This window comes from Ursus arctos, unplaced genomic scaffold (assembly GCF_023065955.2).
Source record: "Ursus arctos isolate Adak ecotype North America unplaced genomic scaffold, UrsArc2.0 scaffold_22, whole genome shotgun sequence".
NCBI classification, from domain to species: Eukaryota; Metazoa; Chordata; class Mammalia; order Carnivora; family Ursidae; genus Ursus; species Ursus arctos.
This window is the reverse complement of record NW_026622897.1, coordinates 29378612-29522790: the sequence shown is the minus strand read 5'-3', so window position 1 is coordinate 29522790 and position 144179 is coordinate 29378612. Positions and strand designations below refer to the sequence as shown.

Here is a 144179-nt window from a genome sequence, read left to right as displayed (position 1 = left end):
TTGCTGGTCACAGTTGCTCTCATTGTAGCTGATGACATGAGAAGGAAAAGAAATAGCTCACCTAGAATATCTTTCTTCCAGATCACATATGCATGAATTCTGTAACGCCAAAATATCCTTCCTTCCTCAAAAGCTATTGCTACTAAATTCCCTATCTGCCTCATCTCCACATCGTCTATCCCAGCTTCTATGAGGAGTCTGTGTGAACTGTGTGCCACTGTGGCAGTGGCACTGTGAGGATCTAAGTTCTGTTAGCTATTTCTCGTTCTGTTCTCATGTCTGTGATTCTCCGTATGTCTGCTCCCTCACCTCCCATCCCACTCATACCTTATTTTCCTCCAAAATAATTCCACTGGAATTTCTGGAACTCTCCTTACAACACCACCAGCTTCCCCAAACATTATTTTAACTGAAAAGTAGGTCACTATCAAGAAACCTTCTACAGCGCCCCCAAATAGAGGTTGTTCATTTAACATTCTAGGAAAAAATAACCAATAATATCAGCAAATGTTTATTGTGCATTTCCTATATACAAGCACTAACCTAGACTGTACATGAATTTATTTCATGAATACATTTCATAAATTCATTTCATTTAATTACTACAATACTCCCATGAGGTAGATACTTTTATTCATATTTTAGAGATATGAAGCTGAGGCAGAGAGGGATTAAGTACTTTCTCAAGGTCACAGAAGTATAGAGAGATGAAGCCAGCAAGGGAACCCAGACAGTCTGATTCCAGAGCTGATGCTCTTGGGCAATACTCTCTTCTTTAATAGCTCATGGGTTAGAAATGGAGCTTGAGTTCTTACTGTTGCCTTGCTCCACAAAAGCTCTTCCGTAACTTTCAAAGACTCCTGTTCCTTGTTGTTTTCATCCACGATGCTCCTGGCCAATTCATTTCATCTACTAAAGAGTTGGTACCTAGCACAGAGTACCCCTTTCCTCCTCAATTACTGCCTTCATCTCAGGAAATTCGGTGTCCACATGGACAGTCTACCCAACATCATATTCTAATGGTTCCCTGACTTCCCTAACATTAACAGTGTATTTCACATTATCTCCCACTAATCCCTTATAACTTGTCCCTGAAAAAATTTCCACTTCCCAAATCGTAGACATTTTCCTCTCTGGTGAAAATTCCATGTGCCTGCTCAGGAGCCTCAGTTCTCACTGTTCTTCAGTGTTCGAGCTTTCAGCTCCACTGACCTCTTCACTTTTTTCCACAAAATATCAAACGTCTTACCTTTTGATTTATTCTACAAACTTTCGTGTCAGTAATTTTGGTACCAATACACTAACCTCCCTTGTCCATTTGTTCTTTCAAAGGCTCCGATGAGAAAAACCCCAATTCGGAACCCAACGATCTTTATTACCTGTGTCAGTGTCTACACTCAGATACCTGAACACCCCTAAAGGGATTGGTATTCCTATGAATTCAATAAACAACCTCACCTACCCACAATATAATTCTCTAATCATGATCTAATTTCAATAACAAATATTTCACATTTCATCCATTATTTACAAAGCATGATACCCTTTCTACACTCTTCACTCTCAACAGATGATTGCATTGTACTTCACTAAAGTGATGGAAACTGTCAGAAAGAAATTCCTTCCAACATTCTGCTGCCAAAATATGTCACTAACCTGCATTTGGACCAATCTTCTCCTCCTGCTTTCTGATACAAGAGAAGTACATGTTTCTCTTCCTCTTGAAGGCCAATATGTCTACATGTTATCTGTGTCCCATCCCTCTCACATTCTCCAGGAAGTAAGCTAACATTTAATGCTTTAGCTTTCAGAGCCTCTGTGACCCACAAAGTTTTGCTATGACCCACAATAAGAAATATATAATTACATTGCAACCCAATACATACATCTACTATATGTGTCATATATAATATATACACTAGATTTAAGTATCTTATATAAATATACAAAATATATCTAACTGTGGATTGCAGTGGACAATTTATACAAACAACCAGAATAACATTTCTTAAGATTATCTTATGATGCATGATACACTGATATTTTTTCTTCTTTTCTTTTCCTTTTTTCTCCTTTAATGCTGGTCCCCACTCACTAAATTAATGTTACAACACACTAATGAGTCAGTTTGAACCACAGTGAATTATTCTATTCCTCTATAACTTTATATTTAAATTCTTTCCTCTAAAAATTTTTAAAAAGCTGTCACCTCCAAGTGCTCCTTCAGCTCATATCTTCTACACACTTAGACTTACTAGAAAAGTTATTTTAGTCTCCATTTTTGTATCCCATTAACTTCTCAGACCAATCTAACCTGTCTTCTGCCCCACTACTCCAAAGTTAATGGAAACTTTCCTTAAGTTTCCATTAACTACCAGCAACTAAATTCAGTGGACCTGTTTCAGCCTCACCCTATTCAATATTTCAGCAGCATTTAATGGTTGGCCACTCCCTCTGTCTTGAAAGACAAATTTTTCCTGGCTTCCTTGGATACCACATTCCATTGATTTTCCTTCCTTCTCTCGGCTTACCTTCTTTCAGTGTCTTTTTTCTGTCTCCTCTGTCAGACTCTGAAATACCGAAGGCCATCTATTCATTTCTCTCTTCTCAGCATCTCTTTCTCACTCCTCCTTTACCTCTTGCTCTAGTTCTTGCTCTCATTGTTGGAATTACCATCTGGATTTAGGAGACAAATGAGATGTCCTATTTGTAGGCTAGAGACTTCTAGACATTAGCTATGTAATAAGACTTCCTTCCCCTTGAGAATATACAAATGTCCTTAATAATTCAGAATCCAAATCTTCTCCTGAATCACTTCCAGGCATATGCAGTTACATAACAGAGAACTACTGCTGTTTATATTCTAGCCTCATGATCCTGACTGCTTTAGCACATTTAGGATTGACTGTATAATTTTTGAAGTATCAAAGAATATCAAGAGTACATCTGCATTTCCTATTCAGTTAAATTCAAGGTTTCCTTTTCTCCCTATAAGACTTATGTATCTCTGGAAGTTAACAGCTTCTCTGGGAAGTCAGCTGGAAGCCTTTGAAAGTTACATGCTCAGTATCTGAGGCATAGATTTTCGTGATGTATGAATCATCACACCAACCTTTCCTAGCTTTGAAAATTCTGTGATCTCTTCCAAGAGATTTGGCAATTTCTCCTATCTTTAATTGCATTGTCTGGAGTGTGACCAGAAATCCTTTTTCAAATGTCTCAATGAGAAAATGAAACTCATCTTTATATTCTTGTGTATTTTTCTCTAATTAGGTACGATAAGTCACTTGGTTGATGCTTTTAAAATGTGCAGATAATGCCCCAGCAACAAATATTTGCTCAATTTATAAATTTTCATCTTGCAGATCCATGTTATGCTCTTCTGAATCCAATGCTTTTCATTTCAGTGTTGCATCCCAATGTAATAACTTTAATGAATTTTGGGCTGCAATTATGGCTCCAAATTAAATTAAAATTCAGCTTCCTGTTTGGTTACCAATTTGCAAGTGACCTAGCTGAATTGATAATTAGAAAAATATTCACCTACACATAGTTACGTTCACAGGCAGGGAAGACCATGTGGCAACTTACCGCCTTACCAAAGTTTTGGGGTCAAAATGGATTATGATTAAAAACTGGCCAGAGGACCAGAATAAGAAGGCATCCAGATGGCAAACAGACATGCTCAATATCACTCATCAGGGAAATGAAAATCAACACCACAATGGGATATCACTTCATGCCTGTTAGAATGGCTAACATCAAGAAAACAAGAAGCAACAGTGTTGGGAAGGATGTGGAGAAAAAGGAATCCTTGTGCACTGTTAGTGGGAATGTAAATTGGTACAGCCGCTGTGCAAAACAGTATGGAGTTTCTGCAAAAAAATTTAAAATAGAAATCCTACAGGATCCAATAATTCCACTATTGGGCATTTACCCAAGGAAAACAAAAACACTAACTTGAAAAGATTTGTGTACCCTTAGGTTTTTTGCAGCATTATTTACAGTAGCCAAACGATGAGAGCAACATAAGTGCCCATCAGCAGGTGACTGGATAAGGAAAATGTGGTATATATACACGATGGAATAGTCCACCACCATAAAAAAGGTTGAGATCCTCCATTTGAGACAACATGGATGGAGGTAGAGGGTATTATGCTAAGTGAAATGAGTCAGACTGAGAAAGACAACTACCATATGTTTCTACTAATAAATGGAATCTTAAACAATGAATAAACAAAAAGCAGAATCAGAACTATAAATACAGAGAACAAGCTGATGTTGCCAAGGGTAGGGTTTGGGGGCTGGGCAACATGGGTGAAGGGGAGAGGGAGATACAGTTCTCTAGTTATAGAAAGAATAAGTCAGGGGAGTGAAAAGCAGAGTATAAGGAATACAGTAAATGATATTGTAATAGTGAGGTAATGGGACAGATGGTAGCTCTATTTGTGGTGATCATAGTATAATGTCTAAACTTGTCAAATCACTAAGTTGTACACCTGAGACTAATGTAATATTGTGTGTCAATTATACTAAAAAAAAAAAAAAAACACGAAAAAACCAACAGTGTACTGAAAATGGCAACATCACAAACCAATAATGAATGATGTTACCTTAAAAAAATTTCAACATGGATTGTACAATGGACCTCAATTTCAAGATGTTAAAATGTAGAGACAGTCCATCTCTGAATCAAGTAAAAACATCCCTCACTAAAATTTGCTGATTAAATGAAATTAATAAAATAGCAAAGAGTTAGTATACATTTTGGTTTTCATGGTTTAGTTGTTAGGGAGACAAGCAATTATAAAATTATAGTGACATGCTGTTAACTACATGGCTCAAACTGAGCGGAAGAAAGAGCCCAAATTATCGGGTCATCTCTAAAAAAGGGTCAGCTGAATTTTATATTTGGAATGTTTTACACAATAGTAAAAGTGTACTTATTGAAAAACATTTCATCAAGTCCTGTTAATAATTATTACTGGAGTTACTAACAACAACAACAACAACAACAACAAAACAACTTTTATCCCTGATTGGACTAATTCATGTATGTTAAGAGAATCAACAATCAAAATTTGACTTGAGTATAGAAATACCCTTTAAAACGTATTAGTACAAGCCAAATAATTTTCAACTCTAGTAGGCTTCTTTGATCGTAATACAGTGTTTTCTTGATTCTTTTTATGTTTCAACATGGCTAGTCAGGAAATAAAACCTCCACAGTAAAGGCAGTGCCTTTACCAGCCCAACAAGGGGAGTTCAAAAAAGGGACAGCCGTTCTGAGAGAGACTCCCAAAATCTCGTTAAAGATGATTACATAGTAGGACGTTTCCTACATATGTAATCAAATTTGGCCACGTCATGACCAAATATTTCCCCAATTATGTAATTTCAAAAAGTGGTTGTGTTAATCTACTGAATGGATTGGCAAAGGGATGTGAGATAGTAAAATATAACCTGTGGAATCAATTGACACAAAGATTGGCACTGGTCAGCCAACCTCGTAATATCATTTCCCTTTAAAGAAACAATATTGAGGAAAGATTAAACGCTCAGACTTGAGTCAGATTGTGCAGTTTCAATGGTAACTTTACCCTTTTTAGCTGTGGGATCTTGGGCAAGTTACTTGCATTCTCTGTCCTTTAGTTACTTCTGTAAAAGAGGGGAAAAAATAGCACCTACCTTATAAGGGTATTTATATGAGCAAATGATATAATACAAATAAAGAACCTAGAATAGAACTGGAAAAAAGCTTTTGATACTGATATGGCAGATTTAATGTGAATGTTTTGTTTCCTCAACTGGTTAAGAAATTGCTTCAGGACAGGGGCCAAGCCTTAATTTTATTTTCACTTCCATTACTAGCATGCAGGAGGTATTCAGTGAATACCTGTTAAAAAATAACACAAAATGCATTATATCTTAGAAGAACATGATAGTATTAACTAGAATTCAGATTCTAGATGACAAGGATCTGTGTGAATCCTTCAGAATAAAATAATTATACCAAAGCAATACTGTGGATAAATTACATATACCCATTTTTTTCAAATGCCTACAGATATGTTTAGGCAGATATTATTTTCACAAGACTGTATTGCCAGCTTTTAAATAGAAAAATTCAAGAGCATTTCCTAAATAATGTTTTGTGGACATATTTATGTGGTTATTGTCTATAAATTTTTTAAACTATAATTTAATTTATATGTTAAAATATTTAATGTAAGTATATTCTAGATTATCTGAAGACCATCTTAAACCTAAATCTAAGAACTGCTTTATAAACTCAATACCCAGTTTGTGTTTATGTTTATTATATTAATATCCAACTGCTTTTTATTGTACTTCTTAATTTTATTCTTATGGAGTGAGCAAAACTCACATTTACATAAACAATTTAGTAAAATTTTATAATTATCTTTGGGAAACCTAAAGAGAAACAAAATGCAATCCATAAAAGAAAAATGGATAAATTGGACCTCGTCAAAATTAAAACTTTTTGCCCTACAGAAGACTCGGTTAAGAGATTTGTAAGATGAACCACAGTCTGGGAGAAAATATTTGCAAACCACACAAAGGACTGGTATCTAGACTATAAAAAGGACAAAGAATAAGTATCTGGATTATATAAACAACTTGCAAAATTCAACTGTAAAGAATAATCTAGTTAGAAAATACACAAGAGACTAATGGACATGTCACCAAGGGATAAAATAAAATGGGCCATCTATATATCACCAAAGAGGATAAACTGATGGCACATGAAAAAATGTTCAACGTGATTTGCCATAAGAGAAATGAAAATTAAAACTACAATGAGATCTTAGTACATACCTATCAGATAGCTAAAATTAAAAATAGTGACAATACCAAATGCTGGCAAGCATGCAGAGAAACTGGATCACTCAGACATCGCTGGTGGGAATGTGAAATAGTACAGCCATTGTGGAACAGTTTGGCAGTTTTCATATAAGCTAAACACACACCTACTCTATGACCCAGCAGTTGCACTCATGGACATTTATCCCAAAGAAATGAATACTTATGTTCATTCAAAAACCTATAGACAGATGTTCCTAGCAGCTTGACCTGTAGCAGCTAAACACTGAAAACAAGCCAGATGTGCTCCAGCAGGTGAAAGATTAAACAAATTGTGGCACATACGTACCATGGAATACTACCCATCACTTGGATAAGTCTCCAGGGAATTATGCTGTGAGTGAAGAAAAAAAAAAAAAAAAAGCAGTCCTAAAAGATTTCATGCTATAAAATACCACTCATAATGTTGTAGAAATGGCAAAAGTATAGAAACCACATTAGTGGTTGTTAAGGATTATGGAAGGTTGGAGGAACTGGAGAGCTTTTAAAAGGGTACAATAGGGGGACGCCTGGGTGGCTCAGTTGGTCAAGCATCAGACTCTTGATTTTGGCTCGGGTCATGATCTCAGGGTTGTGATTAAGATTCTTTCTCTCCCTCTGCCCCTTCCCTCTCCCTTTCTAAAAGAAGGGGGGAGGTACAATAGGTACTCTGGTAGTGATGAAATTGTTTTGTATCTTCATTGTGATAGCAGTTACATGAACTGATGTATGGGACGAAATTGCGTACAGCTAATGCAGACACACAAATGCACACATGCAAGGAGTACAGGTAAAACTGGGGAAATTGAAAAAGATGAATTGGTATCAAACTCAATTTCCTCATCATGGTATCTATATTATAGTTTTATAAAATATCACCATGTGAGGAGAAACTGTGTAAAAGGTCCATGGGATCCCTCAGCATTATCTTTTTACAGCTATGTGTGAATCTTCAATTATCACAAAATTAGAACTTATTTAAAAATTTTTTAAAGATTCATTTATTTTAGGGGCGCCTGGGTGGTGCAGTCCTTAAGCGGCTGCCTTTGGCTCAGGGCGTGATCCCGGCGTTCAGGGATTGAGTCCCACATCGGGCTCCTCGGCTGGGAGCCTGCTTCTTCCTCTCCCACTCCCCTGCTGTGTTCCCTCTCTCGCTGGCTGTCTCTCTGTCACAGAAATAAATAAAATCTTAAAAAAAAAAAAAGATTCATTTATTTTAGAGAGAGAGAGAGCATGAGCATAAGTGTGGGGAGGGGCAGAGGGAGAGAAGAGAGAGAATAACAGACACCCCCATTGAGCATGGAGCTGGGGGCATTGAGGCTCGATCCCAAGACCCTGAGATCATGACCTGAGCCGAAACCAAGACTGGATGCTCAACCGACCGAGCCACCCAAGGGCTCCGTTTAAATATTTTTAAAAACTTCCTCTATAGAATAGAAGTAGCTTTCAAATATTGCCCCCTCTCCTTTTTTTCTGATCAACTTTCTCTGTGAAACTTTAATATATAGATTACTTAATGCATCAGGCATTTGCAGAATTATATAATGACATTGTCTTAGGCACTTAGGAGTAAAAGGAAGATTTAACTTCAGCTACAAGAGAACACTTACTGAGAAGGTAATAGCAATTAATTACACAACTACTACAACATATATTAGTACTCTATTGTGTTAAATCTGTAATGCCCAAATACTATACAGTAAACTTGTTTTAAATGTTTTAGACAGAGCCCCAGAACATGAGCTCTGGATTTAAAATGGTTGGGTTTGAATTAAGTCTTTGCAACCTACCAGCTGTGATAACTTAGGTGAGTTAATTAACTCTTTTATGCCTCATTTTCCTAATCTGAAAACTTGGAATAATAAAGTGCCCATCTCAGTTCTTGTGAGGATTATTTAATGGCAAGAGCTGGAACAGGGTAAGCAGTGAAGGGTTTTTTGTTGTCGTTGTTGTTGTTTTTAGATTTTATTTATTTATTTATTTGATAGAAAGAGAGACAGCCAGCAAGACAGGGAACACAAGCAGGGGGAATGGGAGAGGAAGAAGCAAGCTCCCAGCCGAGGGGCCTGATGCGGGGATCAATCCCGGAACGCCTGGATCAGGCCCTGAGCTGAAGGCAGACACTTAATGACTGAGCCACCCAGGCGCCCCACAGTGAAGTGTTCTTGTTGTCGTGTGTAAATGAGTGTAAACTAACAGAATGATCCCAAGTTCTCAGCTATTATTAAAAAGCATAAAATCATATTTAGATAGACAAGTTTAAACATGCATGTATTTCAACATTATTTTGTTGACTTTTGCAGTTTTTGAAGAGCCTTGGAGTGTCAGTTTTTAATAAATATGGAATACTCTGTTATGGAAATATATGTTGATCGAACTGCTCTTAACTTCTGGACTTGTAGTTTGTGTAGCTAGTTTCAGACATATTTACGTATTTCCAATGATGAAAAATGAACCGAACCATTATGAAATAGATACTCAAAATTTTAACCAATGAAGTATTCTTTACATTAGATCTTGAAAATGGCAGTGCTACCAGTAAAAGATTAGTATTCATAAAGACAGAGTAATTATTTACTTCTTAAAACATTTGAAACTGAAATATCTGGATTTCTTTTTTAAATTTTATTATAAATAAAAATGTATTCTGAACTGGTCCCATTAAAGTCTGATGTCCTTCAGAGTTCCTAGCATATGTTTTCTGCTTCCCTCTTATTTATTTTTTCCTTTTCATTATATTAGTCCCCTTGCTTTTCCACTTCTCAGCTTATAGAATTATTTTTCCAGAGAAGTAATATGTGTGAATAAAAATATATTATAGAGCCTGACAACACTTCATAACATTTTTTCTTTCCGAAATTCTTTGAAAATCATCATTACTTCTATTATTTGATAGGTCAGTAAAATGTGACTGTGTTTTATTAAAAGAATCATGTTACCTGCATTGGTCACATTATTTTTTTACTTCTACTTTCCAATGGCAACTGTATAGAAGTTGCTACTTTATTTAAGCTGTACCAAGTAGATATGGTAGAGGCCTATTAGGCTCCTAGTCAACTCAACCACTGTATAAAATTACTCCCAAGGGTATATTTTTTAATGCTGTTTCCAGGCTGGTTTTGAATAACTGAAGTGTTCACACTTCCCATGGGAAGATATTTCATAGCATGATTTTAGTATTGGAACATTTTTCCTGAGACTATATTTATTTAAAACTTCTGTTCTTGTTTTACAATACTGTTTCTCTTCAGTTCTCAAACATACTCTGCTTTGGTTTTTATGAATTCCTCATTCAATTATCTCATGACCAACTCATGAGGATTTTATCACTAATATTTCCCACAAAATAATTTGTATTGTCTTAGTTATTCAAAGAAGTGGGAAAAAAAAAGCCTAAGCATATATTATTCAGAACAGATAATTGACCAAATATATGATTTTTAAATATCTACTTAAGTGATATCCCTTAAGCTGACTCATTTTGCAGACTCTAAGAAAAAGTACATTATAAATAGAGTTTAGATATCAAGTAGAAACATTGCTAAGATACAAAATGATTGAAAAAATAAGAAAGAATTGGTTATCCATACAACAAGCCAGCTCTGGACATTAGCTCAATCTTTAACTATCTGAAAGCGATTGTTCTATATATTCTTTTTTTCTAAGATTGGCCAACAAAGGAATATAAACTTTCAGTCTTTAAGATTTTGATGACTATGACTGGTACAAATATGCAAGACAGATACATTTGTAAATCGATAAAACTCTAGGTGTAGTAACATCGTGATATGTAAAATTTGATGCAAGCACATTGGATTTGGCAGAAACAACGGTCACCAAAGAAAATTCCAGTAGCCCAAGTTATAAATGATGATATGTTATACATGTAAAAAACAATCAATGGAAATAATGTCAGTAAATTTAAAATGAAAGTGGCGGGCGCCTGGGTAGCGCAGTCGTTGAGCGTCTGCCTTCGGCTCCGGGCGTGATCCCGGCGTTCTAGGATCGAGTCCCACATCGGGCTCCTCCGCTGGGAGCCTGCTTCTTCCTCTCCCACTCCCCCTGCTGTGTTCCCTCTCTCGCTGGCTGTCTCTGTCACAGAAATAAATAAAATCTTTAAAAAAAATAAAATTAAATTAAAATGGCAAAACTGTGAATAGTAAACTGTGGAGAAAAAAATTGATCAATAGATTAAACTGATACAATGGCATCTAGTCCCCCAAATATATTTTTTATTTTCCCCCAAGTATTTTCACACAGAAAAATAATCAGTTTTGTAATAATTCTGATTAAAATATTTAATATGCATGAACAAAAGGTAAAATGATTTTAGGATCAAAATCTAAAGTTCAATACTCATTGGCGAAAAACAGATCAAAATATTCTGTATCTTTGTTTAATACATGTAATTAAGACTTTCTGATTTTTAAAACCAAAAATAAATTATTTTAATGAGACTCAAGGTAAGGCCAATTATTCACTATTACTTCATTTAACAAAAGTATTTGCTGAGGAACTTGTTTTTTTAAGATTTATTTATTGATTAGAGAAAGAGAGAGCACAAGCACGGGAGAGGGGGTGATGAGCAGATGGAGAGGGAGAGAGAATCCCAAGCGGACTCCGAGCTGAGCCTGAGATTAGACCCTACCCGAAACCAAGAGTTGGCAGCTTCAACAACTGCACCATCTAGGTCCCCCTGCTGAAGAGCTCTTTATTTTTTCCTTACATATTTTTTAAAGATTTTCTTTATTTATTTGTCAGAGAGAGAGGGCAGGCAGAGGGAGATGCAGGCTCCCTGGTGAGCAAGGAGCCCTATGTCGGGCTGGGATGATGATCTGAGCAGAAGGCAGAGGCTTAACTGACTGAGCCACCCTGCTGAGGAACTCTTAATTGTCAACTTACACTTAGTGATAAGAAGCAAAGGTGTCAGCGTGGACATCAAAATCTGTGAAACTTATAGAGGATTGTATACTGTGATGATAATTTTTTTTAAAAAACTATATTCTTTTACACGAATGCTTCTAAAAAAAGTTTACTAATATTTTTGCAAGCCTTTGTGGTTCACGACACATTTTTACAAAAGTGTTTTCAACTGATACTCCTAACAACCTGTTTTTAGGTTAGAAAGCACGTGGACCAGAGATGACATATATTTGCACTCAGTGTCAGGTAGTCTTACTCCAAATCCCAGCTCTTCTCATTATTTGTTTTTGATTATTATATTAATACCCAGTGCTTTTCATATTTCTTAATTTTCGTCTTCTTGTATACTGATAAAAACTCACATTATGAAAACAGTATAATAAAATTTTCCAAACCACTTTTTGGAAACTTAGAAACAAAGCAAAAATTAAATAAATGTTTCCTATAGACAAATCAAATTTAATTTACATTTTATGTTTAATAATAGGGAGTGGCTTGTGTTTTTAAAAAAGCGGTGGATTGAATGAAATTTTAAGAGAACTGAATAGATTTTCTAAAACTACTGAACCACATTAAAACAAAGAAGCCTTTTCACTACCTGTAAGATTCTCTTATGTTATCAGACCATGAAAGATCATGTATGGGAAGGTTTTTCTGCAACCACCACCCCATTCATATTTGTCTTGCTTTCCTCCAGTATTCTATCTATATTGGTGCTGTTTTTGGAGATAACATTGTCTAACCTGTAAGTTCCAGACAGTGAGAAGTCACACTTGAACTAGATCATGTGATAAGGATAGCTCCAGTAGGAAGTAGAATTTGTTTTGGACCTTAAAGAATGTATAAGCTTTAAACAAGAAGAGATTGGAGAAGAGAGAATGAAGTAAACAAAGCAATAAGGAAATCGTGGGGTGGGTATATCAGGGCGAGAGGAAATAATTCAGTTTGATTCATGTATAAGCCACATGAAGTGTATTTTTTTTTTAAAGATTTTATATATTTATGTGACAGAGAGACAGCCAGCGAGAGAGGGGAACACAGCAGGGGAGTGGGAGAGGAAGAAGCAGGCTCCTGGCGGAGGAGCCCGATGTGGGGCTCGATCCCGGAACGCCGGGATCACGCCCTGAGCCGAAGGCAGACGCTTAACGACTGCGCTATCCAGGCGCCCCCACATGAAGTGTATTAATAAAGGATTGAGGCCATAGTGTAAAGATCCTTGAATGTAAACTTTACTTCTGCACCTAAAAACTTAACTATACTCAAAAGGAAAACAAAAACAAAAACAGGGGTGCCTGGGTGTCTCAGCAGGTTGTGTCTGACTCTTGATTTCTGCTCAGGTTATGATCTCAGGGTTGTGAGATGGAGCCCTAAGTGGGGCTCTCTGCTCAGCAGGGAGTCTGCTTGAGATTCTCTCTCTCTATCTCTCTCAAATGAATTTTAAAAATCAAATCTTAAAAAAAAAAACCCCTCTCTTTATGTATAAACAAATACTTCACCTAGGTTTTTTTTTTTTAACCACATCTGACCATTTCCAGAATCTAGTTATTTACTAATTTCCAGATATTAGTTATTTACTATTTGTCTCATATTTTAGACCTCTCTTTGTCCACCAGGTTGTTTCTTCATGAATTATGCTTTAATCTCTTCCATTTCAAGTGAATCTTCTCACAGGAAAAGTTCACGATGACTGCCACCCCTTCCTTGCTTCTCACCCCTCATTGTCATAGAGCAGTCAGGCTAAAGCTATTCTGGGAGAGGTCACCATCCAGGATACTAATTGCCAAATCCAATCGATTGTTCTTAGTTCTCTTCTCAGTTAATCATTCTGTAGAACTTGACACTAAATTATTCCATTCATAAAAGTCATTCAGTTCTTGTCATATGTGGCACTATTCTCTGAATTCTTACACAGCTTGCCTTTCCTTTATACAGCCAGTCTTCTTCAGTCTCATTTGCTGCCCCCTCCAGCTTCCCCATCTCGACCTATTATTAAGTGAATTACAGTTACAAAAACAGGATGTGTCAGGGCGCCTGGGTGGCTCAGTCGTTAAGCGTCTGCCTTCGGCTCAAGGCGTGATCCCAGGGTTCTGGGATCGAGCCCCACATCAGCTCCTCGGCTGGGAGCCTGCATCTTCCTCTCCCACTCCCCCTGCCTGTGTTCCCTCTCTTGCTGGCTCTCTCTCTCTGTCAAATAAATAAATAAAATCTTTAAAAACAAAAACAAAAACAAAAAAAAACAGGATGTGTATTATGACCCTATTTATGATCTGTTATATATACATAGACAAATATTCAGAGTATGCACATATAAATTGTGTTTGTTTCTCTCTCTATATATATATGTATATATATATATAATATATATATAGGATCCCGGAACGCCGGGATCACGCCCTGAGCCAAATATATAATATATATAATATATATATATTCTGGGTGAGTTTCACATTAATCATTTCTATAGTTCTTAAATTTTTTTTGCAACTATCATGTATAATTTTTTTAAATGGGGACTCAATGAAAAAAATTCACCAGTTATATTTATATGCCCTTCAATTATACTTGTATGTTGACTCTTTAACTATTCTCTCAAGCCCAAACATCATCCCTGAATTCCAGACCTCCATGCCCCAAAGTCGAACTCATCTCTCACCTTCCTTCCTTTTTTGTGTCTCAACCATCCCCAGATCAAACTTTCTCCAGGTAAGTGCTTTGTTGCAGCTGTATCTTTACATGTTTGTAATTCCCCAAATGAAAAGCCCCAAGGATTATCCACATTTTTATTCCTAGTGCCTATCATAGCAACTTGTACATAGAATATAGTTACTGAATAGGCTGAGTTGAATAAACTAAAAAGATTATTCTTTATTCCATATGGCTTGGGAAATTATTGAAGTGTTTTTTGTTTTGTTTTGTTTTTTAGTTAAGTGACATGTTCAGATTTGTAATTTAAGATTAATCTGGAAGAATGTAAAGAAAATGAATTTGAAATGAAGAGTATAAAAGAGAGGGATACGTGTAGTCACAGAAACTCTAGGTACCAATGATACAACCTTGCTAATGAAGTGGTACCTCGCAGGAAAAATAAAAATGTATCCCCCACTTGCCTTTTAACTTTGTAACTTTTAAAGATGTACATCGTTTGGTCTAACTACCGAGTGTCCAGTGATTCTAAAATAAATCTTTGCTGCCATCTTGTGGCAAAATATTTATATCTTATAACAAAGCTTAAGTTTGGGGAGCCTTGGTGAGCCACAGTCAACCATAGTTAAGTTGTTTCTTAGAAAGAAATAGATTCCAACTTAAAGGTTTTCCTTCTGCTGCTTTCACGCATACTGACTTTTCAGTCTACATGGACTTTATATCTTTTTAAATATTGTTTTGTTAATTGTAATATAAATATCTCTAAATTAATTTCTGTATTTACATTTTTGTTCACTTTTGCTCCGAGTTCTACAGGCTGAAGAAAAAAGTTTGGTTGTAATTGACCATCTTTTGAATTTGATTTGATTGTCTTTTCTTTTCCTATTGAGCACATACAAATTCATTCATTCAATTTATTCAACAAATACTTATTGAGTGCCTATCGTATGTCTGTCAGTCATTCTTCTAAGCATTCAGGAAATAATAGTGAATAAAGAGACAAAAATCCCTGCCTTCAACGATTTTATATGTTGGTTGGATATATAAAGTGGATTTGTGTGTCTTAATGTTCTTTAAAAACAATCTTTGTAATCCACTTTGACAAACTGCATAAGTTTAGAGTTCGGAATGAATGACGATATACAAGAAATGATCATAAAAATGGGCTTTCTCTTTAGAAAAAAAAATGTAGAATACTCCAAAATCAGGACAGTGCATATAAAATTTTGTAGAAACTGGAAGTCCTAGTGATTATTTCTCTATTTATAGGATGATAGGAAAGTGGGTTACAAATAGATGAGTCAGCAACAAAATTTTAAATTTTGGCTATTCAAATCTGAACAAGTCATTTGGCACCCATATGCACCATCTAAAGAGCCAAAGTTTAATGAAAATTGAAATTGTTCGGAAAAGCTGTAATTGTAGACAATAAAGGAAATGTAATGTTATGGAAATGCCAGCAGTGATTGCACAAGGAAATCAATTCTTCCTAATCGACAGTAGCTTCAAACTTTCAGCCTGTGAAGTTGTCTTTTCCTTTTTCTGTTAATAGAATTTAGTCAATAAAATTCTGAGAGATGATGAATTTCATTTTTTGAAGTTTTAATTAAAAAAATATTCAGTAAAAATGCACATATTTCAATTTGGTTCAGCCTAGGTCCTCTCCAGAAGCAGAGCTAGAGACAAAAGTTTGTAGTTTATTTTAGGAATTAGTTTATCTTAGGAAATTATTCCAAGGAAGAGGAGTGGGAAACTGAGAAGACAAAAGAGGGAAGAAAAATGGACTCCTAGGGTAAATCATTGAGCAGCATTATTACTGCAATAAGAAGCTGGTGGTCAGTTCCTCTAAGAACGCTTGTAGAATACGTTTCAGAATTTTTTTTTTTTAGATTTTTTTTTCTCTTCCGTTTATAAAAATTATTAACGTATAATGTATTATTTGTTTCAGGGGTACAGGTCTGTGATTCATCAGTCTTACACGATATACAGTGCTCACCACAACACATACCCTCCCCAATGTCCATCACCCAGCCACCCCATCCCTCCCATCCCCCTGCCCTCCAGCAAACCTCAATTTGTTTCCTGAGATTAAGAGTCTTTATGGTTTGTCTCCCTCTCTGGTTTCGTCTTATTTCCTTTTTTCCTCTGTCTACCCGAGACACAGAATCAGAAGCATTACCAGTCCCCAGCTAAGCATTGGTCAAGGGTGGCACCCTGCATGTTTACTCCTCCCACTTCTACGTTTGGTAGGCATCAGAATGGCTAACAGGCATCTTACACATTGGCCTGGGAGAAGCCTGGGACTTGACAGAGAACGGTACGTGATGCAGATGAAATGAGATGTCAGGTTATGTCCACAATGGAGTAAAATGGTGGGCCATGAGAATGTGAGGTGGGATGCAAAATGTGTATGATTCTCACCTTCTGTTTTGTTAGGCTATTAAAACTAATAAGGGCATGATCTTAGATGGGAATTAAAAGTTAAAAATATAAATGATAATTTATCAGAAGAAAATGTACTTCACAATTTACTAAACTACTTCCATTGGGATTGCTGCCTGTAGCAGAAATTCAAACATGGGGTAACATTAGAAAAGTTGTACTCTTCAAATAACTGTATGCATGCATGCTAGAGTATAAACATTAATGTATTTTTTTAATATACAAAATTATCATCTCTAGTCTCTAATTAGTTGTTTTATTTCCTCCCTTGCTTTATAGGGGTAAATTTCAATATAATTCTTGTTTGTAATCTTTAATCCTTGTGGGGTTTTTGTTTGTTTTTAGTTGCAATAGTCTATGGACTTCAAAAGCTGAAGGGTTTTGGCAATCAAAAGTTATTAACTATTTCAGCTAAAGATGTTCAGTTTATTTTGAAAAAAAAATGTAACCAAATTTTGGAAGAATCATTTACAAAATATGCAGTACTGTTGTAGGATTTACAGAGTAGTGAAATAAGTTCAGAACACTTTTTCCTTTTTAAACATTTTATTTATTTTCTCAGACAGAGTGCACACAAGCGAGGGGAACTGCAGAGGGAGAGGGAGAGAAAATCTCAAGGAGACTCCACACAGAGTGCAGACCCCTACAGAGGAGGGCCCTGAGATCATGACCTGAGCTGAAATCAAGCGTCAGTCCTCAACCCACTGAGCCGCCCAGGTGCCCCAAGTTCAGGACATTTCTAAAAGTTTGATTGCTGCAGGGAAGCAACAGGAAAAAGATGTACTTTGGTTCTGTTTTACATTTGATTCCACATAGGCTTGGTCACAATAAAAAAAGAAATTCAGTTCTATATAAAAAATATTTGTAAATTCTGAACTTAGTATGAACTAAGTAAATTCTGAACTCTTAATATGAAATAAGAATTTTATATCCATTCAAGCCCTCCTTCAAGTTTCAGGGCTTTAGAAGAAGCTATTTTAAACATGTAAAAAATCAGGGAATATTGTTTTCATAAATGATTCCTGTCAACTCTACTAGAAAATAGGCTTCATTTGACAAGAAGGCCAGGAAACTTCAGCTGAAAGACTAGCAGCAACCAGTGAAAATATTTCTTAATATATTTATTATAAGTAAATACATTTAGATAGATTTAATATATACATTTATATATTAACATATATAATAATAATAAATACATTTAATAAATAATAAAGCTAGGATTCGGGGTGGAAAACTCATATGCAAATGCTACATTTTCTAACAAAGTAGAAAAAAAAAATAAAATGAGAGGAGAAGCAAGAAAGAAGAGTAGTAATCTCATTTATTGCCCTACAGGAAACAACTGAAAGTCAAAATCAAATCTGACAAAGTAGGAAAGCCCGAGTAAGAAAAAAGTAAGAGGTAATTAGGTACTAGTATACAGGGAACAATCTGAACAAAAACGCAAATACTCCTAAATACCAAAAAAAAAGAGAAAATTAAGCAAAACAAAATTTGTTGATATAATTTGTTGCAATACCCTATTCAAATATGTCCTTGTGGGTTTTTTTTTTTTTTTTACTTTTGTTTATTCCACAATTTTAGTGGGATCTGAAAAGGGAGATAAAATGTGTATGTTCAATATTACATGACTAATCAAAATAATTAATATCACTTTTTAAGCCCTGAGATTGGACTTCCTGCTATAGATGAATAGCCAAGTCAAGTCTATAATGGAAGCCCAGAGATTTCCTGAAATGATTATTAGCTACTCCATGGCAGAACTAGAATCTGAGTCCTGTTTTGAGTCCAAAGCTCCACACTTAACTATTCTATACAATTGTTTTCATAACGAGGGAACAATCACAAGATTATGTGTAACAGTATGTGCATGTTGGGGGAGGGGATGGACCTGGATTTAAAGGCTACATAAATTATGCAATGTTACCACCACAAAGTTTCTCAGTTTGTGGTAGTCAGCACTGGAGTGTGGGGATGGAGTGAAAGTGTGGCTGGGAATGGAGTGTAATGTATTGTCTCTGTTTTCTTAAGAATGATTTAGGAGTGCCCAGGTGGCTCAGTCAGTTAAGCTCCTACCTTCAGCTCAGGTCATGATCCCAGGGTCAAGCCCCGCGTAGGACTCCCTGCTCAGCCCAGAACATGCTTCTCCCTCTCATCCCAGCTCCTGCTCTCTATCTCTCTCTCAAATAGATAAATAAATAAATCTTAAATAAACAAAGAATGATTTAATTTTGTAGTTTATTAAAATACCCAAAAGAGGAACACAGACTCCCATATACATTATGACTCCCAATTCTTTGCGGTTTTTTTGTTGCTGTTTTTTTTGTTTGTTTCTTTTAACGTTCATACCAATACATAAATGCCTGCGTGGAGGGGGGGACTGGAAATAAATTTACCAGAGTTATTTTAGTGATTCAGTACTTATTGCTGGGTGGTAGAATTATTGGTTTTGTTCTTAATATATTTCTGCATTTTCAAATTATCTACCAAAGTATTTATTGATTATAAAATGCTGTAGCTGGAAAAAAATGACAAACATTAAAAGCATTTGAAAGGGTTTACTAATAATCCTTGTAATGTTGCAGTGATAGTAGGACACTCAGACCATGAGTATGACCACAATCTAAACTTTCTAAACGTCTTCATCAAACCATTTCTAATTGTGTAAGATTAATTTCCATGGTCTGCTCCTCCAATCAATGGCCGGTGAAACTGAAAATTTGTACCACCTATTGGAAGCAATTGGCAGTATTTATCTTGATTAAATTTATTTTAAAAGGCTTATGCCCTTTACTCCAGTACGCCACTTACCAAAACTTATCCAGAAGGTAAATCTAAAATAAGAAAAACAACGTACAATAAGTTGAGGATTGAAGCTTATGTATGGTAAAGTTGATGAGATTAAAGGAAGAATGGTCATAGTGCTAATTTACTCAACAGAGTATTACTTCGTTTATAATGATAATGAAACAAAAATACTCAGGTTAAACGAAAAATAATATAGTGCATATATCCATGTTGAGATTACTACGTAAAAATGTAATACTTCTAAGTATATAAAGAGGAAGGGAATATGGAAAAACGACAAGTCTTTTTTATTGGGGTGGGAAGATTTTGAGCCCATCTCTCATTGACAGACTTGGTATCACTAGAAACATTGTAAAGCTTTTTACTTCTATTTAAGAACTACTGATATTACTATTTAAAAACTGTCAGTATACTTGCTATCCAGAAGTGTTTGCTTTCACTTCAAATGTCCCAAGTTTGGGAAATATACAAGTTGCAGCTGGTATCCTTAATGTGTGCTCGTTAGTGTATTACCACGCTTTTTATAATGCACTTGATGAAATCTTACTAGCGCTTCCAGGACTGAAGAATTAAGTATTGGCAAACCGATCAAATGGAGGTTAACATGAAACAGCACCAATTTACCCCAGGGTCTTAGAGCAACAGTGACCATTTCCAGCGCTGTATTTGATCAATACTATAGATACCCTGATTTTAAGTGCTTCGTATTTTCAACGTGATTTGGCCTCAATCATTCAGTTATCACAACTGCTCCCGATGCCTACATTTCTCCAGCGCTCCAGAGATCAGGACAGCGGAGACCCAGTCACCCAGGGAGATTTCGTCCCGGTCCTCTCTTCTTAACTGAGCGACACCATTCTAGGCAGAAGATTCGCAAATCCTGTGCGGTTCTGCACCTCCTCCTGAGCAGCTGAGCGGCGAACTTAAAGACAATGCCGTGATTATACTACTTTCAAAAGCAAGAAGGAGGCTGCGGTGCTGGGGCCCAGCCGTCAGGGCGGCCGCTTGGCTGCACGAGCTTCCCAGTGACGAAATCTGCAAAGAGCACGTCAGTCCTTTGGATGCCATCGCTTTCTGTTTTTAGGGTTTCTCGTCTTCAAATATCCGGCGCCACCTCCAAGCCCCGCCGCCAGCCTCCGGAGCCCGACTCACAGCTGCCCCGCAGCCGCCAGACCTCCCGCCGCTCCCTCCGCCTCTTCCCATCTGCTCTGCGCCTGCGCGACCGGAAAATTCGCGAAGGTTCCTGAAGCGGAACCGGCCGTTTCCGGAAGCCGGCAGCCGCCCCAGCCGTCAGACCGGTGGTTGCGACAGTGGGGTTGTACGCGTACCCTCTTGCTCTTCCCGGGGTTTGGACCCGACCTTTAACGGTGGGGAAAGAACATGGCCCTGCTGTGCTATAACCGGGGCTGCGGGCAGCGCTTCGATCCCGAGACCAACTCCGACGGTAAGAGAAACGCGCCGCCAGCCCTCTTCCTCCCGTCTCCCCCTCAGTCGGGGGACGCCCTTGGGCCCAAGGGCGTCCCGGGGTCCGCCCGCGAGCCGTCGCCGCGCTGCCCCCGTCAGGGTCCCTCCGGGCCGCCCTCGCAGCCCGCCCGCCCGAGCGCCCGGCAGGGGCATCCGACCGTCTCCCCGCTGCCGCGCAGCCCCACGGACCCGCTCTCCGGTCCCACGTGTTGCCCGGTCGTCCGCTCACAAGCCGATTCGTCTGGAATTTAGAACATCTTTCTCCCTTCCTGCCCCCCCTCCGCCCCGTCTCTTTGGGGGAGCAAAAGTTAATCAGGTGCTACAGGGCGCTCTTAGCGGCTGGTGTGCGTGTGTATGTGAGTGAGAGACAGAGACAGACGGATGGGAGGGTTGGGCAGCGGGCGAGTTATGTGAGCATTTAAGTTCAGCTCGTTGTATGAGCATAGAAGTTTATTTTTCTGAAAGTCTTGTTTTCCGCTTGTTAAGTCCACCCAACTGTTATAAAGTTACCTTTTTTTTTTTTTTTTTTAAGTGTCGCGGGTTGGGAAAATTAATCTGTATCTTTACCCTAAGTTTTGCTGTGTCTGGCGGGGTGGACGGTACATTTGTTACCCTTGTCTGTCTGAGTAGCCTTATTTGTTTAGTTTTGCTATGATCCTCCCATTTTAATAACGTGCCATCTCCAGAATAAAGTCATTGTTCCTACGTGCACAGTTAAGGATGTAAAGTGAAAGTTAGTGACTAGACTAGGTGAACAACCAATTTGAATTTGAATTTTGAATGGTAAATGGGATAGAGTGAGTTGGTTTCTTGAATATTGTGGGCAGTGACACCACTTTGTCAAATTCAGCTAGCAATTACTGTATGTATTCTATACGCCAGACGTCGGTCTGTCATTTATTACATCATCTCATTTAATCTGAACAACACCCCTATGAAGTAGGGATTATTAGACGTATTTTATAGAGCGGCAGGGTTCAACATGGCAGCAGCATGGTTCCTGCATTGTGAAGGAAATTAAAATCTGTGCCTTTTAAAATCTTTTCTACCTCTGAGTTGTCTACTCCGTGCACAGGTGAATTGGTGACAATTTAAAATGAAGTTACTCAAAGAGAAAATTGTGACATTTCAGTGGATGACAGAATTGAAGAATAAGAGGTTTTAAAGCCTTTGCTTTTGGTAACCTGTGTAAAAAGTAAATTGCCTTAGTGTCTGCTGTATTCTACTAATATTAAATAAAGGGAAAGACTGAGGCTTTGTTGCCTAGGATAATAACGTCCCAAAGTAAATATGTCTGTTTATAGAATGTTCTATACCAGCCTGAAATTATGAGGGAGATACAGCCATTTTTTGGAAGTCAGGAGCGGGTGTGTGTGTGTGTGTGTGAGAGAGAGAGAGGGAGGGAGGGAGGGAGGGAGGGAGGGAGGGAGGGAGGGAGGGAGGGAGATGGAGATGGTATGATGCCTAGGAAAGAGATGGGAGAGGGGAGAGTGGGAAAGTGAGAGGAGTAGACATTCAAGGATGTGTGATCAGTACTAAATTCAGCAGGGAGCTCCAGTAAGGTTGTGGAAAGTTTAGTTGCTTTAGCAAAATGGGGGTTAGAGACTTAACTCCAAGGAAGTTGTTTCAATGGGAAGTTAAGAAAATGGAGATAGGAAGTAGAAGATAAGAGCTAATAGTAAACTGTGGACTTGGTTAGGAGAAAGATTTTTGGAGTGGGAGAGGTTTGACCTCTGGATGGACAAAAATAAAAAGCCTTCCTTCTAAGCTGATACCAGTTTTTAGTTTGAAACACAAGGTAAATTAATGTTAAAGAAGACACAGTTGGTATCTTTCACATATTAAAGAGTTATTCTGGAAAAAGCATCACTGCACAGTTTTTTATTTAATACGTATTTAGAAGGAAACCGAATCAGCTACTAAGAGGCAGAGCCAGAATTTGAGCCAGGGTCAGACCCAGTGTGAAAAACTCTTGGCTCTTAACTGCTACAACGTTATAGTTTCTTACCCATAAAACATAGCTTTCAGCAAAACTGTAAACCTGATAAAGGCTAGAGAGGAAAATAACCATCTACCTGTTATTTACATTCGAAAGCAGATTTTCAAATTTTGTTCCTACTAGTTGTAGGGTTAAGACCTGACTCACTCCTGTCGCCATGCTGCCCAGACTGACCGTTATGATGATTATGACTCTTAGTGGGTTATGCCTTGTGCATTTTATGCTTCTGACTGTATGTAAGTTTGATATTTGAAAATACTATATTCTGTTTTTGATCCTATTCTCAACTTCATATCCCTCTGCATATTCATTTCTACTTTGAATCTCCTTTTTCAGCCCTTAATTCCATTACTTGCCTTAATTCATAGTTTACTTACTGTACCATGAGAATACATGACACTTTCTTGCTCCACTAGCCTAGCATAGTATCTGTGTAACACCTGGTTACCAAGGAAACCATTCTGGCTATTAATATAGGATAGGAAGATTTCTGTAAGTACCAGTAATTAATCATTTTAAGGCAAAGCCAGGAATCAGAGGTTGTAGCCAATTAAAAGCTGAACAGACAGCAGAAGGTGGGGCAAAGTAGCCTTATGAGAAAATTGCACAGATGTGGAGCTGACCTGTTTTTCCTAAGCTTATGGTTGTAGCTAGTCAGACATCTAGTTTATTATTACCTGATCTTTTAAAATGTAATACTTCATATTGCAAAGTGTATTAAGCTTATTTTCAGAAGAGTTAGTGAAAATTGATGGTGTAATGGGGAGTGGTAGGGAAATACAGAATAAGAATCAGTGGCAACCCTGAAAATAGACTGTAGAACTTAAACATCTATTTAATGAGGTTTGTATCTAGGTATTGACGCCTGTCTACGAAAGTTAAATTAGCAATTAGATATTAGATCAGTTTTTAAAAATTTTGAACCTGTCCTTCTAAAATACCTTTTTAGAGACTTTCTTGGACAATCTGTGGATCGACACACATAAGAACACTTAAGTTTGGTAGTATTTTTGTAAATAGAATTGGAAGGTGGTGGTCAAAATTGTGGAGCTTGAAGTTTTGATACTAAACAAGTTTAACTACAGAGATTAAAGGAATAGAATATAATTTGTTATACTTACACTATTCTGTATTATTTTTATCTACAGCTGTCATACTCTTGAATTAGAAATTTATTACTATTGTGATGCAGTACTATATTAAGCACTGTGTGCATGCATCAAACTCAAGCATTTGTGAATTTTTAAGGAAAAGCAGAGTATTACCTGTATTTGGAAAAAGGATTAAATGTTAACACCTGGAAAAAATGTTTTTTTCTTCATAATAAAGTATATTTTTTCCCATTTTTTTTTCTTTTTTTTGACCAGATGCTTGCACATATCACCCAGGTGTTCCAGTCTTTCATGATGCCTTAAAGGTAAGAACTTGGTATATTTCAGTTTCTTTATATTTGTACGTTAAATTTAGAGGTGTAATACTGAACTTTTATTTTCTCATCTTTTTTTCCTCAACTTTTGACTTTTTGTTTTCTTAATGACCATTTTGGGGTGCTTTCAGCAACTACGCCATTAAAGGCAAAGACAGTAGATGGTGATCTTAAGGTCTTTCTTGGTTTTAAAAATTACGTTATTTCCATTCCAACTCTCATTTTCTATAGTCTTCATTTCTTTTTAATCTTGAGGGAAAGTGAAAGCAGTGTATTGCATCTTAGTTTCTTAATCTGTCAGGCAACTACTGTATAATAAGAGCAGCTCTGAATTTTAGGAACGATTGTTACAAACAGTAAAGGGTGCCAAACTGTTTGAGATACCACTGTTTTCCACCTGTACTTCCTCTTCCTTCTGGAGAATTAGAGAAATAAAAAAATGGCCAGATTTTTCTTGGTGTGTTTATTGATCTTTTACAATTTATGATACTATGGTAACATTTATCTCAAAAGATAATGTGTATTTCAAAAGAAAATGTTGTGATGTGGCCGCCATGGTTTTAGGTGTCGGTACTTTGTTTTTAGGAACATAAACAGTCTTACATGTTTAAATATTGTTGATGCCTTTTGAATTTCTATATCTTCCAAGGAGTAGTTGGACCCTTTTGGTATTTAACTGTTAGATAGCCAAGTGTTAATAAAGGTATATAAGCAGATAAGTTTGTTAGTCTGGTTAGTGCTAAGTGAGGAAAACAGAACAACCATTTGAAAGCAAGTTGAAAGCTGACTCTTCTTATATCTTTTTAGCTGCTTTACAAACTTTTGGGGGATGGAAACTGGTTCTGTGGGAATATGTACTTTTGCAGAAGAGTGAGGGGATTTTATCTTACCTGGACCGCCATTTATTCTAGGTTTATTTTTCTTAACTGTATGTTTTTCTTTTTCTTCTCCTGTGTTTCTATCTCCTAACCATAGACGTATTTCACCTTTGTCTTTAGCTTCCTATTTTCTCTCATTTAGTTCATTTGTTTCTGTCCTTAAACGTCATCTCTGTGCCCGTGGCTTCTGCAGAATATTTCCATTTCATTTGCAACTGCAAACCAGTTTTTAAAGTGAACTCTTACTCCAAAAATAGCCTGCATCTCAGCTTTGCTGCTGCTTCATTCAGTCCATTGCTCTTTTTTTTTTAAACTACCCAGCTGTTAATCACCCTGTTGAATTAATTTTAAGGATTTCACTCTGAAGTATTTTTGTCCCTCTCTCTTTTCCAATTCTGCTGTTTATTATTGTCTCTATAAACATTTCTTGAAGACCTGTATTTTTTAAGACTATTGGATTTCACATCGCAAATATGTAGACAAAATAGATAAATCAGTGTAATGTCTACTATTGCCGGATTATTGGTAAATAAGCATTGCATATGCAAAAGAAAACATTTTAATATTCAAATTATAAGTGGCATAGACAGAGAAGAGAGACAATCCTCATTAAGAAATGACAATCTTAGACTCACATACTTAAATTTATCTTTCATTTTTTTTTAAGATTTTATTTATTTGAGAGAGAGCATGATCAGGGGGAGGGGCAGAGGGAGAAGCAGACTGCCCCCTGAGCAGGGAGCCCGACACAGGACTCGATTCCAGGACCCTGGGATCATGACCTGAGCCAAAGGCAGATGCTTAACTGAGCTACCCCAGTGTTCTGTCTTTTGTTTTTTTTTTTTTTGTTTTTTATTTTACTGAGGACTGCCTTAGATCCCGGATTGGCATTTGGAAACAACGAGTATGTATCATGTATGTATCCCAGTATCCCCAGACTATCTGCTATAATTCTTTATATATGATGAAGACAATAAAGCTTTTTCAGGATTCCTGGGTGGCTCAGTCGGTTAAGCGTCTGCTTAACGGGGTCCTGGGCTCCTGGGCTCGAGTCCACATCGGGGTCCTTGCTCAGCAGGAAGCCTACTGCTTCTCCCACTGTCTGCTGCTCCCCCTACTTTTGCTCGCCTGTGCTGTCTCTCTCTCTCTGACAAATAAATACATAAGATCTTAAAAAAAAATAAAGCTTTTTCTCGTACAGAATAACTTTTCTAATGACTATATTATCAATGCTAACTAAATACTATATTTTAAGGTTATAGTAGGTTTTCATCTGTAGCAATTCAGAGTAAAAGAGAATTCAATTTCAAAATAGAGGAAAATTTAAATTATAGCATGTTTAACGTTTTCGTTAAACTAATTCTTTAAAATAATTTTGCGTAGTGTGAAAACAGTCCCTACCAAAGTCTTCATATAGTATATTGAGAAAAGCAGTGAGCCCAGGTGGATAGGTGCAAATCCTAGCCTTTAGTCTAATTTGGAACATCCCAAGTCTTGAAACTGCCGCATTTTTATTTTCTTATTCTTCATACTACACTGGAATTACAGATGACAGCTTAAAGCCATTTTTTGGTAAGCCACTTGATGTTTTGTTTAGAAATCACAGACAGCATTGCAATTTCTGTATTTTTATGCTTGTCACTAAAAAGATCATTTAACCTTCAAAGACCTAACGGTTCTTAGGCTGCTATGCTAATCAGTCTATGTTGTTCTGAAAATAGAATGCTTACTATTGGGGAACACCTACAGTGAGTTTTTCAGAAGCTGAACTATTACAATTAATGTCTCCAACTTACTGGATTTTTTAAGTAAAGCACTTCACTTACTCCCTAGATCCTTTAAAATATATGATGTTTTTAGAAATTATAAAATGTTTCTCTTCTAAAAATCAAGTACTAGTCTTGAAAAAAGAAGCAATTGTTTCCCTATTTTAAGGTGCTTCCTTTTGTGATCAGTCACAACACAAATCACCTTTAACATTGGTTAATTAGCTTTTTTTTAAATCAAAAACTAAAAATCATTTCACTTGATTAGATGAATCATTTATAACACTTCACAACTGTGAAATCTATATATGTGCAAGTCATTGCCAGATTCAAGGACATGATTGCAAATAGACTCTTCGTGGGTTGTGGTTCTATGCAAATTCAATTTTCAGTTTTTTTCTGTTTCATAGGGTTGGTCTTGCTGTAAGAGAAGAACAACTGATTTTTCTGATTTTTTAAGCATTGCAGTAAGTATTAATTTTTTTTCTAGATTATCTCCTGAGAAAGTACCAATAATGGAAGCCCCAGATGTGAGGAGTCTGATTTGGGACATCTGTTGAGTAGTCTGTGAATTTGCACCTTTCTTTTCAAGTGGAGCTCACCTCCCTTGACAGCATTTAAAATAAGGAATTTTCCCGTTTTAGAGATAAAAGTTTCACGATATTAATTAGCCAGCTGTCAGTATAGGTTTGTCCTTGATATGAGTAGTCTTTAAAGTATATCTAGAAGGAAGTGGTAGGTAGCAATGTAAGGCATTTTTATAGTGAGGAACAGTAGATACTTCTCAAATCTAAGTTCTACCACGATGTACCATTTATTCTGTATACCCTTAAGAGAGAAAACAAAAGCTGTTAAGGAAATGACATGCCATTAAAGTTATGATTTCAGGGATGTGACAGTGCATGTTTGACTCACCTGCCAGATTTCACAGATACTGTTTTACTTAATCCTCTCCAAAAATGTCTTAAGTGCCATTTCCTCCATTTTGAGGAAACTGAAGTTTAAAAAGATTCCCTTGCTCAAGGTCATATAGCTAATAAGTAGAAGAACTAGGGCTCAAATCAAGACCCTTTGTGTTAATAATTTGTAGAATTCCATGTGAGATTTCCAGAATTTTACTGTAAAAAAAAATTTTTATGCTGTGTATATAGTGTAAGCTGATATTTATGAAGTGTAATTCAAAGGCTTCTTTTAAAATACATTAAGATGTAAGAACTTATTTATAAATATTGCAAATTTAGGGTTCTGTTTTTAGTTTCTTAAATATGTCTGTGTGGAGAAAACGTACAATAGAATTTATTAATAAAGAAAACTAATTTTTCTGTCATAGCCTGTGAAACACATGATAGGGTAACTCTTATCTTTCCTAACAGGGCTGTACGAAAGGCAGGCATAATAGTGAGAAGCCACCTGAGCCAGTCAAACCTGAAGTCAAAACTACTGAGAAGAAAGAACTTTCTGAATTGAAACCCAAGTTTCAGGAGCACATCATTCAAGCCCCTAAACCAGTAGAAGCAATAAAGAGGCCGAGGTACACTTTATGCAGTTGTATATTTTTGTCACGAGTGAATAGTAGCATTTGTTCTTGGCATTTTATGATTTTACGTAATACCATTTATAGCTGTTACGTAGGTCACCAACTTTTTATCATTTGATTTTCCCTTAAGTATACCTTCCATTTTTATTCCCCCTTCAGCTTGAGAGCATGGACACAATAAACTTCATTGCATATTTGTTCAGTATATCATCATAATGTGTCCAAAGCGGAAGAGCCCACATCTGTCTTGTGACTTGACATGTCTTTTTCACTGTGGCATAGTGAAATTCTAGAAAGAAATTGTCAGAGAATCCGTTTGAGTTGAAAAAGAACTTTAGACACCTTCCTCGTCTTTCCTCTGCTGTTTTCTTGAATATCTTCTAGGACTTTCCTGACAGAGGATATTTACTTCCTTTCAAATTTTAAAGTAGTCCATTTTATTGTTACTAAGTGTATAGTTTTTTCCTTGTATTGAGCCAAATTCTGTTTCTTTCATTTGTCCGTATTTTGTCACTTAGAACAAGCATAGTTCCTCCTCTTTTACTTTTGGATACCTGAAAACTGATAATTTTATTATTACTATTAAACTTTTTTATTTATTTGATTTAGATGGCAGATCTGTTAAAGTACTTTTAAAACACCGTTTGCTCATTTTGCAGTAGAGTTACACAGATTCTTCATACTTACCTTCTGGCCAACTCAACTCTGTTTTACATTCTCACACGCATGTTGGCTGCCACTGTTAAACCAGGCCTCCTTCATGTTGCACTTGAGTATTGTTTCAGAACCAAAATATAAAACTTAGAAAACAGATGGTTTTTGGCCTCAAATATGGCCCGAGTTGAATTTTTTTTTTTTTAAAGATTTTATTTAATCATTCGAGAGAGAGTGAGAGAGTGAGAGCACAAGCAGGGGGAGAGACAGAGGGAGAGGGAGAAGCTGGCTTCCCGCTGAGCTGGGAGCCCGATGCAGGGCTTGATCCCAGGACCCTGGGGTTATGACCTGAGCCGAAGGCAGCGGCTTAACCATCTGAGCCACCCAGGCCCCCCCCCCGCCCCGGTTGATATTTTTATTCCCATAATGGACTTAATGGTTTTCATGACTTTTTTAATTGATCTTAAATAAATTTATAGCTTATTGAGTAATACTGGACCAACATAAGAAGCCTGAGAGACTTTCTGACATTTGTTCATTTAGCCAGACTACTTAAACTGATTTTTATTCCATCTCCACCTTATTCATAATCATGAGAGACTTTATCAAATGCCTTGCTGGCTGATTTGCCAGTTACAAAAAAAATTATGAGGAAAAGACAACTTTGTCATGGCTCATTCTTAAGTATTACAGTGGTGTCTACTATAATTAGCAGTATGAGTTAATATTTACCTTAACTAATGGACTAGTAATTTACTTAAGAGGTGAGAGAAATTAAGTATTTTTCCATAAATTCATTTGGTCGTATTGTAGAGATAATGGGAATATAGGTTTTTATGTACTGTGTTAATACTTCCTACAATAGTTTTCATTAAGGACATGGAATGAATAACCTAGTATTTCTATTTTTATTGTTGCATTTATTAATATTCGTAATACTTACCGAATGGCTTTAAATAAATTGTACACATAACACCATTATGAAATGTTGGGGGGTGTTGTTACTGATTTTTAACCCTACTGAAATTGCCTTGTCATATAATTTTATCTGAATGTATGGGTGCATATAACCAGTGTCCACACAAAGTGAATTATCTCCACTGGTAGGAATATGGAATAATTTAGAATGTAATTGTTGCCTGCTAATTGTATGCTCAGCGTTTTGCTTAGGTGTGGAATATAAAAGTACTCTATGGTTCCTTCTTGGCGAACGTGGATTCCTATTCTTTTCATCCTTCCCATTAGACCTACTGATGAATAATTTACCATGTTGTCAATAGCATGATTATTTGAGACTTAATGTTTTATTGATTTATTTATGTATTTATTTATGGAGGAGGGGCAGAGGGAGAGAGAGAAAATCCCAAACAGGCTCCACATCCCAGCGTGGAGTCTGACTCAGGGTCCGATATCACAACCCCAAGATCGTGACCTGATCCAAAATCTAGAGTCGTGGACTCTTAACCGACAGAGCCACCCAAGTGGCCGAGTCTTAATATCTTAGTATCATAATTTTTCTGTTAAAACTTGAAAGTATAGGTACATATAGCAGTTATTTGTAAAATACCATTAAATAGGAAAAACTTGATTCACAAAGCATTTGGCTTTTTAGAAATAGATTCTTAGTATATTTATTTTTAGTAAAAATATATATTTTGGTACATCAATAATGGTAATAAAATTTAAAAAATTCTCCAGCCCAGATGAACCAATGACAAACTTGGAATTAAAAATATCTGCCTCCCTAAAACAAGCACTTGATAAACTTAAACTGTCCTCGGGGAATGAAGAAAATAAGAAAGGTAAGATTTTATTTTGTATTTTTTTTTTCCTGTACAATTACCCAGTTATCTAAAAGAGACAGCAGTATAGTTCAGTGACTATAAATATGAAGAGGTAGTACGTTATAGTAAAGAATTTATTTTTGTTTTCTAAATACTAGTAATACCAAAAATGAATTCGTGGTTTATTTCATAATGTCTTTATTAAAATGAGAAACTTAAAGATTTTTTATTCTATGATTCATTATTTTTTAACTGGTAAATTTATTTGATAATTGTAAATGTTTCATTGTTTGTGATATAAAATATGTTCAATGTATTCTGACCTACACTCGATACCATGGAGGAAAGTAGTACCCCTTTCATTATTTCTCTTATAGGGTTAAGATGTTGGATATTGTATTGCAGTATAGAATATAAATGTGTCATACATCATTTGGGGACATGGGCAAAACCTAATCACAATAATTGATTTCTTATCAGCTTTTTAAATATATTACCTGAAAGGTCATGTGGAAAACTTAATAACTTAAAATTATTTTAAAATGTCAGTGGTTTTTAGATTTAGTATTTTTCCAAATACTTAATGAAAAAGGTTATTTAAGCATGACTGACTAAAGTATTTATTTTAATGTTTCTGATTTGATTTTCTTTTCTTTGTTTTAGAAGAGGACAGTGATGAAATTAAGATTGGGACCTCATGTAAAAATGGAGGGTGTTCAAAGGTACATATTGTAAAATTTGTGTTGTGTCATGGAAGTAAAATTGTAATTTTTGAAGAAAAGGGTGCAATTTACTGATTCAGTTCAGCAAACATTTGGGTGCCTGTTATGTATTGGTCAGTGTGCTATGGACTAGGGCTGTGAACATGGATAAGAGACTCTGTCTCTGACGAACATCATACCTGACAGAATCATGGAAGAAGTAATTCTAATTCAGTCAGCATTTACTAAGCACTTACTGTGTGCCAGACATTGTTTGGGGGGCTGGAAATACAGTATCAAGTAAGCAAAAATTTCTGCTGTTGTGGAACTGATAGTCTAATTTAGGGAGAAGGATAACACATAGGTAATTAAATATTATGAATTCGCGTAGATAAGAAGAAAATATCGTAAACAAGGAGAGTAAAGCTATTAAATAAGGCTGTCAGGAAAGTCCTTTGGGAAGTGACACTAAATCAGAAATCTAAATAATGTAGCAGGTGAGTTATGTAAACCTTCAAGTTTATATGGGAGCCTTTAAAGGCTCTACACAGGACATGTGTAGCTAATTGAAAAGCTTGGCTTTTCAAGAAATTATGAGAAAGGGCAGTGGGGCTTGGTCAGGGGTGTGAAATACGAAAAGTAGGGATAAATGAAATAGGCAAGATTATGGCAGTCCTTACAGGGCACAATGAGGGGTTTGGGCTCCCCCCCAGTAAATGGGAAGACATTCTCTATTTTAAGGAGGGGTTTTAAAAAGATCTCTTTGGCTGATAACCTGGCAGATATAATGGGTTACTGGGAATTGGAGGAAGGAAAACCAGCTATGATGCAATGTGCAAGACCAGGCAGTGGGATTGAGCTTATTTTTTAGAAGTGGTTAAATGTGGGATATACTCAGACATCTCAGTGAGGATTTTTCCTACCCCTCTATGTGAAATTGCATGCCTTTCAACATCTCCACTCTCAACTGTCCTTTTTTTCTCCAGGACATTAATCACCTTATAACACGCTATTTCTTTTGATATTTATTTTGCTTATGATCTAACTTTCCCTTTCCTTCCTCCTCTCATGTAAGGTTTACAAGGACAGAATTTTTTTTGTTCTTTGCTGTATCTTAAATGCTTAGAACGGTGCCTGCCTGGCTCATGACAAATCATGCAGAACGAATACTATTTGGAATATTAGCAGGACTTGCTAATGAACTTTAAGTGGAGGGGACTTGGGGCTCCAGCAGCTAGGTGACTGGTGACACCATTAACCAAGAAGGAGAAAACAGGATTTGGGGAGCAGGTTTGTAATTTTCCCTCATGTTAAGTTTGAGATCATCTTTCTTATTTAGGGATGGAAATGGAAATGTATTTCCATGCATGTAAGGTAGAAGCAGTAGATGGAAGAGAGCGGCTGAGTACTGGGGTGGAGGGTAGTGCAAGAAGACCAGAGAGAACGATCTCAGATGGATTTTGAAACATGAATGTCAGTTCCGTAAATGGACAAAAAGGGAAAGGATATCTCAAGCAGAGGTGATAGGAGTATACAGCAAACAAAACAGTTAATAATGTATAAAATTTATTGGTGTGGAGATTAAAAGAGAGAAGTAGGGGCCAGGTCTTTAAAGGCTTTTACGGTGCTTAAAAGTTAGGTTAGAGAGGCTATTTGATCTTTTTCATTGAAATATACCATTTAAAAGTATATAGATGTAAGTAAATTTATAGCTCAAGGGATTTTCGCAAAGCAGAGCCTTCCTTATACCTTCTCCCATTTATTATTTTCTCCCAAAAGTAACCACGTTTTTCTATCATTATAGAGTACTTTTGCCTATTTTTGAGCTTAATGTGAATAGAGAATCGTAGACCAGGTATTCTGGCGTCTGTCTTCCTTGGCTTAATGAAATGTGTGTTAGAGTTATCTTTGTTGCACGTAGCCATAGTTCATTTTCATTGCTTTAAAATGTGCCACTGTGTGAATGTTTCCAGTCGACTTACCCTTTCTGTTGTCCTTTAAGTTTTTTTGTTTAATGCTACTGTGAACATTCTTGTGCCTGACTTTCGGGACACCGGGATACATTTCTGTTAGGTATATGACTAGAAATGGAATTGCCAGGTCATAGCGTGTGTATGTCCGGCTTTAACAGATACTTCCTCATAGTTTTCCAAGGTGGTTGTATTTACACACCTGCTGGCAGTATATGAGGCTGATTCCATTTGTTCTACACCTTCGTAACACTTTGTACTATTACTCTTCTGTATATTAGCCATTCTGGTTAGTGTGTAGTGTTCCATCGTGATTTTAATTTGCACGTTTCTGATGATGAGATTGAGTACATTTCTGTATGTTTATTGGTCACTTGGATATTCTCTTTTGTGAAATGTCCAAAATCTTTTACATATTTTTCTATCAGTTGGCTTTTTCTTACCGATTTTAGAAATTGTTTTTATTTTTTAACCAGAGAGAGACACTCTACATTTTCATTAAAAAACAGAGACTGTTTAATTTTAATGGAACCCGATTTGTCCATTTTGTTTGACTAGTGCTCTTCGTATTCTTTTTAAGAAGTTTGCCTACTTGAAGACTGTGAATATTTTCTCATGTGTAGAGGCACGTTAAAATGTACAAACCACCTGAAGCTGATAACTGTAAGGTGTGAGGTAGATATAATTAAAGGACTATTACAAGAAAGTGATACGTGTTTTAATTAGAGAGTAGAGTACAGACATGGAAGGCAGAGAAAAGAATTAGAATCTGTTACTATCGTCTCATTGTCTAGCAACTGCTAGTGATCATAAGGAAGGTTAGCAAATTAAACTGATAGATATTTTCAAGCTAAACAGACAGGGTTTCATGATAGAAAACATGGATGGAGAGAGAGGAAACTGCAGTTTTGCTTTGGGAGACTGAATGCATATGGTGCCATCAAATAAGGTGGGAAGGAGAGTAGGAGTTGAGGGGGCAATAGTGATAAGTTCAGAATCTAACATAACTTGATTTTTATTTGCTTATGGAATCTCTTTAGGAGATGAACACAGGCAGTACTTTGGATTTACCAAAAGTAAATATACAGAATTTTATTTTCTGTACTTGTAGGTGGTTGCTATAAATACCAAAGTAAAAAATATACTGCTGGCTGCATCTGTGTTTTATTAACATAACTTTTTGTGAATTCATCTGTAGAGCCTTCACCTACAGCAGCAATGGGGCCCGGATCTTCCAGACAAACCCTGGATATATTTCTAGGTCTGCAGCTCATTTTACCCTTCCTAGGGATAAGACATCAACAACACTGTAGAACTTCCAGAATTGCTTATTAATTCGTAATGCCCACACAGAGTTTCCTGTACACATAAATCATGCTGTAACTGTATTTCCGTTGAGAGTACTAATCCCTTGGTTTCAATATTGTTCTGTAAATTTAAATACCTGAACATGCTTGAATTGTGATCGCATACCTGAAAGTCTGAAAGCATCTTAATATATCCCATTGTCCACTTTGCTATTTGCCTTTTTCACAGGGAACTAAAACTTAAGCATATCTAAAAAGGAATCATTTTTCATTCCTTATTGGAATGGCCTGGGGTGAATTTATGAACGTTCTAGGTAATTGTTATTTTTTGAGCATTTTCATAGTTTTAGACGTCACCAGTTCTACAGATGTTTATGAAATCTGATATTAAGATGTGAAGCTAATTTTTCCCTCTTTTTTCTCTTTTAGACATATCAGGGTCCACAGAGTCTAGAAGAAGTCTGTGTATATCATTCTGGAGTACCTATTTTTCATGAAGGGTAACTTATACATGACTAATTAAAACTTCATGGTAGAGGTTAGAAAAGTTAATATACCTATAAACATTATTTGCCATGCAGCATTTTAGGTATTTTACTTACATTGTCATATAATCTTTAGAATAACCTAGAATGTGGGTTTTGTCTTTTTACATATGAGAAAACTGAACCAGTTATTACAGTGAAGTGGCCATTGTGATTCAAACCTCATGTTTTTCCTTATTCCCTTATTTTTCAGTGGGATACTCTATTTGGGCTGGGTAGTTTTTAGTTTGAAGGACTGTTCTGTGCATTGCTGGACATTCAGAATTACTGACCCTGGGGCACTAAGACACCAGTATTGGGTCATCCAAAAAAATCCACACTTTCCACAGCCCTCAGCTGAGATCTGGCCCCTCTTCCGTACTATGCTGTAGTTTATAGAAGTGCAGTACCATGTTGAAGTCTTCAACTCTGTTAAAATCTTTGGTCATATCACTTTTTCGAGCTTTATGAGGAAACTGGAATGTGAGCCGTTAGTTAAAAACAGATTTGGAATTTTGTGACGGTTTTGCGCATCTTCACTCAGGAGCTCCAGAACTGCTACAGTAAATGCTGTTCTGGTTTTAAAATGATTAGGCTTCTGGAAGTTTTAACTGTTAGTAACTTAAACACTTTGTAGGATACTTAAGTTGCACACACTTAACTTACCTTTTAAAATCACATTGTCACTGTACTTCTGGACTTAAGTGGTCGTAAGATTTTATTTCTGAAGTTTTTCTATGATAATTTAAAGGATGAAATACTGGAGCTGTTGCAGAAGAAAAACTTCTGATTTCAATACATTCTTAGCCCAAGAGGGTTGTACAACAGGGAAACACATGTGGACTAAAAAGGATGCTGTAAGTATTTTCATAAGAACATATTGGGATATATGTATCTGTCATTTTTTAAAGATTTAAGATTATTGTGTCTTCAGAAATTAAAAAAAAATGTTTTTCTCTCTCTCATACAACAAAGGTTTGATGTGCCTAAAAATTAAAATTAATTTGAGTCAAGCTCCCAGAGTGCTGCCCTTTGATCCAAGTAGCCATTGTGTATGATGATGCAGATCTGCAGGTTTTTGTGAAATACTAAAGCCTCTGCCAAGATTGAAGCATGATTTTGTAATTGCATAGACTCTTCCCACTTTTTGTTTTTTTAAAATCATTTTTCTACTCCTTTGATGTTATTAATCACTTGGACTTTGGATGCTCTTCTGGCCACTGAAAACTTCACTCAGCCATTTACGATGCAATCTCTCCACCTAGCGGCCAAAGAGAAGGATGGCAAACTTGGTCCAATTGTCTTGAATGCCTCTGCTTGCTATGGGGTAGTTTATCAAAACAACAAAAAAAGCTTTAGTTCCTACTTCCCTGGATAGCTTTTTAAAAAGATATAGTCTAAGGAAATAAGTGTCCAGAATCCCATTAAATTGTAAGAAGGCAAGCAATTTATTGCTCAGTAAGTAGCATCTTCGCTATTGTAATGTATTTTATAATAGATTAAATATACTAAATTAGTTTTATGTGCTATGTTGGCAGTAACAACCCCACTAACAATGAACCTTTTCACTATATGTGTCTTTTAACTTATAAAGTAATGGTAAGTTTCCAGATTGCTTTAGGGATTCATTCATTCTACATTTGAGTATTCTATAGTTTCTGATTTTTAGTAACGTGCTTTGGTATTATATTCTTCAAGTAACAATAATTCGTCTGCCACAAAACTTGCAGGAATGTTTTACTAGCAAAAAGACTTAGTAAAGTCTCCCTGTATTTTCTCCAAGGACCAAAATTTTGAAAGTTTTAGCTTAACAAAATAAAATGTTGTTTTCTATTACATGCAGAAGTTTTCAGAGTATAACCTTGATGAGATAATGTTCTTGTTATGTTTTAATGCATATACTTGTCAAGTATTAAGTGTCTGAGCTATAGTAGTTCAGGACAAAAAATGTAAGTGATAGAAGTAATTTGAATTCAGTTAGCATAAGTATACCAAAATGTAAATACTGCTTTTTCAGTGGTAGCGTCTCACAGTTTCCTGCATTATGTAACTAAGTTGCTCTCATAAATTTACAAAACAAATCACAATTTGTCTCTTTTTTAAATAGTCCTTGATAAAGCAATGTTCCACTGGTAGGTAATAGTTATTTCTATAATAATAACCAAAACATAACACCCACCAATTACCACTTTTTTCTTCATTTTATCATTAGAGGAAAACGAACTATAACAAACAGCAGATAGCTATAAGTAGTTAGTTCCAATTTGTAGAATTGGAAATTTGAATTTGTAGTCAAATTCTCACAGAAAATAGGTGGAAGATTTCTATGCATGAGGTTAAGATGTTATCTGGGTTATTTCACTAAGCAAATGTCTTATTTTAGTCTTCATAGAACATTTGTATGACTGTGCTTAGTGGATTTCAGAAATGTTAAAGTAGGATAAAATTTAATAGGAGTTCTTAAGTTGTCTTTTTCAATGTATAGTAATGCTATGGCCCTAAAAGAAAAAAAAAATTAAATGGAAGAATAAGCATGTTCTCCAACCGTAAGACTATAAAGATTATCTGTATTGTGATATATGTTATTGCTTAAACCTTTTGGTGGGAATTTTAGAAGTTGTTTGCCCTTAAAAACATTAAGGGCTCAGCTGCACATGGTAATTTTTTTTTTAATTATTTGGCTCAGATTCCTCTTTTTTTAGAGGTTATGTGGCACTTTGTAAATTTATAAGGTTTTTCTTCTTTTATAGGGGAAAAAAGTTGTTCCATGTAGACATGACTGGCATCAGACTGGGGGTGAAGTCACCATTTCTGTATATGCTAAAAATTCACTTCCAGAACTTAGCCAAGTAGAAGCAAATAGTACATTGGTAAGTACATTAAATATCTTTGAGAAAAAATTGTCTTCATGCATTATTCTCTATATTAATATATTATAAAATACTGTGGGTCAATTTTAAGATTCTTTAATCTTTTCCATTCGAAAAAATAGTTTGAAATTACTGTCAGAAACTATTTTAAATGAAAATTTCTGCATAATAGAATTATTTCTGAAGCATTCTGGAGATACTATAATAGCTTAAAGATTTATCAGATAATAGCTAGTTCTCAGTATGAGACTTAATTTTTCTTTTCTGTTAATGGTTTCCTCAAAAAAAAATATACAATATTGGAAGTTCGTTAAAATAGCTTAAATGATTTATATCAGTATCTTGTTTTTATAATCATTGTTTTAAATCCTATTCCTTTGATTTGGATTTGATGAGTTAACTTTCTGTATATTTTTCAGTTAAATGTGCACATTGTATTTGAAGGAGAGAAAGAATTTCATCAAAATGTGAAATTATGGGGTGTAAGTATCAATCCAGAATTTTTTCTAAGACTTTAAAATACCCAATTTGTACAGTAAAAAAACCCATAATTCAGAAACCAGTGATGCAAAATAGGTATATAGCTTACCATTAATTCTTACTAAAAACTTTAAATCTGGGTATAAAAATGGCCTTAGAAGCTCCGAGTTGTGATTATTAGCACAGACAAGACCAACATTTTCCCCTAAGACTTAGAAAACGACATCGAGGCTTACCGTCATTCTCTGATGCATTGCAGGTGATTGATGTAACACGAAGTTATGTAACTATGACCGCGACAAAGATTGAGATCACCATGAGAAAAGCTGAACCTATGCAATGGGCAAGCCTTGAACTGCCTGCTACCAAAAAGCAGGAAAAACAAAAAGAAGATACAACAGAATGAGTTGACAGGGAAAGAAAGTTATTGCCTATTTCAGAATTCTTACTATGGGGTAAAATGGTGGCTTGCTGCTGTCCTCTCTTGTTGTTGCTGTCGTGGTCATTGTCGTTGTTGCTGTTGTTGAATCTGGCAGTTCAGGGTCAACGGTAGGTTCTTAAAAGCCAAAGTCAGTTTATCTTTTCGTGCCTCCCGTCGTCTTTTTGAGTTACCTAAGTTTGAGTATTCATTTCTCCTCACTTGACAGAACTGTAGTTATGTCCTATACTTGAAAAGCTAGAAAGTAGCTCATATTTCTTGGAATAATACTATGTTTAGCAGAGAAATGTAAAAGAACATTTGTTTTGTTCACGTATCTTTTCTATTATCCCATAATTAGTAAAGCAAGATGGAATGTCGGATTTTTAGTTTTTTTTATAAGTTTGTGTTCCTATAATACTTGAAAATCTTTAAGGAGGAGATGAAGCTCTGCATTGTTTTATCCTCGGGAAGGTTACTTTTTCTAGGAGGAATAATTCTGAGGTAGTGTAGTAGCTAGTTAAAGGGGAATATATGCATTGAATAACATTGGAATTAGTTTACAACTAATTAAATTAAAACGTTATATCAGTACCTATATTACTTGCCAAGCACTATGATTTAAATGCATAGAAAACATAAATGAGAGTAGGGAGGTATCAATTTGGTTAAAATTTGCTGTTTTATTAAGACTAAGCAATAATGTTAAACATCTCTTTCCTGGTTATTTTATAAGGTCTTTGTATGGTGTTATGACTAAATTGTACCTGATTTCTAGCCTACACCCTCTAAAAATCTTAGTTACATGTAAAATTATATATATACACACACACACATCTGGCCTCTCTGATGGAAAACTGTATGTATAAAATCATAGATTTAAAGGCTTATGGAAATACATTAGGGTATCAGAAACTAAATATTTAAGCTTTGCTTTATGAGAAATATCTATTACATGTTAAATAAAATAGCTGAATTCTTTTGGAGTTTTTTTTTTTTTTTAGGCTTTCATGAACAGCTTAACAGTTCTAGGTGCTACAGTGTTGATTCTATATTGTACTTCATTAGATAAGGTATCACAGATGTAGATTGTTTATACTAATTGAACCCATTAAAGATAGTTTACTTTTTGAGGCAATGCAGAGCTCACCAAAAATACTAAAATTAAGAAATGTTTTGAAGGCCAAAACTTTGGCATAACTTAAGAAATTTGGGTATGAATTATGCTAATGTAGATTAAAATGATTATTTCTCAAGCCCCTTGAGTGTTTTTCTTTTATTCTTACAAAGAAAATTTGCATAAGTACAGTTTTAGACGTATAGGTTAATAAAGAGTATGTCCCACCAGCCTTAGCAGATAACTACTAAAGGTAGTTATGTAATTATTTAATGATTTAGCTCTGTTACAAATAAAGACATAACAAATCTGGCAACTGGGCTTTCATGACACATGGTATTGTAATGAAATACCGTGTAAGACACATGGTATTGTAATGAAATACCATGTAAAAATTTCAGTACAATTGAGCCAAAATACAGTATATGAGTTTCTAGTACTTGGGGTTGTATTTAAATTTTTGAAAGTTATCTTACATAATTTAAGGACCTGAGTTCATTGGAAGACATAAAATCTTGTTTATTGTTTAGGCGAGAGGTTGATGATTTGATTAGATTTGAGGTGATGATTAATATACCTTTTTTAATGTTTTCTTCTTGCGACTTTTTTTCCCCTAAACAGTATCTTAATATGTTACATGCAGTTGAACTGTTAATTTAAAGCAAGTGGATTATTCACCTGAGAGTTAGCTACAAAGCACTGACTCTGTGTGTGTGTGTGTGTGTGTGTGTGTGTATGTGAGAGAGATGCAGCTTATATATTTACTTACATTCGTGGTTACATTAGTGACCATTCTATTTCCTCTCTCATTCCTGTGAACCTCTGATTGTTGCCCAAATAAAAATCTAAATATTTTTATCTTAGACTCGTACATAAAGGGACAGAGTTTTTATCAAGTAAATGTGTTACTTTATCTGTCAAGAAAATTAAAAATGTTTGTTAAGTTTAGTGTTTCTCTAGAAATATTACTACAGCAAAGCAGTCAAAACTAAGTTTATTATACACTTGGTAACTAAGCTGACAGCTAAACTCAACATGGGAAATAGAAAATACTATTTTTTCTTGTTCAGTACCTTTGCTAGTTTATAAAGATAATAAGGTCCTAAGAGTTGAGCTTTTATTTTTTTTAACCTCTTATCTTGAGATAATTTTAGATTTATAGAAGAGTTGAAAAAAAAAAGTAGAGAAGTCTTTATTTCCTATAGTTATCTTTGCCTTGTATTAAAATCTCATGTGACCATAGAACATGTACAAAAGTAAGAATTAATACGATACGTACAATACTACTACCTAAAGTATAGCATTGATTTGACCATCCTTTTTAGTGGAACACTTGAAGGGTAGTTCTTAAAACCTACCCTAGTTTTCTTGTAATAATTTTAGCTAATAACTTGTAAACCATTACAAGTATAAATTGAAATCAACCTACTGTAGAGAGGTATGTTTACATAGGTCAACGATGTAACTTCTTGTAACCATATACTGGCAAAGGACTAATGATCTATTTTATCATTTTATGCTAGAGATTTTACTTCTTATTAAGTATAACTTGTTTGGTTTTCTTTAGACAATTCTGTAACCATTTAAGGGTAAAGAAAACCGTAAAGAGTTCTTGCAAATATTTTAAGGTGACTTTGGAGTATTGCTCTGCCACTCCTTGCTTTATTAAAGAAAAATTCAGCCATTCCCCAGCCTGAAACTGCATGACACCCAAATAGATAAATTTTTAAAAGCTCATTTAGAAGTTCTGTTATCAGTTTTAAGGCATTTGGTTCTGTACTCTTTTTTTTTTTTTTTTTTTTTTATAACTACCAGGTATTTTTAAGTTGTCTCTTAGAACATTAACAGGATTTTGTTTGTTTCATTGCATATTAGTTTTGATTAGGCATTCATATTTCGTATTGTTTTTATTCTTTTGCCTATGTCATAATTTTGCGGCCTCAGTTCTGAAATGCAAGCTAAGTCTAGCTTGTTTTTAGGTTTTGTTAATATTTCCTTTATTTTAATTGTTGAGTCCATAGGCAGTTGATTTTTTACCTGATTGCTTCCTTACTGCCTAAGTATCTTAGAACTTAAACTCATCTGGAGTTGTTGCCTGACTTGCCTTTTTTATTTAGGTGTAGATGCCTGAGGCTTTATACATGTAGCATTATCTCTGAAGTACTGAGCTTGCAGTGTTTTTCTTCTCCATAATTACTGTTTGATTTTAAGTTTTTGTATAGTTCTTAGTTTTGAAGAATTCCTTCATGAATGGTTTCTCTAAAGGGCATGTTTTAATTAAATGTTAATTAATGACCTTTCTTAGTTTTCCAATTTAGTAGGCCACCTTTAATGTCCATTAAAGTGAAATAAAACTTCCAGCCTTAAACATTTTTATGTTGATTAAAAATTGTGTCAAAATAATTTGGTTTCCATTTCTTTTTGACTAAGCAGGTATACTGCCCAAATGACTGAATTGTTAAATTATCTTTAAGACTTCGCTAATTGAAGTAAGATTTCTTTTAAGCCTGGAAGAGAGAAACATCGCTGTACCTGTAGTGCTTTCCTGTATCCTCCAAAAATGAGACTAGATGAATGCTTTTAAAATACTGTGATCCTTTCCTTCAAATGCTTATTATAGTTTACAGTTCCATGTTCATATTTTATTTGTATGATTAATTTGTTAATGTCTGTATACTCTTGTAGACTGACAACAACCTTGACTGTGTTTTGGCCAACCATAATATCTCCCATTTCCTAGTATAGTGTTTGGCATGTTGATTGGCTCTTGTAAATATCAAGAAGATCCGCAGCCCTTCTTATGGGCCACTCACTGTTCTAAAGACTTTAATGACTATGAACTAATCCTAGTGATAACTATGAGGTGGGTTCTATCATATTACAGTTGGGAAAAGTGATTTATTGCATAGGTTCAGTAACTTGGCTAAGTCAAAGCTAGTGAGTTTAGAGTTTCCATTGTCTTTTGAATAATGGTATGTGCCCTGTGTGTAGCTTTACAGATAGGAATTCGTATCTGCATGTTAGAAAGAAATGAAACAGCATCAAATTTGTCTTTGTTTCCCCATTAGTATGAGACCAACTTAAAGCAATTACGTAATTGAAAGTGTCTGCAATGTAAGATGCCTGCATAGGAAAGACAGATAAGATTGTAAATACAGGACAGATAGCAAGGGGTGATGTGACTTTCATCTTCTAGGCTAGGCCAGTGGCTGTCAAAATACCATTTCTAGACCAGTAGGATCAACATCTTGGAATTTATTAGAAATGCAAATTCTGGTTCCCCAACCTCAGACCTTAGTAGGAAATTCTGGGAATGGGGCCCAAAAATTTGCAGAAAAATGTTGACGTACAATAAAGTTTGTACTAGCAACATGGAAGTGTAATTAGGCTTATATTTTTTTCCCTATTATCAACTTAATGTCTTTTAAATTTACTTTTTGTTTTAGAACAGTTTGGGATTTAAAGAAAAATTGAAGGTAGTACAAGAGAGTTCCCATGTATGTCATATCCAATTGCCCCTATATTAACATCTTACATTAGTATGATATATGTGTTAGAATTAATGAACCAGTATTGATACATTTTATTAACTAAAGTCCATACTTTATTCAGATTTCCTTAATTTTTACCTAATGTCTTTTTCTGTTCCGGGACCCCATCTAGGATACCACATTATATTTAGTCATCATGTCTTCTTGGGCTCCTCTTGGTTTGACAGTTTCTTAGACTTCCTTCAAAACCCTAACAGTTTTGAGGAATACTGACTGGTCAGGTATTTTGTAGAATGGCCCTCACTTGGGATTTGTCTGGTGATTTTCTTAGGGTTGAATTTATGTGTATTGAGAAAGAAAACCACAGACGTCGGTGTCATTCTCATTGGTGGTATCATGGATACATACTCTGAACACGCCTTAACATTTTGATTATCTAAGGCAGGATTTTTCAGTTTTTTTTTTTAAATGTAAAGTTACTTTGTTTCTTTCTGTCCTTCAAAAGGAAGTCACTATGTGCAGTCCACACTTACAGAATTTTTGTGCATAGATTTGTCTCTTCCTAATTTATTTCATCTTTTATTTATTTCATTATGGACTGTTTCCTATTTCAAGTTATAATCTAGTATTACATTGTTTTATTTCTCAGATTGTTCCAGCTTTGGTTATTTTTTTTTTTTTTTTAAAGATTTTATTTATTTATGTGACAGAGAGACAGCCAGCGAGAGAGGGAACACAGCAGGGGGAGTGGGAGAGGAAGAAGCAGGCTCATAGCGGAGGAGCCCGATGTGGGACTCGATCCCGGTACGCCAGGATCACGCCCTGAGCCGAAGGCAGACGCTTTTAACGACTGCGCTACCCAGGCGCCCCCCAGCTTTGGTTATTAAGGCCATTCAATTGGCTCCTGTGTTTTTTTGTCATACTGCTGTCCTCTCATTGTGGGGTTTTTAGTTTTGTTTTGTTTAGCACTTTTTTAATTTCTGGCACTTCAAGATGTTCCAGTGAGCCGTTTCTCCAAGGATCCTTGCTTTATTGAAGAATGGTATTAGTGGATGTTAGGTGTATACTCATTGCTACTGTGGTGTCTTTGCTTCTAGGCTCACTCACCTGATTGCAAGGAAATGTATATACCAACCTGTGTCTATACCCATATCTATAAACGTTTCTATAAGGAACCACGTATCTGTATTAAGCTAAACATGAGTTCATACTTATATCTCCAACACTAATATGTTACCACATAGATCACTCTAGCCTCCTCCTCTTGCTTCTCTGTAACTTTACTCCTACAGTGAAAACATGGCTTCTACCATCTGCTGTGCATTTGCTTAATTGTTCAATTGCAGTACACATGTATAGCAGTATCAGAATTATTAACCTAACCTCCCACGGAAGTTTATCGACTAGAGTACAGTGTTTGTTTCTTCTTGCCTTTAGTCTTACTCATTTCAAGACTTGTACAGACTCAGAGTTAGTCGATCACCTTTTGCCTTCAATTAGGTTATTCCATATGTTTGTAATACGGCTTGCATTTTATTTTAGAAAAGAACAGTTTGATAGGAAGGTGTAATTGGAAGTAGTTATAGGGAAAGACCACAGAGGATGAAGGAATGAAATGCAACAAAAGCAGTAGGACGAGAAGGGGATAAATTAAGGGACTCAGGATCTTAAAACTGCAAATTATTAGGGGCTAGAGAGTGAAACTTTTGGGTAACTCCTAGCTTTGTGATCAAGATAAGGAATATAGAAAAAGATATTGGAGGAAGTGATTTTCATAGAGAACTGCTGAGTCCAAGGAATGTTTATAAGATCCAGGTGAAATAGTCCAGGCTATCGGTGAGTTTTGAGGCTTATGGGGAGGCCTTGTCTGGCTCTCAGGATTTGGAAATCATAAGTAAATAGTAATGTAAGTATTCCATTTAGCTGACTTTGAGGATGCAGAATTGATAGCATTCTGAACTTCAGAAAACAGTGACAGACCCTGCCCTTGAGTATGATGAAGTAGAAGTACACGGGCGCCAAGAAAAGTCAGTCCAATAAGGGACTGTTCAGGCTTAAACTGAATATGCAGTGCGTGCCGCCTGAACCACCTGCCCCGGGTCCTGTATATGAAATTGAAGTTCTTTGCCAGAAGAATGCGGAAAGAAGGCTGCTGGGTTGACAAAAACAACATAAATTCACCACAGACTATCTCTTGCTTGATTCTGTCAGTACCTGCGATTAACAATTTAGTTGGGTGTGATACATTCTTAAGGTGGCAGAAAATGTAAAGATTATGTGTGTCAACAAATAAAATCCACAAATTATAAACGTTCAATGCATTGGGCTTATTAGAATTAATGGGTTTCTTGGAATTAAAATTGTTAAAACTTTAAAAGGTTCCCCCTACTAATGAAAGCTAGATTCTAATGACAGACTGGTTTCAGACTGCAGACTTCATATTCGAGGCCAACTTGGACTGGTTTTGATACCTGAAGGATTTCAACCAGGACACTTCCCCACCTCCATAAAACTCCTTAAATTATTAGCATGAAAAGGCTTTGTTGGAGGCAGAGGGGAGGAACAAATACAAGGGAGCAAAAAGCCAATATCAGGATAAGGAAAATTAGAACTGAAAGTTAGGTGGAATTCTAGTACAATTTTTCAGGTAGGTAATTTAAAACCATCAGGAAAAGTAAGTGTGTAATAATAGGACTTTATAATTCACTTGTGATTAGTTTAGAAGACTTCACAAATTTTGCAGTTGAGGCTTAGGAATTTAGGTATCATTTACAAGTAATTCAAAACTGTAGACCTAACTATAACTAATTCTTTGTTCAAGAGTTTGGCAACTAGAGAGGTTAATAGCTTTTCATTTAATTTTAGAACACCTCCATATGATTATGTACTATTACCCCTATTTTACTGATAGAGAAGCAGAGGCAAAAGAAAACTACATATGTTGCCTCAGGTCACATAAGTAACAGATGGTGAAATCAGATTTTAAATTGAGAAACTTTGATTCCTAAGTCCTTAAACTCTTTACCATGACACTAAAGACATCTAAGTCACCATGTGAAACCTAAAATTGTAACTGCCATTTGTTTATTAGTCTTTTCTCTTAGTATCAAATGACCAAATTATGAAAGGATTGTGGGTTTTCAGTTTTTGCACTGACCTACTTGATAAGGGCCTTTAAAGGGCAGGTGGGCAATTGAGAAGAATCAGGGGTGGAGTAGGACTGAATGAAAGTAATAGGCTCATGGCAATGAATTTGTCTTGTAAAATCTTGTACATGTAAGTTGGCCTTACTATCATCTGGACTTTGGAACAATTTTCTGCATCTCTGTATACTTAAGATATGGATGATTGAAAGGCTGAGTACATAGGCGAACAACGTCATTGTAACAGGGTGAAAGAAGCAACAGATTAAAATTATTGGTGTATTATGCAAACAGACTTATTCTTTCAATTATGTGAAACTGGATGGGTTCTCATTTGTGAAAAGTTAGGGAAGATACTCCATCAAATTATAAGGGAAAGACTTTTTAAACCTGAACCTTAAGAGTGTTTAATGAATCAAGAACTACATGTAAAATTGTTATAAATTATAGGTCCCTTCTTCCAAAGGGAGATCTCTAGCATGCATGGATGATGTACTTTTCATATATTATGCTTTGCCAGATAATCTTTAGACTGGCTGAGTTTTAGCTTTCTTAAAGTTTTTCTCCAGAAAGTTCTGAGTTTGGTAGGTATGAAATTTACAAGGTTTATTTTTAATAAGATCTAAAAGTTTGTAAGCATCTTCAGCATTGTAACCATCCCTTTGCTTAATTATTTAACAAAAACACTTTTTAGTGACTTCTTTGTGCTGGTGATAATTGACCACACAGGCCTCTGTTTCCAAGGAAAGTTAAGGTGTACAACATGTTAATTTGATACATTTATACATTGTAATACAGTTGCCATTGAAGCAATAATTAGCACCTCTATCACACTACGTAATTATTATATTTGGTAATTATTTTTGGCAGTTGGAATAATTTAGTCCTAATCTTTGTTTTATTCAGTGTACTGGGTATTATATTTCTAAGGCATATTAACTACTTTTTACGAATTTGTACCCTTAAACTACATCTGTTCTTGACCCCACAGCCTCTATCCCCTGGCAACCACCATTTTATTTTCTGTTTCTACAGCTTTGGCCTTTCTAAATTCCACCTGTGACAGCATATAGCACTTGTCTTTCTCTTAGTATAATGTGCCCTAAGTCTGTCCATGCTGTCACAAATGACAGGATATCCTTTCTCATGACTGGGAAAGTGTGTGTGTGTATATATACCACATTTTTTTTTATTCCATCTATCAGTGGACACAGGTTCTTTCCATATCTTGGCTCTTGTAAATAATGCTGTGAACACGGGGATGCATGTATCATTTTGAATTAGTGTTTTCATTTTCTTTGGATAAATACCCAGAAGGAGAATTATTAGATGTGATAGTTCTTTAATTTTTTAAAGGAACTTCTATACTGTTATCCATAGTAGCTGTACCAATTTATATTCCTACCAACAGTGCACAAGGGCTCCCTTTTCTCCACATCCTTGTTACACTTTTGTCTTTTTGTTGATAGCCATTTGAATAGATGTAAGGTGATGTCTCCTTGGGTTTTTTTGTGTTTGTAAAGATTTTGTCAGACAGCATGGGCGCACAAGCAGGGGGAGCTGCAGGCAGAGGGAGAAGCAGGCTCCTGCTGAGCAGGGAGCTGGATGAGGGACTCAGTCCCAGAACCCCAATCCCAGGATAATGACCTGAGCTGAAGGCAGATGCTTAACTGACTGAGCTGCCCAGGCATCCCTCCTTGTGGTTTTAATTTGCATTTTCCTGATGATTAATGAAGTTGAGCATCTTCACCATGCAGATGGACGTCTTTAGAAAATGTTTAGTTCTGCCCATTTTTTGGATTCGTTGGGGTTTTTTGTGTCCAGTTGTAGGAGTTCTTTATATGTCTTGGATATTAACACTTTATCAGATATATGATTAGCAAAAATCTTCTCCCATTCTGTAGCTTGCTTTTTTCATTTTCTTTTGCTGTGTGAAAAACTTTTAACTTTGATGTCTCATTTGTTGATTTTTTTGCTTTTGTTTGTGCTTTTGGGGTCATATCTCAAACATTACTATGACCATTGTTGGAAGCTTCTTCCCTGTTTTCTTGTAGTATAAAGTACCAGGTCTTACGTTTAAGTCTTTGATCCATTTCAGGTTAATTTTTGTGAGTGGTAAAAGATAGGAGTCTCATTTCACTGCTCTGTGTTTATCCAGTTTTCCCAACACCCATCTGCTGAAGAAACCATCCTTTCCCTATTGGGTGCTCTTTGCTCCCTAGTCAAATTTATTAGTTGACTTACACATGCAGGGGTTTAGTTTTGGGCTCTCTAGTTCTGTTAGTCTATATGTCTCTTTTAGTGTTGGCACTATGCTGGTTTTATTGCTGTAGCTTTGTAGTATAGTTTGAAATCAGCAAGTGGGATACCTCCAGCATTGTTCTTTTCCCTCAAGATTGCTCTGGCTATTTGGGGTTCCATACAAATTTTAGGATTGTTTTTCTGTAAAGAATGCTATTGGTATTTTGATGGAGATTGCATCAAATCTGTAGATGGCTTTGGGTAGTATGGACTTTTTAATAATAATTCTTTTGATCCATGAACACAAGATGTCTTTCCATTTGTGTCTTTAAATTTTTTTCAGCAAAGCCTTAGTTTTCATTGTACAGATCTTTCTTACTTCCTTGATAAAATCTATTCGTAAATAGATTGTTTCTAATGCTGTGAATGGGATAATTTTTTCAGATATTTCATCCTTAGCATATAAGAATGTAACTTATTTCTGTATATTGATCATTGTGTCCTGCAACTTTACTGAAATCGCTCTTTAGTTCCAGCAATTTTTTGGTTGTGTCTTTGGGATTTTGCATATAAAAAATCATATAACTGCAAACGGGACAGTTTGACTTCTTCCCTTCCTGATTTGGATACAGGGAAAGCTTTCAGTTCTTCTCAGCTGAGTATCATGTTAGTTGTGGGTCTGTCATAAATAGCCTTTATGGTGGGGTATGTTACTTCTATACTCAGTCTGCCAAAGTTTTCATCATGAAAGGATTTGCATTCTGTGAAATGCATAGATGATCATGATGTTTATCTTTCATTTCAGGAATGTAATGTGTCACATGTATTGATTTGTGTATGTTGACCATCCTTGTACCCTGGGGAAAAATCCCATCTAACCCCGGTGTGTAATCTTTGTATGATCTTGAATTCGGTTTGCTCATATTTTGTTGGGAATTTTTATATCTATGTTTATCAGGCATATTGGTCTCTAGTTCTTTTTGTGGTTTTTTGTTTTTAGAGAGCACACACATGTGAGCAGGGTTGCGGGGAAGGAGAGGGAGAGAATCTTAAGCAGGCTCTTTGCCCAGTGCAGAGCCCAACGCGGGGCTTGATCTCATAGCCCTGAGATCATGACCTGAGCTGAAATCAAGAGTTGGATGCTTAACTGAGTGACCCAGACACCCCTTTTTTTGTTGTGTTATTTGGCTTTGGTGCCAGGATGTCAGCCTATTAAGCGGAGTTTGGAAGTATTCCCTACACCTCAAGGTTTTGGAAGAGTTTGCGAGAGATTGGTATTAATCCTTTGAGTGTTTATTAGAATTTGTCAATGAAGCCATCTGGTCCTGGGTTATTTTTTGTACAGGGAGGTTTTAAGTTATTTGATTCAGTCTCTTGCTCATTATCGGTCTGTATTCACATTTTTTCTTTACGTTTGATTCAGTCTTGGTGGGTTGTTTCTAGAAATTTCTTCTAGGTTATCTAATTTGGGGCATAGAGTTGTTTGTAATAGTCTTTTATGATCCTGTGTATTTTTGTAGTATCAGTTGTACGGTCTTTTTCATTTCTGATTTTATGTCTTTTTTCTAAGTCTGGCTAATAAAGTTTTGTCAGTTTTATCTTTTTGATGAACCAGCCTTTAGTTTACACATAGTTTTTTTCTGAAATAGAGATTTTATTCCTGCTTTGATTTTATTTCTTTCTTCTGCCACCTCTAGGCTTTTTCCTTGTATGCGTCCTAGAGGTGTACCGTCAGGTTGCTTGAGATCTTTGTAATTTCTTAATATATGCATTTCATACTAGCTAAACTTGCCTCTCGACTGCTTTGTTGTATCCCATGAGATGAGATAATTTATTCCCATTTTTATTTTTTGACTGATTGTTTGGAAGTGTGTTACTTGGTTTCCACATACTGGTGGATTTTTCTATGTTCCTCTTGCTGATTTCTAATTTATACCATTGTGGTCAGAAAAGAGAGTTGGTATGATTTCAATCTTAAGTTTGCTGAGATTTGTTTTGTGCCTTGTCATAGGATCTGCCCTGGGTAATGTTCATATGCGCTTGAGAAAAATGTGTATTCTGCTGCTCTTGGATGGAATGTTCTATACATGCTCTATAAATCATTTTGTTTCAGAATGTGTTTTGGTTCAATTCCAGTGTTTCCTTTTTGATTTTCTGTCTGCGTGATTTATTTGTTCTAATAGTATTAAAGTCCCCTATTAATGTATTGTTTATTTCTCCATTTAAATGTTAGAATTTTTTTAATCGCGGTGCTCTGATGTTGGATGTGTGTATATTTACGATCATTCTCTGTTCTTGATGTCTTTGTTATTTTATCATTATATAATGACTTCTTTATCACTTGTTAATGTTTTTGGCTTGAAGTGTATTTTTTCTGGCATAAGTATGGCTACACCCACTTTTGTTATCCACCTGCATGGAACATCTTCTTCTGTTCGACGCTTTGAGCCTGTGTATGTTTTTAGAGCTAAAATGAACTTCCTTTAGACAGTGTGGAGTTAGGTGTTTTTTTCATCCAGCCACCCTACCCTTCGGTGAATTCAGTCTGTTCGTAAGTACTTGCTACTACCATCTTATTGTTGTTTGCCTTCTAGCTGTTTTGTGTATCTCCTGTGTTTTCTTTCCCTGTTTCTATCTTTGTAAAGTGGATTTCCATGGTGATTTGCTCAGTCTCCCCTTTTTTTATGTTTCATCACTAGATTTTTGCTTTGTGATTACCAAGTGGCTTACTTAAGACATCTCATAGGTAAAGTACTCCTGGGGGAAGACATTTTTAAGAAATAGTTCAAGCACATTCTATAACATCCTTGATTAATTACACTATTCTGCCACAGAATCACTTATTCTATTCTAATGATCATTTCTGGAGTAAAGATGATGAAAACAAAATAACTTGTGAAACAATAACTTGCAAAGGTTACTGTAATTGACCCTTCAAGAGTGTGAGGGTCAGGGGTGCCAATCTATCATGCAGTCCAAAATCTGCATATAACTTCACTCCCTAAAAATTTAATAGCTGACAGTCTACTGCTGAGCAGAAGCCTTACTGGTAACAGTTTGATTAACCCATATTTTGTATATTATATGCTGTATTTTTACAACTGGAGAAACCGTTACAGTCATCATGAAGAGAACATACATGCACAGTACTGTATGAGAAAAAATCCAGGTATAAGCGGACGTGTGCAGTTCAGAACCATGTTCAAGGGTCAGCTGTATTTTTAATTTTATAAGAAACCAACCAACTCTTAGGTATTCTTCTGCCTGTACCATTTTACATTTTTATCAGCAATGTCTGAGACTTCCATGTTCCTTACCATGTTTTATTTAAGGGAATTTTCAGTTACTCTATGTTGTTTCTGCCCCATCCCTGGGGCTTTTTTTTTTTTTTTTAATGCTTTGGTGATGAAGTTATGAATTTTTAAAGAGCCAAAAGACCTCTTTACAGATGGACAGGATGGAAGTCTCTAAAATCAAAACATGATATGAAAAGATTATACAATACTCTGGCATTGTGAGTTATCAAAAAACTAGGAAGAATTTAATCCTCAGACTTTCAGTAACACTTTCAATGGCTAGCTACTTGGCTGAGACCTTACTATAATACTTCTGTCAGAGTCCCTGCTGCTGCTTGAATTGTAAAGGCTGCAATAGAAATGTGTTTCTTTACTTCTGTCCAGGCTGAACGAGAGTCTTCTTTATTTTCAATATCAAACATAGCATCGTAGATCCCAGGAAATGATTCTCCAGCATATTTGTTGTGGCTACTTGGAGCAAAGATGATGTGCCTAATAGAAAAAAACAGAGATGGCAGATTGAGCTAAAGAGTATACATTCATTTTATATCCTTCTCTATGCACTCCCTTTTATTAGACCACATCTTAAGAACAGTATGTCTCCTGGCATTCACTTTTTTTTATTCCAAAATGAAGGCCTATAATTGATTTAACATACTTATGTAACAGTATAATTTTAAGCAAAGAAAGCTGACTATGCATTCACTAAGACTAGTCTCACAAATGTTGCCAACCCATACAAATGGAAGGAAGTGGTTCATTCTTGTAAGTTATGTATCACTTGTCTGCCAGCAGATGCCCAAACAGTGGTAACAGGTATCCTTTATGGATATGTTTAATGAGAGAAGAGACTGAAAAAAATGTATTATTTGAGAGATTCAACAAGAATAATGCTTGTTCCCAATACTCTTAGGCACTAAAAATCAATAAATAAGCTTGTATTCCCAAAATACAAATGAGGATAATGAAGTCCATTCCACGAAGATAAAGCAGTTATATATGAATTGCCTGTAGACACATTTAATTTCTGATCTAGAAGGAAAGTTTTGCATTTGACTTCCTATTTTATCTTAGAGGTGCCTGAAGAGATCCAACTACTTCTCTTTCAGTAATTGTGCGGAATTCTGCCTTCCAGAAAGTTAAATCTACAGTCTCTGAGACTCTGTGAAACTATTTAAGTCCCTATTAATGATCAAGTAGAAATTTATAATGCAGAGCATTTTGGTTATCCAAAGTACGTCAGGATTTTTCTTTTCTTAGTTATTTGACAGAGCAAGAGAGTACAAGCAGGGAGGAGGACAGAGGGAGAGGGAGAGGCAGGCTCCCTGCTGAGGGCTCTTCCCCCTGACATGGGGCTGGATCCCACAACCCCTGGATCATGACCTGAGAGGAAGGCAGGTGGTTAACCAACTGAGCCACCCAGGTGCCCCAGTACCTCAGGATTTATTGCTCTTGGCTTTTACATCTTAGTATGGCCTCAAATGGATCTTCCTCACTAAAGCCTGTGTAGGTGCTAAATGGTTTATATCAAAACATTGATAATCTGACCTATATATGAGTTATTACAAATAAAGGTGGTAGCTATTCATTAGTATACTTGCCCTTTACTGGAGAACTGTAAAAGCAGAGTACAGGGAAAAGATATATAGATACAAGGATTGTACAAACCTGGTTTGAATCCTCGAACTGGCATCTAATAGCCTTGTGGCCTTCCACGTTGGTTAAGTTCTTAGGTAGTCTATTTTTGATGCAGTTGTAAATGGAATTATTTTCTTTATTCCTCTTCCGAGTAGGCCAATATTAGTGAATAGAAATAAAATTTCTGTCTATTGATTTTGCATCTTCACCTTACACTGAATTTGTTCATTCTAACAGTTTTTTTGGTGGATTCCTTAGGTTTATCTATATATAACGTCATTTGCAAATAACGGTTTTACTTCCTTCCAATATGGATGCCTTTTTCTTGCCTAATTGCTCTGGCTAGGACTACCAATACTATGTTGAAAAGAAGTGGCAAGAATAAGCATCCTTGTCTTGTTCCTGCCCTTAGAGGAAAAGTTTTCAGCCTTTTACCATTAAATATGCTATCAGCTGTAGTTTCGTCTTACATGCCCATTATTAAGTTATATTTCTTCTACATGACTTTGTTGAGTTTTAATAAAAATGGATGTTGAATTTTGTCAAGTGCTTTTTCTGCATCTATTAAAGACTTTTATCCTTCATTTTGTTAATGTGATATGTAACATTGATTTGTGGATATTGAACCATCTTTGTATCCCTGGAATAAAGCCCATTTCTGGTATGTGATCTTTTTAATATACTGTTGAATTTGGTTTGCTGAGTCTTATAGAGGATTTTTGCTTTTATGTTCATCATATGGGCTAGTAATTTTCTTTTGGCATCCTTGTTTGATTTTCCTATCAGGGTAATGCCGGCCTTTTAAAATGAGTTTGGAAGTGTTCCCCCTTCTCTTTTTTGGAAGAATTTGAAAAGGATTGGTACTGATTATTTTTTCAATGTTTCGTAGATTTCATCGGTGAAGCCATCTGGTCCTAGACTTTTGTTTGTTGGGAGGTTTATGATTACTAATTCAATTTCCTCACTAATAACTGGTCTATTCACATTTTCTATTTTCATGTTCATTTCTTCATGATTCAGTCCTGGAAGGTCATATGTTTCTAGAAGTTTGTCCATATCTTCTGTGTTGTCTAATTTGTAGGCATATGATTGTTGATCATAGTCTCTTATTTATTTCTGTGGTATCAGTTGTAATGTCTCCTCTATTTATTTGAGCCCATTCTCTTCTTGGTGAATCTAGTGAATGGTTTATAAATTTCATCTTTTGAAATAATCAGCTCTTCATCTTATTGAACTTTTCTTTTGGCTCTTTAATTTCTATTTCCTTGATTTCCTCTGTTATTTGTTTCCTTCTAACTTTTGGCTTCATTTGTTCTACTTCCTTGAGGTGTGATGTTAGGTTGCTTGAGAGTTTTACGTTTTTCTGAGGTGTAGGGTATTCATTGCTGGTGAACTCCAATCTTAGAACTGCTTTTGCTGCATCCCACAAATTTTTCCATGTTATATTTCCATTTTCATTTTTCTCAAGGTATTTTTTTTGTCTTTCGATTTCATTGACCTTATTAGCTGTTTAGTAGAATGTTAGTTTCCACCTATTTGTGAATATTCCACTTTTCTTCTTGTAACTGATTTCTAGTTTCATACCGCTGTGGTCAAAGGAGATGCTGGATGTTTCATTCTTCTTGAATTCATTAAGACTTGTTTTTTGGCATAACATGACCTGTCCTGGAGAATATTCCACATGCACTTGCAAGAATGTGTGTTGGAATGTTCTGTGTATATCTTTTCATTTCATATGGTCTAATGTGTCATTTAAGGCTAACGTGTCCATAGTGATTTTTTTTTTTTGTTTGGAAACTAGCCATTGATGTGTAATAAGTCTCCTCCGGTTCCTTCAGTCTGTTAATAATTTGTATGTTTAGGTTTTTATGATGGGTGCATCAATATTTACAAATGTTATATCGTTGTTTGACCTTTTATTGTGTAATTTCCTTCTTTGTCTCTTATTACAGTCTTCATTTTAAAGTATTTTGTCTGATCCTAGTATAGCTATCCCTGCTTTCTTTGGCTTCCATTTGCATTCGGTATCTTTTTCCATGCCTTCCGTGTTTAGTCTGTGTGGGTCTTTACATTTGAAGTGAGTCTGTTCTAGGCATGATATAGATGGGTCTTGTTTTTTTATTCATTCAGCCACCTTGTCTTTTCACTGGAGCATTTATTCCATTTACATTTAAAATAATCAGTATTTACATACGTATTGAAATTTTGTCAGTTGTTTTCTTGGCTGTTTTGTAGTTCCTCCTTGTTACTTATTTTCTTGCCCTCACCCTTTGTGGTTTGACGGTACAGTATGCTTAAATTTTCTCTCTCTTGTATCTAATACAGGCTTACCTCATTTTATTGTGCTCTCATTTTTGTTGTTTTTTAATTGAAGGTTTGTGGCAAACCTGCATCAAGTCTTTTGACACCATTTTTCCAACTATAATTCAGTTATTCTTGTAAGATTTCAAACTTTATATATAATTTTACTGGAATACATTTGACAATACAGTGTTACTAGTTTCGGGTGTGTAATAGTAATTTGACAGCTACATACATTAAGAAATGCTCACTGCAGTAAATGTAGTTACCATCTGTCACCAAAGTTATTAGAGTATTACCGACCGTATCCCCTGTGGTGTACTCTTCATCCTTGTGGCTTATTTATAACTGCAAGTCTGTACCACTTAATCCCGTATTTTCCCCGTACTCCTGCCACCTTCTCCTCTAGCAATCACCAGTTTGTTGGTTCGTTTGTTTTGAAGTGAAATTGTATGGTATTTATCTTTCTCTGACTTACTTCACTTAGCATAATACCCTCTAGTTGGGTGCATCCATGTTGCAGATGGCAAGATTTTCTTTTTTTAGGGTTGATATTCCATTGTATATATACCACATCTTATCTACTTCATCCATCCCTACGTTGGCTATTGCAAATAACATTTAGGTAAAATAAAGACACATATATTTGTATTTAGTTAAATATTTATACATTTAGTGTTTTGGGGTTTTGGGGGTAAATACCCAGCAATGGAATTACTGGATCATGTAGTGTTTCTATTTTTAACTTTTTAAGGAACCTCCATGCTGTTTTTCTAGCACCTGCACTAATTTACATTCCCACTAACAGTACAGGAGAGTTCCCTTTTCTCCACATCCTCGCCAACACTTGTCTTGTTGATGCTAGCCGTTCTGACGGTTGTGAGGTGATGCCTCAGTTTTGATTTGCATTTCCCTAATGATTAGTGATGGAGACCACATTTTTCATGTGTTTCTTGGCCATGTGTATGTTGTCTTTGGAAAGATGTATATTCAGGTTATCTGCCCATTTTTTTAGTGATTACTGGGGACTTTTTGTTAAGTTGTATCAATTATGTATTTCAGATATGAACCACTTACTGGATAGATCATTTGCAAATCTCTTCTTCCATTCAGTAGGTCGTCATTTTGTTGGTTTCCTCTGCTGCACAAAAGCTTCTTATTTTGATATTCTCCCAATAGTTTATTTTTGCTTTTGTTTCCCGTGCCTATGGAGACCTATACAGAAAACATTGCCAAGGCCAGTGTATAAGAGATTGCTGCCTATGTTGTTGGGTTTTATGGTTTTAGCTCTCACATTTATTTAGGCATTTAATCCATTTTGAGTTGATTTTTGTTTGGTGTAAGAAAGTGGTTCATTTCATTTGTATGTTGCTGTCCATTTTTCCCAGCATCGTTTATTGAAGAGACTCCATTGCACAGTCTTGCCTCCTTTTTGGTACGTTACTCATCATACAAGCATGGGTTTATTTCTGGTCTCTCTGTTCTGTGTGTCAGTTTTTCTGCCTATGTCATACTGATTATTATAGCTTTGTAGTGTATCTTGAAATCTGGGATTGTATATACCTCCAGCTCTCTTCTTTCACAAGAATTGCTTTGGCTATCTGGGATGTTTTTTGTTGTGATACAAATATGAGGCTTTTTTATTCTAATTTTGTGGGAAATGCTGTTGATATTTTGATAGGGATTGCATTTGTTTTTATTGTGTTCCATTTTAGTAGTATCTAATAGTTTTCAGAGTACGGATCTTTCAGCTCTGCGGCTAAATTTATTCACAGGTATTTTATACTTTTTGATACAGTTGTAAGGCAGTTTGCTTAATTTCTCTTTCTGCTACTTTGCTAGTAGTATATAGAAATGTAATAGATTTCTGTGTATTGGGTTTGTACTGAATTCACTGGTTCTCATTTTTTGGTGTTGTTAGGTTTTCTGTATGTAGTCCCATGTCATCTGCAAATAGTGACCGTTTTATTTCTTCCTTACCAACTTGACTGACTTTTCCTTTTCCTGTCTGCTGCAGCTAGAACTTCCAAGACTATGGTGAATAAAAGTAGCAAGAGTGGGCATCCTTGTATTGTTACTAATCTTAGAGGAAAAGCTTTCAGTATTTCACCATGAGTATTAGGGTACATGGGGGGTAGGTCTTACATGACCTTGCGCTAAACCCACTTTACTGATACTTTCTATCATGAACAGATACTATATTTTGTCAGATGCTTTTTCTGCATCTATATTAATTCGATCATAGGATTTTTACCTTTTATTTTGTTAATGTGATATACCACATTGATTTGTGGATACTGAAAGAGTTGTATCTCTGAAATAAATCAACTTGATCATAGTGAATGATCTTTTTAATATATTGAATTCACTTTGCTCTTTACTGGAAGATTTTTGCATCTCTCCTCTTCAGGGATGCTAGCCTTAATTTTCATAATCAATGTATTTTAATTGCTGCAATCTTACGATGAAACTGTAATGGATGAAGAGTTGCTGCTTATGGATAAGCAAAAAAAAGTTCATTACTTTAGATGGAATCTACACCTGGTGAAGATGCTGTGAAGATTGAACAGTGGATTCAACAGTAGCAACAAAGGGTTTAGAATATTACATAAACTTATTTAAAAGCAGCAGCAAGGCTTTGAGAGAATTGACTCCAATATTGAAATAACTTGTACTGTGGATAAAAGTCAGTCAAGCAGCATCACATGCTACAGAGAAATCGTGTAAATAGAACAGTCAATTGATGTGGCTGACTTCATGGTGTATTCTTTTAAGAAACTGCCACAGCCACTCTAATCTGTCAGCAGCCATCAACATCAAGGCAGGACCCTCCGCCAGCAAAAAGATTGCAACTAGCTGAAAGCTGAAATGGTGGTTAGCATTTTTAGCAATAAATTAAGGTATGTACGTTTTTTTTAGAAATCCTTTGCACACTTAATAGACTACAATATCGTATAAACGTAACTTGTATGTACTAGGAAATGAGGAATTTCACTTGACTTGCTTTATTGCAGGTATCTGTGACCTACCCTGCAGTACGTCAGAGGTATGCCTATGTAGCTTTTGGTTTGTGGTTACTGTGAGCCTTACATGTATCAGTTTAAAGTGGACTTTCATGAGTATTGCAGTTTAACCCTGAAGGCATTCTAAAGCTCCCCCTTCTTACTCTTATCCACCCCTCGTCACCATGTGTCACATTTTATTTTCTGTGTCACATTTTATTTCCTCTTAATTTTCTGCATCCCTTATTATTGCAGTTATACTTATTTTTACAACTCTTGCCTTAACCTTCATACTATTTAATCCATTACTTTTACTGTAATGTTTATCAGTAAAATTTTCACTCTCCTGTTTTGTTAGTAATTAGCACCTTTTCTTTGCAGCTTTTAGAGAACTCCCTTTACCATTTCCTTTAAGACCAGTTTAGTGGTGATGAATCCTGTTAGCTTTTGTTTGTCTGGAATATTCTTTCTCCTTCAGTTCTGAATGATAATGTTGCAGAATAGAGTATTCTTGGAAGTTTTTTTGGTTTTGGTTTTGGGTTTTTTTTTCAGCACTTAGACTATATCATGCCAGTCCTTTCTGGCCCGTGTTTCTTCTGAAAAATCTGCTAAATATCTTATGGGGGTTCTTTTGTATGTAACAAGTAGTTCTTCTCTTGCTGCTTCTAAATAAACTCCTTGCCCTTGACATTGTAATTATAATGTGATTTGGTGTGGGTCTCTTTTGGTTCCCTGGATCTGGATGTTGGTTTCCTTCTCTAGGTTAGGGAGGTTTTTAGCCCCCTTCTCTCCCTACACTGGGAATATTTTCTGTAAGTCCCCTAAGCTTTTTGGTTTTGTTGTTTTTTGTTCTGTTTGGGTGAATTCCAGTGCCCTGTCTTTGAGTTCAGTGATCCTTTCTTCTGCTTCATCTCATCTACTGTAACCTCCCACCCCTAGTGTATTTTTCAGTTCAGTTGTTGTACCTTTCAGTTCTGTGACTTCTACTTGGTACTTTTCTCTTTTTTCAACTTCTCACTGTGTTCATCCATTCTTCCAAGTTTGTTTAGCATCTTTGTTGCCATACTTTGAACTCTTTATCAGGTAGATTACTTCTGATTCATTAAGCTTTTTTTTTTTTTTTTTCAGTTTTACCTTCTTTCATTGGAATCTATTCCTGTTAATTCTTTGTGGTTTTTTGGTTTTTTTTTTTTTTTAGCTATATGTTGGTTTCTGTGCATTAGATGAAACAGCCACCTGTCCCAATGTTGAAGGAGTAGCCTGGCGAAGATGAACCTTTTCATTTAATCTTTATCTTGTTTGTTTCTCACATTTTGTGATTGTCCCAGCAGCCTGTTTTTAAGCTCCAGTATTGAGGGTGTGCCAAGACCCGTCACTGTACCAAAGGGGAGTATTTCATTCAGGACTTAAATTCAGGGTGATTAAAAGCTGCTACCTGAGGGTTTGGTTTCCAAAGTATGCGAATACGTTTCCTGTTATGGGACTGCAAGCAGAAGCTGGGGTGGCCACCAGAGCCAGGTGATAGGGAGGTGTCCCTTAGACACAGTAGTAAAAATTGGAACTCCAGATGAGTAGATAAGTTGCTCTCTGGAATATACCAGCAAGCTGTAATAAGGAAGAGCACAATGATGGTATTGCCCCAACCTACATGGCCCAACAGCATTTCCACAGGCCTCTAGAAGAGTGCCAGATCTGAAGTCTGCCCTGCAAGAAGGAAATATGCTTCTTTTACAAAACAAAGAGCTGCTATCTGGAACAGGCAGAGTGAGAACACAAAAGATAGCATCTGCCCTCTGAGGTCCCTGGTAAGGTTTACAGTTAATCCTTAGGATGTGTGTTTAATTTGAAGCCTGCCCCGCACACTGAAGCCATGATGGTAAACTTCTAGACTACTTTCACTGGAAGACTGAGCTGCTTCCATCTGCTGCCTCTTGCTGGGCCCTGGAAGTAGCTGTTTAAGACCTTTTTCTCCATTGCTTCCAGTCTTGTGGGACCTGTGAGCATTGGCCTGCTGGCCACCAGAGCCAGACCATGTACAGGTGTGCCCTGGCCGCAGCTGCAAAAATCAGGGTGCCCGACAAAGGTAAAACTTTTTATCTACCATCAAATTGGGGCAGGGCAGGGTAGGGGTGTAAAGACTGTTTCCATCAGCCACAGGCCCGAGATGTATGCCAGACCAGAAGCTTTCTCCTTAGGCCAAAGCTCCTGTACAATCAGGTAAGCGTTTTTCTTAGAAAATAACTGTTTCAGTCGGCTGTCTATACAGTACCTTGTAGGAGGTAGTCTGTCAAGAACGGTCTCCAGTTTTTGCAATCTCATGGGACCCAGGAATGCAAGCCCCTCGGGTTCCAGAGCCACATAATCAGAGGGCATCCCTGGGCAGCAGCTGTAAACACTAAGTTCAAGACACAGGTAAAAAAACGTCTTCCAGGAGAATTTGTGCTCTGGAGCTCAGATGGCATGTACCAGCCTCCTCCAGGTGATGCCTTCAGATCAGCAGGTGAATTTTCCACATGAAGTCTGTTTTTCAGAGGGCTGCTTCTGCCCTGGACCCTGGGGCAAGTGACTCCATGCAAGCCCTTGAAGAGCTGTGTGTTCATTATAACCCTTAGGTCTCTTGAATGTGAGCACTGGTGGTTTCCACAGCCAGATGTTCTGGAGGCTCATCTCTCAGGTGCAGGATGAACCTTCACTCTTCAAGGGAGAAATTCTAGGTTTGTAAATTCCTTCCTAATTGCGGGTTGTGTGCTTGGAGATGGGTTTATGACATGATTAGTTCTCGGACTCCCCTACTCTCTTCGGTATGGCCTTTTTCTTGTTTCCTAGGAAGGAGTTGCGCAGCTAGTCTTCAGGCCTTTTTCAGAGGAGATTGTTCCATATGTAGTAGCTTAAGTGTGTCCATGGGGGGAGGGGAGTTCAGGATCTGCCTACATTGCCGCCTTGTACTGCCCTAGCTTTAGAATATAGCCTTAATATTCAGTTAATAATTCCAAATATGTTTTTAAAATATAGTGCAATCTTTTTGGAGGACAGTGTGGCAGTTACGTAGATTGAGAATGTGTTTACTCTTTGACCCTGATATCCATATACTGATTATATAGGTATTAAGACAAATGTTCAAAAGGACACAGGGACATATACTATGGCAGTACTCTTACTAAAAGTTAATGGGGGAAAAAACAAACTGAATTGAAAATTATATATACAGGCCAAACAATGGAACACTATACACCAGATAAGAAGAAAGAGCTAAAACTATATACTGACACGGGAAGATCTCTAAGATAAATTGTTATGAAAAAAGCAAGATATAAAATATATGGTCCCATTTATGTAGATATAGATGAATAAACATACAGATATGTACACTTGTGTATATAAAACATTGATTTTCTTTAAAGAGAATAGAAAATGGCTGGGTGTGGGTTACAGAAGGGAATGCTGAAGCAACATGGTTCCTTTTTCTCCTACAAGCTTCTATGGAGTCTGCATTCATTTTGAGAAAAAGATGTTTTGCTTATGAATAACAGACTAATACAGACAAGAGAGGATTAACATGTAGATTGGCTTTCAACTTTTTGACATGTAGATACTTAACTAATGGCTATTTTATTTATCATATTATTTATCACTTCATAAAAATAGCAGCCATTTACTGAGTGTATCCCTCTCTGAGCTCAAGCTTCCACATTCCTGAAATCTCTAAGCCTGGGGGGGGGGGGGGGGAAGCAATTATACTCTCCTTTTACAGCTGAGGAACCTGAGGTTTAGCTAAGTATTTTGACCAGGTTACTTAGTATGAGCTAGTTGGGCTCTAAAAGCCTGTGCTTATAATTAGTTAAAGATTAATACTAGTCACTAATATTTATAACAAAGCTAACATACAGAACTATCTCTGGCACATGTTATCTGATGATAAATAGCCTCACAAATTTTCACCAAGGAACTGCAGATTAAGATGTACCTTGAAAAACTGGAGACTGTCCAAGCCCACAGCCAAGACAGCAAAAGAAAACTTAACAGAGGTACAGATACAGAAAGAGGATGTTGCTTCAGCAGCACGTGGCAGCCATCTTCAAAAACCTAAAATGTTCTATGGAAATAGATCTAGATTTATCCTGTTTGATTTTGGAGAGCTCAACAGGGTCAGAGGGAGAAAATTACAGAGAAAAGGATCTTTATGAAGAGAACTTTCTGTTAACATAGACCTTTCTTAAAATGAGGATGGACTGCCTTAAGAGGTAGGAAGCTTCCTATCACCGGAACATTCTGAGGCTAAGTAGCTACTTAAAAACTACATAAGCTCTAAGATTCCCTTTAAGATTCTGTAGCTTTTAGATTTTTCTTATTTTTTAACTACCATTTGTCATTTACATCTGCAGCAAAGCAATAAACATGAAGTTACTTTTCTGATGCTACAACTTCTACTACATACATAATCTTACCCGTATTCCTCATGGCGTACATACTGCCTTCCATTCATCTGATGACAACAGTTTAAAGCAGACTTTGGGCACGCTGGTTTTGGTCACAGTGAGGTATGTAATGTCCTTTAGTGAAACATGTTGCTTCCTTACCTGTAGAACCGCCTCCCTGGTAAACCAAGGGGATCGATGAATGCTCTCTCCAGGAGCATCAGTTGGTCGTTCACCATTCTCACTGCAATGGGACTTTGAAAATAAATAAGTAACTATAACCCTTACCATGGAACTATATTTTAAAATGCAGGATAAGGCATGGAAACATAAACTTCTAAAATCAATAGATTTTTGAAGAAAATGCAGATTAACAGTAAAGCCTTATATGTAAACTACATATAACCGAGGCATCTTTCTAATATTCATAATGAGAGAGACCTACTGAAAATGGTTCCTTTTGTTTTTCAAGACCACCGAAAGAACAGGAAGATATTTTTAATTCTTTCTAGGAGGAGAGCCCGGCCTCCTGCAGAGGTAGACTGGGTGTACTGTCAAGTTCTTGATAAGCCATTTAGTGCCACCGAATAAAGGCTGACCACGAACAAAGGAAGGAAGGTGGCAACAGTCTGCAGGAAGAGAGTTGCACATCAGGGGCAGGGAATCCCCTTTCACACTTGGAATCTGCCAACTCTCTTTTTGGGGTGCTAAATTCTCTGGGCTTTCCTACAACCCGAGGGGGAGAGAAGCCCCTCAAAATGAAGGATACATCTTTCTGCCAATGTGGGTGGTGGGAAAGCTTATTCTAATTGGAGCTGGAAAAATAATTGTGACATGGACTATAGTGTGGAACGACTTGTGCTTGTTAAATAATGCTTCGAATACAACTTTCTCGTATTTCAATCTAAAAGTGGTAAGTGGTTAAATGAAGTGCAAAAATTGTATCAATAAAAAAGTTTCTGCACTTGGTCAGGAAAGTTTTGGGACTGCAGTGAAATTCATACTACAAATGCACTTAAACCCGTGGAACTGTGATTCCATCCTTGGCCCTTGTCTTGCGATGAGTTTTTAAGTCTACCATTTAGAGTAATGCTTCTCAAACTTCGGTATGAATACACACCATTCTGGAGAGTCTTGCTAAAGTGAATTTAGTAGGTCTTGGATGGCATTTGATACACAGCCTTTCTAACAAGCTCCTAGGCAATGCTGATGCTGCCTCTTTACAGACCTTGGAGCAGTGATATAGAGTTGAATGCTTACGTGATTCATTCTAGTAACTAGATCGCTTTTCAAAATGATGGGGAGCTTTACAATTGAAACTTACTTATTAAGATCCACTTGTGTAAGTCTTCTGTGAAAATCCGAAGCAGCATCTGAGAAGTTCTTCACAGCAGAAAATAAAGAATCTTTTAAAAATACAGAAGTGGAAGGTTAATTAGTAAGTGCTGCTTATTTCACACACTCACTTTCCTGCCCTCTCCATTTACAGGCTGATTAGAGTGAATAGATACTGAAACAATGTTGAGCCTTCCTGCAGGGCCATGGAAATTATCAGAAAATACTGTAACAAAGAAACAGTACCTAAAATAGAAAATGTCTAAATTGGTTCTTCAGGAAGTAACTTCCAGGAGTCTAGGACATAAGTAATTCTTTTAACTCCTAATTTACCAGAAATGCATCATTCATGAATATACTCATTCAATACTTATTTATTGGTACATCATCTATATGCTAGATACTAGATACAGCTATAGATGAGTTATGTTCCTGCGATTATTATAGACTAAAACAATGTTAATCCCTCTTTGTAAGGAGTGCATTTAAGATCTTGTTTAAAGGCCACCTGTGACGAGTTGACATGTGGACACAAATAGGATCGGGTTTTGTCTGATCAACCTTTTCTTTAGATTCCAAAGATTCTAAGGAAAGTGAGAAAAGGGTCTCAGTATATTTTTTATTACAACCACCTATGTATCATTTTGCATCTTTTCTAAACCGAACATTAACAGTAATTATTGATTTCCTTCTTTCATTAATCCTGTGAGGCAGGGGATACCAATGTTCATTTTACAGATAAAGCACTTACTGTTCCAGACACAGGACTTCTGTTAGGTCACACAGCTAGTAAATAGTGCATTCAATATAAAAAAGAAGGCCTCTTCTTTGTCCTAGATTTCCTTTAAGCTCTAATTAGTATTGCTGTTTTTAAAACCACTTGTCAATCTAACAATACGTATTGTGGAAGCTAAAGAAAAGTGTTGAAGGAATTTTAAAATTCCAGTGAACCACAATAGTCCAAATGGATAAGAAATGAAACGTGTCCCTGGTATTTAGTAGCACAAGTGAATGATAACTTCGGCATAAGCCATTTCAGTAGACAGTAGGAAGACAGTGCACTGGCTTGGTAGAAGGACGTAAAGAACTGGAGACAGGAATGCAGATTATATATGCATCCCATCCATCATTCTTCCATTAAAACATTTATTTATTTATTTATTTATTTATTTATTTATTTATTTAATGACTTTTTATTATATTGTTAGTCACCATACAGTACATCCCCGGTTTCCGATGTGAGGCTCGATGGTTCATTAGTTGTGTATAACACCCAGTGCACCATGCAATACGTGCCCTCCTTACTACCCATCACCAGCCTATCCCATTCCCCACTCCCCTCCCCTCTGTAGCCCTCAGTTTGTTTCTCATAGTCCATAGTCTCACGTTTCATTCCCCCTTCTGATTACCCCCCCTTTCTTTATCCCTTTCTTCCCCTACTGATCATTCTAGTTCTTATGTTCCATAGATGAGAGAAATCATATGATAGTTGTCTTTCTCTGCTTGACTTATTTCACTTAGCATTATCTCCTCCAGTGCCGTCCATGTTGTAGCAAATGTTGAGAACTCGTTCTTTCTGATAGCTGAGTAATATTCCATTGTATATATGGACCACAACTTCTTAATCCAGTTATCTGTTGAAGGGCATCCCTGCTCCTTCCACGATTTAGCTATGGTGGATAATGCTGCTATGAACATTGGGGTGCATATGGCCCTTCTCTTCACTACGTCTGTATCTTTGGGGTAAATACCCAGTAGTGCAATGGCTGGATCATAGGGTAGCTCAATTTTTAACTTTTTAAGGGACCTCCACACTGTTTTCCAGAGTGGCTGTACCAACTTGCATTCCCACCAACAATGTAGGAGGGATCCCCTTTCTCCACATCCTCTCCAACAATTGTTGTTTCTTGCCTTGTCTATTTTTGCCATTCTAACTGGCGTAAGGTGGTATCTCAGTGTGGTTTTGATTTGAATTTCCTTGATGGCTAATGATTTTGAACATTTTTTCATGTGTCTGTTAGCCATTTGTATGTCTTCATTGGAAAAGTGTCTGTTCATATCTTCTGCCCATTTTTGGATTTGTTTATTTGTTTCTCGTGTATTGAGTTTGAGAAGTTCTTTGTAGATCTTGGATACCAGTCCTTTATCTGTAGTGTCATTTGCAAATATATTCTCCCATTCCGTGGGCTGCCTCTTAGTTTTTCTGACTGTTTCTTTGGCTGTGCAGAAACTTTTGATCTTGATGAAGTCCCATAAATTAATTTTATCTTTTGTTTCTCTTGCCTTTGGGGATGTATCATGAAAAAGGTTGCTTTGGCCGATATCGTAGAGGTTGTTGCCTATGTTCTCCTCTAGAATTTTGATGGATTCCTGTCTCACATCGAGGTCTTTCATCCATTTGGAGTTTATTTTTGTGTATGGTGTGAGAGAGTGGTCAAGTTTCATTCTTTTGCATGTAGCTGTCCAATTTTCCCAGCACCATTTATTGAAGAGACTGTCTTTTTCCCACTGGATGTTTTTTCCTGCTTTATCAAATATTAGTTGCCCAAAGAGCTGAGGGTCCATTTCTGGGCTCTCTATTCTGTTCCATTGGTCTATGTGTCTGTTTTTGTGCCAGTACCATGCTGTCTTTGTGATCACAGCTTTGTAGTACAGCTCGAAATCCGGCATTGTGATGCCCCCAGCTTTGTTTTTCCTTTTCAACAGTTCCTTGGAGATTCGGGGCCTTTTCTGTTTCCATACAAATTTAAGGACTATTTGTTCCAGTTCTTTGAAAAATGTCCTCGGTATTTTGATCGGGATAGCATTGAAAGTGTAGATTGCTCTGGGTAGCATGGACATTTTAACTATGTTAATTCTTCCGATCCATGAGCATGCAATATCTTTCCATCTTTTTGTGTCTTCCTCAATGTCTTTCAAGAGTGATTTATAGTTTCTAGAATATAGGTCCTTTACATCTCTGGTTAAGTTAATTCCAAGGTAACGTATGGTTTTTGGTGCTATTGTAAATGGGATGGATTCCCTAATTTCTCTTTCTTCATTCTCGTTATTCGTGTACAGAAATGCAACTGATTTCTGAGCATTGATTTTGTATCCCGCCACGTTACTGAATTGCTCTATAACTTCTAATAGTTTGGGAGTGGCTTCTTTTGGGTTTTCCATATAGAGTATCATGTCATCTGCAAAGAGAGACATTTTGACTTCTTCTTTGCCGATTTGAATACCTTTGATCCCTTTTTGTCGTCTCATTGCTGTTGCAAGGACTTCTAGTACTATGTTGAATAATAGTGGCGAGAGTGGGCATCCTTGTCGAGTACCTGATCTTAAGGGAAAGGCTTCCAGCTTTTCCCCATTGAGAATAATATTTGCAGTAGGCTTTTCATAGATGGCTTTTATGAGATTGAGATATGTACCTTCTATCCTACACTCTGAAGGGTTTTAATCAGGAAAGGATGCTGTATTTTGTCAAATGCTTTTTCGGCATCGATTGAGAGGATCATATGGTTCCTGAGTCTTTTCTTGTTGATATGATGTATCACGCTGATTGATTTGCGAATATTGAACCACGCTTGCATCCCAGGTACGAATCCCACTTGATCGTCGTGGATAATCCTTTTAATGAACTGTTGGATTCTATTAGCAAGTATCTTGTTGAGGATTTTGGTGTCCATATTCATTAGGGAAATCAGTCTGTAATTCTCCTTTTTGAGGGGGTCTTTGCCTGGTTTGGGGATCAAGGTAATATTGGCCTCATAGAATGAGTTTGGTAGCTTTCCTTCTGTTTCTATTTTTTGAAATAGCTTTAGCAGAATAGGTATTATTTCTTCTTTGAATGGTGAAATTCCCCAGGAAAACCGTCCGGGCCTGGAGTTTTGTTATTTGGGAGGTTGTTTATCACTGACTCAATTTCTTCATAATTAATTGGCCTGTTTAAGGAATCAATTTCTTCCTGTTTCAATCTTGGTAGTTTATAGGTTTCCAGGAAGGATTCCATCTCTTCCAGATTGCTTAGTTTATTGGCATATAGCTGTTGATAAAAATTTCTAATAATCCTTCCAATTTCAGTGGTGTTCGTCGTGACCTCTCCTTTTTCATTCATAATTTTAATAATCTGGGTCCTTTCTCTTTTCTTTTGGATAAGTCTTGCCAGTGGTCTGTCAATTTTATTGATTCTCTCCAAGAACCAGCTTCTAGTCCTGTTGATCTGCTCTACTGTACTTCTGGTTTCTGCTTGATTGATTTCAGCTCTAATTTTGGTCAACTGCTTCCTCGTGCGTGGATTAGGCCTGTCCCTCTGTTGCTGTTCCAGCTTCTTGAGGTGAGAATATAAAAACTGCATTTTAGATTTTTCTATTCTTTTGAGTGAGGCTTGGATGGCTATGTATTTCCCCCTTAGGACTGCCTTTGCAGTATCCCATAGGTTTTGGACTGTTGTATTTTCATTCTCATTGGTCTCCATAAATTGTTTTTGATTTCCTGGTTTATCGAGTCATTCCTGAGCAGGGTGGTTCTTAGTCTCCAAGTGTTTGAGTTTCTTCCAGATTTTTCCTTGTGGTTGAGTTCCAGTTTCAGAGCGTTGTGGTCTGAGAATATGCAGGGGATAATTTCAATCTTTTGGTATCGGCTGAGACCTGTTTTGTGTCCCAGAACATGGTCTATTCTTGAGAATGTTCCATGGGCATTAGAATAGAATGAGTATTCTTTGGTTCTGGGGTGTAGTGTTCTATATATATCTATGAGGTCCAACTCATCGAGTATGGCATTCAAAGCCTTTGATTCTTTGCTTAGTTTTTGCCAGGGTGTTCTGTCTATTTCTGAGAGTGTAGTGTTGAGGTCCCCTACTATTAATGTATTTTTACTTATATGTCTCTTTATTCTGGTTAAGAGTTGGCTTGTGTATCTTGCTGCTCCCCTGTTGGGGGCATATATATTTATAATTGTCTTATCCACTTGTTGAATCCTTCCTTTAAAAATAATATAGTGCCCTTCTGCATCTCTAACTATAGTCTGTAGTTTAAAATCCAGTTTATCTGATATGAGAATTGCTACCCCAGCTTTCTTTTGAGGTCCATTTGCGTGAAAGATGGTACTCTATCCCCTTACTCTCAGTCTGAATGCATCTTTGGGTTTGAAATGAGTCTCTTGTAGACAGCAAATGGATGGGTCATTTCTTTTTATCCAATCTGCAGCCCTGTGGCGTATTAAGGAAGAATTTAAGCCATTAATATTAAGACTGAGTACTGAGAGATATGCTTTTAATGATGCCATGTTGTCAGTAAAGTCTTTGTTTGTATTGGCTGTGACTTTCTGTTCTGTATCACTCTTGGGGCCTTTTTACTTTTATAGAACCCCCCGTAATACCTCCTGTAGGGCTGGTTTCTTCGTTACGAAATTGGTTAGTGACTGTCGATTCTGAAATGTCTTTATTTCTCCATCAATTCTGAATGACAGCCTTGCTGGATAAAGGATCCTTGGCTGCATGTTTTTCTCTGAAAGAGCTTTAAAAATGCTCCCCCAACCCTTTCTCTCATTCCATGTCTGTGTAGACAGGTCTGACGTAATTCTGATGCCTTTACCTTGGTACGTGAGGAATGTCTTTGCCCTGGCTGCTTTCAATACTGTATCCTTGGATCTAATATTTGCGAAATGCACTATGACGTGACGTGGTGTAGGTTTGTCGTGGTTGAGCTTGGGAGGGGTCCTCTCTGCCTCTTGGACACGAATGTTTGTTTCCCTTGCTAGATTAGGGAAGTTTTCAGCTACAATTTGTTCAAATATCTCTTCTAGACCTCTGTTTTTCTCCACCCCCTCGGGGATGCCGATGATTCTAACATTGGATCGTTGTGTTGAGTCAGTAATCTCCTGTAGCCAACATTCGTGGGCGTGCATTTTTTTAAAAGCATCTTCTATTTTCATTTTTTCCTCTATTAACCCATCCTCCAATTCACTAACCCTTTCCTCCGCTTCGGTGACCCTGGCCGTCAGAGCCTCTAGTTTTGCCTGCATTTGGCTCATAGAATTTTTAATTTCTGTCAAATTCACTCTCATTTCCGCCCTTAGGGATTCTATATTCTCAGTAACATTTTCCTTAATACTTTTTTCAAGTCTACTCATCATCTTGACCATTGTTACTCTGAATTCCATTTCTGATAATTTGGTTACATCCATATCCGTTATTTCTGTGGCAGAGGCCACAGACTCACTGTCTTTTCTTTGCTGGGGGGGGGGGGGGGCTTCTCCTTCTCGTCATTCTGATGAGGAGAGGTTGCGGGGTTGTCCAGAGCCCAAATTATTGACTGGGTCCCAGGCCGTGCCCCTTGTTTTATAGGGATCTTAGAGATGTGGGCTTCTTCTTTAAAGATTTTATTTATTTACTTATCTGAGAGAGGGAGACAGTCAGCAAGAACGGGAACAGAAGCAGGGGAGTGGGAGAGGAAGAAGCAGACTCCCAGCGGAGGAGCCCGATGAGGGACTCCTTTCCGGAACGCCGGGATCACGCCCTAAGCCGGAGACAGGCGCTCAATGACTGCGCCATCCAGGCGCCCGGGTTGTGGGCTTCTTGATTTTTCAGCCTGCCTTCTGTGTTCTGGGGGAGGGGCCTGCCGCGCCGATACTCAGGCAACCCTGTTTGGGTAGAGTCTCCGTGTCCCCTGCGAGGGGGGATGGGGATGGGCACTCTCTGAGCCGGTATTTCCAGGCTTTTGTTCTCTGGTGGCTTTCCCTGGCGGCCGGCTATGCCTCTTCTGAGGGTCAGAGCAGCAGAGGCTGCATTGTCGCAGAACAGAGGGATTGCGGCCCGTTCTCCACTGATGTTCTGGCCACTTTAACTCTGTTACTGTTGGTGCTGCTCAACCCTGCAGCGTCCCGGGATGTGCGCCCCACACCCAGTGTCCCAGCCCTCACTTCCAGGGCCCACGTGTCTGTCCTTTGTGTTTCTAATGCCGCCAGCCACCGGCCGCCCCGCACGCTCCCGGGTCTCCCGGTCTCAGTCTATGCCCGGTGAGCACACCTCGATTCCGGAGTTCCGTGAGAAGCCTGGTGGCGCGCGCACCCGGTTCAGGGTCTCAGTCTGCTGTTTCGCGGGTGCCGACCACGAGTCCGCCCGCTCCCCCGTGCAGGTGGCCCGCCAGCCGCCAGCCGCCCCGCGCGCTCCGGGAGCTCCCGGTCTCAGTCTGGATCCCGTGAGCACACCGGGATTCCGGTGTTCCGGGAGATGCCTGGTGGCGCGCGTTCACGGCTCACCGGTCTCAGTCCGCTCTCTCGCGGGTGCCCTGTGTGTCCGCCCGCTCCCCCGTGCAGGTGGCTGCCGCTTCCCGGCGCCCAAATGCGGCGGCTCCCTCCCCCTACCGTTTATCTTCCGATATCTGTGCACGGTTTACAGCTCCCCTCTTCGTACCTCAATACTCAACTCTGGAGATGTTCATTTGTAGAGATCCAGATGTATCTTCCTGTGTCTCAGGCTGATTCCGTGGTTATTTAGGCTGGTCTGTTACCTATCCAGCTCGACTCAGGGGACCGGCTGAAAAAGGGGCCCCTACTCCTCCGCCATCTTAACTCAGTAAACCCCATTAAAACATTTTCTGAGGGCCTGTTTTTGCCTGGCACTAAATGGCAAATTTTGATTGGGAAGTGAGTAGGGTACATTAGATAGAAGAAACTTTTGTAAGACAGAAAATTATGAATGTTTAATGCAGATGGAGTGTCACCAATGAGATGGAGAGTTTGACAATATTGGGAGGGGGGTATTAAGAGACAGATTAGGTTAATAAACCTGTGTAAAGATCATCCTTCCACTTCAATTGTGTGTGCTCTCTCTCAGCTGGATCCTGACTTCAATTGATAAAAAAGTAATTCACCAAAAGAAAATCAGGGCATCTAGGAAAAGAACTTGATGGATACCCAAAGAACTATGAATGTCCATCTTGCTGTGGGCTCTGCTTATTTCTCCAATTTCATTTGCCCCATCATTACAGAGATTCTGCAATTGCTGATATAAACACAATTTCCTAAATTTTCTCTCCATCATTTTATCTAGATCTTAGTACCTGCTGCTCATCGTAACTTTGAAGATGACTAATTTGGATGTAGTAATATTCAAAAGCCACTACTGACTACCCTGTGCTTACTCTCTGTGTTCCTGTAGTACTCTATCCTAGAACAACTTGTCCCTGGCATTTTGCTCTTGTCCCTCACATGAGATTCTGTGCTGAGGGCAATGATTATTTTTCACACATCCTTGTATCTCCCAGGAAATAACACAGAACTTGTAGATGGTAGACACCGAATACAAATTTGATAATTTTGGTATATACTTCTGAGAATATGTACTCCCAGATGGAAAACAAAACCGTTAAAATCCTGCTAGTAGGTAACATTCATGAGCATTAAGTGTCAGGCATCATTCTTTCTATATATTAACCAACTGAATCACCCACAGCAGTCTTGGAAACATGTTACATTCTTTACTGTTTCACTCCTAAGAAAACGGACACACAAGAGAGGGGCCAAGTACCTTTCCCAACATCACACAGTGATTAAGTATTCGAGCCAGGATTTGAACTGAGCAACGACTTCCAGACCCAGTGCTCAGTGCTACTGCACTGCATTTCATCCCTCCTTTGGACGGGGTACAGAGTAAGAACAGTAACCGCAAGATGGCTGTATAAATATAAAATGAAAGAATGCTTAAAGCCATGTTCCTCCATGTAGACAAATAAATGCAAGAATAATGATAATTACATATGTAGGGGCGTAGGTTTTCTCTGTTTTCCCATCTTTGTGTAGTATTGTTTTTTAATAATATTGTTCTTTTAACAGTAAAAATATTTTTAAAGGCAGCAACACAGGAAAAATATTTACAAACCCAACGTTTATAGCACTAACTTAGCAAAATGGATTCATCTTACAAATACCAGATGAAACTACATTCTTTAAAAGTATTTAGTTTTTTTCCAGAGTCAGAATTAAGTGATGCAGGTATATATTCTAGGATCAAAGAGTGTGCAGTGACGACAAGAGGAGACGGTATCTTAAAGCTATAACTTAAAGATTATAAAATACCCAGCGTTCTTACCAAATGATACTCCGTGGTCTCTCAACTGTTGGTCATGTTTCTTAGATAAATTGTAGATACTTGTTGCATAGTTTTTCAAAGCTTTTGCATAGTCTTCAATATTGAAAGGAATGATTTCAGAGTCTGCAAGCTCATAAACCAGTGCTCCTCGTAACTGAGCCACAGAAAGCTGTTTTTTAAATGTGGGATCATAAAAATTCTCTACTAATTCAAACGTCTCATAAATCGTATGGTATACTGGGTAGCTGCTGTATTTATCTGTTTTCTGGGGGCGGGGGGAGAGAAAAGGGTAGGTACTAAATTCAGACAAACATTAAATATGCAAATTACAGGATTGATATAATCATAAAAATGGTTGCAGAAAAAAATACAACCATGCGGCACCCTGAGTTTTATCACAGTGAAGCAAAAAAAGGTTAAAATCTAAAACACTATCACCAAATGTTTACCGATTTAAAATTTTACTGTTCTTTGTTTTGTAATTCATGTAATCTTCACTCAAAATACTTCCTGAAAACTGTCTTTAGTGTATTTCTAATAACTGCAATTAAGAAGTACATACTCAAACTGCGTATTAGCACAGTTTACAATTATTTATCAATTGATTGGAAATGACAGGTTCTGGGCAACTAAGATCCATATAGTTGAGGAATTCGATATTTAGAAGCAACTTGTCTGCCTTCTGAACTGTATAACCAAATGCCATTTACCCTTTATCACATAATTACGGGCTACCGGGATAAATTATTAATAGTGGTATTTTATGCAATTGATTTCTTAGGGCTGCCTTTCCTGAATTTAGTTTTGGTCTGTCTGCTACTTTGCTATAAGGTTAACATTTTTATTGCCTTTAGTATCACTAAAAGGAATCCCCGTGTCAGTCTCTCTTCCTATCTGACACTCTGCTTTTAATCCACAATGTTTTAAAACTAGATAACTTTGTTCAGATTGATGAGAGAATATAAAAGTGAATAGGCCTTGAAAAAGTTTAATGAGTATTGGTATACAGATTTATGCACTTGTGTTCGGTTATCTGGGAGATGTTTTTGCTTTCATCTCTGTTCCCGGTCATATTCTGGATAGTCAAATTTGCAAGGGGTACAATGTATTCTAGACAAGCAAGATGCTGGCATACTGAGATTAGGATTTGAAAATTACTAAAATCTGTGACATCTCTTCGTTTACTGTTGTAATCTACAGTTTGGTTTCTCACGTGAGTTATAATCAAGCAGACACGGTATACGTCGGCATATCCTAGGACTTGTATATCATCCGTGTATTTGAGCGACAATGGTGCACACTAGTCAGTGCAGAACAGAAAAGAGATTCGACTGAAAAATCAGGAGGAACTTGTTTTATTCCCTAGTCAAAAGCCCTGGAGTCAGAGGACAGGCAGGAGTGGGGATGTGAAGAGGGGCTACTGACAATAAAGACTGGCATCCCCTGTAACCGAGACAGGTTCTTCACCTGCACATTTTCCTCAGGAAAAGATGAGAAGAATGAGGCTTTCCAACAAAGCCTGCACCAAAAAATGACCTGAACTACTTGGTTCTAGTACCTGGCATTACTGTGTTAACTACCACTTCACTGAATAACCCTGCAGGGAAAATTCACAGGATAACCCAAGTCAATTCCTAGTCCATCTACAAAGGGACATGAAGTCAGCCCTTATCCCTGGAATTCTTCCTGGGCCATGTGACCTGGTGCCCTGGTGCTAAAAAACTTTAAAATTCCAAGCAAAGAGATGGATAAAGTGCTATGTATCCAAAATAATGGAATAGCTTACCCTATTCTTAGTGTAACGGGCTCTGCCTGAAGCAATTCCAAGTCTCTGAAAATAAGCCTCAAAATCACTTCCAGATCCCAGTTTGTTGATTCTAGATGTAGAATATAAATATACAGACAAGGAGAAATAAATACATAAACTAAAAAATGAGGAAGGTAAATAAATGGAACAGTGAATCCAAGCAAGGAATTGCACAGCATATTTACAAGAATTCTGAGAAGGTGCACCACTCCAGGATACTTTACTATCATGTGCTGGAAACTGGTATGGTAAAACTAGAATCCTGCATTGACTGCCTACAGCCGGCGTTGAACAGTGCCCCCAAGATGGCAGCCTAGTGACTATCGTCTTTTTTTTTTTTTTAAATCTTATTTATTTTACAAAGAACGTACAAGCAAGGGGAGCAGCAGGGAGAGGAAGAAGGGAGCTGAGCAGGGAGCCTGAGACTATGGTCTCTTTAATATTTTCAGCATTTTATGGTATTTATTTAGAGGGGAAAATAAGATTTGGTCACTCTCAGAGAACTATAATCTAGTAAGAAAACTGCCATGAGGGACACCTGGGTGGCTCAGTCGGTTAAGCATCTGCCTTTGGCTCAGGTCATGATCCCAGGGTCCTAGGATCGAGTCCCACAATGGGCTCCCTGCTCAGTGGGAGTCTGCTCCCTTTGCCCCTCCTCCCACTCGTTTTCTCTCTCTCTCTCTCTCCCATAAATAAAATCTTTTTTAAAAGGGGAAAAAAAGAAAACTGCCATGATAAAGTATATTTGAAATAAAATATATATTTAAGATCATGAAGAATCTAAATGTCCCTTAGATATCCAATTAATATATTTCTTTGCATATAGTAAAGAAAACCACTACATACATATGTGTATATACATATGTAATAACAGAAAAAAAGTATTATTAGATTATTTGGTACCTTGGATGTTTTTAAAACTTTTTTTCTACTCCAATATATATTTTTTTAAATAAACATGTCAAACATTTATAGTGAAAATGCAAACTTTCACAGGACTTATTTGGAATATGGAATGAAGCTATACACTCTTACCATCATCTGCTAGTTTTAGAAATAGTATTGCAGGAGAAAACAAATTCAAGAAAGCTGCTATTGTAGGAACAAGAAATAAAAAATTAATACTTATATAGTCTAAACTGATTACAGATAAAATACATAATTTGGTTGTTATTTATAATGTCCCTTAAGTTTAGAAGCAAATAATCCATTCTTTTTTTACTTCATCAGTATCATTTGGAGTTACATTTATTAATACATCTAATACATATTTGAAATGTAATGCAAGAATGCAAACTAATACCTGATAATGTGGCAAAATAGTTTTGACTAAAAATCTGCAAAACTAGACTCTATTATAGATTCAAAGACTTGGCTATCCTGTCCAATTAGCAAATCGAAGGCTACAAGAGGGATTCTCTGGGATTATCTTTCCTCTACTCAAATTATTGACACATCTAAGAATTGCATGTCTGGAAAAACAAGGGGCAAATGGGAATTCATAATTTATCCTATGGTAGGAAATATACAAGTAATTTACCTAGGAAAATTTATATGTTCAAACGAAGGGTCCTTTTCCAACCAGCTTTCATAAAGAGATTTATTCTCAAAACCATCGTCTGGGCTGGAGATCTGGAATGAAAAATCAAATATTGCGAATTAGAGGCGGAAGCAACTAAATTTAAGCCAGCTTCCAACTATATGGGTATGTGTCATGTTCTTTATAGAAAAAAAAAAAAATGGCAAGGAAAAAAATTCCAATCAAAGTCATGTTCGTTTCTGTTGTCTCCCTAATGGTAATTTTGTCATGTACCTGGGATAAAATTTCCTGCTTCCTTTGGTAAACTTTCTACTAGAGTTTCAGATTTTTAACAAATGTCATCGCTTTGATTTTTGGCAGCTTAGATTTCTTTTAGTGGCAAGTTACTGGCGTAAACTTTAGATGTAAGATTTACTTTAGTAAATTGCTTTTGTCCAAGAAGACTTATAAAAAGAGGCCTCAGGGCAACAGATATGGCTGGAGAAGCTAAGCTTGAAATTGGCAATGTAAATCCTGGTTTTGTAGGGCAGGTGGGGTGAGGAGGAACTGCCATTTTAGAAAGTCAAATTGTATTTAAACAAAGTTGGAATGTGATGAGTTTTAAAAGCTCTGTATAACCTCAGATTTCTATTTGGAAATTCTAAGAGCTTCTGTAAATGCATGAACCTTTTTTACTACCCTCATTAAAAGTATGCCCATAAACATACTACTCTTTCCGCACTTGAGGAAAAGCAGGGCCATGTGGTGGAAGAATTGCAAAGGCTAACATCTATTTTAAATCCATAATATCACACATACCCACCTGAAATTTGTCTGGTATTTATAGCTCTACTTTGTTCAAAAGTACTTAATGCAGCTCTGAAAGCATTATATAACCTCTGGGATATTGCTTCCCATCTTGAAGCCTTCGTTTTCTCACCTTGTGGAAGTGGGGATGATGGTCCCCATCTTAACATAAACATCAATTCCTTTGATATTTTCTCTGGCCTTATACAGAGTTGGTTGTTGCGTCATCGCTGCATATGAGGCCAAGCTTAGAACGAGTGCTTTGCTTGCACTAAATCAGTCCTCACAACCCTGCAAACTGGCACAGTCATTATCGCCATTTTACAGATGAGGAACCGGAGTTGACAGTGGGTGTCAGGGCAGGATTCAGGCCAGGCTGGCTCTAGACCTCAGCTCTTAAGTGCTACATAGCTGCCACTTGGCTCCTACTGTGACAGGCTGAACAGTCCTTAATTCCAACACTTAAAACTCATCATTAATTGCGTGGGGCAGGAGACGGGTGGGGTTTGAACAAGCTTCTCTCAGGAGGGCAAGCTGATGAGTGGGAGTACCTGGCACGGGCTGACTGACATGTTAGGTGCTCAGTGAATCGTTAAGTGATACGAAAACACGCAGTATAGGGAGGAGTCTCCCTCGGGGTGGGTCAGCCCCACTCTGCCACTGAGGGCATCTTGGGCAAGTCAACCTCTCCTGAGTACATTCTCCTTACCCACAAAATGGGCATAATGCAGTTTGTCCTGCCTGCTTCTTTGGATGAATTGAAACAAGGTCTTGTATAAACAATAAATTTTTTCATAAACTGTAAAAAAAAAAGTCACAGTCACCCCTTTGCCCCCCAGCACGTTGGAGCTGCGGAGATGTTCTGTGCATTTTTAGGCAACTCACTGGGTTCTGCTCTACTCTCTTCTTGCCAACTTGCAATCACTGAGGACCTGCTCCAGCTCCCACATCCTGCTTAGACTGAATTTCCCGAAAAATCCTTTCATTTTCTGGAATCACCATCTCAGTCTAGCACTAACCAGAATGGTGTCCCTTCAGCCTGTTCTCCCTAGATCATACTTTCTGATATACACATCTTCATAGATGCTGACCCTCCTCCATTATTTCAACACCTTGTCCCACTTTTTTCTTTTTTTTTTAATCAGGCAGCTGCCCTTCTAAGCACTGCCCTCTCTACAACTCTTTCCTACTCTCATGTCACCAGCATGGTTTGACTGTGCCAACATATACCAGGGGTTGGTAAAATTATAATAATCAGTTCATGGGAGAATACAAAAGTCTTTTTCTACTGGGTTTTGGTATGGCCATAGATAAGCATCTGCCTCTCTATAAAGGGGCATAGACCTAAACTTCTCCCTGTTGGCCCTAACACTGATACTCGTTTGTTGTTGTTGTTTTTTGGAAAGAGAACACAAGCATGGGGGGGAGGGGCAGAAGGAAAAAAAAAAAGAGCAACTCAATCAGGCTCCATGCTGACACGGCTCAATCTCACGACCCTGAAATCATGACCTGAGTCAAAATCAAGAGTCAGAGGCTTACATCAGAAAGAACGATTACCCAACATTTGCAGCAACATGGACAGGAGTGGAGGAGATTATGCTAAGTGAAATAAGTCAAGCAGAGAAAGACAACTATCATATGGTTTCACTCATCTGTGGAACTTAAGAAATAGCAAGATCGGTAGGAGAAGGAAGGGAAGAACGAAGGGGGGCGGTAAACAGAAGGGGGAATGAACCACGAGAGACTATGGACTCTGGGAAACAAACTGAGGGCTTTGGAGGGGAGGGGGGTGGGGGATTGGCATAGGCTGGTGATGGGTAGTAAGGAGGGCACGTATTGCATGGAGCCCTGGGTGTTATACTCAAACAATGAATCATGGAACACTACATCAAAAGCTAATGATGTACTGTATGGTGACTAACATATCATAATAAAAATTTTTAAAAAAAAATTAAAAAGAGAGGCTTAAATGACCAAGCCACCCAGGCACCCCTAAAATAATTCTTATTCTTGACATCAAAGGCAGGAGCCATCTCTGTAGGACAGCACAAAGCATAAATGCATATGCTGAGAAGGATTTTCTCAGGATTTTCCTTATGGCTTGCTTTTAGATAAGATGTCTTTATGGGGCATTCCAATGAAAGGATCAAGAACACAAGCTACCCGGTATTTTGAGAGTTGGGATGGGAATAATGAGAGGACTCTCACTGGGGAAAACTCGCTTTTAAAGACACTAACAGAAAAATGAAAGGGAAATAATAAGGGAGAGTGGGAAACAGCACCCGCAGAAAAGTACTTTTCTGACATTACTTCACACTGTAAAGTGATACGTACTTCAAAGAAATGTTTCTGTAATTAAATTCTACAATGAACTATTTAAATGAAGTACACAGAGGTTGTGAATAGATGATATAATCTTTAAAGTACATTAGAGTTCAGAGTACTTTTTTATCAATATTTACAGAATTCCTATATGGTAAGAATTATTTCCATTTTGCTGTTAGAGTTGCTAGAGCTTAATGTATTCACTACACTGATACAGAGTGATCTCTCTAATGAACAAATATGATAGCGTAGAACCTTGTTAAAGATTTTTAATTTCTCCATCGCCAGATTTCTGAACTTGGCCTGTTTGTCATGCCCCATTTCTTACCATCTTTCCATCAAAACCTTATGCTTATGTCACACTGAGCCACCTAGAGGCCAGGAAATACTCTTTCATATTTCCACCGTCTGTTGTAGGTACTGTGTTCTATGCTGAGAATGCCTTCTCTCTTACTTTCACATCCTTCCATTTTACAGCCCAAGCACTAATTATTCTGTAAACCTCTTCTGATGTTTCTCCGAGCTACCCCAGGATTTCAGATTCTCTATCCCATAATTGTTCTCCATTGTTTATTGTATCCAATATTCTACTGAAGTATAATTCCTCATTTACAAGTGTATATCCTCTCTGGATTACTAAGTATTTGGATTCAGTGACCATGTCTTTTTATTGTTGTTGCTGCTAGAATTCACTCAATAGGGCCTGAACCCAAGGTTTTTTCCATTTCAGCTCAGTGTTCTCTTCTATCAAAATGTCTCTACCACATGAAATTGTATACCTATACATGACAACAGGGCACACAATTCGTAGTATCTACTAGTAGAAAAGACTAGCAATACTCTTTTTATAGTTAGGTCATATAAATAGTGTATTAAAGATTTTGTTCTGACTTGGTATTTATACAACTCAACTATATCTCTCACCAGTTTAAAAATCAGAAAACAGGTGTTATTCACTTATCTATTCATCAGAAAACATTAAGACATATCTATTTACCTCTTTTGTCAGTTTATATACCAATTGGTAAAGAAGGGGTGTGCAGTCAACTCTGAGAGTATAATTGCCTGAAAAAATAAAATACACTGTATTTTAATACTTCCAAATGAAATTCCAATAGAATTCTAATTCTGACTATTTCTGATTATAAACAAGATATAACAGACTTGAAACTGAAGGCATCATCCCCAAGCAATTAGAGGAAATAGTTCTTCAGGAGCAAGAGAGGTTGCAGAGTGCACTTCAGACAGAGGAAGTTGTAGAAGGACTTTGGCTGCTAAGGCAGGAAGTCCCACAGTAATCCTAGCATCACTCTTAAGGTGGTATCTCTCAGGGGGACTTAGGCAAAGGAAGTGGTAAGGCTATACCATCCATTCTTTATTTACTCAATTCAAGAGTATCAAGACATGAGACTAGAGCATTTCAATAACTCATAAGTACACTCTAACATTACCTAGACATCATCATACAGTGAAAGCCTTAAGACACAAATGGCACATGTCAGGTTCCAAGGGAAGTCTGTCATTTGTGCTTACTTCAAATTGTTCCAATACATACAGGAGGTATTTCTATGGAATATTCTATAAAATACTCTTCTGAAATATTTTAGCCTAATTCTTTTAATATCTCCGCAGGTAGAATATGATTAATACTAGAGTTTTAAGTAGAAATTCAAGATAGGCAAATGGCAAATATACTAAAGAAATTAGGATCAGTAGCTCAGTTATGAATCATACATTGGTTCGTTTGAATTATGATTTTCTCTGTGGTAAAATGGAAAACGAAGGTATCATTGAGGAGTTTCATAGGGAGAAAATAACCTTAGTTTACAAGTTAGTTACAGTTTGCAAACTTAACAGATGGTACATTGTTTAATAATGTGAAATAAAATATACCTTCTATAGATGAATCTGAGTTGATATAAGCAACGCCTCTCTCCTGGAGTGTTTTTGCATTCTCCTACAGTTGAAGCAAAGTTGTTACTTAATTCACAGTACGTATAATTGTGGAAATGTTAAAAAAAAAAAGTAAATAACTGGCTCGTTGACAACATTAATGCAATTAAAATTAGTAGGAAAACATGCATAGCTACCGTTTATAGCAATAGCAGGAATTGTCACAGAGAAAGTATTTTCAAAGTGTGGTTCCTGATTCCCTGCATTAGAATATGGAGAGGTGAGGCTCCCAGAATCTGGGCCCCACTGCAGACCTAACAAGTAAGAATTTCTGAAGGGCCTGAAAATCTGTATTTTCTACAAAGTATCCCTGGAAATCCTTACATACACTGAAGTTTGAGAGATATGCTGAGACTGGATACCCAACTAAAGTAGAAGTGAGAAACAGAGAATTTCCATTTATCTATTTTTAAAAGTGGAGATAAAAAGAAAAAATAATTTTTAAAAAGGAGGATAGAAAAAAACTATGGGGAGAGAAGGAAAGACATTAGGACAGTCTCTCTCCCTCTTTCCCCCTTTCCCTTGCTCTCGCTCTCTCTCTCTCTCTCTCTCTCTCACACACACACACACACACACACACACACACACACAAGATAAAGTAGAGAATACTATCACATAGATGGAAATATGCTGAGCAAGCCTTTTACTTCTATCTAGTTTGCTACCTTACAAGAACATACCATAATAGGAGCTGGTGCCAGATTGAAGCATAGAAATACCCTGAACTCCGTTCCCAGACACACCAGATCTACACCCACATATACAGCAATTCCTCCTGAAGAACAACAAAGGGCTGATTGAACAGCTTCTACACAATAAGGAATAGAGGGACCACATAAAGAAAGGTAGGAACAGCAGAGACACAGTAACATTGAGAACAACCACCCCCAATGTGGCAACCTACAGTAGGGAAAGATATGACTGAGGGGCCCATGTGCAGACTTGCCCACCCTGGGGCACAGAAAATCAAAACAAAACAGAGATAGTAGTTTAAAGGGAAACTAGACTATGAAGTGAAGGAAATTCATTCACTAACCCTACCTGTCTGCCACATGGGCTTAACTGCTGGAACGCTCTCCAGGGTCAGAAGTACTCAGTCCCCTAACCCACACCAGCTCCAGCTGTCCCACCAAGGTGACCCAGGCACAAGGCACCCACATTATACCCTGCCTGCTCCCATACTATCTCCAGGCATCCCACCAAGCAGCCCCAATGTGGAGCACTCCAAAAACCCCTGGCCCGAGCCTACTCCCTTTCAGCTGTCCCTCCAGGGTGACCATGGTGCAAAGTGCCCCAGGAACTGCTGGATTACACTTGCTTCAGCTCCAGCTGACCAGACAGGGTGTCTCCTGTGCAGAGTGTCCCAGCCAACACCTATCCAGCACCAATCAGCTAGCCAAAGCCACTAAGCACACAGTCTACACAGGTGACTTTCTTCTTTTTTTTTTTTTTTTTAAAGATTTTATTTATTTATTTGGCAGAGAGAGAAACAGCCAGCGAGAGAGGGAACACAGGCAGGGGGAGTGGGAGAGGAAGAAGCAGTCTCCCAGTGGAGGAACCTGATGTGGGGCTCGATCCCAGGACTCACCCTGGGCTGAAGGCAGATGCTTAATGACTGAGCCACCCAGACGCCCCTACACAGGGGACATTCTTATATAAGGCCACTTCTTCAAGACTAGGAGAGGTGCTTGTTCCACCTAATTCATAGAAACAAAGTCAGACAAAAACCAGGAGACAGAGGGAGAGGTTCCAAACAAAAGGACAAGACCTCAGAAAAAGAGATAAATGAAATGAAGTTAAGCTATCTACCTAAGAAAGCGTTCAAAGTAATGGTCATAAAGATGCTCAACAGACCTGAAAGAAGAGTGGATGAATTCAGTAAGAACTTCAACAAAGAGACAGAAAATATATAAGGAAACCCACCAGAACTGAAAAATACAACTAAAATGAGAACACTAGAGGGAATCCACAGCAGAGTAGGAGTCTAAAGAACAGATCAGTAAGCTGGAAGACAGGGTATTGGAAAACAACCAAGTTGAACAGCAAAAGAATTTTTTAAAAATGAGGTTTGTGGGGGGCGCCTGGGTAGCTCTGTGGTTAAGCGTCTGCCTTCTGCTCAGGGCGTGATCCCGGAGTCCTGGGATCGAGCCCCGCATTGAGCCCCACATTGAGCCCCACATTGGGCTCCTCCACTGGGAGCCTGCTTCTTCCTCTCCCATTCCCCCTGCTCGTGTTCCCTCTCTCGCTGGCTGTCTCTCTCTCTCTGTCAAATAAATAAATAAAATCTTTAAAAAAAAATAAAATAAAATGAGGTTAAGGGACCTCTGCAACAACATTAAACAATAACTTTTGCATTATAGGGTTCCCAGAAGGAGAAGAGAGAAAAATTTATTTGAAGTAACAGCTGAGAGGGGAGGGGGGTGGGGGAATGGGATAGGTCGGTGATGGGTAGTAAGGAGGGCATGTATTGCATGGTGCACTGGGTGTTATACACAACTAATGAATCATCGAGCCTTACATCGGAAACTGGGGATGTACTGTATGGTGATTAACATAATATAATAAAAAATCATTAAAAAAAAAAGTTAACAGCTGAAAACTTCCCTAATTTGGGGGAGAAAACAGATACCCAGAAATCCCCAAAAAAGATGAATCCAAGGATGTCCACACCAAGACACATAATAATTAAAATGTCAAAACTTAAAGAATCTTAAAAGCATCAAGGGAAAAGCAAACAGTTACATACAAAGGAAACTTGATAAGGCTATGAGCTGATTTCTCATCGGAAACTCTGCAGGCCAGAAGGGAGGCCATAATACATTCCCTGTGCTAAAAGGGGACTGGGGAGAACATAACCAAGAATACCTCACCCACCAAGTTTATCATTCAGAATTGACGAAGAGATAGAGGGTTTCCCAGATGAACAACAGCTAATGGAATTCATCACCACTAAACTGGCCTTATAATAAATGTTAAGGGACTTCTTTTAAGTTGAAAAGGTCCAACTAGAAAAAAAATTATGAAAGGAAAAAATTTCATTGGTAAAAGCAAACATACAGTAAAGGTAATAGATCAGTCACTTATAAAGATAGTATGAAGGTTAAAAGACAGCAGTAATAAAATCAACTATATATAGGATATTAGGTAGGCAATATACAAAATATGAAAATATGAGATCATATAGATAAAATGTGTGGGGGGGGGGGTAAAAATTTAATGCTTTTGAATGTGTTCAAACCTAAGCAACCATCAACTTATACAGATTGCTGTACACACAGGAACTTTATGGTAATCCCAAACCCATAGTACACACACAAAAAAGAGAAAGAAACCCAAGGGTAACACTAAAGAACACCATCAAATCACAAAGGAAGAGAGTGGGAGAAGAACAAAGGAACAGAGGGAACTACAAAAACAACCAGGAAACAATTAACCAAATGGCAATGAGTACATATATATAAATGATTATATTAAATGTAATGGACCAAATGTTCCGATCAAAAGACAGAGTAACTGAATGGATTAGTAAAAAAAAAAAAAAATCCATCTATATGTTGTCAAAAAGAGACACCTCAGATCAAAAGACACACACAGACTAAAAGTGAAGAGATGGAAAAGGTATCTATGCAAACGGAAGCCAAAGAAAGTTAAGTACCAATACTTATAACAAACAAAATACACTTTCAAACAAAGACTGTAACAAGAGACAATGAAAGGCATTATGTAAGGATAAAGCGATCAATCCAACAAGAAGATGTAACAATAGTAAATATCTATGCACCCAACATATAAAGCAAATATATAAAGCAAATGTTAACAGACATAAAAAGTTAGGAATTAATAGTAATACTATAACAGTAAGGGATTTTAACAGCCTATTTATATCAATAGATAAATTTTCTGTCTGGATAATCTATTATTAAATGGTGGTTTTGAATGACTCATTAGACCAAATGGGTTTAACAGATATATACAGAATATTCCACCCCAAAACAGCAGAATGCACATTTCTTTACAACTGCACATGGAACTTTCTCTAGATTAGATTTCATAATATGTCACAAAACAAATCTCAATAAGTTTAAGCCTTAAATCATATTAAGCACCTTTTCTAACCACAATGGTATAAAATTAGAAATCAAAGACAAGGAAAGAACTGGCAAAAACACAAATATGTTGAGGTTAAAACAGTATGATACCATACAACAGATGAGTCAATTAAAGAATCAAAGAGGAAATAAAAAAATACCTGGAGACGAATGAAAATGGAAATGATTTAATTCTTTGGGACACAGCAAAAGCAGTTTTAAGGAAAAAGTTTATAGCTACACATTATGGCCTGCCTCAATAAACAAGAAAAATCTCAAACAATCTAACCTTACATTTAAAGGAACTAGAAAAAGCACAAACAAAACCCAAAATTATTAAAAGGAAATAATAATAAAAAGAAATAATAATAATAAAAAGAAATAATAATAAAGATCAGAGGAGAAATAAATGGGATAGAAACTTAGAGAAAATGTCAATGAAAGTAAGAGCTGGTTCTTTGAAAAGATAAACAAAACTGATAAACCAGTAGCCAGCCTCAACAAGAAAAAGAAGACTCAAGTAAAATCAGAAAGAAAGAAAAAAGTTAAAACTAACACCACAGAAATACAAAGGATTATAAAAGACTACTATAAACAATTATACACCAACACACTGGACAACCTAGAAGAACACAATTTGGTGCAGCCACTCTGGAAAACAATATGGAGGTTCCTCAAGAAGTTGTAAAGTAGAGCTACCCTACAACCCAGCAACTGCACTACTGGGTATTTACCCCAAAGAAACAAATGTAGTAAACCGAAGGGGCACATGCACCCCAATGTTTATAGCAGCAACGTCCACATAGCCAAACTATGGGAAGAGCCCAGATTTCCATCAACAGATCAATGGATAAAGAAGATGTGGTATATATATATACCATGGAATATTCATTCAGAAAATGAAATCTTGCCATTTGCAACCACATGGATGGAACTAGAAGGTATTATGCTAAGTGAAATAAGTCAATTAGAGAAAGACAACTATCATATGATCTCACTGATATATGGAATTCAATAAACAAGGCAGAGATCATAGGGGAAGAGGAAAAAATGAAGCAAGACGAAGCCAGAGAGGGAGACAAACCATAAGAGACTCTTAATCTCAGGAAACAAACTGAGGGTTGCTGGAGTGGAGGCGCGTGGGAGGGATGGGGTAGCTGGGTGATGGACTTTGGGGAGGGTAGGTGTTGTGGTGAGTGCTGTGTCTTGTCTAAGACTGATGAATCACAGACCTGTACCCCTGAAACAAATAATACATTATATGTTATTAATAAAAAAAAATTATACACCAACAAACTGGACAACCTAGAAAAAATGTAAAATTCTAGAAACATACAATCTTCTAAAACTGAATCAGGAAGAAATAAAAAATCTGAGCTGACCAATTACTTGTAACAACACAGACCCCATAACCAAAAAACCCAACAAACAAAAGTCCAGGCCCAGTGGCTTCACAGATAGAATTAATACCTCTCTTTCTCAAACTACTCTAAAAAATAGAAGAGGAAATAAAGCTTCCAATTCATTCTACGAGGCCAGAATTACCCTGATATCAAAACCAGATAAAGACACACGGAAAAAGAAAGAAAAGGCAGGAAAGGGAGAAAAGAGAGAAAAGAAGGAAAGAAAAGGAAAGGAAAGGAAAGGAAAGGAAAGGAAAGGAAAGGAAAGGAAAGGAAAGAAATTTTATAGGCTAATATCCCTGATGAACATACTCAGAAATTCTCAATGAATTATTAGAAAACCAAATTCAACAATACATTAAAAGGACCATTTATCATGATCAAGTGGGACTTATACCAGGGTTGTAAGGATCTTAAGATCAGCAACAAGACAGGGATGTTCACTCTTGCCACCCTTTTCAACATTGCATTGGAAGTCGTAGCTGTAGCAATCAGACAAGAAAAAGAAAAGGCATCCAAATCAGTAAGGAAAAAGTAACAGTGTCACTACTTGTAGACGACATGGTACTATATACAGAAAACCCTAGAAACCCCACAAAACTAATAGAACTAATAAATGATTAAGTTGCTGGATGCAGTATTAATATACAGAAATAGGTGGATTCTATATGCCAACAACAAAGTAGCAGAAAGAAAGTTTAAGAAAAGAATCCCATTTACAACTGCACTAAAAAGAATAAAATACCTAGGAATATATTAACCAAGGAGGTGACAGACCTGTACCCTAAAAGTATAAAAAATTGTCAAAGGAAACTGAAGATAATACCAACAAATGGAAAGATAAACCATGCTGGTGGAATCGATTAATACTTTTAAATGGCCATAGCACCAAAAGCCATCTACGGATTCACTGCAATCCCTATCAAAATACCAGTAACATAGTATTATTCACAGAACTAGAACAAATAATCCTAATATTTGTATGCAACCACAACAGGCCATAAAAAACTAGGTCATCTTAAGAAAAGGGAACCAACGTGGAGGTATCATAATACCACATTTCAAACTATACTAGGAAGCTATGTTAATCAAAAGAGTATGATACTGGCACAAAAATGAGTCATACTGATCAACAGACCAGAATAGAGAACCAGAAATAAACCCACTCATGGCAATTAATCTATGACAAAGGAGGCAAGAACATGCAATGGGGAAAAGCAGTCTCTTCAATACACAGTACTGAGGAAACCGGGCAGCTGCATGCAAAGAATTAAACTGGACCACTTTCTTACACCATATACAAACATAAACTCAAAATGTATTAAAGACCTAAACGGAAGACCTGAAACCATAACACTCCTAAGAAAACATATGAGCAGTAATGTCTTGGACATCAGCCTTTGTAATATTTTTCTGGATCTGTCTCCTCAGGCAAGGGAAGCAAAGGCAAAAATAAACAACTGAGACTACATCAGAACAGAGAGCTTTTGCCCAGCCAAAAAAAAAGAAAAAAGAAAAAAATCAACAAACCAAAAAGGCAACCTACTGAATAGGAGAAGATATTTACAAATGATGTACTTATAAGGAATTCATACCCAAAACATATAAAGAACTGATACAACTCAGCACCAAAAAACCCCCTAATAATCCACTTAAAAAATGGGCAGGGGATCTGAAGAGACATTTTTTTCAAAGATGATAGATACACAGATGACAAACAGACACATGAGAAGATGCTCAGCATCACTACCCAGGGAAATGCAAATCAGCACCACAATGAGGTATCATTTCATACCTATCAGAATGGCTAGTATCAAAAAATAAATAATGAGTGCTGATAAGGATGTGGACAAAAGGGGACCCTCATGCACTGTTGGTGGGAATGTAAATTGGTGCAGCCACCAGGGAAAACAGTGTAGAGACTTCTTGAAAAACTAAAATTAGAACTACCATGTGATCCAGCAATTCCTCTCCTGGGTATTTACCCAAAGAAAATGAAAGCACTAATTAAAAAAGATACATGCAACCCCTATATTTATTGTATCATTATTTACAATAGCCGAGATATGGACATAATCTAAGTGTTCATCAATGGATGACTAAAGATGATGTGGTGTGTGTGTGTGGGGGGGAAATGTGTGTGCACACTGGAATATTACTCAGCCATAAAAAAGAATGAAACTTTGCCATTTGTGACAACACAGATGGACCTGGAGGGTATTATGCTAACTGAAATAAGTCAGAGAGAGAAAAACAAACACCATATGATTTTACTTATATGTTGAATCTGAGAAAGAAAATGAACAAACAAAAGCTAATACACAGAACTGGTGGTTGCCAGAGGGAGGGGAGTGGGAGGACAGGCAAAATAGGTGGAGGGATTAATAAGTACAAACTTCCAGTTATAAACAGTAAGTCACGAAGATGCAAAGTACAGCATAGTCAATAATATTATAATAACTTTATATGATGCTAGATGGTAACTACACTTACTGTAGTGAGAATATATAAAACTGTGAATCCACAATTTGTACACCTGACTAATATAATATTTTCTGTCAACTATAGTTAAATTTTAAAAAGATTATAATAAAAAAAAATTACAGCTGTGCATGGTTATGGCACAAATGAGAACTGTTGCCTATCTTCAGTCACTTGCCCACAATGGCCAGTTGGTAGTTGCCCCTGTTACAGATACATACAGCATCAGAGTTTCCATGACAACACAGTTTTAGTAGAAATAAAGATGATTCCTTAACTATATTTAAAGAAAGTATGCTGCTGAATATGATCGAAAATTGGAAAGTGTTGAAATTGATTCTAGCCCAGATTTATTTAGGTTAATGAAAAGTATATTTATTACTTTTTATCTTAGATTTTTTGTTCTTTAAGCTGCTAAAATTAGAGAAACAGACACACCTATTTATATATACATGTATTCACAAGAATTTGCATTTCTAAAAGCAAAGGGAATTTGATTCATCTAAATAATCTACTTCCAAAATGCATGTTCATAATTACTGATACGATAATAAAACTTTGCAATGTCAACTGAATATAGGGATAAGTGACAGAAAACAAGTAACTGTGTGTGATTTTACTCCCATACTTATTTCATTCACATTATCATTTTAAAGTAAAGTTAGAAGAAATGAGTGAGGAGGAAAGTATTTTAAAAACTAGATAATAACAAGAAGTGTATAACATGCTTTAAAACAATGCTATCAAATCGCAACTCATAAAAGATAAATCCATGGTGCCGGGAGAGTAGAGTTTATACAGTGCACGTGTCTTTACAAAATGTGTGTCCTTACCTTGTATATTAAAGAACTTAGTTACCAATAGGGAGGCTAAGGGAAGAAGATGAAAGAAGGGGGCCTAGGAGAGACACTTAAAGATAAAGCATTAGGAGCAAGTGTAACATGAAAATCAACCACACCTGAAGAAAAAATTAATATCTGAAATTATAAAGGCAATTTACTACAGTAATTCCATTTACAAAACATATCTTCTACTCAACACTCAAGCACATCTTTTGTAGAAGGTAAAATATATCTATGGTTGCAATTTATATGGAATCTGCAAATGTAAAACTATAATCAAAGTACAGTCACCTTAGGTTTTCTTAGGTAAAAGCACCATAGGTTTTCGTAAATAGAACTCCAAGGAAACTTCAAAAACTTGAAAATTAACTCCCAGGATCTGCATCCATTTTTACATAGGCCAATCCTCTAGTCAGAAAAGCTTGCTAATTTTGGTTATTCCCTGAGCTTACAAATTTTACTTAGTCATAAAACAAATACAAACAGAACCCAAATTTTTTTGACAAAAATAAATCTGGTTTTGGCCTAGTAATTAAGAAGTTATTCTGCTTTGCCAAACTAATGTGAAAGTAAAAACAAACTATTTCTTAAATTCTTGAGTCTTTCTCCAAATTAAAAGCATTTTAGATAATGGAATTGATCTGTGCTCATCCGGAAATACACGTAGTGTTTCCTGTCGACCAAGAAAATAACAAGAGCCTCTGGTCATTTTTACCTCAGCCCATTCTGTGGAACCCAGCAGCCCGAACTCTTCTGCGTCCCAGCTGGCAAAAATGATAGTTCTTCTAGGTCTCCAGCCTGCAATCATACATAATGTGAACATACATTATTAGGTATACCTGCCTAAAAATAGAGGACAATTAAGTGAGTCACTTTTCATCATCACCTACCAAAGAAACATTATTTACCTCCCCTCATCAGTTTTCCGAAACTCTGGACAATTTCTTGCAAAACAGCAGCCCCACTGGTTGGGTCAATAGCTCCAAACACCCAGGAGTCGCGATGACCTCCCAGAATAACATACCTGTCTGGAAAATAACATGTTCAAAAGAACTACAACTTTCAATACATTACAAATAGTTCCGATTTAGGTTTGGAAATTAAACTTCCTTTGGTTGCATTTCTTCCATAGGAAAAAAAATCAACACTATAAGGTCGAGGTTTCTTTTAAGAGTCGTATAATTTTTTTTTCCCCCAAATGTAGCTGTTTCACATCAGTCAGGGGAAAAAAAAATCAATCATTGACTGAAGTGTGTTTTCTCTTACTCTTTTAATCTTTGTACAAATGAGTGTTTAAAAACATTCAGACTCACCAGGTTCCACAGATCCTCTGATCGTTCCAATGACATTGTAAATCCTTGTAATTCTATTGGTGTTATGAACGTGCATTCTTACCTTCCTAGGATTTCAAAGGGAATAAATTACTTCATACAGATCATTACATCTAACAGTTTTGTTCTACCATTTTATTATGAAAAATCTCAAAATTACAGAAAACTGTGTAATATAGGACAATGAATTCCCATATATCCACAACCTAAATTCAATAATCATTAACACTGTTGATGTGTGCAATTTATACATGGTTAATACATTTTACTCCTAAGTACTTAAGCACGCTTAAAGTGAGATTTTAAAAACTGAATGTCAAGATTTTTATTATTCCTCCCTCACAGCTGTATCGTTGATATTTATTTAAAGTCCAAAATACTCTTATTCAAAATGTCTTGGGTATTCATTCTAAAAGTTTTCAATACACTGTATAAATTATAAAAATAAGGAAGGCAGACAATTATGTACAAAAGGACAAATAAGCATTTTTAAAATATGTCTTTGTATTTACATTAATTCCTGCTGGTCAGTGACTTTCTTCAAGATTGTGAAAGCAGAATGTTGTTACATTGTTAAATAGCTGGCTGAGCGGCACCAACAAGAAACATGGGAAATTTGGGAAGGAAATGGGAATTTGGGAAGCACCTGCTAGAATGTACCAGACAACTACATAACGAAACTTTTCTAGCCCATCACTGTTGATTCTCATTTGGGCCAGCCTTTTAAAAATATCCATTCATGAAATATAATTAACCAAATTATAATTCAAGGGAAAATACAGTCAGGCTCAAATAGTCAAAAAAAAAAAAAAAGCCTTTCACATTCTATGAATCCAAAATGACATGGGAAAATGCTGAGTCTCCCTTTCACAAGGAAACAAAATGAATCTTTATCTGTTGGGGGGTGGATGGAGAGGACTCCCAGCAGTTTCTAATGTGTGGTTTATGAATGCAAGAACTAAGAGGTTGTCAAAACTGTACATTGCTAAGTGCAGATTCTGATTTTTCCCCTCTATGAGTATATTGTGCTTCTGAATACATATTTAAATCATGTGCAACATTCAACAGAAGCGCCTTTGGGGAAAAACTAATTAATGGGTATTTTTTTACATTTTAAGACATTAAGGATTTATTTTGCTACTGAGAGATAAAAATTAATAACAATAAAGCAGAAACATTTTTAGCATGTGTTTCTAAAAATATGAGCCTAAGATCTATTGGTAAGAAACCCTGAATCACTGATATTATGTCATTAAATGAAGAAAATAAGAATGTTAACAAAAAAGGAATGAGGAAAAAAAATCTATTTTAATCAAAACCTGAAAATAAACATAGATTACCTGTTCAGATCCTCAGAGGAGCCCACCCACATATTTAATACTTGCATCTTCCTAGTTTTTAGAATCATTGACTCCAGAAGTTTTGAAAAGAGGATCTATTTGTTCGTTCTATTACCACTTCAAACGCATGTTCCAAATAACATGAACTCTATAATGTAAGCTCCACAGGGGAAGGAATATTGTCTGTTTTGTTCACTGCTGGATCCCCAGTTTGCAGAATAGTGCCTGGGTTATAGTAAATGCTCAATAAATATTTGTGAAATGAATGAACACACTCTTATAAGGAAAAAGTGAGAAAGGCCTTAGCTCATCCATGACTTACCTCTGCCTATCGCTGCCTTTGACTAGAATATTTCACAACTCTGTAGACATCAAAGTTAACTTGTAGAAATACCACATCTGCTGAAATATACAATCTGTCTCGTGAATGTTCAATTGATTCGAGGTAGAAGAAACAAGATTTCTGCTATTAAGTAAGTACTTCCATTTCAGCATTCGTGATGCACTGATTTTTTCTGGTATCATCACTGAATTCTCCTCTGAACCAATTTTAATTCCTTTGTGGTTCCCTTATTAATTAGTGAATTAAATGAAATTTTTGACACGTTCGTTTTATATTTGTACGAGAAACATGGTTTAACTTAAAAAAAAAATCACCCTTTATCATTTTTGGAAGTCCCACTGAGATGTATAATGGATTCACCTCATAGAACCAGGTATGGGTAGCTTAAACCCAGACGTGTCTTCTTTTGTCTCTGAGATAAAACAGAAGTAGTGACAGAATTTTCACTCTGTTGATTCTGTATCTCTTTTTAATTATTAAGCGTTTAATTTTAACACCAGTATAGTTAACATACAGTGTTGTAGTAGTTTTAGGTGTACAATATAGTGATTCAACAATTCTATACACTACTCAGTGTTCATTACGATAAATATACTCTTAATCTCCCCATCACCTATTTCACTCACTCTCCTCCCACCTTCCCTCTGGTAGCCATCAGTTTGTTCTCTATAGTTCAAGAGTCTGTTTCTTGGTTTGTCTCTCTTTCTGTGGACTTCTAACTTTATACTATCTCTCCTACTGATTTTGTGTTTTGTATTTCTAGTTTGCTTATGGCAGGTAAATTATTCCTTATTGGTGGCAGCAATGATTAGGAATTTGGTTGTATGTCTTGCCACTTGGTAATCTCTGCAAATGGATTAATTATAAAGAGCTCTTTTGGGTGAGAAATGACAGAATCTGGACAGCTCATCTGGGTAAAAATGACAGAATCTCCATAAATGGGTTAATAGATTATCAAAAGCTCTTTTTAGTGAGAAAGAACAAGAGATTTTTATTTGTGTATTTGTCCATTTTCAGCTCAAGTCAATTAAGAATTTTGTGCCCATGGTGAAGGAGAACAACTTTTTGATATCTAGACAAAGGGATTTGTACGTTTCTGAATTTACTCTTGAACTGAAATTGTAGAACGGAAGCTATATGTTTTCTCTGTTCTCTGTGTCATTATGTTTTCTTTCTAAATCAGAAAGGCCTTTATCTTTCATTGTGTATGTTAAGTTTTCCTGCTGCTGTAGATAATAAACTTATATTCAAGTAACTCTGTTCTGAGTTACAGAGATAAATAAGCACTCAAAGTATTCCTAAAATTCCTTTAAAATAAAAACATTGAATTTCTAATACTTTAAACGTGCTGAAAAAACATTCTTACAGAAACTAAAAAACCACTAAGAATCCAAGTTTGCACTGTTAATGTAAAGCGTTAGCAAATAAGACTGAGCTACTAATTTTGGTTTAATCAAAAGAGCTATATATTCTGATTGAACAGTGTTCAATTTCCCTTTCTCCCTCAGACAAATCAAACTACTTAAAGTTCTAAATCATGCCATGGCTCTTTCACAATTCTATGCAAGTTGATCTCTCCAGTTAGTATTTCCTGCCTGCCTTGATCCAGTGGAAAACTTAATCTTTCTGTAATACTAAGCTCATAGAACAAATATTCTGAGATCCCTCCTCTACAACAGCGCTAATGCTAATGCACTGAGCCTTACGATAGCTACGTGCTGGCCGGCTTTAACTCAGTTAACCCACCTGCCCAGTAAGTGATCAATAAATGTGAGCTCCTTTCTCTCTTCTCTTGTACTCCTTCCCTTAAGGTAATGTTCAAAATGCTATACGTTTGAAATACTGGGTTATCTGAAACATTGTTTTAACACTTTGGGTAAAGAAGAAAGTTAAAATGTTAAACCTAAACTCAAATGTAGTCATGTTTAAGACTTTATAAAACACATGTTGTGATCTCTCTACTGGAAGAAGAATTCAGTACATCATCCTATAAGTACTTCTTAAGTGATATAAAATGATCAATTGTTCACCATGAAAAATGAGGGAAGAAAACAAGCAAAATATACCTGGCAGAACAGTTATCTTGATATTTTCCCATTAAACATATAAAACTTTTCCAGTCTACTAAAATAATATAAAATTACCTGAAGGAATCATGCCCTGCAAAGCCAGGCCCAATGTTATAATCCACATTAAGACTTCCCTTCCAGCTGTCGTCTGGCGGAGCGGTACCTCCCATGTGACTGTTGAGAGAAAATGAAAATGACAGAAAAAGGCTGAGCATCACAATTTCTTAGAAGAAATCATAATATCTGATAATGAGATATTTCATTCATACATTTAAAAAATATTTAATGAGCCAAGTACTGTTAATATTCCCTTTCTTAATGGAACTTACATTTTAGCAAGAGAGCCAAAATTAAAATATATGAAGTACTTAGTATGTTTGTGGTAAGAGAGCTTAGGAAAAAAAAAATAGGGAGAGAAAATGTGAAACATCAGCCTCCTTACTTTTCACTTTACTTATGTAGGGAATCATCAGACCTAAGAAACAGTAAAAATAGGAAATTCATGACTGATTACCTAGTAGGCACTCATAAAGCAATTATTAAATTGTATTGGTACAGACATCTAAAAAAATAAAAGCTGGAGATTTGTGAAAGAACATCAGTAATAGAATGCAAGAAGAGCAAACATTAATTAAATGTTTACTATATTCTAGATACTTTACACACTTAAATTGATCTCATCTCCTCCTCATAATAACCCTATCAGGGAGAAACAATTACTATCGTCATTTCACAGATGAGGAAACTGAATCAGAGAAAGATTAAATAACTGGTCCAAGTTCACATGTCTAATAAGTGGTGGGCACTGTAAGATTTTTAAAATACAGGTCAAGTTTAAACATCAAATGCATATCAAAGAAAATTTAACTATTCGACAAATCTCCAATCAGCATTTTTATCTTGGACACAGTTTTGCACTTCAGACTTTCATTTGTAGCAGACTAATGGTTTCTTGCCATTTCTTGGTGTACTCTGTTATTCCTACTTCAGGAAATATTTTGATAAAAGACTTATTTTTAAACTAATTTTCCTACTTTGTTTCCTTAATTTTTAAAAAATTTTATTGACATATAAGTGACATATAACACTGGTTTCAAGTATACAAACAGACTTTTAACATAATTAGATTACATTGGTTTTAGATAAGAAAGTGGACACATTAGTGTAAAATATCTTAAATCTCATATCCAAATAGAAAATCATACCGTAGTAATATTTCTGCATCATTATACCCAATAGGATGTACTGGAATCTTGGGAATTCCCACTCCTTCTTTGACATCAAGTCTAAAGGTGTACTCTGTAGAAATTAATTGCATAAAATGAAAACAACTGAAAAATCTGAGCAAGGGGTATAAACAAATTTCTTTTATTACTATCTCAGATTTACTACATTTGAAATTATATCAAAATTTAAAATTCTCCAAAGCCAATGATTGTTTTACCTAATATGACCGATCGATCTATCTATCTATCTATCTATCTATCTATCTATCTATCTAAGATTTTATTTATTTATTTGACAGAGAGATAGCGAGAGAGGGAACACAAGCAGGAGGAGTGGGAGAGGGAGAATCACACTCCTCACTGAGCAAGGAGCCTGATGTGGGACTCGATCCCAGGACCCTGGGATCATGACCTGAGCTGAAGGCAGACACTTAACGACTGAGCCACCCAGGCACCCCTAATATGGCTTATTTAATTCAACAGTAAGAAATTAAATCAAATTTTAATGTAAAATCAACTATGGGGATTATAAATTTCCAAATTTGTTTTGACATTTCATGTAATTCTCTTGAATTTTACAAGAATATTTTATTTCCTCAAAGATATCTTGACTCTTTCTTAGGGAAGCTTCAGTTAACTAGTTGCCTGGAAAATGCGTCCCGAATTCTGAAACTAGGTATAACTGAAAAAAAAATTAAAGGGAATTTATGAGATCTTGGGAATCATAAAGATCCAAAACAATACTCTCTTTAAAGGAAGACTGAAAAGTACTGTCAGACTTACAATCTCATTAGGACTTTGGCTTTCAGCCAAAATAGTTGTATAGCACTGAAACACCTATCTTAGAAACAAAGGAAGATTTAGGGGCGCCTGGGTAGCGCAGTCGTTAAGCGTCTGCCTTCGGCTCGGGCGTGATCCCGGCGTTCCGGGATCGAGTCCCACATCCGGCTCCTCGGCTGGGAGCCTGCTTCTTCCTCTCCCACTCCCCCTGCCTGTGTTCCCTCTCTCGCTGGCTGTCTCTCTGTCACATAAATAAATAAATAAAAAATCTTAAAAAAAAAAAAAGAAACAAAGGAAGATTTCAATCAAATGACATCAGATTCTACCTCAAGAAAATAGAAAAGGAGAGCAAATGAGGCAAAAATAAGCAGGGAAAGAACATAATAAAGATCAGAGCAGAAATATAAGAAATAGGAGACAGAAAAATGGTAGCAATTATGAATCAAATCCAAAGCTGGTTCTTTGAGAAGATCAATAAAACTGATAAATCTCTAGCAAGACAGTTCAGGAAAAAAAAGAAAGAGAGAGATAAATTGCCACGATCAGGAATAAAGAACAGAATATCACTTTAGTACCTGCACGTGCATATGTGCGTACACACACACACACACACACACACACACAGACTGAGAATATTATGAACAACTCTATTAAATGTAACTTAGACGAAATGGACAAAATCAGTGGAAGACATAAACTACCAAAGCTCACTGGATAATAAACAGACAACCTAAATAGCCACACACCTACTTTAAAAATTAAATTTGTAGTTAAAAACATGCCTACAAACTAAACTTCAGGCTCAGATTTGCTAGGCAATTCTACCAAATGTTTACAGGCAAAAATCACTCATTCTATATAAACTCTTACAAAACAACTAAGATGAAATATTTCCCGACTTAGCACATAAAGCCAACATTACTCTGACACCAAAACGAAACTAAAATAGTACAAGAAAATAAATCTGTAGGCCAATATCCCTCATGACTAAAGACAGATATGCTTAACAAAATTTTTAAGTTCAATGATATACCAACAACATAGAAAAGGATCATGCACTGTGACCAAGCAGAGTGTATCCTAGGATGGGAGGGTTGGTTTAACATTCAAAAATCTATTAGTATAATTTAACAGAAGTAATATAACAACTTAGTATCATCTCAAGACTCAGTGAAAGCATTTGACAAAATTCATTACACATTCCTAGGTAAATATGCAAAAATAAAGCTCTTAGCCCATCAGAAGTAAACTCCCCCAACCTGACAAAAGGAATCTGAAATAAAGCCTACAGCTGGATCATACTTAACAGAGGAAGACTGGATTTTTTTTCTTCTTGAGGCAGGAACAAGGTAAGGACATCTTCTCTAACACCTTTTTCCAGCAATGTACAAGAGATACTAGCCAGTATACTAAGGCAAACACATTTTAAAAAGTAAAAGGCATTCAGATTAGAAAAAAAGAAACAGAACCATATTTGCAGAAAACATGATCGTCTATGTAAAAACTGATGGTAGCTATAGAAACCTACTACCTACTAGAACTATTTAGTAAGTTTAACAAGTTTCCAGGATTCAAGACTGATGTATTTCTTCTACAAATACAAAGTATTTCTACTTACTAGCATTGAACATATGGAAATTGAAATTTAAAATGTATTATTAAAAAGCATACAACTAGGAAACTCATATGGGTAAATAAGATGTGCACAATCCATACAATGAAACTGCAAACATGTGGAAATAAATTAAAGAATACCTAAGTAAATGGAGAGTTGCACCATGGGCATGGATTAAAATATTCATTATTTTTTAAGATGTCGATTCTCCCCAAATTGACTTCTAGATTTAATTCAATCTCAGTCAAATTCCCAGGACACTTGTCAGTGGAAATTAATAAGCTGGATCTAAAATTCACATGGAAAGGACCTAGAATAGCCCCAAAAACTGATAAAAAAAAAAGTAACTTGGAGGATTTACTTATATATTACAATGTAAAATTAAAAAGACTGACCAAACTAAAGGTAGCAAGGATTTGGCAACTGGAACACTGATGCACTGTTGCTGGAATGTAAAATGGTACAACCACTTTGGAAACCAATTTGAAAATTTCTCCAAAAGTTAAATATGTGTCTACCATATTATCCAGTCATTCGATTTCTATATATTTATCCAGGAGAAATAAAAGCATATGTACATACAAAGATTTGTATACAACTGTTCAAAGCAGCTTTATGTATAAGAGTGCCCAAACGAAAACCAATCCGAACATCCATCAACAAGTAAATGAATAAACAAACTGTAGTGTATCCATTCAATGAAATACTACTTAGCATAAAAAGGAATGAACTATTGACACAGACATCAATGTGGATGGATCTCAAAACAATTATGCTGACAGAAAGCAGATCAGTGGTCTGGCAGGGACTAGGGACTGGCAGGAATTGGGTAGGAAGGGCTGGAGAGGAAAGCATTACAAAGAGATGAGTGAAAACTTTTTGAGTAATGGATATGCTCATTATCTTAATTGTGGAGGCTGTTACACAGACGTTTAACATGTAAAATGTGAAAAGTTTTGACAACACCCAAAAACTCATTGGTACTTAGAAAAAAAATACAAATGTATGATATCTAGAGAAGGATAAAATCACTAAGCAATTCAGAAAACCGAAGTTCTAGTTTGGTAAAAGCAGTATTACTTTGGGTATGGGGATCTGTTTCTGCACCTCTGCTAAAAGCAGAAATTCAACTGACCCTTCCCTCTCCATGTCCACACCTCATGAAAATTTGAAACAAAAGTAATACATGGGAAATGCTTTTTAATTCCTAGCAATACCAATCCAAAAAATTGTAATTGCATATAGTTTTAAAATTATTCTGTAGATGTTTGCTTTTACGTCTTCTTTAAGGGCAAGTAGGATTTTGCAAAAATGGGTGAACCATGGCAGGCCCATCCATTACCTTTAGCTGGATAGCCTGGAGTGAGCGGGTCCCCAGCACCATTCAAATTTAACACATTCCCTCTCTGTGCTGCAGTTCCAGGAAGGTTCCATCCTTTAGGATATGGCTGTACCGCAGGGGCAAAATAATCCGCTGGATCTGAATACAAGATGATTCCTATGGCTCCTGCTAACATGGCATTTTTAACCTGCAGGGGCAATGGGCAATCCATAATGTAGACGTGGCAGATGATTAATTAATCTAAGAGAAGATCAATTTAATAACGTAGGGGACTTGAGACCCTGCTTTTTATCATGCTGCTACACAGTCAGTTCTTTATGCCTTGAATACAATTTCTCTCCTGGGGGAGCTAACGACTCTCATTTATTCTATACAACTCCAAACAAGCTATTGTCTCTTCTGTGAAACATTCCTGTTGTCACTAAAACTGCAAAATTAATGTCTCCCTTCTTTCTAGCTCTTCTATTTTGTACATATTTCTGTTATAGGATGGGTCAAAGTATTTTAAAATATCCCTAAAATATCTTTCACCCTTGCTAGACTGAGGGTGTTTTGATAAAAGGGACCATGTCTTGTTCAATTTTAACTATCCACCCTCCAGCGTCTGGCACATCATATAAATATTTGTGGGACTAAACTAATTTAAAGTTCTATACAGAGTATGTGAAAAATTGCCCACTGTGTTTTATAAACATTTTCTAACAATTTGAACTAACCACAAATAGGAAAACCTTTCCTGTAAGGTTCTGAATTCATTACCAGAAATTTGGTAGCAGAAGATAGATAACCAACAGTCTTGATTAACTAAAACACATTGCAATATTCAGAAAGCATTCTTATAATATGAATGGGAGTACAATCTGTCACAACTTTTTTTTAAAGGGCAATTTGATGATGCCTTCCAAAATTCTGAAAGAATATACATGTTGACTCAGCCATTAAATTTCTAGGAATCCATACTACAAAAATCTTCACATAAATGTTCAAGTGCATATGGACAAAGATTTTCACAATGGAATTATTTTTAATAGTAATAAATTCAAGCCAAGCATCTGTCAACATAGGAATGGTTAAACTGCTTATCACTTCTACAAAGTATCATGCGCACATCCAAAATAACAAGGTATTTACTTAATAAGCAGCTATATAGAATTAACTAAGTACCAGGCACTATCGTAAGTGCTTTCAAACATCAAGTCATTTAATCTTCGTTAAGGATTCTAGGAGATTAGTGCTATTATTAACATTCCCACTTTATGTATGAGGAAACACTGGCAGAGAAAGATTAAATAACTTGCTCACAGTAAAAGATCTAGAGAACAGGGAGCCTAGACTAGACCAGAATCTATGTTGTATGGATCTAGAGTCCTATACTCTTAACTACACATTATACAACTCTCAGTGTTTTGACGTGGAGGAATACCTATGTATTATTGGTGAGTGAGAAAATAAAGGTATATATAGTATATGATGCCATCTTTGTAAAAAATGTATGATATACATAAATTAGTATATAGAAAAAGGTATTTATATTCATATGTCACAGAATTAGGTCTAAGAAAAGCTGTGAAGATTGATCATGTCTGGGCAAATAAAACGGGTAATGTAGGGGAGCTTTCAGTTTTCAGTTTATATAAAATTTCCCTCAAAAAATTTTAAAAAGCAAATTTTGTTTCTGTAATAAAAGTAACTTCCCTTTATAGATATGTGAGGTAACATAAAAACAGGATTTCCTGTGCAACCATGCAAATAGGAAGACTTTTTAAATATATATATATATATATATATATATATGGGGGTAATTCTGGAAAACAGAACACAAGTTGGTCATTTACATTTAGAAGATATACACTATCCTCCTCTCTCTAGAAAAGACAATACAATACTTTATTTCCTCTGAAGATTTTTCCGTATCTTGCAATAACAATCTTTCCACTGCAGTTGATGTTCATCTCTCTTTCCAGTTTGAAAAAATCTTCCGTACGAGCGTAGTTCACATATATAAGATCCCCCTGTAAAGAAAAGAGAAAATTTAAAAACATACAGAATACTGCTACCATTAAAGAGAAAACCCAAGAATAAGTACGCTCCACAATACCACATCATCAAAAGTTATCTTTCCTGGACTGGCCTTAAAAAACAGACATGTGCTAATTCTGTATAAGTTTTTAAAAAATATTTCGATACTTTGAAAGACTGAAAAAATCTCAATACAGAACATTTAAAACAGTGTGTTCTGTTTTGAAGAGATTACCAGCATATACTGAGCCAAAGGAAAGAGTCATTTCAAAAATCCCTACTATGTTTTAAACAATCCCATTTATAACTGTTCCAAAAATAATAAAAATACCTGGGAATAAATTTAACCAAGGAGTTGAAAGACCTGTACCCTGAAAAATATAAATACTGATAAAAGAAACTGAAGAATAAATAATATTTATTATTAATAAATATTCCAAATAAATGGAAAGATACTCCATGCTCACAGATTGGAATACCATTTAATATCATTAAAATGTCCATACTACCCAAAGCAATCTACAGATTCCACACAATCCCTATCAAAATGCCAACAGCCTTTGTCACAGGACTACAAAAAATAATACTCAAATTTATATGGAACCACAGAAGACTTCCAATAGTCAAAGCAAGCATGAGAAAGAAAAGCTGGAGGTATCATAACCCCAAATTTCAAGTTAGACTACAAAGCTGTAGTAATCAAAACAGCCTAGTACCAGCATGACAACAGACACAAGATCAATAGACCTGAATAAAGTCCAGAAGTAAACCCACACTTATACAATCAATTAATCTATGACAAAGGAGGCAAGAATATACAGTGAGGAAAAGACAGTCTCGTCAATAAATGGTACTAGGAACACCAGACAGCTATATGCAAAAGAATGAAATCAAGATACTTTCTTACACCATCCACAAAAATAAACTAAACATGGATTAAAGCCCTAAATATGAGACCTGAAACCATAAAACCCCTAGAAGTAAACACAGGGGAGTAATTTCTTTGACATCAGCCTTAACAACATTTTTCTAGCTATGTCTCCCTGGGCAAGGGAAACAAAAGCAAAAATAAACTACTGGACTACAGCAAAATAAAAAGCTTTTGCACAGCAAAGAAAATCATAAACCTAACTGAAGAGCGGAAAGATAGTTGCAAATGACATATCCAGTAAGGAGTTAATATCCAAACTATATAACCTTATACAACCCAATACCAAAAAATAAATACATACATACATAATCTGATTAAAATGGGCAAAAGACCTACATAGACAGTTTTCCAAAGAACATATACAGATGGGCAACAGATACATGAAAGCATTCTCAACATTACCGATCATCAAGGAAATGCAAATCAAAACCACAATGAGATATCACCTCACATGGGTCAGAAAGGCTAGTATCAAAAAGACAAGAAATAACAGGTGTTGGCAAGGATGCAGGGAAAAAAGAAATCCCTGTGCACTGTTAGTGGGAATGCAAATTGGTGCAACCACTGTGGAAAACAGTATGAAAGTTCCTCAAAAAATTAAAAATAGAAATACCTTATGATCCAGAATTCTACTACTGGGTACTTACCCACAGAAAGCAAAAACACTAATTCAAAGAAATACAGGCACCCTTATGTTTACTGCATCATTATTCACCCAAGTGTCCACTGATGGATGAATGGATAAGAAAAAAGCGGTGTGTGTGTGTGTGTGTGTGTGTGTGTGTGTATACACACTCAACCATAAGAAAGAATGAGATCTTGCCATTTGCAACAACATGGACAGACCTAGAGAGTATTATGCTAAGTAAGAGAAGTAAGTCAGAGAAAGACAAATACCATACGATTTTACTTACATGCAGAATCTAAACAAAAACGAACGAACAAACCAACAGACTTTAAAATACAGAGAACAAATGGAGGAGAGGGGAGATAAGTGGGGGGTAGGTGAAACAAAGGAGATTTTTACAAGAAAAAAGAAATCCCAACCATGTTTCATTTTCTTTTTTTTTTTTTAAGATTTTATTTATTTATTTGACAGAGAGAAACAGACAGCAAGAGAGGGAACACAAGCAGGGGGAGTGGGAGAGGAAGAAGCAGGCTACCAGTGGAGCAGGGAGCCCGATGCGGGGCTCCATCCCAGGACCCTGGTGGATCACGCCCTAAGCCGAAAGCAGACGCTTACTGACTGAGCCACCCAGGCACCCCCAACCATGTTTAATTTTCAAGCAGAGTATTAATTTAAGAACTTCTGTGGTATGATCTATAAATCTATAACAAAACTACACTATGAACAGAGGAAAAGAGCTTGGAAAAACATCTACTGTCATTCCTGAATTAAATATGTGTTCAGCAACTCCTTTGTTACCTCAGAGAGGCATCTGCTTCACCAGGCTATGATTTTTATGTATTTCTGTTTTTTTCTTTTTCTTAAATTAATTTTAGAAAGGGTGTTCATAGCACTGAATCCCAAAGTATGGATCAGCATGTATGATTTACCTAATCTCCTTGGTTTTCATTCTCTACAGAGGCTTTAAATAACAAAGGAAGGTTTAAAGAGTTGAGTGAAAAAAGTCTTATTTTACCTCCGGTGTGCCTTGGGCAGAGAAAGCATTATATGGTGGAACAATATTTGTAACATTCTCATATCCATCTGGTGGTGGCTCAAGGTAGGAGGTATTGAAAATCTAGCAAGAATTGAAATAACATGAAGTTGGAGAGAAATATTCCCGATTGTTATTAAAGACTAATGCCCCCAAGTATACACTTAAGATTAAACATTCTGAAACTAGGTTCAGTAACTGATCAGGTAAATTCCACTGGCAATAATGAGGAAGAGCTTTATCGTTACTACCGCCTTCCAAATAGTAGCAACTTCTAAAATGCACGCAACCTCAGATGACTAGAAGTTCCCATATAAAAACAGGGCTTTGAAGGTGGCACCCCCATTGATTCTCCTCCTCCTTTTTCCAATGATTCCTTTTCAACTTTCTTTGTTGGACCCCTTTTCTTTCAAATGTACTTAAATGTTTCCTGTGTTTTATCCCCAGTCTACTATCTGCCTCATTTATACTTCCTTCCTGTCAGATTTCATGGACTCCCAAAATTTTATCCATAGCCCATATGCTTATAAGGACCACCTTTCCAGACGTGTGATGGTGTGATGGTTATTTCAGCTTGGATGTCCAAACTCAACGAGTCCAACTTTGCATTTCTCATCCCTCACCCCAGCCCTGCTTTCTGTTCATCATTCCTTTCTATTACTAGTAGCATCACTAGCCAGCCACCCATACCAGACACTAGGAGTCATCCTGAACCCTACTTCACCTCCTTACTCCAGTCAATCACTAATCAATTCCCACTAATATTGCTTCCTAACTACTTCTTAGATCATCCCTCTTCCTCATTCCTACTACCATCCTGATTCAGGGCTTCATCATCTTTCACCTGGACTATTCTCATAAGACTCCAACTTGAATTCCTTGCCTAGTTAAGGTCTAACCTGCAGATGGCCCTATCTATCTAAAAAAATGCCTCTCTAGCCACACCCTTCCATTGCTCAGGACTTGTCAATGGTTTCCATTGACCGAAGTTGAATTCCCTAAGTCCCTTAGGACAATGTATAAGCTGTTCTATGACCTGTCCCCAAAACATATATATACTGGTTTATCTCTTACTGTGGTCCACTTTGCACATTTTTGAAATACAGGAAAATTTTAAGCTCCCCAATAATACTAAGCTAGTTCTGGGTCTCCAAACCTTTGCCAGTATTTTCTCTTCTGCCTGGATTCTTTTACTTTGCTTTTTCATGTAGTTAACTCCTTAGGATCTTTCATGACTCACATTATCAGAAAGGTTTTCTTTCAGGAAACCTTCTCTAAGTCCCAGGCTGGGCTAAGTGAACCTGTTCTGTGTAAAGAACCCAAAACATAGTCTTCATAACACTCACCGTATTGATTTAAAATAACATGTTCCACATCTGCCTTACCTTACTTAAAGCAAAAAGAATCCTGTTCCTAGGCTTCATTCTGGCTTTAAGACTTGGCACTGTGCCTAACACAGTAGACACTGAAATAATTAGTTTCTAACTTATCAACTTTTCTAAAAAAAAAAAAATGAGTCCCACTGCACTATTAACCAATTTCCATTTTTACTTGACCCTACATCCCAATTCGCATAAACAACTGGGGTTAAAAGATACAAAAAGTACCAACAATTCCACATCACCTCAATTCCATGTTCATCCATGATTGATATATAGTTGGCATTTGTCTCATTAGGGTAGGATAGGAGAACATCATAATGAACCAACTTGGCTGAATCCAGTCCAAATTTCTTCCACTGGGTTTGGATTTCTTTGGCAAGAAGTAAATTTTGTTCTGTTCCTGCCAGATGAGGGAGCTTTGTAAAAGAGCTACAATGAAAATAAAATACAAGTGGGGGTTAAAGACTAAATTCAGACAGTATGCCTAAGGACTATTCTAGATGCATCACTCATCCTTTAAGTATTATCATTTCTACACCAACGATAAAACAAACAAACAAACAAACAAACAGCTAGTGATACCAATTTCTAGGTAGGCCAATTTAAAAATTGTGTGTAACTACAATATTCACATTATGCTCCCCCCAGGAAAGAACATATGCCATGGTAAACACATGCAATCAGCAGGTAAGAGAAGATACCTTGGAAGAATGTCAGGCCTCTATACCAATGGTGCTCCTTCTTGCTGATCAACAGTAAGGGGGGATACTTTGGGTGGTGGTGGGGCAGTTCATAATGTTTGCAGAGACCAGTTGGACAGTCTCATGTATACTTCCACTGCTGTCTTGTTATGTTTATTCAGTTGTTTATTGATCTCATTGAAGTTCAAAGTCCGTGCATTTTTATTTTTATATTGCCTACTGCTTAGTTCCTGCCTGTTATCCAGAAATTATACAACAGGTTTGTTGAATTGAATTTGGGCAATGTTCTCTTGGTTCTGAGTATAAATGGTTGTAGCATTTAAGTGACTTCACAAAAGTAGTTTTTATATTCATTTTACATGAGGGTAAATAATTTTTAAAATATTTTCTCACCTTTCCGCACCCCACCACCTCCTCAGGTGTAAATTGGTTTTTTTAGCCAACCATGCCACAATCAAAACAAGACAGGCAGCAAAGGAAAAGTGGCATTTACTGAAAACTTACTATATGCCAGGCATGTGACCAGGCACTTTCACCTGGGTTACCTCATTGAGTCTTCACAACCTTTCTCCCCTTGTCCTCATTTTGCAAATAAGGAAACTGAAAGAATAGTTAAATAATATGTTCCTCATTTCAGTCATTAAATGCTGGGACTAAAATATGAAAGTCATAGTTGGCTGACCTTGAGAAATAGTGATAATCTGAAATCATTCACCTGATTTATTCAATTGCCTGAACTCCTTGTTGACTCCCTATACTGTGCATTTTTATAAAGTTCACATTCAAATGTGGCATATTGGGCCTTTTTTCATCTGACCCACCCTTCCATCTTTCCATTTTCATTTCCTACTACTCTCCACATAAAATCTCCACCCTATGGCATTTGGTGAATTCCTTTTCCTCCTGCAGTGAACCACCTATAGCCTTTGCACAAGGTCTTCTCTGAGACATAAATACTGTCCCATCTACCTGAGTCTCCCTGTCACCACTTCTTTATTCTCTTTTCTCACCTGCAAGCTACTCATCATCCATGGGGCCTCCTCCAGCAACTTCTGTGAAGCTTTCTCTTTCTGTATCATTAAATGAAATCTATAGATTATGTATATTTAATATCTTAGAATATTTGCTTTAAAAAAGTATTAACATAATGGAAGTTATTTTGTATGCATTAGAAAAAAGTGGGGCTTGAGATATTTAATTTCTACTTCATGTAATTATTGTTCTATTTTCTACAGTGAACAGATAACATTCTTATAATTAAGGAAAAAAATGTATTTCCTTAAATTAAGATAGAGGATTAACCATGAGCTTTTGTCATCCATCTTTTAAAGAACCCACTGAGGGACACCTGGGTGGCTCAATCCATTAAGCATTCAATTCCTGATTTGGGCTCAGGTCATGATCTCAGGGCTGTGAGACTGAGCCCCATATCAGGTTCCATGCTGGTCACTGAGCCTGCTTAGGATTCTCTCTCTCTCTCTCTCTCTTCCTGTGCCCCTCGTCCCACCCAATGTACTCACATGTGCGTGTATGTGCTCTCTCTTTAAAAAAATAAAGAACCCACTGAAATGGAATACAGAAGTGAAAGAAAAAAAAAAAGAGGAGCAGTGTGTAACATCCTTTAGTTCATTTCTAAAGTTCTCCTTCTGGTCCCAAGGTGGGTATAGTTCCAGGCATCATATATTCCCACTGTAATGCTTAGGAGAAACAAGTACAAACAAGAACATCTGTTTCCTCTTCGGTATTTCTTTTAACAGAGGAAAACTTACACTAGAAGATCACAGCTAAACTTTCCTCTCATTTCATTGGACATAATAGAGTATATACCTCTTTTGAAATGAATCATTGCCAGAGGGAAGAGTTATAATGAATGGATTATGAACCAATCAAGAAATTCCTAGGCTGGAAGGAATGTAACTCTTACTGAATACATGAAGGAGGACAAACACTCAACAGCTGAGGCAATGCCAACAAGAAAGTGGCTGGGAAGAAATCAAATTCTTCCCACTCCATTAGAACCATTAACCCAATCTGGAACTCTTCTCCCTCCTAGGCTCTTTCACTGATCATAAACCTTCTCTATCTATGATCAACAATTCTTTAATCCTCAGCCACTTCTCTGAATGCTTGCTTGACTTCCTTGCCTTAACAGGTTTCCTTAGAGGACCCTGCTCACCTGCCAGTGGTTTTATTTCCCATGCCTCCACATATCTCAGGGCTAGAAGATCTGCTAGGGTTCTTACTCTCCCTTGGTTCTTTCCAGTATTTTTCCCTTTTCTTTTTTCAAAAAGAATGACTGCTTTAAAGCTCATACCAAAAGTCACCACCTACTACACCTTCTGGGTGCTGTCAAAACTGTGGTCACTCCTCATTCATTAAAGTCTTGAGTTCCTAATTCAATGTATTTCATTCTACTTCTATTCTTGTCATTCTTGGTGTGCAATTTTTAAAAATATTTTATTTATTTGACAGAGAGAGCACACAACAGAGCACAAGCAGGGGGAGTTGCAGGCAGAGTGAGAGAGAGAAGCAGGCTCCCTACTGAGCAGGGAGCCCAATGTGGGGTTCGATCACAGGACCTGGGGGGTCATGACCTGAGCCGAAGGCAGACACTTAACCGATTGGGCCACCCAGGTGCCCCGTGTGCAATTTCTGTATTGCACTCCAAAAATACAATCATCATATAAACTATTTATACATAACTTAACACCTTATGCTATATTACACATTAAAGGAAAATAGAGATAAACAAATTTTAATGGTCAAAAACATTATTAAGTTTTGCTTCTGATACCTAATTTTCCAGGTGACTTCTTTGGGACACTTTATGATACGCTGCAGACAGAGTTCAATAGTGTTAACATTATACCTGGTCTTTAACTTACACAATTTAAAATATAAGCATTTTGTCTTAACCTGATAAGATATTCTGCCATTTTACTGTATTATAGGAAAAATAAAGACTGAGTCTCTCTTTAAATAACATGCATCTTAACTGCCTGATTATTTTCCTTTATCTCGAAACAAGCGCCTCGAAACAGACATTTTGTATTTGCTTCCTAATATCTAAAGTGCCTCAGTCATTAATCAGCTCAATTTCACAAGAACAACATAGCTGTTTTCATACCTCATTACTATAGTTTGCTCTAGTTCATCCATGGAAATTAAGATGGAACTTCATGACCTCATTAAATCACAGGATAGATGGGGAGGGAGCACACCATACTGTATGCCCTTTGTTTATTTGATTCTAGGGTTTACATGGAGTCTCAGAAGGGGTAAAGAAAATTTTAAGGAATAATGAATAAAACCTTCCTAAACTAGTGAAAGACATAAGTTTACAAAGTCAAGAATCTCAGAGAGCCATAAACAGAATAAATTTGAGGAAAACTATACCTAGACACATAGTAAAACTGCTCAAAATTAAAGATAAGATGACATGTTCTGTAACTTAAAGGACTGTAAACTTCTCATCAGATGCCAATACTAGACAGAAGACAATGAAAAAACACAAACAAATTCATCTTAGCAGTCTATATCCAGGAAAAGCATGCTTCAAGAATTATGATAAAGTAGGATTTTACAGATAAACTAAGAGTGTTTGTCATGACCAGACCCCACATTACAGGAAATGCTTAAGAAAGTTATTCAGACTAAATAGAAATACCATGGCATATCCCACATTTTCAGAAACAAATGAAGATCATTGGAAATAAGATATAAAACACTATTTTAACTCTTAATTAGCTTTCAATACATATGTGTTCAAAGAAAAATTGTTTCGTGAGGTTTATATTGCATTAAATAAATGATATTTTGACAGCTCTAATATAAAGGATGATAGAGGAGAGGGTAATGGCAATATAGAAATATGAACTTTTTACAACTTAACATACAATACAGAAAATAAGAATTGAGTGAAGAGTTGTAAGTTAGACGTATGGTGCAATCACTAGCACCATCTGCTAAAAAAACAAAAAAACAAAAAACAAAAAAACAATGGAAGGACGTATAGCCAAAAGATAAACTGAAATAAAATTTTAAATAAAATTTTACCCAAAAAGGGGCAGAAAATGAGAAGGAATGAACAAAAATGAACAGAGTAAACAGAAAATAGTAAATTAGTAGACCTAAGTTTAAACATATCAATGGTTACTTTATTTGTTAATGGACTAAATATTCAAATCAAAGGCACAGATTGCCAGAAAGAATACAATAGCAAATTGCTATTATCCACCACCTACAGTGGATACACTTTAAGATCACCAAAATGTACTGAGTACCAAGTGGCAATTAAATGCTCTCTATTGAAGGTACATTTTAATTCTAAAGAAAATGACAGATTAAAAGTAGATGGAAGAAGACATACCATGTAAATGTTAAGTGTAAGGAGGCTGATGTGGCAATATTTATACCAAATAAAATAGACTTAAAGATAGCAATTATCAAAGACAAAGAAGGACATTCCATAAAGATAAAAGGGTAGTTGTGTCTTAAAGACATAACAACATTAAGGTGTAGATGCCTAATCAATGGTCTTCATAATATATAAAGCAAAACCTTGCATATTTAATGGGAAAAATATACATTTTCACATTCCTGAAGATTGTGACTCCCTTCTTGATATAAGTTTATCCCCAGGGTCCAAAATCAGCAAAGGAATCACTAGATTCTTAACCAGATAAAGGAAAGAAAGTCATGATCATAGAAACTGATGCAGAAAAATGACCTCTTGACAATATCACTATCCATCCATGATTTAAAAGCAAAACAAAACAAAAACTCCTAGCAATCTTGAAATAGAGGGGAGTTTCCTTAACTTGATCAGGAGCATCCACAACGAATCTATACTTTTTTTTTTTTTTTTTTGAGAGAGAGAGAATGCAAGTGAGGAGAGGGGCAAAGGGAGGGAGTGAAGGATGGAGGGAGAGAGAATCCGAAGCAGACTCCCTGCCTAGCACAGGGCCTGACGTGGGGCTCAATCCCAGGACCCTGAGATCATGACCTGAGCTGAAATCAAGAGTCAGATGCTCAACCGACTGAGCCACCCAGGTGTCCCTACAACAAATGTATAGACAGTATCATACTTAACTATGAAATTCTGAATGCTTACCCCCTAAGGTTAGAAACAACAATAAAAAAAAGATGTTCACTCTCACTCTTATTCAACATACTACTGGAATTTCAGTCAGCACAATAAAGACGAAACAAACAAAAACCAAACAATAAAATCCAAGTGTAAAACACATAAAGTTTGGAAAGGTAGAAATAAAAGTGTCCCTATTTGAAGATGGCATGATTGTCTACACAGAAAACCCCAATGAATCTACAAAAAACTCCTAAAGACATGAGTTTAGACAGGCCACAGGATGCATACAAAAATCAACAGTATTTCCGTATAGTAACAACAAACATGTGGAAACTGAAATTAAACACAGTACGACTTATAATTGCTCCAAAGAAAATGAAACACTTGGATATAAATCAAATAGTACATATCCAGGATCTGCATCCTGAAAATTACAAAATGTTATAAAAGCAAACAAAGAAGGCCTAAATAATTGAAGAGACTATGTTTATGGATTAGAAGACTGGACATAGGAAAACTGTCAAGTACCCCAAATTGTTTTAAAAGATTAGTGCAATTACTATCACAATCCCAGCAAGGTTTTTGTAGACATTAAGTATGTTTATTCTGTATTTTATATGAAAAGGAAAAGGGTATGGAATAGCTAAAACAATTGCTTAGAAAAATAAGATGGGAGGAATAATTCTACACATTGCTGAGGCTTACGATATAGCATCAATAATCAAGACCATGTGGTACCGGCAGAGAGCAGACACAGAGATTAATACAGCAGAACAGAGAACCCAGCAACAGACTCACACACATATAGCCCAACTGACTTTTGACAAATGTGTAAAGCAATTAAATGAAAGACTAGCCTTTCAACAAACGGTGCTGGAGCAACTGGACATCCAGAGGCCAAAGAATGCACCCCGGCCAAACGTTTTATCTTACGCAAAAATTAAATGAATCACAAAATTAATGTAAAATGTAAGGTATAAAATTTCAGAGCAGAGAGGAGAGGGGAAAAGAGATCTAGTCTAAGAGTTCTTAGGTATGAACCCAAATGCACGATCCATAAAAGGAAAAAGCAATAAAATTGGACCTCATTAAAATGTAAAGCTTCTAACCTACAAACAACTCTGTTAAGACATGAAGAGACAAATAGCAGAGAGGGAAAAATACTTGAGTACCACAAAGCCGACAAAAGACTTATCTACAAAATATAAAGTTCTCTCAAAGCTCAACAGCAAAAAAAACAAACGAAACTATCCAAATAGAAAATAGGTCAAAGACATGAACAGACATTTCACTGAAGAGACAAATTGTATATATATATATATATATATATATATATTTATATATATATATACACAAATGATGTATATATAATAAGCACATAAAAAGATGTTCAATATCATTAACCAATAGGGGACTGCAGTTTAAAACCACAATGAGGTATCACCATGCACCTGTCAGAATGGGTAAAATTAAAAACAATGATAATGTCAACGGAAAACAAAATCATACAGCTGTACTAGAAAGCAGTTAGGCAAAGTCTTCTCAAACTAAAAATGTATTTACCATACAACTTAGCAATTTTTACCCTTGGGCATTTATGTCAGAGAAATGGGAACCTTGATCGTGTAAAATCTGTATGCAAATGTAAATAGCAACCTTAATCATAATATCCAAAAACTGATCGTAAATGCCCCTCCATGGGTAAAAGTTAAACTATACTACCTCCCTATGACAAATGAAAAAAGAGACTGAGAGACTCCGTATTTGAAAGATGTCACTTCTCTTCCAAATTCATCTGTAGAGTTGATGCAACTTTAATAAAAGTTCCAGCAGGTTTTTTGTAGGAATTCAGAAGGTGATTCTAAAATTAACTTGGAAATGCAAATGGCGTAAAGTAGTCAAAGCAATTTTTAAGAAAAAAAATGTATAGGATTAACTCTACCTGATTTTCAGACTTCTTACTAAGCTACACTAACTATCCGCGTGTAGTGTTAGGTCTGCAGATCAATAAAAGAAAATGTAAAAATCCAAAACCAGGCCACACATATATGGTCAAGTAATTTTGGACAAAGACGCCAGGGCAATTCAATGTGGAAATAAGTATTTTTTCAACAAATGTTGCAGGGATAATTGAATATTTGGATTTAAAAAATCATCAACTCTAACATTATAACATACACAAAAATTAACTTGAAGTGGACCATTGATCTAAATATACAAGCGACAGTTACAAAACTTCTAGAAGAAAACCTAGAAGAAAATCTTCATATTTCTAATAGGCAAAGTTAGATGGAACACAGAATATGAAACAGAAAACCAAAAACTGGTCAACAGGACTTTACCAAAATTAAAAATTTCTGCCTTTCAAAAACTCCACTAACAAAAAAAGGCCAGCCATAGAACAGAAGCAAATATTCACAAGACACGTCTGGCAAAGGAACTGTACCCAGAATACATAAGGAACTCCTACCACTCAGTAAGAAAACAAAACAATTTAAAATAGGAAAATAGGTTAACAGAGGCTTTATGAAAGAAAATACGCAAATGTCCAATACACATAGGAGATGATGCTTAACATCACTTGTTATAAGGAAGATGCAAATTGAAACCACAATAAGATAGCACTACACACAATACCCATTGGCATGATGAAAATTACAGCAACAGTCAAAACTGTTGACCACAATGTACAACAGCAGGTGCACTCACGCATAATGGGTAGGAATGTAAACACGTTACCACTTTTGAAATCTGTTGGACATCTTCTTAAAAAGTTAAACATATGCTTATCATCCAATAGAGCCATTCCAAGGGAAATGAAAATATATGTTCACACAAAAACTTGTAAACACATGTTCATAGCAGCTTTGTTCATAATAAACAAAAACTAGAAACAACCCAAGCATCCAACAGCTGCACATTACAAGATATCCATACAATGGAATACTACGCAGAAATAAAAAGCAATAAACTGATATGTGCAACAACCTGGGTGAATTCCAAAATTACTAAGCTGATTGAAAGAAGACAGACACAAGAGTGCATACTGTGTGATTCCGTTTATATAACATTCTCGAAAATGCAAAGGAACTCATAGTGACATAAACCTGAGTGGTCACTGCACAGGGCTAAAGGTGAAGATAGGAAATAAAACTGCAAAGGGCAGGACATAAAATTTCTGCATCTTGACTGAGGAAGTGGTTTATTGAGTTTATTATACATCCGTCAATACTGTCAAATCTTAGGCTTTATATGATGCAGTTCACTGTATGTAAATTATACTTCAATAAAGCTGGTTGGGTTTTTTGTTGTTTTTGTTTATTTTAATGACACTCCTTTGAGAGAGTCTGAATATAGAACATATATCATGGTGACTGCCTCCAAGGAGTTCATTATCATTTCCCTGAATGTCATGCCTTTTCACACTTAGAGGCTGGTGGATTTGCACTGATCCTTTCGCTCTTATTTTGTCTAGTTTGTATTACTTATAGTTGCAATGTGGGACAAAAGTTTAATTTGTGGCAGACAGTCTGAAACTTTAATCTCCCCTCCTTTAAATCTGAGTTTACAACCATCTAAGTCTTCCTGACAGAATGTGACCTTCAAATAAAATTGCTGATTAAACCCAGGCATAAGGAAGAAATAACATTCAGCTGCAGTCTGAAGTTACATGAAGTTGAAACATCTCTTAATAAAGCAACCAGATACTTTTTCTGTCGATTAAGTTAGAGAAGAAAGAGCCATTCCTGCAACATTCAAATACATTTTACCCTGAGTGGTTTAAAGGGACATTTTAAATTACCATAAATTAACGTGAGATCATGTAATTTCACACAAAGATTACCCACATGAATATAACCAGTTGTAATATACTTCTCACTCTGCAATATTTCCAACATTTTTAAGACCAAACATCAAAACAAACTTACCGAAGAAATGATTTAATATTTTCAGCTTTCATCTCAGATACGAGTTTCCACCGCATACTTTGATGATAGGGCGGTGAAGGGGTCGTTTCTTTCAAAGGTTTAATAAACCAGCCTAGGGGGAGAGAATACATGCATCTATACTGACCATATACGTATATAATTGCTTTTGACTTTTACAAAAATTAGAAGCCAAAAAAAAAAAATAGTCCTTACTTCAGAAATAGCTCAAGGTGAGCTTTACAAAAATGTTCATATTAAATGCAGAAATCCTTCAAATTCTGCTATGCAGTGTAATTTTTAGTTGGTTAAAACTAGTTTAACGAGATTTTTTTTTTTTTTCATTTTCCTACATGTTACCCATCAAGGCACGGGCCTCTATCTTCCTTGTTCTCCTTGGGGTGATCTAGTTCGTAGCACAGCGCCTGACACACAAGGCACATTCCACAAATATTTGTTTAGTAAATGATGAAGGAAGGGCAGTTTTTTGCGATGCTGTCCATATTACAGTTGCTAGTTCTGACTCATTAATAGTGCTTTTAAATGAAACCACCTTTTTCATCCCCGTGGAGAGTGACAGCTCTGACCTAACAGCGCTTGACAAGTATCCTGAGCTCACTGAAACTTTAATAAATTTGAATTTCAGTCACACTTCATTAAGAAGGTCAAAATGCATTCCATTCGGCTGCCAGTCGGGCTGAAATCCGCTGCGTTGGCCACACGCGGGGAGCTCGGGGAGCCCAGCTGCACAGCCTCCAGGCTTCCTCTCGCTCCTCCCCAGGCTGCAGGGACAAGCACCAGCCCTGCACTGGGGAGAAGCGGTTCATACTTACCCACCATAAATCCTGCCAGGAAAGATGCCAGCGCTGCAGCCAAGTACATCCAAAGGTAGAGACGGCCCCGGGATGTCGCCATGGCTCCCTGGGGACAGAGTTTGGGGCTCCGGAAAGAGCCAGCCTCTAGCCTGCAGACCAAGAGAGCAGAGAGAGCACGCCAGGGGAGGCGGTGTCTGCCCACCCACAGGATTTCAGCAAAGCCTGGCTGCCGGCCCCCACCCTCCAAACCCGCAGCAAACAACTCCTGCCCTGTCTGGTCCTCAGGGGGCCTTAAGGGGAAAGAGGAAGTCAGGCAGGGGGAGGAGACAGAGCCTTCCTGTTGACCGGCAACTTCCATTCTGCAGTAACCAGGACGGTCTGCTGTAGGGAATGGCGACGGGGTGGCTAAGGAAAAATGGCCCTAATGGTTTCCTAAAGAACTCAACTGTTACCCTTAAAAATAAAACTATGTTGTTTTACAAAAAAATGGGTCAAAATAACAGAAAATTCCAAACATGCACGCTACAGCAAAACCACAGGCGAGGGTGAGAACAAAGAGCAGGGTTGGTCTTTCACAGCAGAAAGCTGGGGGTATTTGGTAGGGCTGTTGTAAACAAAAAGTCCACTGGAGTAAACTAGGAGTTTAAAGAATAGCGGCCTTTCATTGACCGAGTTATGACAGTGTCTCATTGGCGGAGCTGTTGCTGAGGGAGGAGAAAACCTTTCTTCCTCCTGCTGGGGAATAAAGTGGTATCTACTTCCAAGGTCCATCTCTTCCTGATGGCATCTGCAATTGGTGGTGAGTGGTAGGATGGGAGAGCTTCCTTCTTCTGGCCTCCCCACTCCATTTTACTGAAGTTTACCTGTATTAATATTTACATTTCCTCCCTTTGATCAAAATCTTTCCTCAAAAGCACCACTGATCTGCCCCGACACAGCCCGCGGAGCCGCGGCGTTGATCTGGGAGGACAAGGCATACAGATGAGCTTGCAAAAGAGAGGGTGGGTGCAGGGGACGACCGCCAGGTGCGCCACCGCCAAGACTGCGATCTCCCCAAACAGCTGCAACCTCGCGTGTTTATTGGCGATAAACAATCAAAGACAATCAAGGGGATGATCTGTAGTACAGCCTAGTGAATAGTAGTACTTCAGGGGAAAGGTCACGGATTAGATGATGTCACGTTCAGCAAGTGAGGCTTATTCTTAAACATGTTTCTATGGACTCCCCCTCCCCACCCCCGGGCTATTGTCAAGAGTAATCAAGTTTCGGTTGGGGCAGCCTTCTGGCTGCTCATTATCTGAGCGCAGCATTCCACCCTGAGTGAGCCGGGTGTTCCCAACTGTTGTGCTCTGACCTTTACGCAAAAACCTGCAAGGTCACAAACATGTTTTCCTATTATACCCTTAGCATAAGCTCTCGGCCAGGGGCTGCTGCACTGATCAAGACTCAGGTTTTCCATACTTCATGGTTTTGTCCCTTGTGTCCAGGAAGGACCTTTCATAGTTGTCATGTCCCAGGTTCCACTTCAGGCCACATTATGGTAACAGGGAACAGTTTAGAGAGAGGAATCCCAGGAACTTTCCAGCTCAAGTCCATATCTTCTCAAGGTCATAAGCACTGGAAATCATCTCCAGGTACTGAGCCACCAGCATCACCTTTCTGAGTACATTGTTTTTACAAAAGTTTGACAGGGAACAAAATACAACACCTGAAAATAATTATACAAAGCAAAAGCAGTAACATGACAGTTTCAAATTGTAGAATAGAGGTCAACTGGGACCCTAGGTCAGAAAGCAGCCAATGAACATGTTTATTGGCACTATTCCAACTTAGGGGAAAAAGGCTCTTCTTATGAAAGGAAACCTGCAGTCATGTATGTTTCCTGAAGTCTTCGCTTAAAGCAACCATGGAAGCCCACGAGTGGGAACCGCAAGAGCACACGGAAAGAGTCACCGGAGTGCGTGTCGGAAGGTGCGGTGCAGGTATAAACATGAAGCAGTAGCTGATGAACTTGCTGCAAAACAGCAACACTTCAAAGAGGTTTGACATGGCATGATCTCAAGAGAACTGTGTCGAAGCAAATGTGTTATCAATAATATTGATGTAAAGATTGTAAATTCAGAAACCACGAATTTAGGTAAGACTCAGCAATCAGACTGTAGTTCAGATGAAAGAATTTGTGAATTCTGACCTTCTCACCCTTCAGAGAAAGCTCACAGGATCATGAGAAGGCTGTTTCTAAAAGGCCATAGTCAAAAGAAGACATTTCCCCCTTTTGCAATAGCTTGGCAAATACAGAGTATTTTCTTTCATAAAAGAGAAAGCAGCAGCGAACGGTGAGAAAAAGGGACATAGGCCTGGTCCGGACATCGTGGGAAAGCTGTCTCATTAGTTGTCATCTGCTTCAATTCCAGGAAATCTTCACTTTCAGGTCACCAGATGGTGTGCAGGGCCCAGTCAGGGTTTGTAGCTTTCTTTAGATGTGTCACGTGAACCCAAGAATATTCCCTGGAGTTTGGTGGCCCCAGAGTTGGTTAGCAGTTCCTGATAAGGGTCTTTCCCGTGAGGTTGGTAAGAGTCTCACTGGAAGTGTCTATTCCAATAGATGAAATCTGTAGGTTGCAGAGTACTTGAGGTCTACCTCCCATCTATTTGAGTACATGGTGAAAAGATTGCTCTACCAGAACACGGTTGTTTCCAGTAGAAACAACTAGGCCTTTACAATGTTAAAGCAGATCCTGTTCTATCAACTCTGAGTCAGAGGAGGCAGGGGCCAAGTGCTTACGACATCCTGTGATCGTCTCAAAGGGCAAAGGTCTAGGAATCCCCAAGGGGGTGGATCTGAAATTTGGAAGACCAACAGCAATGCTTTCAGCCAAGGTATTTGGAGGGTCTGTACAAATTTTGTCAATTAGTGCTGTTAGTGCAACTGACTAACCCTGAGGATTGAAGATGGTATGCACAAGCAGAGTTGTAAAACTGGCCAAACAGCACAGACCTGTTGAAGCACCTTACTGGTAAAATGAGCTCTCCAGTCACTATGAAGTTCAGGAGGGGTTCCCCAGGGAGGGATAATCTTTTCTATTTTTTTTTTTTTTAAGAGATTTTATTTGAGAGAGACAGAGAGAGCATAAGCGGGGGGAGGGGGGCAGAGGGAGAAGCAGACTCCCTGCTGAGTAGGGAGCCCAATGTGGGGCTCCATCCAGGACCTTGGGATCATGACCTGAGCTGAAGGCAGATGCTTAACTGACTGAGCCACCCAGGCACCCCAGGGATAATCTTTTCTAACAGAATGTAAGCCACAGAATAAGCATTGGTCTGTCTACAAGGAAAAAGCTTTGGTCCAGTGAGAAAACAAACCATAATAATTAAAACATTTATATCCATGAGACAGGAAGCTGTATGAAGTCCACGTGTGTGAACAGGATTTTTTGGATTATACATTGGACAGGTGGGACAAGCAAGGTAGGCACTTTTGCAGCCTTAATATTTCCCCATAAACATTCCCAAACACTATTATTTTGTCAGTACGCCAACGGTTTAATGCATGTAAAATGGTAAGTAGCAGGAATTCTAGGACTTCTAGCAAGGCAGGATTGCTGGGTCTAAACCAGGGTTATCTGTTTGGTGTTTTAATAAAACCAATAATTATTCAATTTCTAATATTTTTCTCTCTCCAGGGCTAATTATTGGATATCTTTTGTCATTTTTTCCGATTCATCATTTGAGAGACAACCATAACAGGTTTGGGTCTTGGTTTCCTTGAGAATGGCGTTTTGTTGGAACTATCAGTAAGGTGGTTTCCTTTGGACTCTAGGAATTGAGTCTGGAAGGCCCAGGTAGCTTAGTAATAGCCAGAGCTGCCTGCGAAACTATGGCATTTAATACATTTGGGACATTGGAGCCATTTTTTAATTTTATTCCCATTGTAGGTAAAGAAACTTCATTATTTCCATAGCACTTCTAAAGGCCTGAGCTACTCCAAAGGCATACCGACTTACTGGTATAAATGTTTGTGGCTCTACCCTTGGCTAAGGTGCAATCCCAAGTAAGGCATGTAACTAAACCTGCTAGACCAAGACAGCCACAGGCGAAGGTATGGACTCAGTGACTTCCAAAGGAGTGGCGATCGCATACCCAACACAATGTTTACCATTTTCATCCTTCAAGTAGGAACCATTATTAAACCATGAAAAATCTGCATTGGTTAGAGGAGTTTCCTATAAATTGTCACAGGAAGTCAAAAAGTTATCTGTCAGCATTAAGCAGTCATGAGGGATTTCATCCATCAAGGACAGGATAATAGCAGGGCTAAAGTCACTACAGGGAAAAGAGTTGTGTGAGGAGCAGTTAGAGGGCGATGGCCTAGGAGGCAAGGCAACTGACTTTAGTGTTGAGTGTAATGAGAATGGGGGAGGGGCGCTTCTGCTACATGGGACACAGGACGGTTCAAGAAGGTCCTGTGATTATTTCTCCAGAATGGCCTTAACCAAAAGGGCAGTGACAGGAATGACTTTAAGGCAAGGGGGTTATCCCCATGCTACAGGGTCCAACTGTTGGTTATAATGCCCTATATGTTCCCCTATTTTTGGGTGAGTACTCCAAGGGCATTCCCTTCCCCTTCACATACAATGAGGAAAAAGGGTAGTTGATAATTAGGAAGTCTGAGGACAGGGAGTTTTATTAGGCTTTTCTTTAAGGTCCCAAAAGCTATGTCATCATGATCTTTCCAAATAGGGTCATTTTTAAATAAAACATATGGAAGTTGAAGCTTAAGAGGGAAGTTTGGAATCCAATTTCAACAGTAGACAGCGAGTCCAAGAAAACGTCATAAACAGCACTTAGTTTTAGGTTTGGGGAAGTTCAGGATGCCATGAAGCCTACCTGCATCCAAATGTAGTCCTTGTTGTGAGATCAGATACTCTAAGTATTGAACCCGAGTTTGAGCAAACTGTGTTTTTTCTTTTGAGTCTTTCTGCCCCTTTAAGGCCAGAAGTTTTAACAGGTGGTTGCTGTCTTCCTGTGAAGAGGTTTGAGAAGGGGAGCAGAGAGGCAAATCATCATTATAACGAATAGCTTTTGAGTTTTGTGAAAAGCCTGGGTGTAACCCTGGGGCATTATTGTCCGGGTGTATTTCCATTCTTCCCAAGTGAAAGCAAAAAGATATTGGCTATCCTTCTTCACAGGAATACTACAAAATGCACTATAATTATAGTGAAAAATTTGCTTTCTGTGGGAATGAGTGTCAGTAGGGTATGGGGGTTAGGAATAACAGGGTGCCAAGGGGTAACAATGTTATTTATTGTTCAGAGGTCCTGGACAAACCTCCATCCTGTGCCATTAGGTTCTCTCACAGGTAAGATAGGGATATTACAGGGACTAGCGCAGGGGATAATGAGGCCCTGAGCCTTGCAATCTTATATTATGGGACTGATGCCTTAGAGGGCTCCTTTACATGTAGGTTAATTTATTAAAATTGATACGTAAAGCTTTATTAATTCTGAGGAGAAGTTCTGATGTATCTATTTGAATCTTGATGGGAAATGCACTGTGGATTCTGCCAATATAATTTGAAGAGTTTGCCCATAGAGGATGGTAGCACAAAAGATCACTGTCTCCAGACTCAGCTATAGTGATACCAGAAACAGAGCAAATAAGAGCTATCCAAGAGTGATTTAATTTCCCTGCTTGGCTATTTAGATTATTACTGTCAAATTCCAGAATTATTTCCTCCTTGTGGGGGAAAAATTCCAGTATGATTATTTTCTAAGAAATCTTGGCCCAATAAATGAATAAGGGGTTGGACTAAGGAGAAGAGTGTGTATCTCACAAAGGGCCTAGACAAAAGGAGAGACGGACAGACAGACAGACAGGAACCTGCTGAGGTTTATTAAAGACAGTTTTAGTACTGAGACGGGCTGCTTTAGAGCTGAGGTTTATTAAACAGTTTTAGTACTGAGACAGGCTGCTTTAGAGCTGTGGGGTTAGCACTGAGGGGGTCACTCCAGTGTCAATAAGGACAAAGACAGAGATTCATCCCCAAACTGAAGAGTGGTTTTTCCAAGCAGATTAAGAGGGAGGATTGGGAAGAGCCCCTTGTAGTTCCTCTGAGCACCATTATTAGGAATTAGGAAGACACTGGAAAGGCTGGCTAGGGGGCTAATGGCACCTGGAATGCTTCAATTTCTAACAGTTATTTTTTCCAATGTCCTGGGCCTTTGCCATAATGGCAGAAACTAGGATTTTTGGTTCTGTAGAGAAGCCTTCATTTTCCAGAACTGAAAATTGAGAATTGTGGTCATCTTTCTTATAGGTGACTTATCTGGGATATGAGTAAGCTAGTTTGCCAAATTGACTAAATCTGGAGTGGACATAGTTTCCCATTCCATCATAGTCCTTTTAACTCAAAGAGAAACAGCCTCTTTCAGTCCATTAATAAACAGAATTAAATGCTACCCAGGTGAATTCAACATCTAAACAAACACCAGAATCTCCTTTAAAGACAATTTGCGGTTGACTGTAACAGGAACAGTTTCACCAGGCTTTTGTGTACAAACATGAATTCTGTTCCAATTGACAGGCTTAGGAAAAGCTACTCTAATTGCTTGGTGGACATTTCCAGTGAGTGTTCAAGCCTTTTGGCAAAAATGAGGGTTTATTTCTCCAAATCCCTTTCAGGATGTTCCCATTGAGCTAATTTTATCCAGTATTTGACCTGGCCCTCACCAACAGGCATGTGGATGGGCATAAATCCGAGAAGCCAGGCCATGCATTTGAATAACTATGCTAAATCCTTCAGCAAACCTAACGGGGTCCTCCATCAGTTTAGGAAACCATGGCTCAAAATTCACCCTTAGTCCAGAGAACGAAAGACATTTGAGGTTTATTTAGATCCTTAGAAGACTTAAATTTATAGGGTAGATTTTAATACATTCAGGAGAGGAAGTACTGGTAAGAGATTCAGAGGAAAAATGAAGTTCAACCAAAGGATTAGGACGGGGAGGGGGCATATCCAGGAGGAAAGGCCGGCACAAAGGAACAGAGGAGAACAGCACTGGAGAAAGGGCCTGTGCGCAAGGTAGAGGCCACTGTCTGGAGACAAAGGAGGGGGAGGGGGAAAAAAGTCCTCAGAAGGCTTTTCGATTCATTGTTTGCCCCAGTTAATTTAGATATTTCAAAAGAAGCAAATTTAGAATCCTAAAAACACTTGGAAGCCTCAAGGTACCAATTAAAGAGACATCCCATTCCGGTTTTTTTTTGTTCTGTATTGTTTTGTTTGGCTGGGGCTTTCTGAGTTAATCAGAAGTTCCTTATAATGACCATTAAAGTTCTAAATAACTTGTGATTAAGTTGGCCCATTTAATTAGAAATGCACATGAGGAGGGACTTCTGTTTTTAAACATAAAACCCTTGTGTGGGGGGGTGTCAGAAGGAAGGACCCCCTCAAAGCATTTTGATGACTAAGATCCCATTTTTAGAGGTGTTCTCTAGAGCGAAGAAGATAAAAGTCCTGAACAGCACAGTGCCAATAGGAACATCCGGGTTCTAAAAAGGAGGCTCTCCAAAGGCCAGCACAATTCCAACAGTCACATTCTGGTTCCAAAGAGTCAGACCAAAAGCTGAACAAGTACTCTCAGAAAGGGCGAGGCCTTACAATAGATCGCAAATAAAGCCTGTAGAGATGGACACAAACACAAAGAGAGCAGTGATCAAACCCAGGAGAAAACTTACCCTCAAACTCCAGGGTCTGCAAGAAAGCAGTGAGCTCAATTGGCTCTTTGGGGTCTGGCACCTGTTTGCTCACCAGTCTTGGAGTTGTTGGGGGGGAAGAGTCTTCTCGGGATCCCATATCTCCCCACCAAGTAATATTAACCTTAAAAACTAAGCTGTCGGTTATTTCGCTAGCAAAAATGGGTTGATTCGGGAATTGCAGAGAATTCCAATTCAGGACATATAAGCTACCAGAAAACAAAGGAGAAGAATGTTCTTTTATGGGGGCGGGCAAAGGCGTAGGGAGCCCAATTGCTGTTACAAACAAAAAGTCTGTTGGAGTAAACTGGGAGTTTGAAGTCCAGTGGCTTTTCATTGGCTGACTGTGACAGTATCTCATTGGCTGGGCTATTGGGACGGGTTGTGAACTTTTTCATTCTCGCTGGGATTGTAAATTAGTAGGGCTAGCAAAGTACAGCTGTTCCTGTTTAAGGTCTGCAATTGGTGATGACTGATACAGTGTGAGAGCTCCCCCTGCTGTCCTCCCCACTCTACTTTAGGGAGCTTTCCCTTCATTAATTTTCACACTATTTAATTGTCTCTTTGCCACCCCCATCCCAGTAATTGCCGAATTTCAGCAGCAACGTGCATTTAAGTATTGATTCTTCTGCCCCGCTGACTGCCCTGTTGCCAAATTCTGTCCTAATTCCTAACTGGTCACACTTGGGAAGCATTTCTGATCCTGGCTGCTCCGCCAGAACACGAGTTCCCTAACCTAATGCATCAACATCAACGATCGATAGGATTGAGTTGTTTTGTCAATCCCTTCCTGAGCAAGACTCCAAATTCCTGTAATGCTCAGTTTCTTCTTCTGTAGTGAAGTTTTCCCCCTACCTGACTAAAATATTGTAGGTTCAAATTATGCCTAGCACCATAATGGATGGTAGGTTCTCAACAAACGTCATCCTACCTGTCCTCCCCTTCTTATCAGTTATTGAGCATTCTCTTTAAAAGTATCTAAAAGGAGGGGTGCCTGGGTGGCTCAGTCAGTTAAGCATCGGACTCTGGATGTTGGCTCAGCTCTTGGTCTCGGGGCTGTGAGATCAAGCCCCGCATCAGGCTCCACACTCAGTGTGGATTGTGCTTGAGATTCTCTCCCTCTCCCTCTGCCTCTTCCCCAGCTTGTGCATGCACACATGCGCTCTCTCGCTCTAAAATAAATAAAATAAAATCTAAAAAAAAAAAGTGTTTAGAACATTTGTAAAATGGTGGTCTTTGTTTTAGGACTCCTGCATCCATCCCTTTCATCCTAAAGAAAATCTTTAGCAATTCATGACTGAATTCCTTGTATCCAACCAAAAGCAATTTTGCAGCCAAAACAAACATGTCTACTAAGTAAATCATGAAGGGGATAGCACATCTACAGTTATACTTCCCATCTTTATTGCATTGGCTGAGGCCTTGATGATCTTAGTTAAGGCACCTCTCTTTGGTCCTAACAAGTTGCCAGAGGAGTCTAAATTCATGTTTAGTAACTGTAATTGCTGATAGGTATATCTAATAGATTTTCCCTTGGAACTTTGGCAGAATCCCTAGATTTAACTTTGAATCAAATTATCTTTAGTCGGCTAATTGATCTCAAAATAGATGTAATTCAATACCAAAACCCGACAAATAATCTGATTAAAAAATGGGCAGAGGACCCGAATAGACGTTTTTCCAAAGACAACATACAGATGGCCAACAGACACATGAAAAGATGCTCAACATCACTTATCATTGGGGAAATGGAAATCAAAACTGTAATGAGATATCACCTTACACTTGTCAGCATGGCTAAAATAAAAAACACAGAAAATAACAAGTGTTGACAAGAAAAGGGAACCTTCATGCACTGTTGGTGGGAATATAAACTGGTGCAGCCACTATGGAAAACAGTATGGGGGGGGTTCCCAAAAAATTAAAAATAGAAATACCATATGATCCAGTAATTTCACTGCTGGGTATTTCCCAAAGAAAACTCAAATACTAATTTGAAAAGATACATGCACCCCTATGCTTACTGTAGCATTATTTACAATAGCCAAGATATGCAAGCAACCCATGTCCATCCATAGATGTATGGATTAAAATGTGGTATATATACACCATGAAATATTACTCAGCCATAGAAAGAATTTGTCATTTGTGATAACATGGATGTATTTAGAGGGTATTATGCTAAGTGAAATAAGTCAGAGAAGGACAAATAACATATGATTTCACTTACATGTGAAATCTGAAAAAACAAAACAAATAAACAGTCTAAAATACAGAGAGCAAAGCGATGGTTGCCAGAGAGGAGGTGAGTAGGTGCATGGGCAAAATAGGTGAAGGAGATTAAGAGGTACAAATTTCCAGCTATAAAATAAGTCAGAGAGATGAAAAGTGCAGCATAGGGCATATGGTCAGCATTGTAATAACACTGTATGGTAACAGGTGGTGACCACACTTACTGTAGTGAGCACTGAGTAATATAGAGAATCACTGAATAAATATGTTGCTTACCTGTAACTAACATAACACTGTATGTCAATTATACTTCAATAACAAAGATTTTTAAAATACGTCTATATTGCTAAAAAGCCCTAATGTGAAAGAGCCCAGCTCTTGCAGTCCTTTACCATACCTTAACTGATGACTCCAGCATTTTCTATTTTAGAGATGAACACCTTCAAAAAGATATTTTCGTAACAAAAGCAGTCCCCCCTGCCACAGCAGCTGCCTATATAGCCAACTAGAATGAAGTTATACAAACAGAATAGCCCATCAAGTAACTATACTCCTCGGAGTTTAAGAAACATTTTTCCTAGAACATCCATAATTGTTTTTATTAAAAAATATTGGAATTTTAATAAATATCCAGTTTCTGCTTTAACAGTAGGGTGACAAGGGTCTTCTCTAGGTCACAAACAATATCAAACATTCTATGTATCAGTATACACAAAAATATGCTACACATACCCTTCGAGGATCTATGATATCATTTATCTCTAGACCCTTGGCTTTTTCTATCTGCCATCCATGGGACCACTGGCTATTGACCACAGCTGTCTCACCTCTATATGGAGAAAGAGAAGGTAGGAACTAGTGATTAAAAGGATTTATTTGAGGGGTGCCTGCATGGTTTATTTGGTTAAGCGTCTGACTCTTGCTCTCAGCTCAGGTCTTAATCTCAGGGTTGTGAGTTTAAGTCCTGTGTTGGGCTCCATGCTCAAAATAAAATAAAATAAAATAAAATAAAATAAAATAAAATAAAATAAAATATAAAGGACTTATTTGAGAAATTTGTTTTCATACTCTTATCTCAATTTTTCAGCTACCTGAAGTTTGACTACTAGAAGGCATCAACATATTAATCAGCACGATTTCCCAACTTGATTATCGTCTTCCCAAATGAAAATTATTTATTCAACCAATATTTACTGAAAGGTTATAGCATGCCAGACTTTTTTTTTTTTTGCAGCAAAGCAAGTTTATTGAGTGATAGCAAAGCTCCTGAGTAGGGAGGGGACACGAGAGGGTTGCCCTCGCATGCCAGACATTGTGAAAAATCCTGAGGATATATATGATGCTTGCTTTTAGAAAGCCTATAATACGAGGAGAAGGCAAATATTGAATATGTAATTAAATGTGAAGACTTCTAAGAAAAAGCAGTCTTACCTTAACTCTGAATGTCGTCGCTGCCTCAGTAGGTGGCATCTGCCATCTTTATCTTGCCAATCCATTGTAAGAAAAGTCTGGTTAGCTGGTTCAGCAAGTCTTTGGCTTTTTGTTAATACAGACACAAATTCATTATTAGGTTAAATTGCTCTTATGTAATCTTTCCTCCCCTCCCTCTTCTCACATTCTAAAAGAGCTAATCTTATAACTTCGAAGTTCAAATCCCATCAAATGAGTCACGGTAGGATTTGAAAACAAAGTGTGATATGTACTAATAAGGTGGTATATGTAAATTCCTTAACATACCAATAATTAAGATTTAATAGAGAAGGAACAGTATTTAGCCATGCCACAAATTTCATGCTTTGTCTGAAGATGTTGCTTCATCTTTCATATGAGAGGGATCACCCAGACATTCACTGTACAGCTATGGACACTATGCCATTAATGACGTCACAGGTGACAGGATGATCTAGTTATCCAGATAGCAAAGTTCATTAAAAAAAAAAAAAAAAGTGAACGGTTGATATCATGATGGCTGTGATTCGTGACAGGAGATACATCCCAGTGGAGCATTTTTAAAATCCTGGGTGCAAAAACTGCCAAAAATCCGTTTCAAACTTAAAATAAAATGTTACGATGTTAGTACATTATACAGCATGCTATAACCTTTAAGGCAAGTGAGAAGTTAGAAGAATATATAGATAGTGAGAAAAAGGTAAAAGAATAAAAAATGTGGGAAGAAATTTTAGAAGAAAAGCAGAAAACCATGATTGGATGATTTTCTTCTGATGTCACAATTACTCTACTCAACAGTAAAGGTAGACATTAGGAAAGGCCCACCAAGTTAAAGTGTAAAACAGAGACAGGGCCCCCACCCAGGCCCTTCCATCAACACAGGATGTGTGTAACCATGATGCTAACATTCCAGACAGAAGCTTGGCACTGGTAAGTACGTAAATTTTCCTGCTCAGCATTTCTTATCCCTTATCATTAATATGTGCCTTCAGCCCATTTTCCACAACAGCTTTTACCTAATAATGTTAAGATGGGAGGTCCTTACACTTTTTCTTGCAACACTGTCATCATCCAGCCTCATTTATCAGCCTCTATCCTCGTGTACCTTCAGTATCATCCAATTATGAATAAATCTCTCTAGATTTTTGATCTCCCTTCTAACCCTTTCTCTACTCCATCTTACCTGATACCTGTTTTCACTTGATGATACCCGTTCCCTAAAATCAGACAGACAGCTTTCCATGTGGTAGAAGTAGAAATGAGTAGAAATGAGTCCCATGGTGACTCATGGGGTCAGAGAAGAAGGATGAACCTTTGCTCTGCACCATTATTCTTCTGTGTATGCTTTTTTGAGGTTGCTACCCTCTGATTTTATCATTTCTTCCTATTCTTATCCTTAAACTCAGTTGAGAGCCAAGGTGTTCTCCCACCTTTGGCAATGGTTTTAATGGCTTCCTTGTAGATTCTGGGTGCACCCCTGGGCCTTCACTCTTTGTTTTCTTTCACACTTGCATCCAATCCACCAGTAAATTCTACTGGCTCTGCAATCAAAATATAGCTTGACTCCAGCTGCTTCACCAGTGTTCTAATCTTAGCCGCAATAATTTCTCATCTAGACTTCTGCATCAGCCCCCTAACTGGCCTCTGCCTCCACTGGTGCTCCCGTATAGACCATCTCTGACTTAGCTGAGTTTTCTTCCTAAAGGAGCAATCAGATTTTGTTGTTATTATCCATCAAAGTTTTCTCATTAAACTTAAAATTCAGACTTCTTAGAGTGGCAACCAAAGCCACTTGATCTAGCTTTTAAATCTCGCCTCCCTTTAGGGTAAGACAACACTAAGAAAATATATCCAAGCCAAATTCATAGACACCAGAAAACTACCACATCAGCAGAGATCACCAGCATCACAAAGAACCAGACAATCCCAAAGGGAGGCCGGTGGTACTATGCCATCCTAGTGATAGCGTAGCATGACCATATGTCTACAGATGAAGGAGGCTTGGTAAACAGTAAATGGAGTCTATTTTTATAAATAAGAATGCTATTAGAATATTTTATAAAAGCTTCTTTATGTTGGAACAAAATATCTGAGGGTAGCTTACATATTTCAGAATAGAATAAAAGTCCCTAGAACTAAATACATAAAACTGGAATTAAGATGCATAAAATATTAAAAGACATTCTCAGGACTTTTACTGCCAAAAGATTTAAGGAGCACTAAACTGCAATAAATTTGGGAAGATTGACGGACCCGAGGACCGTTATCCTGGTCATTCTTGTCGTCCTCTTTTGAAGAAAAAGGGTGTGGTGAGCAGGCTTACTATAAAGTATCAAAACATTATGTTTCCTGTACTGTTTAGAGAAGGATGTCCTTGTAATTTATTGGCCTCAAGAGACACATGATCCCTTCCCTTCCCCAAGCAAAATACAGCCAAGGAGAGATACTCTATCCTAGTGGACAATCAGCTTCAGTGAATTTTATACCATTTCTTACTTGGTTAGTTTTGGTGAAACCAAATTTAAAACTAATCTATAAATATAGAATTTAGAGTGAGGTAATTCCACTTTAAAAATTGCTTTTGATACTTGCTCTGTAGGCATTGGGAAACAGCATCTCACCCAAATGAAAGGGTGTTGACTATACTTAAAACAACTCAAAAATGAAAAATGTAATTACCACATGATCCAGTAATTCCACTTCTGAGTATTTGATGAAGATGAAAATACCAATTCAAAAAGATATCTGCACCCCCATATTCATTGCAGCATTATTTACAGTAGCCAAGAAATAGAAACAACCTACATGTCCATTGATGGATGAACTGATGGGTATTAAAGAAGGGCACGTGTTGTGATGAGTACTGGGCATTATACGCAACTAACGAATTGTTGAACACTACATCAAAAACTAATGATGTACTATATGCTGGCTAACTGGACCTAATTTAAAAAAAAGGAGAAGGAAAATGTGGGAGAAGGAAGATGGTAGAGTATTGTGATCCTGAGTTACCACCTCCCACGGACACACCTTGGCAGGGGACCCAGCACAGAAGCAGCAGTTTGAAAATCACCTGAGTTATACGTGAAGAAAATTTATTGACTAATTTTTGGACATGTGCCAGAGAGTCAGGGATCAGTGGGAGCTTTCTCTGGAAACAGGAGTGCTGGCAGGTATCATTTTTCTTGCCCTCCTTCAACCTAGATAACCAATGGTTGCAGTATCAGTTCTGACGCTCTCCCTTTACCTTTTTAGCACTGCTTGCCTGCCCTGGCACTTCCCTATAGACCTGCCCCCCCTCCCCAATCTGCTTACCTCAGCAGACAACCCCTCTAAAGAGCTCCTGCCCTGCCTCGCCTAGCAGGTAGCTTCAGTCAGGACTGGTGTCCCTCCAAAGTGACTACTGCCCCGCAACATTGGGCAGGTGGCTTCAGCTGGGACTGCTGCCCCTTCAAAGGGATGGGAAAGCTAATCCCACACACTAGTGTGCCTGCAGTAGCTGTGTCGGGCCTCTCAAGTAGCTGTGCCAGGAGCAAACCCTGCTCCACCAGTGCATCAGCAGCAGATGCAGCTGATCACTGCGGACAGATGTGATGAGCGCTGACCTCATCCACCAGCACACCTGCTGTGGTGCAGCAGAGCTTCTCAGTCAGCCATGCAGGGGACAGGCTCTATCTATCAGTGCGCCCAAAGATTTGAGGCTGAGTCGCAACAGGAGGGCATACATAGGCCACACAGGGGACACCCTTGGAGCTTCTGGTTCTGGTGACCAGGGGGTTTGTATTACAAGGCATCATAGGACACCTTCTATGTAAGCTCACTACTTTTAAAAGCAGGAGATGTAGCTGACCAATGTAACGTATGGGAACAAACACAGAAAGTCCGACAAAAATAAGGAGACAGAGAATGTGTTCCAAATAAAAGAACAAGATAAAGCCACAGAGAAAGAACTAACTGAAATGGAGATAAGCAATCTACCTGATCAAGAATTCAAAGTAATGGTCACAAAGATACTCACTGGACTTGAGAGAAGAGTGGGTGAACCTAGTGAGAACTCCAAAGAGACAGAAAATAAAACAAAGAACAAATGAATACTGAAGACTAGCTGAAAATTTAAAATATGTTAGAGAAAATCAACAGCAGATTAAATGATGCAGAAGAATGGATCAGCAATCTGGAAGACATGGTAGTAGAAAGCACCTAAGCTGAACAGCAAAAAGAAAAAAAAAAAAGAATTTTAAAAATGAGGATAGATTGGGACATCTGCAACAAAATGAATCATAACAACATTTATATTATAGGGGTTCCAGAAGGAGAAGAGGCAGAAGGTGGGGGGAAGAAAAAACTTATTTAAAGAAATAATAGCTGGATAAATAGCAAGGATAAATTCCTAGAAACACACAAACTTCTAACACTGAATCAAAAGAAATAGAAAATTTGAACAGTCCAGTCACTAGTAACAAAATTGAATCAGTAGTCAAAATAAAATAAAAACAACAAACAAAACTCGAGGACCAGATGTCTTCACCAAACATTTAAAGAAGAGTTAGTACCTATTCTCAAAACTTTACAAAAAATAGAAGAGAAAGGAAAATCTCCTAATTCATTCTATGAGGCCAGCATTATCCTGATACCAAAACAGGACAAAGACACTACAAAAAAGAAAATTATAGGCAAATATCTCTGATAAACATAGATTCAAAAGTCCTCTACAAGATTTTAGCAAATTGAATTCAACAATGCATTGAAATGATCATTTACCACAATCAAGTGGGCCTTATTCCAGGGCTGCAAGGGTGTTTCATCACCTTCAAATCAGTCCGTGTGATGCATCATATTAATAAAAGGAAGGATAAAAACCATATGATCGTCTCAATAGATGCAGAAAAAGCATTTCACAGAATACAATACCCATTTATGATAAAACAAAAAAACTCAACAAAGTGGGTTTAGAGGGAACATAAATTAACATAATAAAGGCCATATATGAAAAACCCGCAGCTAACATTGTATTAAATGATGAAAAGCTGAAAGCTTTTCCTCTTAGATCAGGAACAAGATGAGGATGTCCACTCTCACCACTTTCATTCACCATAGCTGTGGAAGTCCTCGTCACAGAAGTAAGGGAATAACAAGAAATAAAATGCATCCAAATTTGTAAGGGAGAAGTAAAACACTCACTACTTGCTGATGACATGATACAATATAAAAAACCCTAAAGTTACACACAAAAAAACCCCCTATTAGAACTGAAATGAATTCAGTAAAGTTACAGTATTCAAAATCAATAAACAGAAAATTTGTTGTCTCTATGGGTCTATAACAAAGTAGCAGAAAGAGAAATTAAGGAAACAGTCCCATTTACAATTGTACCAACAATAAAATACTTAGAAATAAATTTAACCAAGAACCTGAAAAACCTGTGCTCTGAATACTAAGATGTTGATTAAAGAAATGAAGGATAACACAAACAAAATGAAAGATATACTATGCTCATGGATTAGAAGAATAAATACTATCAGAAATGCCCATACTATCCAAAGCAATCTACAGATTCAATGCAATCCCCATCAAAATACCTAGAGCAAAGCATCTTTCACAGACTGGAATAATCCTAAAACTTGTATGGAACCATAAAAGAACCTACATAATGAAAGTAATTTCCTGAAAGAACAAAACTGAAGGGGTCACATTCCTGAATTTCAAACTGTATTACAAAGCTATAATAATCCAAACAGTATGGTACTGGTGCAAATATAGACACATAGATCAATGGAAAATGATAGAGAGCCCAAAATTAAACCCACACATATATAGTCAATTAGTCTACAACAAAGGAAACAAGAATATACAATGAGGAAAAGTGCATCTTGTTAGTAAACCACATTGGGAAAAATGGACAGCTACATGCCAAAGAATAAAACTAGATCACTTTCTTACACCATAAGCAAAAATAAACTTAAAATAGATTAAAGACCTAAATATGAGACCTAAAGCCATAAAACTCCTAAAATGAAATGTCGGCAGTAATCTCTTGGATATCACCCTTACGACATTTTTTTCTGGATATGTCTCCTCAGGCAAGGGAAATGAAAGCAAAAATAAACAAAGTATTGGGACTACACCAAAATAAAAAGCATTTTCACAGCAAAGGATACCATCACCAAAACAAAAAGGGAACCTACTGAATGAGAGAAGATATTCACAGATGATATATTCAACAAGGGGTTAATATCCAAATTTTATAAAGAACTGATGCAACTTATTATCAAAAAAAAAAATCTGCTTAAAAAAATGGGCAGGGTGCCTGGGTGGCTCAGTCACTTAAACATCTGACTCTTGATTTTGGCTCAGGTCATGAACTCAGGGTCATGAGATCAAGCCCTGCATTGGGCTCCTCACTGAGAATAAGATTCTCCCTCTTCCTCTGCCCTTCCCCTACCTCTAAAAAAAGGCGGGGTGGGCAGAGTACCTGAATAGACATTTTTCCAAAGAGGATATACAAATGGCCAGCAAACACATGAAAGGGTGCTTTACATCACTCATACTCAGGGAAATGCAAATCAAAACCACAATGGGATATCAAACACCTGTTTGAATGACTAGTATAAAAAAGACAACCGATAACAAGTATTAGTGAGGATGTGGAGTAAAGGGAGTCCTCATGCACTGTTGGATGGGAATGTAAATCGGTGCAACTACTATGGAAAACAGTATGGATGTTCCTCAAAAAGTTAAAAATAAAAATACCATGCAATCTAGTAATTCCACTGCTGGGTATTTGACTTCATCAAGATAAAAAGGTTTTTCACAGCAAAGGAAACAGCAGACAAAACCAAAAGACAACCCACAGAATGGAGAAGATATTTGCAAATTTCATATAAGATAAAAGGCTAGTATCCATGATCTATAAAGAACTTATTAAATTCAACACCCAAAGAACAAGTAATCCAATCAAGAAATGGGCAAAAGACATGAAGAGACATTTCTCCAAAGAAGACATACAAACAGCCAACAGACACAGGAAAAAATGCTCAACACACTTCAGGACACTTATGCTAAGTCAGTGATTGGGTGGTCTGTCTAGATGTAGAGTTGCCAGAAGTCATAGAGGTTATAGGTAGGTGTGGCCCCTGATTTCTTTCTCACCTACCAACATGGCTTAAGTAGTAAGTGCTCAAGGACCAACCATCTCTTCCTTCTTTGGCTGTTTTCTCTTCCTCTAAATGACAACGAGACATATGATTAATAGCTCAGCCCTGACCGCCCCGAGATCCAAGCTTTTACTTTTCATATCAGTAGCAATTGTCTCCTGTTTTTCTCGCCAAAGTTCTTTATGACACTTTGAAGAACACATTTCTGGCCCTTTGACCAGAATATGGATAAACTGTCAGGAATAAAAAGGAAGACATTTTTAGTCTGGCCAGGGAAAGCCTGAGCGTTTCTATCACTCGCTGCTGCCTCTCCCCTCCGTGCATGAACCTGGTTCAGGGTCAGTGTCCTGTAAGCGTCTTTTATCTGGCTGATGCACTCCCTTCTCCTCAGCCCTGCCCTCTTTGGGGCCCACTAGGACCCTAGAGAAGACAATTAGAGGTGCCCTAAAAACTCTCAGGACAAGACATTTTGGATAATGTGGTGCCATCTACTGGGTCCAAGTGTTGCATTGGGAGCTGCACCTTCTGTGACTGATAGCCATAATAATGACCCAGGGTTCTGCTTGTTCCAGGCATCTTCTGACGTATCTGTTGAAGGGACTAATATATGGTTTTCCACATTTTTGGCAGCTTATTATGCAAATGAATCCGCATAATGCTTTGTGACTCTTGGCAGAAATGTGTTCTATGAGATAAGATGGTGCATTTATTTGCATGCCAGAATAGATTAGCATAAATGGAAAATTGAATGAGAGGCCCTGCCATTCAGAAGAGGGGACGGTGAGAGATTCTCACTAATATGTTGAGAAATGAATTCCCAACAACTTTGGAGGAAGAGAAGTTGTGATGTACTTTTCTGTGAGAACAGTGATGGATTTCTCCTCCGAGAGAGGTGTCTAAGAATGGGTACTGGGGTGCCTGGGTGGTGCAGTCGGTTAAGCGTCAGCCTTCAGCTTAGGTCATGATCCCAGGGTCCTGGGATCAAGCCCCACATCAGGCTCCCTGCTCAGTGGAGAGCGTGCTTCTCCCTCTCTCTCTGCTGTTCTCCCTGCGGGACAAGACAGAGGAAAGACCCCAGGATCCCAGAGGATACTGCCGCTCTAGACAGTCCCGGGGTTACGATCCCACTTGCTGTGAGATCCTGCTAACTGTCCTCCTCCAAGTCTATCAGGAATTTCCATGATCACTATCGACGGTTCTGAAGAAATACTGATCTGCTGTCTAAGCAGCATCCTGACATCTCCAGGAACCCTATGGCAGGGCTTATGAATACCCTGAAATAAAGAAGCCTTACAACCATTTAACTTAAGGAACAGCCTCTGAAAATATCATTGCTGTATTCATTGGCAATCTCTTTGCCTCCACCCTCAGCCCCATCCATTTTCTCCTTTCATATCTGCCTCCAGACCTCCCCAGGCTCTTCACCCAGGACTGTGCAGGCAGCTGCAGAGACTTCTCACAGCCCAGAAAATAGCTAAGTGCGATCCACCTCTCAGTGAGACAGGGAAACTAGAGAGACCCCATGAAAAACTGGTTTTTTTACTCCTTTTGCTGCTTCCATTCTTGCTAGGATCTATGCCCCTGCCTTACACATGCCTTATAGAATAGATGTGTGTCCTTGTAAAGGTCAAGAGTTAAAGATTTCTTTGGAGTTTTACAGTATGAGAGATAATAGCTAAGGAGGGACAGGGTGGAGTTCTCATGACCACAACTCAACAAGACCTTTGACTTGAGGGCTTAAGTGACTTATGGAGAACACCTGAATGCTTTTCTTTGTTCCTGAATGCCTGAGAAGACACATGCATTGGACCACAACCCTCAGTAAAAATCCCAGACCCAAGCAAAAATGAGACTCACTCTTCTTTCCTTTCTGAGTCTCCCAGACACTCTGTATCTACACTCTCTCTATGTCTTCACTAAACTCTGTTCTCACTTCTTCTCAGCCTGCGTTTGACTTCTGTGTGAAGCCAAGGACCCTTTTGGCTAGTCCTGTGGGACCCCCTTTGTGCTCTCAAACCAGGCCAGCTTGCATTATCAGCCAACTTTGACTCCTCCCTACTGGAGCTCTGCTCAGATCCTGTTTGATATCTTCAAGACTGTTAACAATCGATACTGTGCCAATACTTCTCTAAGTACTTTACATATGGCAATCCACTAAATCCTTACACCCATAGAGTTAGGTGTTATTGATATGCCCATTTTATAGATGAACTGAGGCATGGAGAAATAAAGTTGACATCAAAAATCACAGCTAATAATGGCAGAGTAGAAATCTGAACCAAGGCAGTCTAACACCGTAGGCCATGTACTCACCCAGCACTAAACTGGATAGCAACAGTGTATTAGGGATCATTCAGACATATGGTACAACTAGGTGCTCTATGGGCTGGAGCCCAAAAATGGATGAATTTCTTGGCCATATCTTTCTTTCCTTACGTATTAATCCCATACGTTCTTTTCTATATTTCACGTTGTTTTGACCATCTATGGAGGTTGCTAATCCTGAATGAACCATGCCTCCCCGAGTTCGCAAATTGCTAGAGATAGCAAGCAAATTGTCTTTAGCACGCCTTTCATATGCAAAGTAACCAATCCAAAACTCATTTACCCAACCAACTTCTTTAGCTCATTCAAAGACAGTGGTTCGCTTGCCCTAAATCACCCCAGGGGCAAGTACTGGAGAACTGCTAGAGACCATTCCTATAGTCCAAGGTTTGTCAAATTTTTAAACTACCCAGTCCTAAATTTCTTCAAATTTGCCTGCCTTGACTCATGCATTCCTTCCCATGGAAGTCACAATTAAGTGTCTGAGGCATGCTTTCTCCTCACTTTTTCTGCCTTCTGATTGACCCTGATACTTCCCTGTGTGTTTTTGTGTGGTGTGGTATGCCCTCTACTCTTGGGAATTTTGAGTAATACTATTTTCAATGCATTGACTTCTTCGTGTTGTCACTTAGTCATTTCTATAAATTAGATTTCAGGTAGAATCAAAATAGCATCTTCCAAACTGGAGAGGAAACTGAGGGAACAAATTGTTTTGGTTGGCTGTCTCAAATTTCTTACCAAGCTTCATGCATATGGAAAAAAAGGAAAGCAAGAGAAAGGGATGACTTATCCTGCGTGCATGGAGCAGAAAAAAAGAGGCAGAAGAGCATGTCACATGCTTTTTATCACATGGATCTCTGATTGCCACTAAAAGAGGACCTGTTACATTCCACTGGGAGCAAGCATACTCTGTGCTTTACACACATGTCCTTCAGTCCTCACAATCGTCCTTTGAGGCAGGTTCCACTTTCATTCTCCTTTTATAGATGGTTACGGTTAAGTGACCTGCCCAAGGTTACATGATTACCGAGTAGTGAAACCAGAATTTGAACCAAGGCAGAACAACTATTGCAATCTCGACCCTTATCAAGTTAGCAATCCTTCTTCCGTGTGTGTGTGTGTGCGTGTGTGTGTGTGTGTGTGTGTGTGTGTGTTATGTATGTGTGGTACGGGGTAGCTGAAAAGGAAGATGGGCACAGGAACTACTAGCTCCTTTTTACAAATTCACTCTTAGGCTTTAGAACAAATGATGCCCAGGTCAAGACTGCTAATAGCCCCACTATGCCTGATATCCATCAGAACATTTTGGGTACCACGTTTTGAAAGGGTTTTCAGTAAACAGGAAAACATCCACCTTAACAGTGACCAGATATGGGATCTGAACATCATGTGAGAGGCGGAGAGGTAGAGAAACCCAGGTAAAGGCCCTATTGACTGAAAGAATGGGTTCTCCACAAATACTTGAAAATTGATTTGGTACTAAAGGTTCCCAATTGGCAAGAGTCCCGATTAAAAACCCAGGTGTAGGGAGTGTGGTTGAAGATCATCTTAGACTGAGGTAAATGTGGAGAGGATAGGGGCCCCAGGCCAAAAACACAGCATGGACCTAGAAATACAGCAAGTGGAGTCTTATCTATTCCCCGGATGCCGCTACAGGCAAATTTCACTTCAGCCTTTTCATCCAGTAAATGGAAATGACAATATCACTGATCTCCTAGGGTTATTGTGAGGGAGAAATATGTTCCGGGTTGTAACGTTCCTGTTCTCTGGAGTTGTTTCTGAACAGATGAAAGTCCTCACAGTAACTCTACCCCTTTATCATTCCAGAAGTCAAGAGCCAAACCTCAGCCCAGCACCTGGCACAAAGCAGGCACAGAGCAAATCCTGGATGATGAAATAAAGGAATGAATGAACAGTGAATAAATTGCAAGTTCATGTGAGAAATGCACAGACCAGAGGACAAATACTAATTGGGAACCAGCCTTCTCTCCCCTCACCTGCAACAACCCCCAAAGTCCCTGCCCAGTCAGGCAGTAAACTCACTGCCAGGAGGCAGGACCTCTCCATTGCCTTATTATAATTATTATTATTTTTAATTCTTTTTTTATGTTCAATTAGCCAAAATATAGTCTCCATTGCTTAAGAAAATGAAAGGAACCCGTTCTGGCAGGCTGGGGAACAAAGACATAGAATGGGAAAGAAGGCAAACAGCTGTTCCCAGCATCAGTGAGGCAGGAGACTGCACAAAAATAGCCGCCCTCAGTACTCTGCAAAATCTGCTTCCCTAAAACAGAACTTTATTTTCCAAAGATATCCTGAAAACAAACAAGCACAATGATCGCGTGTATCTCTACAGTCTTGAAACAACTTAAGTCAAGCAATCACAATGATTCACCAGAAAAAACTTAAAAGCAGGCTATCCAGATAATGTCGGAGTTCCTACTGATGATGAGTAAGTTCAGAATAAGAGGTCATACACATTTATTAATTTGTTCCTTGGAGGATATTAATGGACAATAAAGTAGCAAGTCGATGCCAAGTTTGCCTTGAGTATTTGTATAGGCAGGAAGCATCTTTCAAATATTCACAATGCTACTCATATTTTTTGATGTCATTAAAAAGGAATACATAAACTCTTTGCTAGTGTTCACTCAGCAGTGTTAAGCAATCCATACATATTATACTTAAAGGTTTAAAATAGAAATGTAATAAATTGGTTTGAATATACATTTTGCCCTTCTGTTCTCCAACTGTGTTCTCTTCAGAAATAGCAGCTTCTTTTCTTCCTTCAGAGAAATCTGACACAGCATCAATCATTTTTATCATTATTATTTTATTTTTTTGTATTTTTACTCTTATCATTATTAATGCACAATGCATATAATGGTGAGCATAAGGGGAAAGTCCAGGGCTAGATCATGGAAGGATACAATTGCCAAGAGAAAAGGCAGATGCAGCAATAAAGGTTCACACATAGACACACACACGTACACACACACACACACGTACACACACACACACACAAGCCTTCTGAGCCTGGACATTTCTCTCTGGGAAAGACTTGTTTTTAAAGATTTTATTTATTTACTTGTCAGAAAGAAAGACAGCAAGCATAGGCAGGGGGAGTGGCAGGCAGAGGGAGAAGCAGGCTCCCTATTGGGCGAGGAGCCCGATGTGGGAATTGATCCCAGGACCCTGGGATCACGACCTGAGCTGAAAGCAGACACTTAACCGACTGAGCCACTCAGGTGCCCTGAGAATTTTTTTTTTTTTTAAATAACAAACTCAATTTCACACACAGCAGACTTTGTAACCTTACATGGTGGAAGGGGGCCAGAGAGCTCTCTAAGACCTCTTTAATATGGGCATTAATTTCACTTATGAGAGTTCTAGCCTTAGGAACCAATCACCTTCTAAAGACCCCACCTCCTAATACCATCACCTTGGGGGTTATGTTTAAACCTATGAATTTTGGAGGGAAAAAAACATTCAGACCATAGCATTCAAACATTCCAACACTCACCTTCCCAGCACAGCTCCTTCATCTCTGGTACTACTACCTTCCAAGTTATGGTAACCCAAGTTGCCTTATATTAATGTGTGTTTCCTTTCCCCAGAAAGATGGTTCATTTTTGCTTGGGCCTTGGTGTGTATTCAGAATAATGGCCCTCCCAACAGATGTCCATACACTAATCCCTAGAATGTGTGAACACATTATGTTACATAGCAAGAGGGTTGCAGATAGAATTACAGGAGAATATCCTGCATTATCCAGCTGTTACCAATGTAATTAAAGTAACCTTCAAATGTGGAAAGGAGAGACAGAAGGTTAGAGAAAGAGTTTGAAGATGCTGGCTTTGAAGATGAGGATGGGGCCATAGGTCAGGGGAAAAAGGCAGTCTTTAGAAGCTAGAAAGAGGCAGGAAACAGATTGTCCTCTTAGAGACTCTAAAGGGAATGGAGTCTTTCTAACACCTCAATTTTAGCCCAGTGAGACCCATTTCTGACTTCTGGCCTCCAGAACTGTCAGATAGTAAATCTGTGCTGCTTTAAGCCATTAAGCTTGTGGTAATTTGTTACAGCAGTATTAAGGAAACACAATACATGTTTTGGAAAGGGCTCCAGGTGGAAAGGTAGAGTAAATGTGGAGCTCAACTCTGTGTTTCTCTTCTCTTAAGGATCACAGCCCTGTTCTATCTGTTTTCCAATGCCTGGAAACATTCCCTTCATGTGTTTTGTCTTGTTTTATGGTTGCTTGCTGTGGTAATGTCAAAGAAAATTTGTAATAGCTGGAGCTACACAGAAAATTCAGACTTTGTTCAAGGCTGTAACAATAGGGAGAGATTGAACTCAATTCCGTCCAATCTAAAGGCAGGAGGAATTTTGAACATTGGAGTGGGCTAAATGGAAAAGTACCGAAGGGTGTTAAGGGGGAGGATAATCAATGTGATTAAGCAATCTGTGTTCATGAATTGTCACTTACATTGAAGTAAGGCTCCTACCCACTTACAGAAACTGGGAGATAGGGATGCTGTCTTTCTCAATGGTTACATTTCATTTTTTCCCGAGATTTATTGAGATCAGATTAGTAAAGAAAAATTGTGTAAATTTAGGCTGTACAATGTGATTTTTAAAAAAGATGCACATTGTGATGATTTAACATACATATACTTTGTGAAGTGAATCAAGTTAACACATCCATCATTTCACATAGATCCTTTTTGTTTTACAAACAAAATTGCATAAATTTAAGGTTTATAACATGATGATTTGATATACATTTCTATTACGAAATGATTGTTACAATAAGGTAAGTCAATGCATTTATCAGCTCACATAGCTACCTTGTGTGTGTGTGTGTGTGTGTGTGTGTGTGTGTAATGAGAACATTTAAGATTTATTCTTTTAGTACCTTTCAAGTATATAATGCACTATTTAAAGCTATAGTCACCATCTGAACTTTAG

General features: G+C 37.4%; 2 protein-coding genes across 6 annotated transcripts; one reads left to right on the top strand and one right to left on the bottom strand.

Moving 5' to 3' along the window:
* Positions 1-19098: 19098 nt before the first annotated feature.
* On the top strand, positions 19099-42978 carry CHORDC1 (cysteine and histidine rich domain containing 1). The gene is made up of 11 exons (XM_026505359.4): positions 19099-21124; positions 24511-24560; positions 27624-27680; positions 28587-28744; positions 31103-31206; positions 31852-31910; positions 35596-35666; positions 36442-36547; positions 38441-38560; positions 38980-39042; positions 39300-42978. The coding sequence occupies exons 1-11, from the start codon at positions 21061-21063 to the stop codon at positions 39444-39446; spliced, it is 999 nt and encodes a 332-aa protein (XP_026361144.1). The 5' UTR covers positions 19099-21060; the 3' UTR covers positions 39447-42978.
* A 9673-nt stretch (positions 42979-52651) lies between these two features.
* On the bottom strand, positions 52652-126352 carry NAALAD2 (N-acetylated alpha-linked acidic dipeptidase 2). Of its 5 annotated transcripts, XM_044386517.3 has the most exons (21): positions 126037-126352; positions 123190-123325; positions 118324-118454; positions 117494-117605; positions 108017-108203; positions 106375-106476; positions 103668-103793; positions 101782-101968; positions 98024-98117; positions 96894-96992; positions 93049-93134; positions 92644-92763; positions 92451-92533; positions 82862-82925; positions 81966-82033; positions 77858-77949; positions 76297-76387; positions 74511-74775; positions 65427-65508; positions 64265-64357; positions 52652-53238 (listed from the first exon to the last, which is right to left on the bottom strand). In XM_044386517.3, the coding sequence occupies exons 1-21, from the start codon at positions 126152-126154 to the stop codon at positions 53049-53051; spliced, it is 2526 nt and encodes an 841-aa protein (XP_044242452.1). In that variant the 5' UTR covers positions 126155-126352; the 3' UTR covers positions 52652-53048. The 5 variants fall into 5 exon arrangements, with proteins under 5 accessions (XP_044242452.1, XP_026361145.1, XP_044242453.1 ...); XM_026505360.4 differs by lacking the exon at positions 123190-123325 and having other exon boundaries at positions 126037-126122; XM_044386518.3 differs by lacking the exon at positions 126037-126352 and having other exon boundaries at positions 118328-118454; positions 123190-123272.
* Positions 126353-144179: the final 17827 nt, after the last annotated feature.

Coding starts and splice junctions, on each gene's coding strand:
- CHORDC1 (XM_026505359.4), top strand. CDS start 21,061: ATGGCCCTGCTGTGCTATAACCGGGGCTGCGGGCAGCGCTTCGATCCC. Junction 31,911..35,595: donor AAAATGGAGGGTGTTCAAAG/GTACATATTGTA, acceptor TTTCTCTTTTAG/ACATATCAGGGTCCACAGAG. Junction 36,548..38,440: donor TGTGGACTAAAAAGGATGCT/GTAAGTATTTTC, acceptor CTTCTTTTATAG/GGGAAAAAAGTTGTTCCATG.
- NAALAD2 (XM_044386517.3), bottom strand. CDS start 126,154: ATGGGATCCCGAGAAGACTCTTCCCCCCCAACAACTCCAAGACTGGTG. Junction 117,606..118,323: donor CCTGGCAGGATTTATGGTGG/GTAAGTATGAAC, acceptor CTCTCCCCCTAG/GCTGGTTTATTAAACCTTTG. Junction 82,034..82,861: donor CTCAGATTCATCTATAGAAG/GTATATTTTATT, acceptor TTATTTTTTCAG/GCAATTATACTCTCAGAGTT.